The following is a 108760-nucleotide window of genomic DNA, read 5'->3' as shown; positions in this document are numbered from 1 at the left end:
TAAAAATGGGTATTTCATTTATTTGAAAAAAATAATAAAAAAATAATAAAGTTGTTAAACAGATTTCTAAAGCTACTATTGTAATTCTTCCTGATGATTTTTGATAAAGTTTTACTCAGTCTTACTTAGATGTGAATGAAAACCTTACCTTACTTATCAAAATCTAAAATCCTTTTAGTTGCCAAACTCAACTTTGAACTGCATGTATGTTGCACAGAAATAAGCAGCATATTGATATGTTACAGACGTACAGACTCTTTTTTAGATAGATTGAATATTAAGTGGTGTGAACAAATTCATAGATTTTATTATACTGTTCAGGCTTTCAACCTTATATTTACTGAATTTGTGGATACAATGCAAGTCCAGTGTGCTTGATAGATGAGAGTAGCATAGAAGAAGAAAATAAACACAATTTGGGCAGAGCAGCTTTGTCCAGATGGAACCTTTGAGAAATGAAATACACTTTTAGGAACCTGTGATACTTTAATAAGTAATACACTTTAATAAGTGTGTGTAGGAATAGTATCTTTAATTTAAAATCTTAAGGGCTTTTACTGTTTACATTTCTTTAGTATAATGCTTTATGCTTTGAAATATTTTCTATTTAAAAGAGATAATAAAGACTTTCCTGTATTCAAAACCTTGTGCTTTAGCACATTACCACACAATTGGCTTTGCATGTTGAATGTGTCTTTACCTCCTTTACCTCATACAGGAGGAATAAATGTCAATAGCCTGAGGAAAAATGCATGGGATTACTTCAGAGTACAGGTGCATCTTTACAACCATTAAGGTACCTGCTAACGGTGCAGGATTGCATCTGTGCAATATGCTCACTAATTAGACCTGATCCTAGTTTTTATTGGTCTATAATTAATCTAGTTCTTCAGTCAGAGGAAAGGAAATGACTTTAGAGGGCTTTACTGAGCCATGACCCAGGGGACTCACCCTGTTTTATCTTTGGCCTGCACGGGATGGAGATAGGAAGGTGGAGACTAAATCAATTTCCCTGCGCTGGCTCATTAACTGGGGCCCTTGGGTGAGCCCGGCTCCGTGGTGATGCCCTTGGAGGAACAACACAAGACTCTTGCAGCGTGGCCTGTGGAGCCAGGAAGTGAGAGGCTGTGAAATGCACACGCATGGTATTACGAAACAAAGTATTGACAAACAAGATGCTTTCCTGATATACAGTATTAAACTTCTGCAATGGTGGCAACACACAAAACCGTACCACAATAACATCTCAAAACCAAATACTATGGGTTCATCCTGTCTTCATATTTACATTTATTTAATTGTTTAAAAATTAATTATACCTTAATACATCACTGCCATTTTCTGTACAAAAAACACTGTTTGGAGCTCATGTTAAATTAGGGTAGTTACACAATTTGCAGTTGGCTGTGAGTCCTTGTCACTGAGGGTATAAAAGTTGTTATGATTCATCACATACTGAAAGTATACACACTTGAAATTCAATAACTTCTGGCTGCAGTAATCACAAAACACAGTTCCAAACATTGTAAACGTTAACTTTCCACATCTGTATCTTTACAACAACTATCCAAACAATTATGTCAATCCGCACAAGATATAACAAAGAATGACACACGCGCGCACACACACACACACACACACACACACACACACACACACACACACACACAATATATCCCTGCGTCAGCGAGACATTTATCCAGTTCAAACCATGGCATATGGCATGTGGCATAACATTAATGTGGGTAAACTTGTGGCTTGTGATCCAATAAACAGCTCAGTTTTATAATCTCTTTGGCTGCAGTTTTTAACAGGTCTGCCAGTTCAACAACAACAGAATGCATTGAATTTGGGCAGGATTATTGCTTTTGTTGTTTGGATTATCTGAATCTAATTACCTTGCAGGGGAGCTTAACTGACTCTGCTGCCTATCTGCCTGATTGCTCAGCTGCTGAATGCTGGGGAAATTGATAATTTAGAGACCAAACTGACCAGCAAAACATTAATTTTTTTATATAAATGAACTTACAACAAAAAAGTCACAAAAAGACACAGACAAGTGAGCTTTCACTGCTTCACATAAAAATGGTTCACCTGTGACAAATCTTCCTGATATTAACATGCTGTGAGGAGTTTGGGGACACAGCGAAAATTCAACGCTGGCTTTTCCAAGCTACTTAAGAAAGTCTTCCATGGCTTTGTTTCTTCTAGACCTGAACACGGCAAATTCCCTGTACTCTAGCCTAATCTTTAAATCATCTTCCAGTTCCAGCTACAGAACTAAATCTAAAATCAACTGATCGGAACCAGGTCTCAAACCTTGGCACCAAAGCCCCAAGTTATGTTCCACTAAGATGGCAGGAAACTGTGATGCTTTGAAGCACAACACAGTTCGGTTTCAACACATCACCAGTGAGTTGGGATGGAATTGGGGGATTTCGGGTGTGCTATAACACAGAATCTATAGCACAGTGTTTGAAAATTCATTTTTCCATTTTGGTCATGCAGTTGCTTAGTTCACATATGCTGTGGGTATCATGTGATTATCATTTTAGTACATACACATCCTGCTCTGACATTGTTCTCTGCTCCTCAATTTAACACTTACACTAGTGCATTACGCCTAGGATTTTCAAACTGGCAAAAACACAGAATCAAACACTTTTAATTATAATTAATAGAATAAATAATAAAATGTTAAATATAAATTGATAACCGTTTGGTAGTGAATAATACCCATCACAATTTCCTAATTCCCAAGACCATATTATTAAATAGCTTGTTCGTCTGACCAACACTCCAAAACTTTGAGACACATGAGACTAAGAGAGAGGCTCAAACTAGGATATGTTTGGCAAGATTATTTGAAAAATTACTTTAGAGATGGTCAATTATGAAAACAGTTTCCACTTATTTTTGTTGATTGACTGACTATACAATCGACCATCCATTTTAAATAGATTATCTATTGAATTCTGTATCTATTTCAAGTACTTAAATGTTATATGAGATTTTAAACATTAATATAGAAGCAAGCAACTATTGGCTATGTAAAGATTTAGTCACACTCACTCCCCCTGTGTTGCTATCCCAGCCTCTCAGGCAACATGCACTAACAGGGCGTGTGAGTCCCTCTGTTTCCAAGTGAGGAGAGCGACTGAAACAGCTGTGCATTAAGGGTTTATTTCAACCATATCAGTTGGCGGTTGGTTGGTTTTATTTAGATTTTGTCCACACTGTTTTTTTGCCAAAATATTAAGATGATATGTGAGGTTAATCTACCGTTTTTGTCCATGGAGTCTGGTGTCAAGCAATAGTGATATTACAGCTGTTTCTGGTTAAACAAAATACAAAAACAAAAACTTAATTTATACTTTTTTAGTGAACGTACTTTGATGTCTTGTATTTGTCCCCACTTCTATTGCTGCCACCATTAACGGCCCCTTTCGCAAATATTTTCATATCTAACTAACTTGGTGAATTAAGGGTTTATTTCTATAACCTTTGAAGAGGCTCTGGCATGTGTTATGGGCCTACAAGATGGACTACTTGCCATAACTGGGAAACTCAATCTCCCACATCAAATGTTAAATGCAGATAAAGAACCCAAGGTAAAGTAACCAACCCCTCACTGAAATGATGAATGATGAAAATTATGATTTATGGGAGTTGAAAAAGCATTTTATCTTGAGTCTGTAATGTTCACACAGCAAGTGGAGTTTTCCCAAGAAGCATTGTAGAGGACTTGAGGCCCAACACAGCACTGTAGCATGCAAATGAGTACCAGTAAAATACAAAGAACAGAACTCTTCCTTTATACACACACATGCTAGCTAAAATGTGCTGTGAAAGATAAAACAACTGCTTTGCCTCATATTTTTTATATCCAAACCTTTTAACGAGAATGCAGGCAATCCAACAGCTTTTGTCTCTCTCTCTCTATTGTCGAAAATCGCCCATTTAATAGTTTTGCTTGCCAAAATAGAGCAGGATGGTGGAGCCTGTTTCTTAAACCCTGATTTAAAATGCGCTACGTCATGGCTTTGATCTTTGCTGTGTTTGTGGATTATCAGAGGGAGCTGCTGCATAAGATGTTGCAGGGATAAAAGAAAAGATCAATTCCTCGACCAAGGCTTGGATCTGCCTCATTTACCAGTCACAGCTTTGACTGAGTCCTCATTAGCACCCTTCTACGCGCACTGGATTCACTGCCACGGCATCCATGTAGGCCGCTGTGACAGAGAAGAAAGTGCGCTGGAATCAGCCGCAGAGCTCAAACTGACACAATTCAATAATTCAAACCACTCAGGCCCCATATCAGACACAGTCTAATTACAAATGTACATGTTTCCATAGCCGTATGAGGCGCAGAAAGTACATACATGCAAGTATTTCAGAGGAAGGGTCACAGCAAAATCTGAGTAAGCCACAAGGGGCAGGCAGATACGTTTATAGTTAAAGATCAACATTTTGGTAACTGAATGGCTGATCCACCTGCCAAGCTGCCGCTCTCTGTTCCTCTTCCCTCAAATTACAATGACTGCTTTTCAGCACTCACTGTGATGCCAACTTTTTCGACTGTTTCACTTCACACGTTCTGCGCTGTGTGTGTGTGCGTGTGTGCGTGTGTGTGTGCATGTGCGGTAATGTGTTTTGACTCATGACACCCTGCGAAAAAAAAATCTATTTCTGGGCCAGGTCTCAGCAGATTTTTTTCTTTCCTTTTCTGCCTCACTAGATTGTTTACTCTGAGTGCAGTATAAAATATTAGCTGGTAAATCCATGCCAGCGTGGGGCTCCCCTGACCTTGTGTGATGCAGGATGTGCGTCACCTCACCTCAGCCAGGTCCGCTGCAATCGCAGTGGCAGAATAGAATATTACTTGCCTGTTACCAGTTATCTTACTTACAATCACACATGGGCACAACGTGTACATGTTCAATGCATTTATTTAAAATAACCTTTAAATCAGTATATTGCTAAACACTGTAAAACTGAAAAAGTTATCATAACATATGATATTTTACAAAATGCCTTCACTGTTTTTTTAGCTGTTTAATTAGTCCTCTCTTTCCAACCGTGCCCTCATTTCCTAAACAGGTACAGTATGACATCAAGCTTGGCAGCAGTGGCTGTTAATTCTGCTGATTGGAAATGAGTAGGTGAAGTAAAGAAAACATCCATACTCATCCATTTGGAGTGATGCCAGCCAAGGAGAAGTGTTATAGGCTGGACAAGATGAATTCTTTATTAGTGCTTCCCTAAGAGCAATTTAATCAACTGGCAGTAAAATTCCTGCTGACCGAACCTGTACAGTATGCACCAAAAGAGCAGAGCACAAGTTATGGGTTTTCTGAATACCGCATCTGCAGTTGCATTGACCCAAACTTACATAACACGAGTTCTGTAAGTTGTCACATTAGGATTTGATATGTGAATCCCATCATCATTTGGTCAATGACAGCAAACACATTTGCAGGCAATGCAAAAAAAATCTAAAAAATGAGTCAGTGATGAATAATGTCAGAGATTTATAACTAGCCCACAGCAAGAAAACAGCAGCGATGTAGCCCAAAAAACTGTCAGGACTGCAGAGACTTTTTTTTCCTCCACCGCCACAGAGACAGAGACAGCCAGAAGCGCTGGCACCACAATTACATAAAACCTCAAATTACATTCACCTGAGACAAGCTTGGGTACCTGACAAGTGGCAACTACAGTAAAGCTGACAGTGTGTTTGATGTCACCCGTTCTTTCTTTCTCTGAAGGGGAGGTCAAACATCATGCTACTGGAACCCATTTACATATTCGTCTGCAATTTGCAACGTTATAATGCACCATGAAGCCCAAAAATTGGCCAGTGAAGACATTCTTTGTACTACGTACTGTAACGGTTAAGAGGGGAACTGAGGATGATGATCAGCACTTGTTTTGACCAGAAACGATGTACTGCTTCCAGCAACAGTCGAAGTGAGACACACACACCCACAAAACACATTCAGTTTCTCAATTTCTTTCCCTCGAAACTTTATTCCTGTGTGATTAAAAGCAACAACACGGAAGCAGCTCCTCACAGCAGACAGTGCTCAATTCAGCCCAGAGTGAGGGCATGTCTTAGTATTTTACACTTCACACTTTTGGTTTAATCTGATCATTGTGCAGAACAAATTTTTTTCAGGCCAGAAGCTCTCTTTAGAAGCCACATCATTAGACAGATGCCCCTTAGTGCTCTAACACTATCAGTGAGCTGTGTAATCTGGCTCTGACACAGTTGGCATGCATCATTTCTACCCAGAGAGTCACAAGATAGATTCATGACATTGGAGGGGTTGATAACTGTTCAACAGAGGAAGAGACGGATGCCTAATCACCATACCACTGTGGTTGCTAACAGCCAGTTTTCATATTAGTCAAAGCCCCAATTAGATCCTAACTGTCCCAGGTGACAGCTCCCATAGCAACAGGCAGGGATGTCTGCAGTTTCACAGCAATATCTCACACCACAGTCTTGTGGTAACATCTTGCAATAGTCAAGTTCCTTAAATCTTAACTAAAGCTCACAATTTGTGAAACTTTCCATCAGCCATTTGCTGGATGTAGAATAGAGAGAGAGAAAGAGAGAGAGAGAGAGAGAGAGAGAGAGAGAGAGAGAGAGAGAGAGAGAGAGAGAGAGAGAGTTCCAATAACACATGCATTTATGGTAAAAAATATGGTGTCCCAATTCCAGACTATGTAGATGTAAAGTATAAGTTACACTATTACTCATGCTGACATTTTTGCATTTTTTTTTATTTTAGTAGACACACACTGAAAAGAAAATGTTTGGTTGTTGTAAGATTTGTTGTCAATTTTTAGTATTTTCCCCAACTCATTTTGGACCTTGTACTACACTACACTGTCAATTGTACTTCAGTTTTTTGTCATGTTTCAAGGTCCAGTGTGTAACATTTTGGAGGATCCACTGGCAGTTTTCATTAGTGTATAACGTAGTCACGTGCATATAGGAATGCATATATTTTTCTTACCTTAGAATGAGGTACAGGGGCCTTCCATGAAGTTCGCCCTGTTGAACCACCGTGTTTCTACAGTAGCCCAGAAGGGACAAACCAAAACTAGATAGGGACGTTCACGTTTTTCGCATGAATGTGAACACTATAGTTTCTGCAACTATACTGCTTAATGGCACTAAATCCAACACACTGGACCTTTAACACTACTCAAACTGAAACAGAATGAGCCTATAGAGAGGGTAAAATTAGGGCATGAAACTGCGCTCTTAGAAAATGACATCTTTTCACCAAATTACAGTGTACTGCCTGACTACCACTCTATAATTATATCTCTGTAGTCTTCAGTTTACAGTCGAAAAAGGCACATGGATATTCCATGCTGCTCAGGTATAATAGGCTTCAGTCGGAAAAGAAAAGAAATCCTGTATAGTGTAATACATTTTCATCAAACCTTAAAGGTTATGCTATGCTGCTAATTAGAGCACTCACAATGGAACTTCTTCTACAGCCGACATTGACTTGACACAAGCCAAACTGTCTGCGGTGTCTGGGTAATTCTCACATTACAATTAGAGTCATCAAGACAATGAGAAACAGCTGGTCAAGAAAAGCTGTGGCTGCATTTGAAAGAACCCGTCGACTCTCACGCTGATAGGAGGTGCATTAATCAATAGCAATGTCTCAGTGCACTGTACACAAGTTAAACATTTATTTAATGGTTTGCTTCAGTGGACCAGTTAGTTTTCAGAAGGTTTGTTCATTTGTTTGGGCCGAATTAAAACACAACTTCCCTTACCATTTTTCATAATATTCATCTACTTATTATTTGTCTAAAGATTATTGACCTTAGACACCGACATCTTCAAACAGAACCAGGCTATAAAAAAAGTCACAAGTTATTTAAAAGGCTAATATGAAGTTTGCAAACTACCAGACAATTATAGTTAATATATGGAGAGTTGCCTAGCTCAGACTTACACATTCAACAAAGAGCAACATTAGCATTCATGTGTGCATATTCACTGTCCTACACTAAAAGCTTACCAGCTAACGTTAGCTCTGTCTGTGGTTAGTTAGTTTATCACAGCTGACTTTTCTTTTAGCTCGCCTACTTTCTTTCTCCATGGTGTCACTGCAATATCTCTGACATTCAAAAAACAGCCAGGACGAGGGCTGAATTCCCTCTCTTAAAGTGTATTACTTTAGTTTATTTGTCATTACACTGGCAGGGGAAGCTGTAATGTTAGCCGCGTTTCTTGCCACCCCCAAAATGTAATCCTTTCACCGTCACCCACAATACCCGCCTGCTCTCCTAGCTGGAGGCGTAAACCCCCTGAACCCCCCCCATACAGGTGTACAGAAACCTTACTTGTGTCGTTTCCTGTCGCTGCAGGGAGAACTTGACTTCCCGCGCTGGTGGTGTCCATGCTGGAAGGGGCGGAAGGTGATGCTCCTGAACATCCCGTCCTCCGCTGGCTCCTCCAGCCTCAGCTGAGGGATGAGATGCCCAAAGGCCATGTCCTCTGCCCGAAGAGTGCGCGCTGTGAACGACGTTTAACAAACTTTAGCTAACTCTCCATTCAGTGCCGAGCTACTACCTGCGACCTACTGAGGGATACACTATTATTAACATGCAGCTTGGGCGTCTGGGGCTGCAAGGAGAGGTGGGCTCAAAGTGGAGTCTGCGGACCTGCAGGTGTCCTCCAGAGGGTTCCCAGTTAGGCTAATTGGAAAAGTTATGTCACTCACTTTGTGCTTCACTAGTCATGCGCACAGTGTTTAGAGGGCAAGATGGGATGTAGCCTAAGTGCAAAGTCATTTCACTCCATAGTTCACACACCTTTTATACTCTAGGTTAATTGCATACAAGAGCTTAGATTTCATATGCAGAGACACATTTTGGGGTTGGAAAAGTATAAATTGAGATTTTTCCTCAAAGTGTAATTGATGTTTTCCTGAAAGTGGTCACAGTTATGGTTATGATTATTACTATAATTATACGTGTTCAGCCCAAGTATAAGATATTTATTAAATATCCCCTGTCACTCACAGAGGAAAGGGATGATAATCCAATGATTGTTCCTCATTCCTCGTGTGTTCAGTCATTGTTGGTTTTTAGGATGCACTGGATGAGTGTTAAAAATATATCACCAAAAGAGAAACCATGGATTGTATTTACCTACCAGTGTAAAAGTGGGTGAGATAATGTTGAACTTGAAATAGGGTCAAGTTTAACACATTGTTTACTGTATTTTACAGCACATGCCGAATTATTATTTTAGTCTTACTGACCAAAAACCAACTATAAAACCAACAATATTGGTTTGCTGTGGCTGCATGAATAAAAAGTAGATCAAACTTTACCTGTATCTATAGTTTGTACTGTATCGGGATGCAACCTTTTGTTTTGATGGCCAGTGTGTTTATCAGTGAGCCCCTCCGACTAGTGAACTAGTGAACCTTCACAACATTTTGGATGAACACCCTATAAGAACACGTGTTTTACCCTTTATACCACAGATTAGAGCCTGAAGGTGAAATCCTCAGCTGAGTGGTTGTCCTTTTCAGAGTATATAATTACGGATCTCCGTTGTCTACTGCCGACAGTTCATTTTACTTGCTAGCTCCATTAAAAAGATACTGTATCATTAATTGCCTCATTTTTCAATTAGATGGGCTAATAGCTTTACGATTCTAGTTTTCTAAATTGATATTCATGCATCTTGCTTTCCCTGTTTAATAAAGACGATCAAATACTTTAATTATTGAATATTAAGATATCTTGTTGGCTGTGAACACTAAGCTGGTGCTCAGGCGTTGTTTTTTTCCGACAGCACCAGAAAAGGTGACACGTCCTGCAGCAGCCTAATAAAGCTCTACATGAAACGCACAATCACAATTGTTCCAGTTAAGCAACAGTTTTTCTCAGTTAAAAAAGGTCAGTGAATCACAATGTAAATGAGTGCTCTCATTTATCATGGACGTCATAGGTGCATTAATCATAATCGGGCCTGTCAGACAGAACAGTGTCAGGTAGTTAGTTTACAATTCAGCCTCCACAAATGGATGATTTCTCCGTAGTCCATATTCATGAAACTTAACTTTTTAAAGTGGAATTGCAGCGGTATCAAAAATAGCATGCTATTAACCTCTCTATCTAAATTTATGGCAGCTCTATAATTAGTGTGGTTGTCAGAGAATGAAATATTCTTCAGATGTGGGTCACAGAGCAATTTTCATTACCCAGAGATAATCAGTGCAAAGACACACAAAGCACTGGTGGAAGTCCACAGAATTATTAAAGATTGACAGTAGCAAAACCGATTTTATTGCCATCAGAAATTGCTGAAATACATTGCTTTCACGCCATTCAGGTCAACTTTAACTTTCAGATGAATGAAACAGGTGGATAAAAGGTTTTTTATTAGAATGGAAAAAGCAACATGTAGAACAACAACTGCACTCCTATTCATCATTGTGTTGCACTTGGTCCACATATCAGGTTCCACCAGAGGGAGCTTTATGCAAAGCCACTCATGTCCAGTACCTGTACCCAAGGAGACCTACTAACAATATTTCTGTATCTTTATTTTCTTCCATGAAGCCATGTAGGACAACTGTGCACTGTGGATTGCTACATAAATGGATAACTTGTTCTTTTATAATTTTCTAACAAACAATGCTCATGGTAAAATTAGGTTAAAGTTATATGTGGGGAAGCAGGAAATGAGATCTGGTGATGAATGATAAGGTCAGTGTCCAGGAAACAGGGAAATATTATCCAGGCCTCACAAAGGTAGATAAAAAAAATAAAAAAGACACAAATTCAGCTCCTGAAATTAGATCGTCATGTTCCAGAATTTGCCGGCGGCTCCCCTTTTTAGTTTATATAGGTTACACGCAAGATTTTGGATGAACTAATCTCAACTGGTGGTTTATATGACGCATAACCTAATGATTTCTCTCATCTCATTAGGAGCCTATCAGCATCACAGATTACAAGAAACCTATCCCCAGTCAACACCAGGGGGTGCAATTATATAAGTGACTTCAATTATGAGGAGCTTGTGTGGCAATCTACAAGTATTTACTTTGCAGATTATAGAGGGAGACCAAGAGCAAAATACGATTTGGTATTAATTGGGCTACAAAGCTCGCTCAGAGCCAAAATATGTCTTATCTGTGTGATGACATATTTTTACCGCTTTTGTATTTGGGCTAATTAGAGTGTCCGTGCTAATTCATAATTGTGACACATCACGCTGTTAGATGATTTGCAACACCAATAGTGTGTTCTAAATAGGCACAAAAACAGCTAAATGTAGATTATTTCTATATAAAATGTAAATAACGCATATTATCTGTAACACTGGAGTGTTCTGATGGTCAAAGCCGTAACCAAATAACAACAAAGTCAGTGCAGCATATGCATGCATTGATAAGTGTGTGTGTGTGTGTGTGTGTGTGTGTGTGTGTGTGTGTGTGTGTGTGTGTGTGTGTGTGTGTGTGTGTGTGTGTGCGCGTGCGTGCATGTGGGCATGCTGGTGAGATGGGTTTATGACAGTGTCGTCACACATGGTTAATCATGTGGAACAATAGGCACAGAGGCATTGAACAGAGAGTGGAGAATTGTGATCTGGCCTTGAAAATTTGATCTTGCTTAGTATGGATGGTGTGTTTTTAAAAAATGTAAATTTAGCAAGGAGTCTGCAGCCAACTCCTTAACAAACAGATGCCAGAGAACACCCCGGTAATTGTATCAACCCCATGGCCGGTTCACGTGCATTTACTCAGAGCAGTATTTCCACTTGTTCAACCCACTTTTCTGACTTCTTGACTCTGTACCTTTTGTGTGCCTCCTTGAAACAGAGATAAAGTCACACCCCGTCTTTCTAACCAGGGCTGACACAGACACTCCATCTTTGCAGTTCAATACATTGTCAACATAAGAAGAACTTTTCAGAGGGAAGAGATGAATGTCGGTCAATAAGTGCCTGACAGGTCAGTAGATATCACTGACCTTGCTGCCACGGGTGTGAGTGTCACATTGAAAGGCTGGAGCTCAAGAGAGACTGGTGAGGAGGAAGAAGAAGAGACACCTGCCCAATTGCTGCATCCTGAGCCACCATGAGACCACATAATTGGATAGCTATAACAGCTGTTCACCCATATCTAAAATAAAATACCTTAAAGGCCCATTCTATTGGTGTTGTATGTTTAAGTGAATGGATGTATTAACTATGATAACTGTTCATTAGTGCTTACTGGGTGCATCTCCAGAAAACATTCTTCAGGCCCATGAATGACATGGAAGTGATAGATTATCTTCATGCGCCTCTTTCTTTTTACTTTTAAATGAATATAAAAGAAACAGAAGACAATAATTTAACAATACTAGAAGTCTGAGGCAGTACTCAGGTACAGCAGTGCTTTGTGCTAAATGCTTGCACTGTAGCAATGTTAACATGTATGGTATAATGTTTACCATTTGCTAATTAGCACTAAACATAATGTACAGCAGAAGCTGATGGGAATTTTTGTTGTTTTCCAAGTATCCATTATTAACGCATCAGACAAATTTAAATTTTAATCTCACCATCCTGAGGCGGAAATGTGTGTCTAATAATAATGTAATGAAAAAATGTAATTTCCCCCAACGGGGGTTAATAAGATAATTCTTCTTCTTCTTCTTCTTCTTCTTCTTCTTCTTCTTCTTCTTCTTCTTCTTCTTCTTCACATTGTAGATTTAGTAATTTACCATCACTGCATTACAATCACATTGTAATAAAACTTGATATAGAAATTGTGAGCAGGAATTGTTCTCTCCTTTTGCTCTGCCGATTGCACCCAAGGACGTTTCTATACTTGCGACTCACCTAACCAACCTGTTTGTTGCATAAATTAAAATATTCCTATTATGCTTTTTTAATAACAGCCATGTTTGCTTATTTTGGTTGCCTTCTGGGTTTGATTTTTCTGACAAGTAGGTCAACAATGTAATGCTTCTTGGCAGCCGTCAAATCTCAGATCAGTCAGCCAACTCACGTTGACTGAATTTGTTATTATGTGAATACGTATATACCGCACCTTACAGAATATGAAAGAAAGAGGCTCTGACCTTGTCCCTTCCCATCAACATCATACATACATACATACACACCAACATCAGCTCAGAAGAGATTGGGCAACAATAATAAATTCCTGAACCCAATGCAAAGGAAACGTTTACCACAATTGTAATTAAAAAATACATGTTTTACTCTTTCACTCACACTGTTTATGTTTCACTTAAATATATGGTTGTATACTCTCATTTTATATTTTCAAAATCCAAATAAAGATGCCACAAGACCAGGTAAGTTGTCATTGAATATTTTATTTGCAAATGAAAGAGTAATAACTCAAAAGTCGTAAAAATATACATTTTTTTTACTTGTGATATTTACATGGATTGTTTTCATCAAACAAACAAAAAAAAATTCTGTACTGTTTTACAAAACCAAAAGAGAAGCCACGGCAGAAAAAACAGATGAGATTAAAGAAAACAAAAGTGTCTTACATTTCCCTTTAGTAACGCCGCGCTGAGTGTCTCTCCCCCTGACATTGAAACAATGCAGTCAAGAGAAACAGCCAACCACACAGAACCCACACAGGCTGGTGATGAGCACAGCACACAAAAAAGTGCAAAGTACATGGATGATAAATTCAAAATAAAGAAGAAGACAAAAATAAAGCTTAATAAAATTTTCTGTGAATATATTTACAATTGTAGATTTTCTTTTTTTTTTTTTTTTTTTTTTTTTTACTATTTTTTGCCGAATACAGTTATGTTACATCAAAGCAAAGCATTCCCTTTCGTCTGCTCAATCTCCTATGACATGCAGGTACCTTTGCTTTCCTCTTGAGGTTGACTACAGCCCCACCCATCTCCTCTTTCATAAGCAATAATATCACATTCCCCAAACCACAAAATCTGAGCATTACTTTGCCCTGTTCGACAGTTTTAATCAGAAATAAAACTGCTTAATAGAACGTAAAACACTGTGGCTACATGAGGTTCATACTCCTATCATATAACGCAGGATAACCATGAATGGGTTCATGTTTACTGCACCTTTGAGTGTTGATAATAAGACAATATATAGTGCTGATGGTTACTGTTTTAAGAATGGTATTGGATGTGCTGCTAACACTTTGAGGTGTGTTAAGACTTTCCTCCTCCACTCTCCACTGAACTGACAAAAGCGCCTTAAAATTCATTTGTTGGAAAGAGCGCAAGTTTGTCAGGCCACAAAGCTGCACACATGAGAGGAGAGATGCAACGCGAGGGCTCATAAACTGGGGAATCTGCCACCTGAGACTTGCAGTTGCTGGAAAGCAAATCAAAAAGGTTGGAGGAATTTAACAGCTGGAAGACTTGCATCCCACCCTCCACCTCCATTGCTACTTTCATCTGTGGTGGAGGGAATTTCAATGGCAACGGCCTACAGCCCTGGCTCAATATCAATCCTGTTATACCTCTCCTGATTCCCAGTGCTACTCTTGCAGATTCCCATGAAAAAGTCGCATATGCTATCCAGATTATTAAAATGCATAGCAGTGTCTGTCTTTCTGAATGCATGTGCATGCATGTGTGTGTGTTATGTTACAGTAGCTGTTTTTGTATATCTGTGTGTGTGTGTGTGTGTGTGTATGTGTGTGTGTGTGTGTGTGTGTGTGTGTCCCCTGGGTGATGCAGTGTAGAGTGTCCCTTTCTGTGCTGCATTTAGAAACCTGGTTCCATCAGTCAGTCGTAATACCTCCAGACATTCGATCCATCAAATTGATTCTGAAGGAGCCGAAATAACAAGGATGGCTGTTTGGGCTTTTGTTTGTGCAAACTGTGTGTGCCTGTGTGTGCCTGTGTGTGTGTGTGTGTGTGTGTGTGTGTGTGTGTGTGTGTGTGTGTGTGCTCGTGTGTATGTGCAACTGTGACTGTGCATGAAGCACACACCCGTGTGGATCTGAATGTGCCACGTGTACCTGTTGATGTGTGTGTATATACAACTTTTACCTGTTTGTATTGAGTGTGTGTGTGTGTGTGCATGTGTGCGCCTTGAGATGCCATCAGTACACCCAGGGCCACGTGCATTCTATGTTAAGAGACAGCAAGAGCAGGGAGGGAGCAAACAAGTGGCCTCCAGAGCTGACAATAGTTATGAATTATGGACGTGCTTTGTCTCGAGACACCACCCCCACAAGCAAAAACATGACTGCTGTCTGTGAAGCCAAGTGCAATAGGCATATAAGTCAGTGAAAACTAAAATAAACACTGCCAGTCTGCAGTCATATCAATTTGGATAGAGGTTACTTTGCCTGACTGTTTCCCTCTCACTCATTGAATGGCTAACATGAGGATGTGTGGGTGTGGCCCAAGGGCTTATACTGAATTTACATGCACACACCCACACATACACACTCACACACATTCACAAACATGCACGGATGCATGCAAGCACGCACGCCCAGACACACAAACAAACAAACACACAAACCCACACACACACACACACACACACACAGTAGCTTCCCTGCTCAAATATGAACTGCTGTCTCTCGTTGAATATAAAAGGCATTTTTCTTATTATGTCCCTTACAGTTAAGTCACACGTGAAATCCCGCATGTGAAGTCAAACCACATGTGCTTCTCGGGCAGATGTTGTTTTACGAGTTTTTTCATCTTATGTGACCTATTTTTTACTGTAGTGAGAGAAAGTTTAGATTTATGAGTGATTTATAAGTGAAACAAGACTAAACAAGTCTCTAAATAGCAATAATAATTACGAGCTATAATATTAAATTGTTGGGCATACTGATAATTTGCTCTTAGAACCAACAGTGGAGCTTAAATTGTTAGGTTTGTCCTGAGAGTAAAGGCATTAAAATAAAAAACTGCTCATTTCCTTTGACGCATGCTTACAAAACTTCATGACAATCTGCCAATGGAACTATCTCGTGCACAAGTAGAAATTTTAGCTATATGGTGTGTCAGATTAAAGGTCAGGGTTGTGTGTTGACTATAAATACTCGTAGCAGATTTTATGGAAATTTGGCACTTTTTGAAATAGCTTGTCAGTGCCCAATATCTAGCCAAGAGGGAATGGTGGTTCTTAAGGTCACGGGGTCACTAAGAAATTATTCCCAGCTGATCGATAAAATCCATACAAAAACTCAAGAGAATCTGGCCAATAGTTAAAGTGAAGATATCTTGCTTTGGATTCAATTTAATCACTAATTTATTTTTTTGCCATTACATATGATAATATTTGTTTATAGGGGGCTTAACTTTTTTAACACAACATGTGTACAAAAGACACAAGGTTTAATTTCACTTTTGGGTCCCATTTGACTCTTTTGCAAGGGGTATATCTCCCCTCACATACCCTTATTTATTAAATTAAATGACATCATGTGCGTATATCTATCTGTATGTACAATATAAAACAAGACTGATTACAGAATGTACAGTACATTGTCCCATGGCATGGGATTGCTTTCTCACCATGGATAATTCACTCTGCTTGGTGCTCCCTAGGCTGCGTCTGTTATTACTAGGGCAAGTTTGTGAAGTTGTATCTCTCAGCATTTGCTACTGTTGACCCTCAAAGCTGGATGTGAACAGAGACTTAACCACTGGTGTGCTGAAGATAAGGACAAAGAAAGAAACCATCAAAGGGAAGAGGGATTGCAAAGGCACACTAGATAGGCTACTTGCCCTTTTTTCAGATACTTTCAATCAAACTGCACTGGGTCTGTAGGAGGATGCGACAACTGAGGATTGGCTTGCACAGCTCGACCAATAACCAAGCAGGACCCCGTGATTCAGCGAGACAGCAATCGAGTGCCACTCCATTGTTATGGATCCAGGGAGAGCACTGACAATGATACCATACACACCCTATACAATTTAAGTCTAGAATCATACTCCTCGCTCCCTTCATTCAGACATAGTAATTGTAAAATTGAACGTCAAGGTCATTTCTTTGTGCCGTAGCTCGAATATTGATTCCGCACCTTATAGGAAGCTGAAAATAATGGGATCCACCATCGTTGTACATCACACATTCATGGTGACAGATTTTGGTTTCAGTTCAGAAATGTAGCAGGTAAACAAAAGAGTAAAAAAGCAACAAATATAACCCATCCTAGGGATTGGTGGCACTTTTTAACATGGATGAATGGACACACGGCTGTCTGTCACCCTTTACAACCTGTTCAGAGAGAAGAGACACAGGAGAACAGAAACAAAATAAAATAAAAACAAGTCCAGCTGGTCTAATAGATGCTTAACCCCTATATTTAAAGTATTGACTCGCTATAGGCCTAATACATACTATTTAATAATTCAGGGAAGATATTCAGTACCAGAAAAGGATGTCCATAGATGTAGAGAGGATGTGGGAGGGGAGGGGGTAACAACTCCATTGATTCGACTCCACTGTCAATGCAACATCCTTGTACCTGAAGTTTCCCCTGCTGATTGGTAAAGCAGATGAGCTGTTTGTGAGTCAGCCGAGTTACTCTCAGGACCGCTGTGGTTTCTCACGGGTCCGTTATGAGAGCACGAAAGACCGAGAGCACTGAGGCAGATGATGCACACGCAGCGCACTGTGTCTGTCCACATGGATGGGCACAATCGGGCCCAGCCCACAGGGAGACAAAGGGGTTTGTGGTTTCAGAGCAGGTGCTGGGAGCAGCTAGTTGGAGGTGCAGGGTGACATGAATCAGAGAATCACCCCACATGCCCCGCCACCCTCTCCCAGAAAAAAGAAAAAATCAGTAGCTGTCTTTCAGCTGTCAGTACTTTCTTCCTCCTTGTTTCCACCCCGCTTGTATCCATCTCCTATTTGTTGACAACCCAAGCACAACAGCTGTATGACTCCATTGGTACTTGACTCAGAGTTCTACTTCATTATCCAGCCTTTCCCTGTTTTCCCCTCTTTTTCTCCACTGCATGCCTAATTCTTTGATTTGATAAATAAATAAAAGTGCTACTAGGGGGCTCCTTCCACCTCACTGCACATGGTGCTTCCCTATGCCTCAGAAAAGCCAAAAGAAGGAACTCAGAAAATAAGTTCTGCCTTTAGCAATGAGACACAAACAGTGTTGCATCTCGGGTCTTGTTTTTTCTTTTGTTTTGTTGTTTTATGTAATTCAGTAGGGGGCAAGCATGTCTTATTCTCCCTTTTTATGTATGCATTCATTAAAAGTACTTTTGGACTTATAGTATTGATTCTTTTAATTACATCCTTTTAACTAGTTGCATTTCTTTGTTTATGGAAGAGTCTTAGTCTTTTGGAGGGGGCTAAGGGGTTTGGGCAAGGATGGGAGTCTCACATGGCTGAAGGAAGGGGTTGGCTTTCAGTCCTACACAGTCTGAAAGGCCTTGGTCTGGGCAGGGACCATGAGGGTTGGGGGTGTGGGCCCAGAGATGTTCCTGGAGTTGTATTTGGGAGTTGCAGGGGGCTCGGGGGTCTTGGGGGGCACCACTGTGGTGTAGGCTGGAGGGGACTGGGGGAAGCCTGGAGGCTGTCCATTTTCCTTGAGAGCTGCTACGGCAGGTGGGCGGGGGCGGTGACCACGCTGGGCGCTGTTGTGCACCATGGACTGGGTGGAGGAGGCACCGGAGCGTGAGCTGCCGGAACGGGACGAGGACAGGGAGTTGGGCTTCACTAGCTTGGCCTTGGGAGCTTCGGCATCCTCCCTGTGGTTAGAAAGACACACACACAGAGCAAACAATGATGACAAAGGTCCATTTATTTAATTGTACTTCCATAAGTACAACTGATATACACACACTCACATACAATGAACCACAAAACAGCACAACACAGTGCTATTCCCTGACACTATTCTGAGACTCTATTCACATGAGACTTGTATTAAGTGGGGACCTCATGTAATTCATGAGATACCCCCCAGCCCCTGAGTTTTGTGAAACACATTTGCATGGAAAAATGAAATCTGCTGAAATCGCTAGTTCCCCAGATACAACTGTTGAAGGAAAAAAGAAAGTTTTGCTGCGAAAACTTTATGATTTTACATAAGGAGGATAGAAAAATATACAAAATAGCACAGAAGAATAGAAACTGCACTGCAAAAACAACTTAAAATTGACAGTGAAATTAATCACCCAAACTAAGTTAATTTGTACTGTGATTGTTACTTGGATGGTATTGAAATAGCAGAGGATCTTTGCAGTTATTATAAATCACTGTCACCAGGTCACAAGAATGTGTGGGTTGTGAAGTCACCAGGTAATATCATCGCATCGATATGAGACTTATGATTCTCTACATAAAGTCAGAAATAGAAACCTCTCATCTGTGCACTGTTGGCTATGTGATAACTTCGTAGACACACTGGAGAAGGTTCTATAACTCTTGAAAGAAAAAACTGAAACTAAATCCATACCCAGGAGATGTGCGTCACTAAAGCTGCTGTTGTCTGCTTGAGCACATTAGTGGAATGGCTCAGACTCTTAACATGGTATAAAAACAGAAAACACTTCATCACATCTACATTATTTACTTGAAGCTGTCCCTCAACAATGCTACATTACATTATTCATTGTTACATCAGTAAATATGCACCTACACCAACTCCAGCCTGTCACCAAAAAAAGTCGCTTTTACAAGTGTCATTAATGGACCACAGGATCCACCAATGCTCTCAGGCTTTAGAGTGAGGAATGAACATGAGTGTGATCCCTCAGCTCTGATGCCACACACACACACACACACACACACACACACACACACACACACGAACACACACACTCAGAGAAATACCAGGGAGGTGTGAAAAGAAGGCTTTTTAAAGATAATCAATGAACACTTGACCTTGTGGTTGTTTTTATGTTTAGCACACACACACACACACACACACACACACACACACACACACACACACACACACACACACAAACACAAACATAGTCGGGCAGACAGGAAGACAGCAAACACATCCAAGCATGGCTGTTGTTGTGTCAGTTAGCATTTGACTTGCCGACTGTAGCTGTGGTTCAGAACGGTTTTGGTTCGGCTGTCGCTCAAAACAAGCCTGTGTTCTGCTGAACTGCAGCTAAACCAGATGTTCTATGAACTCAACTTATATGATTCGATCCAGAGCCGTAATATGGCTCTGATTCAACCTGACATGTGTTTCAGAGGCATGATGGATGCCACATATTAATAATCTGTGCTGCAAATTCAACTCCATGATCCCCCAGCCATTTGGCTAACTTTTTAAAAAAGTATTTGAAAAGAAATTGCTAAGCTGAGTCTAAAAACATTATTGCATGGAGCAACATATATTTAAGGTAACAGTATAATACTGTATAGGCTTAGGACATTTAATTGTGGTGAATATCAATTATTAATAACCTACCTAATAACCTATTACAAATGTATATCTCATTTTCAAGCAGTGAGTTATAAAATACTTGAAACTTTCACTGTTTAAAGCTCCAATGTGTATCATTTAAGAGGATATATTGTCAGAGATGTAATATAATATTCATAGGTGTGTTTTAGTTTGTTTGTTATTGTATTAGTGAATAATCTCCTTTAAAAACACAATTGTTATGTTTTTGTTATCTTAGAATGAGCCATTTCTATCTACAGAGGGAACAGGTCCTCATTTTTCTACAGTGGCCCAGAATGGACAAACCATACACCGGCTCTAGAAAAACGGCAGTAGTATTCCCAAAAGAGAAGGACCAGCATAAAAAAACATAAAATCTGGACCTAAAGCTTAGGTTAATTGTAACATTTTACTTTTTCATTGGTCTGCATTTGTTTTTTGTGGCTCACATGCCAACTTTGCATAAGGTATGTATATCATATCTCCTACTAAGCTTGAGATCATACTTGTGGGAGGTACGTCTCCAGGTGTACCACCCCCGGCCCCAGGTGGCTGTAGCAGGCTATATTTGAATTGTTGTGAGGAATCATTCTGTTTCATTATACCCCACAAGCCTCTGTCCCTCTCCCCTGAGCTACTTGGTCTTTGCCTGAGATATTACATCAACTAATAACACATGGTTGTTGGAAATTTTGTCAGATAACCAAAAAATCCAACATGATCATGGCAGATATGATACATTTTCAAAGCATTTAACTGTACAATATTACACTAGTTTCGTACTCAGAGTAGTAAAGTTCATCTACAGAACAAACCTAGTGGCAGGTGGTTTCTGCAAGACAGCAACGGGTACATTTAAAAGGGTTAAGTGCAGGTAAACTAACAGAGCAACAGAAAAAAGAGAGAAAAACATCTATCTGCACTTATAGTCCCATACATCCACACAATTTTAGCATTATATCATGCATTTTATCTAGTAAAATAACACAAAAAGGCTAAAAAGTGAACCAGTCCCAGAAGAAAAGAGGATGAGTAAACCTGATCTCATTTGGGGTCTCCTCCTCCTCGTACTTCTTCTTCTCTTTCTTCCGGAAGACGAGCCAGATGATTAATATGACAATGAGGACACCCAGGGATATTCCCACCACTGCACCTGCTACCATACCTACATCCCTCACATCTGTGAAGAGAAAAGAGGAAGTGATGAGTGATGAGAGCTAGAGTCACTTACTGTCACATATTAGTTTTCATTCTTAATCTTAAATTAACAAATACTTATGGTCCATTTACTGGAAATACTTCCAAAACTCCCTACATTTGTGCCACAGAGGGCCAAATTTAATTTAACACCAAATCTATCAAACTGCTGAGCTCCTAGATGTGTCATTTTCTTTACACATGACCCCAACTGTCCTGGGCCTCTCAGGAAATGTATTAGTGTGACAGTGAAACACAACTGTTGAAGCATAGGTGGTGACCAGTAGCCACCAGTTTAAGTTTAGTGCAGTCCCTGTGGTGTTAGAGCACTGGGTGAGAATGGGGAGGCAGATGGAAAGGCAGGGAGGGGAATAAATGTATTTCCAGCTGCAGCTTGAAACAATAACCATCAATCAGCATGGCAGTTCGGTGCAAAATGATTGTTGCGAGGGCGACGCTGCCTTCCCTCCCAAAACTCACGCTGCATTGTGACTTCAATGGTGCAGTTTTCCTCTCCCACGTCATTGCTGGCTGTGCACCTGTAGACACCTGTGCTGTCCATGGTGAGATTCCTCAGGGTCACAATCTCTGGGTTCTTGAGATCTGGGGGATTATAACAGTAGTTAGTTTTTGCAAATAACTCTTTGGAAAAAGACAGGAGAGACAGCTGGATGTATATCCTGGCTGAAGAAGGAGAGAGAGGCAGAAGAAGGAAGGGTGGGGGGGATAGACATTGATGGAGTGTTTATTTAAGAACGGGGCCCATCGCACTGAGGACAACTTGAGGAGAGTAGCAGGAGCGTGTCTGAGAGAGCGATGGAGCCCCACAGCCCCATGGGATATTTAGTCATCCTCACCAATGACAACCATGTGATATTACCTTTCACCAGACCCATAAATAATGGCTGCTGACGCTGTGTGTTATCGTCCAATGAAAACTAATTAGACTGAACAGGTGTTGTTTGGTGGAGGTCATTAATTTGAAGGTTTTTGTCTGGGCACGTGCCATCACGGATGCCAGTCGAACACCGAAGAGAAAACTGAGATGGAGAAGTTTGCATCCCAGGGGTGTTTATGCCGGTTTAGAGAATACACAGTAGGGAGGATTGCCTTACCATTAGCTTTTCTGCTATAAACTGTCTCTGTTACTATTTAGAGGAAGATATGTCTGGTTATGATCCAAGAGGAATGCCAAAATCCACACGTGAATGAAGTCTGCCTCAGGGCGACTACTGAGCCAAGGTTTTTTTTTGGTACAGAATGTAGTGGGAGCTGCCAATCCAGTTCTGTGTATTACATTTGATTTTCTTCACTTTACACACAATCCATGAAAACACTCACACAGACTTCATGCATGCAGGTATAATTCCCTTGAGCCAGGCTGACATTTCAACGTCACAGACATCTTCATCAGATCACAGAATCGGGCCCGATCCTTGTGTTTATATAACTCATCCCAACTGAGTACAACTAGAAATCACAGGGCCGCGTTCTGTTTGATTTATGCATAATGTGATCTTTAGCTGTAGATGGTAGTAGTGGTACTGGTCTAAAGATAAGAAAGGCCTGCAGAATTAGTGGCCTAATTGGGACAATCTGAGCCCACCTAAGTGCTCTTTAGTAAAGCCATGTAACTGTTAATTAATCCGGAGAATCAACTCAGAGAGCCAGCAGGAGAATATAGTCGCACTGGTCAGTGTTTGCAAATATATGAGTGTGAAGGGAGGAGGTGAAGGAAAGGCGGCGTGCTCAGCAAAACACTTCCTCAGATAAATGTGGCCTATAAAAATCACTGATATGAAAATTTATCTTCCTAGCATTTCTCTGCAGATGGCTTGAACGATGAATCAGCATGTAAGTGGAGTGCCAATTATCTTCCTTACCTATCAGTGCCAGGTTTGGCAATTTGCCCAGACTCTTGCCTTTGTCCAGCACTCGCTCCCACTTGTAGTTGATGGGATCAGAACCATCGCTGGACTTACAGCTCAGCTTCACATCACTGCCCTCAAGGAGTTTGCCATCCATCCAGCACCTCGGCTTGGAAGGTTTGACTGTAAGAACACATTGGAAGCAGATACATTTTAATACAAATGTGCACCAAACAAGCATACTTTTTTTCTTTAACATATTGGCACAGGTACAATTCTAATTCTTGAGTTTTGGATTCGGTTTCAACCATTGAGATGATGCATTTTTACCTATTATGATTTAGTAACAGAGCAAGGTAATACAACAATTGAACCAAAGTAAGGCAGAACAGTAAATATTCTATGGGTCTTACATGTACTATATCAGTAATATATTAAGTTTCTAGTATTTAGTGTAAATTAAAAATAAAAACAATTTAGCAAATATGTTCATCTAACATGAACTTCAGCTAATTATTTAATTTTGGGATATGATTTGTAGGACATTTCCTAATTAAAACTGTTACTGCTCTTTTAAAATAGAGCTTAAATGCTCACACAAATATTCTATGAGTTTATAAAATCCATCTTCCATGCACTGTCTATGGATAGGTCAGTGATGACATTATTATTCTCTAGCGGTCTAAAATTAGCTGAACTACAGTTAACAATGGATTTTCTCTTTAAATAGAAAATGCACTGAAGCACGAGTTACTCCATAATGTAAGAGCAAGTGAAACAGAGGTGCGTCAACTCAGAATAAAACACTACATAAAATAAAGAGCGAGTGAGATGAAAGTGAGATAATAACACCAATGGCTTGTTAAGTTCCATAAAGTTGAAATGCTCAACATACTGTATAAACTTTATTCGACATTGTCTATCTATATCCATTACTTGTGTCATTTACAATATTTAATAAGGTGAATCTAGCATGTCATCACGGTAAGTTCTCAGAGCTCAAACAATAAAAACTAGATTAGAAAGAATAAAAACTAGTCCCATAGGGAATGGATCAATGTGACCCCAAAGCTGGTGGCTGTGAACGCTTGTGGTAATATGTTCTCCACAGGTCAAAGGTTTTGGTCATAGTCCAGTAGCTGGAGGCACAGTACAGTATAGCAGTTGCCTGCTGAGCCCTGTACAGCTACACTGTTTAGATACACACTGAGAGGCACTGCAAAGCTTTCAAAGCAGGAAAATAGCACACCGTTTTCTCCCTCCCAAGAGACATATTTTTAGATCAGTGGTGAGCTAAATTTAAACATCTATTTTGTATTTTTTTACACTGTCATATTAGTGATGTTGGCTTTTGTGTACTTGGCTGTTGCTGCTTGTCAGCAAAGTTGCAGTATTAAGTACTCTGTAGTGCTGAAATGTAGTGAGTTAGAGATAGCACGTACATAAAGCCAGATAGCTTATGTGTATCTCTCCCTTTATTCCCCTAACCATTCTCCATCCTGTCCCTGTCCGTCTGTCCATCTCGCAGCTCTGTCAGGGTCAGTTAAGCCTTACTGCAGCAGGGGCAGTTGGACAGCATAAACTCAGACAAACACACCTATATTTGCCCATACACACACACACACACACACACACACACACACACACACACACACACACACACACACACACACACACACACACACACACACACACACACACACACACACACACACACACACACACACACACACACACACACACACACAAATACAACACATTCACACCCAAACACACACAAAGTCAAAAATCTGCACATGCAAATCCACACACTCTGTAACAGGAACAGTGCAGGAATCCAGACATTACAATGCAAGCTTGCACATGAACACATACACAACCATTGGAGGCACGCAAAAACCTTGGTGTGCACACAAATACATACACTCACACACTGTCTCATGCCAAGCCAGCTACCAGTTCGGCTGCCAAGCTATTATCTTAGCATGGGGAGCGAGAGAAAAATGCAAATGTTCGTCTCTCTCAAAATCGAAAGTGTCACCGCAAAGCTGAGGGCAATTTGTAAAAATCGAGGCACTAACTCACTGAAATGTCTTTATGGAAGAGAGAGGAGAGCGGGAGGGAGAGGATTAACAGACTGTTCCATTAGAAAACCAATAACCGCGGGTTGAACTAATCTCCCATGATGTTTTAATAAATCGGCTGCTTTTCTGACATTGAGAACGATCTTGCTCCTCCCGCTGGACTTTGTGGCTGGCTTTTGTGGTACAGACGCTCCCCTTTTGCTGTCTGTCCTTCAGAGTTGTTTAGCTTTTTGAGATATTGCAGTCAGAGACACTTATAACCACTGAGCTAGTTGCTAAGCCATTTATAACCATCTGTATATTGAGCAAATGAGGAAAACAAAAACAATGGAAAAGAAGAAGGGGGTAAAATCTACAATTATGACTTTGCTGTGGCTTATGAGGCCAAACAGGCTTTTCTATAGTTGTGAGAGCTAAGACATGACTTGTGCAAATTATTTCCCTAAGTAGATTATCAGTTAGATTGATGACAGCTGACTTTTGTCAATGACATTTTCAACTATTAAATTTCATTACTGAATTTCCCTCAAACTTAAACCGGGGTCTGTTTACTCACAGATCTCATAGAGGAGATAAATGTATTAGCCATAAAGAATTCAACTTGACGCTGTCCATGTAATCCTAACATAATCAATCAGTTCTATGCTCTTCCAGACCCAGCTGTATGTTTCTGGTCTCACCTCATCAACAAACCAATCCAAACGAACCCAAACAGCACGAGCAAAATCAAATCACACTGTCTGAATCAAATTGAATCATTAGATCAGTCAGCATGACGGAGGAAATGTGCCAGGCTAATGATCCAGTGATTAGGTCTGTGTGTGTGTATGTGTACAAATGGGTTTGGGTCTCTTCACGACCTGATGGCATGTGTGCGGACGTGCAACCGGAGTGTATGTGTGTGTGTGTGTATTACAATGTGTCTGACAACACTCACCCAACACAATGAGGTTGACCTGGCTCCAGTGGTACTTTCCCCCAGTCTTGACTTTACAGTAGTATTCCCCGGAGTCGGTCAGCAGCAGGTCACTGATCAGCAGGGAGGCGTCTCCACCCAGGTACTCCCCGGCAAAGGACAGGCGGCTGGCCTCACTGCCCGTCGCCTCATTGGTGTACACCTGGCCCCCAAAGAAGGTAATGATCTAAATATATGAAGAGAGGAAAATCAGAGGATTATTTTAACATTGTTTATTGTATTCTACTCAGGCCTTGAGAGAGAGAGACTGTTTGCAGCATCTGTCCTTCTGTAGTGTTTTAGAGTATAAATCTTAAATATCAAACTCTCTTGTGTGACAGGCTCGTAACGCCTCCTTCTATATCACAGAGGGCTAGATCAAATCACAGCTGTCCCACAGCCATCTCAATTTTTCAATTCCAAAAACAACACGTTTGGTTAACTTAATTTTCATATCCCAACAGTAATACCCTTGATATATTTGACTGGTAGCCTGCCATTAACATTTAAAATTACATAATTCTAATGATGGTGTATGTACAGCTCAGGCATATCCATAGTCCCTCACTGGGTGCGCAGTGAGAAAAACAATACCAGAACTCTTGGGTAACATTGTTAACAATCACTTTTTAATTAACACTTGGGAAATAATATTTTACAAATGAATGCATTTGCTGGAATGCCAGTATCCTGCCAGTGTTCATTTAGCTGATTATCTGTGAGCACTGTTATCTGCTTATGCTCTTTCTACAAGCGGAGCTGTCAAATTGGCCAAATAAAAATCTATTCTGGTACTGAGATAAAAGATTAAAATGCCAGCAGTGGCACTGATGTGATGTCAGCACTCAGAGAAACAAATGTCTCACACCCGACATTGTCCAAAGTACTTAGTAAATACATAGTACTAAACATGTATGTTCAGAAAAGAAATGTGTTGTTGCATTGATGTTTTTACTATTATTTTTTGAAAATCTAAAATTTGAAAATCAGGTCATTTGTCATGGTTTTCTTTGTTGTTGTCAGATCTAACAGTACCACAATGTTACTCTTTTAAAGCACTTACTCTTGAACTGTGAGGTTATGCAAATCAGTAAAGGCATTAAAGGTTCAATTTATTCAGCTAATCACCTTCACCAAATAAACCAAATTATTATTTTATTTTATGATGTGATACTATTATTAGCTTATAATTAGTTACAAACTTTTTGTAGCATGGTCAGTTTGGCATTAACGCCATAACTCTTGAGAGCATTGTGCTACTGTCAGTGTATAGTGCTTGCTCCATTAAAAAAATGTGCATGTGTATATATTAGCATGTTGGCGAGCTGGGTAGTGCCATGAACAATGAACAGCTACCCATTGTGTTAATATAAAGAGTCAATTACAAGGCCTGGCTAAGTCAGTAGCATTGCATTAGTCATTTTCAGAAAAATAATAAACACGCCTAATGGGGTGTTCTTCAGAACACTATGAATTGATATCTTATATAATATTAACAGTAGGGACACTGTTAATATGCAGTCAAGTTTGTGCATGTTAGGTACAAACGTACACACGTGTATACAAACATCTGCATGTAAATTAGGCTAGTGCAGAGAAAGAAGTTTGTGTTTGCGATTGACACATTTGTTCTTTTTTCCTTTTACTTTTAGCAAATGTTTCTTAGACGTTTCCAAAGACTGGGTCTTCAAAGGAAACATCTGATGTTTTGAAATTTCATGGTACACATCGAACATCTGTAAACCTGTACTGGATAGCTTTGATTTTCTCTTCTCTGCCTGTTTATGTCATTGCTTTTCTATCCCCTCTTTGTTTCTCTTTGCCCCTCTCTCTCTCTCTCTCTCTTTCTCTCTCTCCATCCACACACACAAACACAAACAAACACAGCTGTCACAGTGGCCTATTACTCAGGGCAAGTGAGAGCCTGCAGATGGGGACTGCTAAATGCCGGTGCCACAGCACATCATTGCCTAAGAAACAGGGGCACCTGCTGTGATCACAGGTGACGACTGGCCATTTACACACACACATGCACAGACCTAAACACACAAGCAAACATGTAGAGTACAAGCACGCTGTGAACGCAAACATACATTACTGTGCCACAGGCTTCTACAGGCACAAAGCGACGCGGCCCTGGCACCTAGTGGGACATATTTTTAAAAGCATTTGCCTCTGGACACACTTGTGCTGCCTTCATGAACTCTGGGCGTGTATTACTCGCATATACATGAGTATGGACTACACTACATGTGTATGTGTATTTATGCTCCTGGTTATGTGTGGTGTACCCTAAACACATGCTTATAAGACCGATAGGAAGATAGTGAAAGTGCTGGTGAGCGTGATCAATTTAAGAAGAATTTAGTAAAATGTCCACAGGCTGTTAGCATATTTTGCAATTAAAATGAGGCGGTTTATTTATTCAGTAAAAATTGAAAATACTGTATGCAGACATGGAGTGTCCCTGCCTTCTCTAGCTCTTTTAATGAACAAGAAGTCACTGGATTAAACATTTGGTTCACGGGTATACTTACAACAATATAGCCTACTGTTTTAAATTTAATTTTTGTTGACTTGCAAGGTTACCTGATAGATAGTCAAGAAGGGACTGTTGAGGATTATTTGGACCAGATTACACACTGAGTATCAACAATCAATTTATTTTCTGTTTCCATAATATAACCTGGATATAGAAGAGGATATACAGAGGAAAAACAGACACTCCATTTTCTCACTAGACTATTAATGAATATTAATCAGCTAAGTCGGTTGCAATTGTCCTGGTAATAAATGACAATAAAGTATATTCAGAATTGTGTGCTGGAAGGGCAGCAATTTTGCATTTTCTTGTATTAAAAATCGCCAGCATAGAGTAAACCCTATTACCACACTGCTGCTGGTGTATTCTGCAAGAAAGAACGATCATTTATGCGAAATTTCCAGCATTTAAGCGGCTTACTTTCATTGTTTTCCATTTTTTGGAAAATGACACCCTTCCAGGTCTACACCACAACTGTCACTACAGTAATACATAATGTTTTGTTTAACTGCACTTTTTCGGGTCAGGACAGTGAAAACCAGACAGCCAGTCTTTTATGACAATATAAATGAACTTTGGTGCCACTCTCATGCCCTGTCTCCAGACCCTCTGTGTCCTTAACACATGTAGCCTGTACATATGCTAACAGAGGCTAAATGTTGACAAGATGCTCTTTCCCTCTCAACACGGCCCTCTAGCAGAACAAAAGAATGATTTATTCATTCAGCTACAGGCGCAGTCTCTTTCCTAATCAAATTTTCAGACGTTTGATTTTAATTAATGGCGCCTTCAATGTTATCTTCCCGTTAAATATTCATTGCAATGTGGCAGCCGCCCTCTGAATCATCAAAGCGTAAGACACTTGTTTTCCCCTTTCCTGGCCCCTCTGTTTCCCCTCCACACACACTTTTTTCTTTTCTTTCTCACAGTGTTACGCTCCTCTGTGCTAACCAACACATCAGCGAATGAACAAACGTCTTCCAAAGAGAAAGGAAATCTCTTTCTTCCGACAGAAGGCTGGCGAGAGTATACGCTCTGTCTGTTATCAGATACTACGTTCAATTTGGGTGAAGAAAGGCAATGATTCAAAACCAGTGAAACGATACCAAAATGTCACGGCTGTGAGACACAAAACCAAGTTAAGGTTGAAGTTAAATACTTTCAGCCAGGTGATGCTTCACCTAGGACAGAAAAAATGTGTTGCTGTTTAAGGCTGGAGGATATGATGAAGCGTAGAATCAGCTGCCATCTATTGATTTCATAATTTCTAGACTTCAGGTGGACACAAAGCAAAGGAAACCCTAAAATATCCCCAAATTTCACTGTAAGTGGGAAATGTAATAACATAAATAATGGATATGGAAGTAAAGGTTTTCATCTGACTTTGTTTTTAAGATAAAAGCTAATTCATCCTTACATAGTAGCCTATTTAAATTATAATAGAGTATGTAACAGATGCTTAATATGCTCAGACGCCAGTCAGTCCGATGATGTGAAGCCTTGAAAACCTTTAGGTCACAAGTACAATAACTTGCAAAGAAAGCAGGAGCACTTTAGAGTGACTGACATGCAGTGCAGACTGTTTTTAATATTTGGAAACAGTGTGCCTCCCTTAGAGCCTTAGAGTTTTTCGTGTTGTTCGTACAGTTGGATGTTTGAGCTTCCCTGTGCAGAATGACGTATGTGCAGAGTTTGACTCTACAAGGATGATTTCACATTCATCTGCTAAAAGTGAAAAGTTTCTCTGTGCTCAGTGAAAATCAGATTTTAAGTGGCGGGGCCTACAAGCATGAATTAGTTCGGAAGTTGTTCCTGGTCCAGCATGAAACTTCTACAGTGTGATCTAGAAACTTGAAGCCACCAGTGCACATACACTGAAAATGGACTTGACAGTGAAGCTTGAGACATTTTGACACAAAAAAATTACATATTCATAGAGTTTGGTAATTGTAATGAGTAGAAAATTTTATGTGGAAATTAAATATTTTTTGTGCAGAAAAACAGATTTTTTGAAAATGTAATTTGTAGCTAACACATGTCTGGAAGGGATCTTTAAGTGGGTGTGTAATCTCACATCAGTTGTATTCTGGTGAACTACTACTATCGGCTGAAGTTGTTTTCAGGTGTAAATTGGTGATCCAATTCCAGAAATTCCAGTTTTTCAGGTCAGTGTTAGTTATGTTACCAAAACTAATTAGATAGAAAGTGATGAAAACCTAAACAAGACTGTTTTTACGTGTTAGAGGTGTTAACAGTATACAATCACATTTGTAAAAAATCTAATTGAAAATAATTTCAATGTTGTTCCAGTGTGTATGCATTTCATGGTCTAGGAAAAGTAAAGAGTAAAGAGTCCAAGGTTACACCTACAAAATGAGTTGGGGAACATTCTGCGGCATGATTGTTCCTTTGTGAAAGGCACTAAAACTTGAAGTGCCACAGTAACTTTGGGCATTGAGTTAATGTGCAACTATTATGGCTTCTGTCGGAAATCAATCAGCATGACTCAAATGGAGTAAAGATAGAGTCATTTTGAAAGAGCCCTAGCAAAGGTCACAAAACCTGTAAGCCCAGGATTCAAAGCCATCAAAAGAGTGTTTAAGTTGCTCTTGTGTTTATGTTCTCCCTGTAGGATAAAAACACATTTACTTTTTCTTCTTTCTTTCTAAATCAGGCTGGCCCGTTAAAGATGCATTTCTTAAGGTTTACTTTGCAGTAGCTTAAGTATGCCCTACAAACCTAAATATTAACAATAACATATGACAATGGAAAGGTGGGGATAAAAGAAATCTTATCTTACCACTTTCTGTTTGGAGTTTGGCTTCTGCAGTAGCCACTCGATGTCAAGAGAGCTGGACGACGGGAACTGATGGTGGCATGGTAAGGTGGCATTGTCCCCAACGACCTTCTTCATCTCCGTCTGGGCACCCACTGACAGCAGGCTGAACAGAACTGAGGGAGACAGAGGGAGAGGGAGAGAGATGTCAGATGGGGACACTAGCTCGATCCAAACTTGAGACAAGAGGCAGATGCTGCAGATAGGGAGCAAAACCATGCCGACGAAGGAAATTGAGACGGAAAAACGTAGCAGGAGATATGACCCAGAATCCCAATCACTATCTGACAGATGCTGGGATACGTCACGGGACCGAGACGGGAAGGGGATTCTTTTTTTTACAGGAAATAGAGTTTGGCATAGGAGGCCAGAGAGAACTGTTATGATGATCTTTTTGTTAACCCCTTTTGACAAGGGCATTCAAAGAGCACATTCTTATTCACAGCAACAAACGTGGGGAGTTGTGGCTGGGGAAGGAAATGTACACAGCTTTTGACTACCAAAGAACTACCTGCACCATGCACTGCCTGTGCATTGACAAGTGTGCTTTAAAACTGCAAAGATATGGTTATCAAGACACTTGAATTGAGCTAAACTTTTCCAAACTGGCCCTGGCCACTACATGTGACAAAATAGACAAAATGAAAAACAGGTTTTGACACTATATCCACAACTATTGCAAATGGGAAAATGCAATCATAATAACACACAAAAATCCCACAGTCTACTCAGTGAAGAGCTTGGGTCGCAGTAAAAAAGTAGCAATAATTATGAGTGTGTCCAGAAGCGAGTGACTTTGGGCACCGGCCAGACTGTCAGGGCCTGTGTCTCAGTGGGGGTGCAGCAAGGCTAATTTATTGGAGGCTGCTGGACAGCCCGACGGGCTTGAGTGGAATTAGCCAGAGGCGTCACGGGGGTTTGCTGGAAGCTGAAGCTATAGATGGTGTTGGTGTGTGTGTTTGTGTGCGTCTAGAGGGGGTGGTGCATTGCTGAGATATTCAACCCCCTCCACCTCACAGTAAGGCTGCACAATACTGCAGAGCTGCACTAAGCTTACACTCTCAAATGTGACAGATATTTTTGGCTCGACAACATTTAACTTAACTACCTGACTTTAATTTAATTGCCAAACGAGCCAATAGCTCCAAGGGATTCTGAGTGCTTAAAATAAAGTTACACAGCCAGCAGATGCTCATTTGGAATCATGCAGAAATGTAGAGGTTGTGTAAATATTGTTACATCTCCCTTTCATTATCATGCTGCTTAATAGATTCAATATTCCCTCCTGTTTGCGCACAATAAATAAGCATCACGGTGTGGGACATGTTTTTGAACAAAAACTATGTTCAATAACAGGTGTTATGTCAGTGGTAGAGTGATTCAACACAGACCTATTCAATGAAAGAATGCCTTTGTGCTCAGCAGACACAATCACATGCTGTCAAATGTTCAACAGGAGGCCAAATGTGGCCTGTGAATGCATCAGCACTCGCTGGGCGCCTGTCCACTTGTTCACTGGTCCACCCTCACAGGAGCCAACACCCTGTCCCATAAGTGATCTTTGGGCCAATCAAAATGTCAGCTCTGTGCTGTGAAACCAATGAGTCAGTGCTGACGCAGGACACAGGGGCAAAGAGTAGCCTCATACAAACCACTTCTTCCATACGGATGACATCATCTAGTGAATTTCAGCAGTTCCTCAAGTTTTGTTTTAGTTGTGTCTCTACTTTGTGAGTCTTCCGCTATAAACCCGAGCTTCGGGCGGCTCGCTGTCAATCAAGTGTTAGGTTTCCAATTGGCATTCACCGGTTGGACAGAGAGAGAGCACTTTACGGTTGGCAGAGTTTTTGTGTGTCCGTTTTGGCAGCCCAGGAGTGACGGGACAAATTGCTGAGGTCCTTCTGCTCTGTTGGACCACCTGCTCAGTTCAAATCATTACTCAGCAAAAAAAAAAAAAAAAAAAAAAAGGGTCAATCCTCCTCACCGAGGAGCTCCTGGACCCGGAAGGTATCCCCGTTTATGACTTTTTAATGCAGCATTTGCAGGCTCATTCATCTTGTGGGCCCCCCGCCGATATTAGCTTGGATGTCAGAAAAAAGAGAGGGAGAGCTTTGTAGTGTAAAGAATATTCAAGATGGAGAATTGTCAGACCGTGTGTGTGTGTGTGTGTGTGTGTGTGTGTGTGTGTGTATGTATGTGTGTGTGCAATTGGTTGAACCTAATGGTGTGAGTTAATGCTTTATGGTGGTATAGGGGTCTGCTGGGAACCCTGTGCCCACCACCTCCCCTCAGCTCCTCAGGCTAGCCTCTGTAATCAGTGCTCCCACACAGCCCGGGGCTGAATCCAGCACTGTGTAGCGGGCCTGATAAGAGCTCCCTGCTTCCTTTCTCACCTCCCACCTCCTACTTAACTGCCTACCGCTTCAACTGTAGGTTCTGTAAAATGCAAGAGTTTACCTGAAAGATAGCTAGGGCCAGGGTGACTGCTGAAAGTGGGGCATTGCAATCTTGTTCCACACAAAGTACTTGACTTTCCACTAGCTGACTTTAAATTGACCTTTAATCAACGACTAGGGTCAGCTCACTAACTATAGCAATGCTAGTGTCAAAAAAATGCACTTCAATGCCTAACAATGAGGATTTGAGTGCCATAAACGGCACGTATTTCACAGTAAAATATAGACAGCAAATATGCTGTATCTGTGACTGAAAGAAAATTGTCTTAGTTTTTGCCAAAAAGAGTTGGCAGTCAAATCAAAAGGGACACTGACTTGTACACAATCGCCGCTCCTCCCTTTCCCACTTATTTGTGGTCTTGCAGAGGGGTTTTTGTGTCTGTGGAATAGATGACACAGTGCTCCCAAAATACGCTTGCCTTGATATGAGTTTGTGCTTGCATTTGAATTGGCCTCATTCACCGCACAGTGTGCACAGCTGGGAAGGTTGGACTGCAAGACCCATCATTTGTGTCAACTATGACACACAACAGAATTCATTTTTGTGGCAGCTATGCACACAGTACAAAGGTTGTTTTGTCAAAATTTGGGTTCATGACCTTGGCTTTCAATTTGCAGTAAGGTGACTTAAAAGAAACTGTGAACAATATTAGCTTAAACCTAGATGACATTCCTGGTCACAGCCCTGTGTATGAATTCACATGTCTTTAAGAGATTCTATGAGGACATGGGAAAGGCCAACTACATAAACACGGCCATCTTGAGAGAGAGATAAAAGTGGAGAGGACTTGTGATATAGTAGCTGGTGCCATATCACAGACCATATCCTCCATCCCGCTTTCTATTTTATTGTGTCTGCTTTTCTCAGCTTTGTTTGGCTCAGCTTCATGTTTCTATTTGTGGCTAGGTTCAGTCTTTACCCAGACAAAGAAAGGAATGAAGCATATCGTAATTAAAAAACAAACAAAGTGGGAGCTAACACCAGAGGTTTAGAAAGAGGGAGTGTGAGAGAAAGATAGACACATTTGACAAACAGAGAGAGTGAGAGGCTAGGGTGAAATATGGAGAAACCCATTTCTATGACAAGGCCCTAGGGGGAGTTGTGCTCCAGTAAATCCGCCTTACAGAGCCCGGCAATCTTATTATAGTGTGGCCAGTGAGACGGACAGACAGACAAACAAGACAGGCCTGGATCTTTCACACTGCCCAAAGTCAAGCCCCATATCCCCTCAGTCAGCACATTGGCCTGGCTGGGGCCTTTGCAATGTCCAAAGCTTATGACCTCTGGTACTCAAACGCAGCAGATCAGAGAAGGGAGAGGGAGAGCGAGAGATAGGGGGTGAGAGGAGTGAAAGGAGAGAGAAAATGGGTTGAGGGAGGGTTGGAGGGATGCTGCAATGCCTTATTTTGAGCACTTACTGTAAGTCACTGGTGTGGAGGACGGATTATAGCACCACAAAGGTGGTTTTAGACACAGGTTAGTAGATGCACAATAGGAGAAAAAGATTAGAGGTATCACTGTTTTATTTCTGCTGACAATTTCCTGTTGTGTGCATTCACGCTGCTTTTCCTATATAGAAAACATGTGCAACCATCTACATTGTATGTATATGCGTGAACACAGGTTCTGTCACAAAGACACTTCCACTGCTGCCTGTCTGCATAACAGAGCTGCGAGGGACTATCTTCTGCTGGCAGTGAATAGTGTCTCAGCACACATATACCTTTGATTTGGGATACATCTGTCATCAATGCCCGATGACTCCAGTCATATTTGAGTAACGTGTACAGCTTTACTGCAGTAAAGGCTAAAGTAACAATCATCTTTCAGTCCTACCAATCTGCAAAATTACTGTTTATCCTTCTGTCAATTACAGACTTATCAAGGAACAGGATAAAATGCAGGAGAAAGAGAACTGTTTGGGCTATGACCTTCATACATGTTCTTTAAAATATAGGACTTTATGCATGTAACTAGCAAAAACCGAAATGGCAAATAAAAACACAATTCCTCCATTCTTATTGCTGACATAAAGCTAGTTTTTAGCTGAGTTGCTGAGAGCAGCATAGGGCTGATGAGACAATAGTGAAATACTCACAGCTCAGCGTGCTGTTTAAAAGGCTGTGTCTGCCCCCAACCAATAGTACAGCAACCTTGTGTGACCTGAATTGGCTATTCAAATGCCAAACATATATACTATAAATACCACCAATGTGGCACAGAGATTCACAGACAGGAGGTTACATCTTGCCCTTTCCTCTTTCCTGATATCTTTGAGGATTTCGAGGCTCGAAATGCCAAAACATCTTCAGATGTCTCGGCAGACAAGAGGCTGCCTCCAGTTGTTAGCGCAAACTGAGTGTCTGCAAAAACAACCCACATGCACGCTCTGCAAGTCCTTCATTCATACAGCCATAGATCCCTTTTTAATTACAGCTTCTTAGGGGTAAGTCTCCTTAAATGTACCAAGTTATCATGCCCTATTAAAACACATGTTTTGCATATGGCACACTACACTAGTCTCCTTGTAGTTTCAAGGTCCAACTCATGAATATATTGCTTCTGTGAAAATCAAAGGGGTTGTTTTTTCCCTGACTGGAGGCTGACTCTTTGAAGGGATAAAATCCCATAATCCTCCTCGCCTCACACCCAGCGACCGTCACTCCCTTCTGCTGACACAGAGGTTTTGTCGGTACTTTAAAATAAGGTACATAGAGTCATTACCAAGTAATGAGTAAGGAACAAGAGCTAACTGATAATTAGTAATAGCTTGCAAGTTCCTGAATAACTCTTTCCTCATTGCTTAAATCTCCATTCCCAGCTAACTACTGAAAATATACAGTTAAGTAATCATGAAATAGTAGTCAAAAATAGTACAGTAATTATTACTATGTAATTCTTACATAAGTACGTCAGAAGAAAGTAATCATGATTGGTCAAATGCTATTTAACATTGCCCTTTATTTCCCTTTATTTATAGCCCTACTATTTGAGGAGTAATGCCACGTTCAGACATGGCACCCATGTTAAACAGCTGGGCTGTTATGCAAGTCAAATCCTGCAAGAAGACACACTGATTGTCTATTATAAACGATATAAATGATACATATGAAATAAATGATCTGAGTCTAATAAATGTTAAAATATGTATCCCATGCTTACCAACCCTTTAAGTGCTCCTGCCCCTCTACACACTCTTCTCCTGGAGTTATGTTGTGATTGTGTTTACTAAATTATGTACTTATTCCACATATTTGTAAGTGGTGTTTAAACAGAGAGTGAGAGAGATGAGCAGACACACACACACACACACACACACACACAACGAACACAGAACAAAACATATGTTATAAATTCACGATCTAATTATAAAGATCAGCTTTACGTGTGATTACAAAAGAGCAGAGAAGCAGAATTGCTTGTTGACTCACGGTACCTGGTGTAAGTCCTCTGGAGCGAGAGGAAAACCCCTAAAAGAGAGGGCCATCATGTTCATGTTCAGATTTCTAGGAACTCTGGCTGAAGCAGTAATGGATAGGTTCGTAGAGGAAAAGAAGGGAATGGAGCAATTCCTACAATAATCCCTTGAACCTTGAGGGGGAAGGCAAATGGGAAAAGTGAGGGAGGACCAATGGGAGTGGGAAAAGGAAGATGGAATACCACTGAGGTCTGAATAATGTAAGGCCCTGTGGTAAACGTTCACCGTTCTTATTGCCTTCATTTGCATCCCTTTCATGGCCTCGTCATTGCTGTCACGTCGAGCGATAGGGACACCATCCCGCTGACAGATCCCCAAAATAGATCCAAAATTAGTTTCACGAAAAGCACTTTTAATTCCCCCAAAGCATCCTGCATTTTCCTTCAGCAAAATAAGGAAGAAGGGAGGAGATGGGGGAAAAGCTAATTACACCATTCCCCGGGGAGGGAGAGTCAGTGAAACCTGCTTACAGTGCTATACACATCTTATCAACGCTGCATCTGGTGGCATCACCCACACTCATGGGTGTAGCTGTCCAAGATGCTACGGCTGCTCCATAAATCTTCTGGATTTAGCCTGAACCGGTCCAAAGAACACAGAGCTGCTCATAAAGAGCCACACTTTGGACTGAAGTCGTTCACTCCTATGCAACACTTTCACGAAACTGCTAACAAATGCTGCTTGTCTGCTTGCTTTTATCACCTTTGCTTACTAAAAACTAAAGAAAAACTATCACAAAGATAAAGATTCAAAGTAAAAGAAAACAATAAGACATTACACATCATTGTAGGAAGTCTCACTTTTAATTCTTTCCACCTTATGTGGCTATTGTAAAAATCACAGCTAGACATGACCAAGTGGAAAGAGTGACAATCAGAAGAACTTAGAACTCTCTCTATAACACAATGAAAACTGTGATTGTCATTGGCTGGAAGTTTTTTTTTTTCTTTTTTAATTAAAAACCAATTCATCATTTTGGAAAGGATGGTCCCCATTTAAAATGTTAATTACAGCAATGCATCTTACAGACTTCAGCTTGACTTGCAGAATAATCTCCAGAAGCTTGTGTGGTGTTAAACCATTTACAGGGTTACATTCAGCTTCAAAAAACACCATTCAAGACATTTTTCCTCCCTTTAATGTGTTGAGACTGAACAAGGTCCAAATGTCAAATGGTCTGTTTTGCACCAGATAACACGCTTCAGTTAAATGGGGCTTGGACGATGACCTCTCTGTTTTGCTGCAGCAACGGATCCTCCCAACATCTGGCAAAGCCTAAACAGACCAGCATGTGTGCACATACACTTTGTTCTGCATGAGCGTATCCAAATCTGAGACAAAAGAGAAGCATGCAGCCAAGAGAAGGGAGAGCTAACGTCTTGTAGAAACTTATCACCAAGGTTACTGGAGCTGTGTGTGGGACGTGCGTGTGTAAAGGGCAAATCCTCCCTGCAGCACGTGCATGCAGCCCTGAATAAACCTGCAGTCCCCCACTGAGAAAACACACTTTAATGGAGAACAGAGGAGAGTGAATCCTTTGACATATTAAGACATGCACAAAAAGTGCTTCATTTCGAAAGGAAACACTTTTTTTTGTTGCTGTTGTCAAGAACATTTTGCTGAAACCAAGGCGTCTAAGACTGAAGAAAAAGTGATTGCTTGCTATCAAAGTGGTAAGTCAGCAATTTGGGTTATCAAAAGAAAACAACTCGAAATCCAGTTAGAGATATTATATTTGCTCTGACAGAAATCAAAATTGGTTTCCCTCACAAAGAAAACTTTGCTCCAACTCCTGCACAGAACATTTTTCCTATTCCTCTGTATTCAACGAGCTTTTGTCCCAGGGCTGAGCTTATTTCTTGGTCTGTCTGGCATTACGGTATTTTTGTTGGCACGGCTTTGTGAATAAGAACGGAAAATATTTATCACAGGGATTTCCAGTAAAGGTACAGACACCACAGTATAGACAGTGGAAGGCTGTTCTTTGCTGAGTTCAAGCTCTGTTTTACCCTGCATGCCTGACAGATGGTGTGGTGAGAAACAAGATGAGCTGTATTCATTAAAACACTGAAGAAGACAGGTTTGCCTGCTGCTGATCAACTTAAAGCTCTCCTGTTGGGCACTGGTATGGTATGATATCATATCAGCTACAGTGTAAGCACTGCTGGAGTTTGGACAGATGGGCTAGCTATGATATAAACAGCTATAATGCCCATAGTGCACATATAAACAACCTTTCACTCCTGCCTCTGTTCCTGGCACGTCATGCAACCGTGGGCATGGTTCTCTGTTGGACACAAAATGTTCCTCAATTTCCCCACTTATTTATGTGGTCTAATCTCAATTTGTGGCTGGCAAGCGTGTGAACGAACTCCTCTCACATTGTTGGAGTGGCTGGACATGGGCACTGACCTCAGCGGATCAATACTTAATAAGCTTTTGTGCTACCAAGTCCATTTTGCTGCAATCTGCGATTTTTTATGTCCATTAGGTTGAAAATAGAGCTGACTAGGTGTATGACCACAGGAAGTGGAATGTATCGCGGTCGCCCAGGCTCTCTCTTATGATGGATGCTTCACAATAGTGTGAGACAGATGAAAACTTCTAATACTATCTACCTCATGCACTATAAAGTACTACACCCCTGACTTTTATTAAAAGCAATTCAATACCCCAGTGGTGTTTCAAAGAAGCATTTAACAACTTGTGGGAGGACAATAAAAGCCACAGTGGGCTATATGGTTAAGTTTGGCTGCACGTGACGAACAAGGGGAATGGCAGGAAAACAAGCCTAGAGCTAGTGCTATATTTGGAGCAGCACTAAAGCTCATCTTTAGAGGCATTGTAAGATAGCCCCAATCTGGATATGTAAGCACTACATTTTGGGAGCTCATAGTCGGGAGAGTGTGGGGATTCTGGACGTCCCTCGGATTCTTCTCCTCCTCTCCCTCGCCTCTCTGCACACACAGATTTAGTTCCATTATTTAGGTCACTACAATTATATGTCAATGATTTGTCAAAAGTTCACCTGGGGTTAGACGACGTAGCCTCACTCAGCAAAGACGCTAATTTACTTCGCTGGATCCAAGGGAGAGTAGGAACTGAATATAACAGAGCAGCTCCCATGTTGTACATTTCATCGGCTAATTGAAAACAGACGGGAGGCTAACTCCCTCTCTCCATCCGCCCAGCACTAGAGCGCTGCGTCACTGACATATTAGTGCTGTCGCCAGTCCTATGGTATGCATCTGACATATTATTTTACTTGATCTGTTGAGCGGAAAATAACAAAGCAGGGAACGCCTCTTGCACAAATGAGAGGATGATGTTGTTACAGCTGCTCAAGCTGTAGCTGCTGCTGCTGCAAAGGACAAAGAGGTAACCTATCCATCCAAGCCCGTGACTGGGAAGGACACGTCGATGGCTGCCATTTCCCCAGAGGTAAGCAGATGCCACGTCTGTTTTGGCAGCTGTATACTGAAAGGTGTTGACTGGTGGGCCAGCTGACAGAGGCAGAGTGGTGGCTGCACGATGGCCAGGGAGGTCAACAGGGGCTGCAAGGCTTCCAGGAAAAGGCCTCACTTAGGCTCATTTAGGAGAGCTAATGGACCAACCTACCATCTGTCCTTATCATTAGCTAAGCCAATTCATGTAGGACACTAACCTTATTCACCTGCTACACACAGACATAAAGCACACCTACAATATATATTTGTGTGTGCAGTGGAACAAACACAGACATATCCACAGAATGTTATGTGCATTTATGTTGTAGCTAATTAAAACAGCGCATTTCATTCAGCACATACATGGAATTTATTTATACTGACGCTGAATAAAGAAAACCGTTTACTTATTAAAGGTCAGACAAGAAAAGGGTGACTATAGTTTCTACATGGTTTAAGTGTATCCTTTTATCCAATTCAGCAGAGCATCACCACACAAAAGTATTAGCAGTTTTTTAAAAGTAACCAGAGTTAGTGAGTCCTTGTCTGCACACAGACACACTCCTCCAAACAAATTTGCTTGCCCTTTGTGCTGCTGAACTCCACTTCTTCTCACCCCCCATCCCCAGTGTCTAGAAAAGGAATGCCCACGCGGCCACATCCGAGGGCGGAGAGAAGATTGAAACCAGATGAATAGAGCTCGGGTACAGCCTGCTCGCCAGGCCCATATTTCACTCTCCAAAGCCTGATTAAAACAAGGTGCGGCACTAGCTGGGCCAAGGCAGCTTATTCCGGCTCGGAGAAGGACATTCGCTTGCAGTGACACTCGCGGCGAGGAGGAAACAGGGCGAAGGTCACAGCTAAAGTCTCTGCAGTTGGCTCACAACGCTCCAGTAGAGGTTTCCTTGATAAAGCATAGTCAGTTCCTAAATGTCTACAGATCCAATTAATTCACAGTCCTCAATTAAAGATGAATTTAATTACATCTGAATCTGCCTAAAAACAAGGAGGATTCTGTCACCTTACATTGTGTTTTTGTTTTTTTTTGTGGGGGGTACAGCGGCTGAGGAGGTATAAAGTAGGTCATTGGCGTGGAAACTGTTAACTGATGTGCCAAAGGAAATGAGGACAAACTGCAAGAATTGTGGAGCAAGAATTATTAGCATCATACAGAAGTTAGATATAGAATATTATACGGATCACAGTGAAAAGAAAAGCCATTCTATTCTTTAGACACTATTTTTGGTAGACACAAATCCAAGACATGATTCCATGTTTGAATTATAGATACATCACTTTGCCTTTTTTGATTTGTACAATAGTTGAACTGTTTTGATGCCAAGAAACCTTTTAGAATACTGCTTATTTTAATAAATCCCCTTTGAGAATATAAAAAGTTTGTAAGAGTCCTGTAGAGTATCATGAAGGCTATAAAGGGTTTAGTGTGTAGTACTTAGGGTGCAGTGTACATGAATAAACCCTGAATACTCAGAGGATATGATTCTGTTTTCATGATCTCTGAGGCACAATGTTCCTGTTCGTGTCCACAGACATTAGAGTCAGTGTTGAGCAATGTTGCAAACTTTGGACAAGAATTCACTGGGACTAAGAAAAGAAGAAGTAGAAGAAAAAAAACAAAACAGCTAAACATGCCACGTGTTGTTTCTTCCTGCCTTGACCAGTTAGAGTGTTCACCCAATGAGTGCGTCTTCACGCTGGAGGTCATGTCATTGTATGTATGTGTGTGGGCAGATGGAAGAAGAGGTTGTCATTTGCGTTTTCTATGAGTAAATGTATACAGTGAGTCAGCAAGAGAAAGAGAGAGAGAGGGAGTCTGGGTGCTGTAGGTGTGTGTCTGTGTCTCTGTGTGGAGCTTCACACGTGTGTGTGACTGACTGATTAGCGGCCTGTTTTCATTGTCTGTCTGCAGCCGCCTCTCCTGAGGTAGCGAGGCAGAGTGGGAGAATTTCGTACTATTTTCCAGCGCTGGCTGCTCACTCTTTTCCTTCCCATGCAGCTGGTCAGCCACACTTGCCACTCAATGCCAAACACACTCCCCTCTATCCCCTTGACATTTTAGCTATGTTACCGCTGAGAGAGTTGTGGCTCGCCTGCCTGCCGCCTGCCAGTACACATGAGTAAATAAAGCCCAGCTCATTTCATTTGGCCATAATGTTTAATCTACGTTTGCTTGGTCAATGAGAGGTTAATCTCATTAGTTTTTGCTAAATGGCATGCTTGGGCGTCCTCTGACAAGACTAGGCTAGACACAAGTTAATTAAAAGAGCAATTAAAAGAAGACAGTAAGTCCCACTGAACGGCAGTAATATGTTAGTTCCCTTGACACCAGTGCTGTGACGTTCAATAACATGGTTCTACGCTGGTTTGTCACTAATAACAAACCACTTTTCATTACAAAGGAGACTAGTAATAGCAGAACAATAGAAAAACGCTGGCACGAGATTAGATTGTTTTGTGGTTGAACATGTGCTTCAAACTAACCTTTAGCACTTTGTGTGGTTTACCTACTGTGAGATGCCTTATTAAAAGCAAGGCTCACCACAATACACACGCACACTATTACAGCAGTTAATCAACTCCAACAGGTTGTTAAAAATCTGACATGCAATTAGCTGAGACTGGATTGGAGGAGACTTAAATGTCATCATTAAGGGTAGCACATTACAGTGGTGCTGCGAATTTGCATCTACCTGGGATACTCTAAAATACCTTTACAAAAACTTTTTTTAAAACTTTAAAAAAAAACCTTTAAATAAAAAATTTAAAAGACACAATTGTGTTAGTTTTATACATAATCTCTCCTAATTATCTGTACTATTTTCCCTGACTTATACTTGGTAAACAAATTTAGGTTCAGGAAATTTGTAGCCAAAGGAAGCTGGAACCATAAAGGTGTGTTGTGGGAGTCTCAGTGGAGAAACACACTAGAAACTAATGTATTTTAACAGTCAACCTTCCTCATCATGCACTTGTAAAAAGATTTTAATATTATGACCTCCATGTGGTGTTTAATTCAAGGCAGGAAATCTATTAGTTATCTAAAAAATGAAAAACACACATTAATTTATTCTTTATCCCCTTTCTTCATACAATTTTGATATTATGCATTATGACGCATTATGACAAAGATTCTCCCTCCATGTCATATGAGGGCCATTAGACACTTTTCAGGGTCCTACAGGAAAGCGAGTGCACTGGGGAAATAGCCTGCTAGCTGCCTGCCCTGTGGGTACCACTACTGGCTCCAGCCTGCCTCAGATGAATCATAAACAAGTCCCTTGGCCTCTGTGACTTAATCCCCTGTGACATCGCCACAGGGAGCCGGAGAAAGAGGGAGCAGAGAGAAAGGAAAACATGCCCTGTGCTCAACTTTCAAGTGAATTAAACATTAGGATGAATGTGTATGAGGTGTATCTGAGGATATGCCATTGAGATGAAGTAGTAATTTAACAGATGATAGCATCTGTATGTGGGGTTGGGGATTTTTATTATTTTTTGTTTTGGTTATTTAATTTTTGCTTCGTATAAGTCACTTCATCTCAGGCTCTACCTTCGAGCTCCCTCCATGTGTGTATTATGCAAATTCATGTCCCACAGTTCTTTCATTTAAATTTGGCCACACAGCTTAAGCTTGGGTAGTCTACAGAGTGTGGCAGCTAAAGCTATAATCAACATCGTGGCTCCTTTTAGGCATGAGAAAGCATACCCAGGAGGGAGCAATAAATGGATTTATTTTAGGAAACAGAATGTAGAATCTTAGTTAGGGCCAGACATGCTAAGTGCTTTGTCCCTTATGCATCAGCCCTTGGGCAGTTTTTCCTCCCTAATTAAAAAAAGAACAAGGTGCAGGAGGAAAACAGTGCAGGCAATAACAGAGGTGGGAGCAGCACGGCCTGGTGGTAAATTTTTTTCTCTAAAAGTTTGGGATATGATTCTCACTTTGCCAGCACTCTGCAGGTTGTGCTGATGTAAGGAGCTTTTGTCTTGAGATTAATGAAAGACGTTTGGCTCTTTGGCATTTTGGATCCCACACAAAGGTTAAAAACAGCCTCTGACCAGTGAAAGGTTTATGTGGTGCACCACTGAGAACGTTCTGCTTGCTCGGTGGAAGCGATTCCTTCATCCTACACCATTTTTTACTAACACAACAAATAAATAACGAAGTGGAGCTCAGCTGTATTTTAAACAGTTCTCTCCAAACTCGATTTTTAGTCTGCAAAACAAAATCCATTAGCCCCCATTTTTATGTTAACATGTATTTTTGTTTGTGTGCTTGTGTCCATGTCTTGTCTAGCATGTTGATGCTGATAACAACCATCTGATTAATGTGTCCTGTAGAAGGCCTCAATGTAACAACAACCTGAATATTCCATGGGTATGCTGGTAAAGCTATTATTATCTTGAGGAGTGATTCAGGAGGCCAGGGGTAAATTACAGGTCCCGTTGTGTGTCTGGCCAACGTCTGGTGATGGACAGTAAACAGTCTGATACATTCTTAAGTCAGTCAATTTATTGCAACAGGTTATAACTTCTGGCTCTGGGTGGTTATGTTCTCAAAAGCTTCCTGAGTAAACACTGTGGAGATAAGCACTTAGGCTTATTTATTGTGGTGGAACGGCTCAAACGTTATAGCAGTTCGTCCCTGAGATAAACTGCGAGAATCCCTCTTATGGTAGGGCTAAAGAAACAGGTGTGGACATCAAATCATACTTGACAATATCCAAGATTAGCATAGAACCTTCATGCATGATTAAATAAAATGAATTTTGCAAATCCCGCTGGCTAACCTGGGAAAAGTGTTAAAAAAAGACAACATTGCCCTACTAGATGTGATGCCCTGCTCCAGAAGAAATGTGTCTCTCTCTTCTGTGAATTGCACTGCATATTGCTTTAAAACGCCATTCTCCATTGCGTGCTAAGGAAGAGGAAGAGGTTACTACCACCACTAGCCCCGCTCCCCCATCCCCCATATTCATCATCTATCTTAGATCTCGCTTATCTCTCAGCCTTGCTGTACAGCATGCCTCATAAAGAACTCACACACAAACAGTCATTGCTGTAAAATCACACTTTTTGCCACTGCATGGCGCCTGCCCAGTCAAGAGTACATAATGCCTGTGCCATGCATGGTTGGACCAATGCCAGGACGATGACAATGTTCTCCCCTGAGTACAGAAGAAGAAACCGTTCAGACATCTCAACTTTGCTCCTATGTGCCACATGCTGGCCCGGTACATCCCTAACCACTAATTCCATCTGAAGAGGTACCAGGGTTTGAGTAAAAATACCATGGCTGAGATCAAGGCAATGATGCAGCCTTGTTAGAGGCCACATAAAAGCAACGTATGCCAAGAGAAATATCAAAGAAGAACAAGCTGCTGGAGACATTAAATGCTGTACAGGATGAGAAAATGCAATTTTCATCCATTACAAATAATAAATTAAAAAAAAGTTTTCTTTAAGCTTAAAGGAGACTGGTCTTCCTTATTGTACTTATTGTAACCTTAAGATGTATTGTGGATCTCCTGAACTGAGGGGAAAGTGGAGTTATCCCACTAGCAGAATTCAATTATCTCGAAGAAGGTATGATTTTAAGACTAAACATGAAACAAAATGACTTGATAAAAATTCCCGTCTGCAGTTTAGATCCAATTGCAACAGGCATGTGTTTATTTATCCCAATGTAGCCAATCAGGAACAATTTATCTCCCCTTATCCCTGGTGGATTAGGTACTAATCTGTTTGCTGAAGGGAAAACAAGAGAAAGGGAGCGAAAAAAGCTTTTCTCTCTCATCTTCCCCATATTAATATTTCTATTAGTTGTGCCTCCCGATGATGTGATGTGGCACTTGTGGCTGTGCATGAGAAGCCAGGTAATAAGGAAACTGAAGAAGGGGTCACTCTGGAAGATGGAGGACTTCGTTCCACCTGACATCTGGCACCACTGCTAGTGTGTGCGTGTGCATATGTGTACATACATCTGCACCATACAACACTGTGCATAATCATATGTGCACGGAAGCACATTAGAGTGAGAGTGAGTTCTGCTGGACTTGTTAATGCAGATGTTCCTTCGTCTGTAAGCAATGTGATCAGGGCTGCATCGTATGCTTATTAAGGCTCTGTGTGCGAGAGTGATGGCGAAGAAGACTACTCCTGTATGGTTTAATGAGCAGAAGAGTTTAGCCTGGAGCGAGGTCTTTTGGAGCAAACACACATCCAGTGCAAAGCCTGAATGTCCTATTCTCTTCCTATATATTCACTAGATAGAGCATCCATACCTAATTAAATTGTGCACAGACATCTCACATGCACTCACATACACACTCATTAGATTATGCATACCTAGCAGATTTGTAAACACGCGTGCATGCACACTTGAATGCTGCCCTAAGCAATTGCTACCGACTCCATGGTACGACCTTCAAGCCCAACGCCCTTCGTCCCTGAGATGTCCTTTATTACAGCCTTGCTCCTATCCCACACTAATGCAAACGGAGGAGGGGTGGGAATAACATCTGCATGAGCACAAGAGCGAGAACATAACAGGAGAATGGGCGGGGGGACTCCCCATCTCTCTTAGCAGATCCGTGCTGAATTGCTAATGAATTCTCTTCTCTACAGTAACAGTGTGCAATTCCCTTTTCTCACACGCAGCATGCATACCGCACAACGTAGCCATGTGCAGGTCTACATTGTGTATGCATGGTGTTAAACACATGCATCACAAATGCATCCACCATGTTAATGTTCTCAGTAATAAAGGTGATTTGGATTCTGATCACGGCTAAAAGGAGGCCGTGTCCCTCCCCTTCAATCCCCCAGCTACCCTGTACAGTACAAGTAGATCATCTCAACTGCTAAAAGCACAGAGAAAAATGCCTAATGACATTTGGAGGGATGCTCATTGCCACATAGTTCCCACTGGCAATTTTCCTACACAGTGCTGCATTGTTCACTAAAGAACACAGCAGATTAAAGATGGTCAGTGAATGCCTGCGCTCTAGCTGGCCGGCTGTTGCTGTAATGTCACTGGGTTTTAGCAGGATTTTGCTTTAATGTCACTCTGTCTCCCACACCTGAATGTCACTGGCTTTTAATTGGCCTGCTTGTGAAATGGCTGTGTTACTGTGTCTGGGAGCTACGGATGGATGGGTGGGAGTTGACATATTATACACATCAGTGTATTCTAACTAGTTACAGTTTTGGGACCAAGCTATGGCACACTGCACCAGACAGTGCGCCAAATAGTTAAATTGTTTGAACATGTGCCATTGCAAATGGAGCGATCCCCATAGTAAATGGACTGCTCCACTGCTGCATTGTTTCATTACTGCCAGGAATTCTACACTATGAAGTGTGAAATAAAGTGCATAGAAAGTAAAAGTTTAGTTTTCAATGCCAAAAAATGTTGTTTTCGTTATTATCACCACACATGATAACCCTGTGGGGGGCCACTGATGCAATTAAAAGTGTTATGCTAACAGTCCCCCCAGTTCAGTGGTGCAATACAAATAATAATCTATGGGACAAAATAGATCAAACTGTACGCATACAGTGCACTTCATCATCACTGCAGTCGAGAAGGAATATCAGTCTGTAGAAGCAAATGCAGCACCCTGGGAGTAAAATATTCAGAGGTCAGGGTTCATACCAGTCACAGCTGCTCTAAAGTCCATGGCCGATGGGCTCAGGGGACACATGGAGACTAATCAGAGACACACATACACATTCACGCTCTTGCTGCCTCTCTCTCAAACACACACACACACACACACACACACACACACACACACACACACACACACACACACACACACACATATATAACAAAGCCATGACGGGCATCAGTGATATTACAGGCCTCAAAAATCATCTGCTGAGACCTAAAGTGGCCACATCACCTCCATTTTGTTCACAATGTTTCGATCAGGACTGAATTAATTCATAAAACAGTAAATGATTCAAAACATACTGGAGCAGAAAGGGATATTTAATCTATCTTTCTTATTATGTTGCCATACTCTCCTTGCAATCCTTTGGTTCCAATCCCTTATGTACATACACACATAGGGCACACACATACTGTATCACACCCCTCGACATCACTTGCCAACCTCTTTCTCCCATTTGAACACTGTGACACTAATGTGTGATGGGGGCCTCCACTTGTGCCAGACTAGTGGCCTTACAATAGCCTCTTGACCACAGCGGTGCTTCAGGCATGCTGCAGTAAAGTGAGCTCTAAGTTCCTATTGTTTGCTCACATACAGTACATGGCAATTCTTCAGAAGCAAGTGGCTTCACACATTATGATTTAAGCTAAGGATGTCCACAAGACTTTTCCAGCAGGCAGAGGTTTTGGTCATGCTTTCTTGGAAAAATTTAGGAGGCTCTATTGACAGAAATGGAATTTAAAATGTATAGGTATGTTTTCATTAGTGTATAATTACCTGAACATAAGAATCATTATGTTTTTACATCATTTATTAAAAGGATAATAAAAGCAAAACACATAAAATACACAATATATGATGTAACTAAAAAGGAACAAAGCTAAGGACAAAGGTGTGTCTAGGTGTGTGTGTGTGTGTGTGTGTGTGTGTGTGTGTGTGTGTGTGTGCTTGGATGGGGGTTGTGTGCCAGAAAAGGTAGGTCTTTGTCCTCTCTGACCATATGTTTCAGCTAGCATGAACAACGTGCTGGTCGGACATAGAACACGTGAAAAGCGGGAGTCTTGATTTTCCTCTCCTGACCGCACAGAGGTCCAAGAGCTTATCACCCGGTGTGGACTGGCGGAGTGAAGAATAAGGAGAGAGAGAACAAACAACGGCATTCCCGGGAGTTTTATACCTCGTGACAGGAAGTGACCGGGAGAGGTGACAGGAAGTGGCACATCACAATAAAGGTCCAGTTAAACCAGACCAAATTAACAAGTTCATATTTAAAAGGTCCCTGTTGTCCCAACACTGGAAAACCCATGACATGCAATAGTTCTGTTGATGACAATGATCCCTCTGGCTCAAGCAAGTTTCCAAACCTCAACTGCATTTCACCAGTCACCCTGAGGAAACTGCAGATCCACTGTTAGTGGTTAGAGTTTTGAAATGCAACAGGAATTCGCTGAGAGAGCCAAATGGGAATGTGTGCAAATGTTACTGGAATGAAAAAAAAAAATGTATATGAGGTTTCCACTTTTAGGAAATAAAAATGAGTTTTTTGTAAACAGAGCTTAGTGTCTAAGAGGCAGCACTTAGAATTAGATAAACACTTACAGAAAAATATATTCAGAGAAATAGAAGTGTTGCAATAGTGTATGTGCCCTTGTATGTGTGTATGTGATGTGAAAACATGTTCCTTGAACTCCCTTGTGTATGATTCAGATGCAGACTGAATATGTTCTTGCAAGGATGAATTTATCATCCCTCTGTGACTATACATGGCAATCAGGTAAGTCTGGGGATAAGAATAGCCTGTCCACCAAGAGGTTTCTGCAAGTTAACACAGCACTTCGACTCAAGTAGGTACACGGTGAGAATACTGAGCATGTAGGCAAAAACACACTCACAAATACAGGAAAAATGCAAGGATGAAACACAAAGCTGGTCTACGTCTCTTGCACACATGCACGAGCAGGCAGACAAACAAACACACTAACCGCCCCCCCCTCCTGGTTGACCCTTTGTGTCTATGACCAACAGAGCAGACATTCCTCATTCTGGCTCAGCCTGAGCTTTGTTTGGATTAGCTGAGAGAGAGCAGAGCCCCTTCAGTCCCTGTGGCTGCACGGCACACGTCAGCCTGCTGCTGGGCTGCAGTCACACAAAGATACACACACACGCTGACATGACATATACTTAAGTGAGTGCACAAACACACACACGAAAAGTCAAAGCCAAAAAGAACACACAGCGGTAAGTAAATTTACCCCAACGCCCATAGATAAACACAAAAACACACATACCCACACACACACTCTAACACACACGACACTGGCCAGTCATCTGGCCTTATACAGGCATGGTGGCGACCCATTGCCTTTCATGGGAGCTGACTTCCTGACATTCTGTCCTCGGGCTCTGTGTTCTCTGCAGCCCAACTAGTTCACAGCAGGAGAGAAGAGGGGGATGGAGGGAAGAACAGGGAGAGAAAGATGGAGAGACATAAATATAAAGCAGGACTGGATTGAAAATGGATAGAGGAAGGGGAACGATGGCGATGGTGAGAAAGGCACACGGAAAGGAGGGAAAACAGGAATGCGACAGAGACAGAGAGAGGGAGAGATGAAAGAATCAAGGAACACACGGCAGGAGACAGAGAGGATGAAGTGTGCTCTCACAGTGTTTAGGTTTTAGTCGTTTGGCACCAGCCTCTTCCCCTCACAAAGCCTCTGTTCCCAGATTCCAAAACACCTGAGAGACTCCCACAAGATCCAAGCCGAGTTGAGACTGGACTGTGACAGCGGTGTGTAGAATAGTATGTGACTTCAACTTCTCAACAGCTGAAGTAAATTCACACTAAGTCCTGTCTTCATTATAAATATGGAGTCATCCTTTCACAGATGAGCACTGTCTACTGACTTGTAACATAAAATGGCTTGGCACTTGCTTTGCATACAAAGCTAATTGGATAAGGCACAGGATAATGCAATGAAATAAAATATAACTTGAAACTGATACTGATGATAGTGATACTGACACATTGAGTAAATACTGGAGCCAGAACTTTATCAAACAACTTGCCAAAAGCTTCCAAAATATATAAGAAACAATTAAAATGGTGGAGATCAATGATACAAGCAACATAGAACTTGAGAGAGCATACCTGAGAGGAAGGCAAATAAAAACACTAGATCAAGCTAATCTGAAATAATGACAGCTTTTAGGCAGATGGAGAATCATGATAGCCTCAAAACTGATCTGGTGTTGCTGGTTGGTAAAGAAGTAAAAGAAGAAATTCCAGGAGTATCAAACAAAGTTACTGAGGTATACAAAACAAAATGAAGGATGTGGCACATAGTAGTATTATAAACTGAAGTAGATGAGCTGGATTAGACGAGAAGGTCTGAGGAAGAAGATACAAGATGTACATTCCTGGACAACGAGTTTAAAGAATTCAGTTAATTCAAGAATATTTGTACACACCTTTTTGGCTACAGAATCAACAACTCCCATCATAGCTGAAGCATGCTATGGCTTAGAAAAAGATGATGACATTTTTTTTTTCTTGATATGTCTTCTGATGATCATAGGAAGTAGTAAAGCTACAACATAATGCAGCAACTGCCAAAAATAATTGTGTTTTTGGCAGGGATATCTACAGTACATATGTATCACATTTAGGCCAAATGCTAACCTGCTGAACAAAAAAAACAACCTTTGAAAATCCTGAAACATGAAACATTGACATGTTTTTGTAGCCAAAATTTTGGGCCCAAATGCAGTTTAATCTGATACTGGTTCAGGAGTTCTGACCCTTTTTCAGTGTGGACCATGCAGAGAATGTGTGTATTTGACACAGGCAGATGGAATCTAGGCCATTATTATGACTATTATTATGACTATTTCCTTGTTAAATAATTGCCAACCCACTTGGCTGGGTTCTTGGTATACCAAAATTGGATAATCTTGCAAATCTAATCTCTTGAGTTATTTTTCAAGCACATACAAAGAACCCTGTCTTTAGATGGGACTGCAAGTCGGGCTTTTAAATTGCTTGACTAAGAATTCAACAAAATTCTCCCAATGAAGTAACTTTTTCTTTTCTCCCTAAAATACAAAATGTTACGTATAGAGCCAAAAAGAAACATTACAGTATTTTAATCCTGTCCTTTTTGGAAAGGATGGTATGACAGAATCGTTAAGTGTGAATTCTCTGTTTCATGATTTTCTGGTCTCAGATAATATTTTAAAAAATGAAGGAAATATATGACCGGAGAAAAAGCTTGTGAGGAAGCACAGAGGTCATCAATAAATACTCACTTATAACTGACTGCTTTGCATGCATGTTACATGAATTAAGCAACAGAAATTCCAGACATGCACTAAATGCAATGACCATTCTGCTAATTGCCTGTGGACGTGGAGAGACGAAGAGACCTGTGAGCTTCCTTTAGTGCCTAATATTCATTATGAATTTATACCTTAATGACTGGAACATAAAGCTAGGAAGCTGGGCAATGCATGCAATGATAGGAAGCTAAAAGCTCTTAGTTGGTAAGTATGAATCAATCATCTAGCCGTGGAGAGAAGGAGTGGATTAAGGAAATGTATCATGTATGGGTATGCTCAAAGAAAAGCATGCTTCTTAAGCTGGAGAACTTTGTACCATACACAAGATATATGTACTGTTAATTTCTAAATGATCCTATTTAGACAACAGGCCTAATCCATGCTGGCTTTTTTTGTTGTTGTTTATTTTGTTGCTTTTTTGGGTGATGTTACAAATTCAGGCTTCATGAAATTCATTCCAGTAAGTCAAGTAAGTAAGTAAGCTTCAGTAAAAAAAAAACACCACGACTGAAGTTTAGTTTTTTTCTGCTTTTCTGCTCATTTACAATTATAACCAAATGCTGTGTGCTAAATAGCGCTATACTTTTTAGCCCACTTATTACAGCAGCATTTCTCCACTCTTGTGTTACAAACCGTGTACGGTGGCACATCCCTGCCTTCCTGTTCCAACAGGAGGTTCTGGTTGACTGAACAGTAAGACTCTAGTCTCCAGCATGACTCAAGGGAGTCATAACCGACTCATTAGAAATGAATGAGTCGGGCTGAGGCCACAGTACATATGCACAGCACGAAAGGCACAGTGGAATGGAAGGGGCATTTACAGACATTTTTTACCAAGTTGCAGGAAATTCACAGTCCAGAATATTGATTTTAGGTTAAAAAACATTATGACCTGACTTAAGAGCATGGCAGGAGCAACTGGGTGGATGTTTATGGCTATTTTGTAAATGACTCCACCTTACGTGCTCACCCTGGAGAAGGAAAAACAAAACAGGGAGAGTTTGGGGTAGGTGGTGGTCAAAGTAATACATACATATGATGTATGACAGGGAGGCGAGTGGGTGTGGGGTGACGTCCCATGGTGGCGGTGAGTCACAGGATAGTGTCTCAGCCAAACACACAGGCTAGCTGCTCTGAAGTCTGTAGAGGAGAACAAGGGTTGCACGGCAAACCATCAAGGAGCCAATGTTGTAGTGCGGCTTGAACATCTGCCAATACCCTCCTCAGTCGCTGTCCTGATCTAATACACGCTGATGGGAATAGCAGGTCATGATTCAGGGTTACAGACTGACCATTAAAAAAGTGCCTCTTTCTCCGTGCTGCAGGCCCTTTTAGCTTGTGCCTGCGATATACAACATTCTGGCCCTCGCTGGCCGAGCCCTCCAGGAAAATAATGCATGTTCCCATCAGTCATGGTACACTGCAGTGCTCCGCAACCCCCTCCGCTTCCATGCACCCTCGACCCAATCCATCATTCCTGAGTATGGTGGCCTCAAGGCACTGTCTGGGAGCGCTCTCTAAAGGAATCGGAGGTGGAGTGGGGGGGACGACAAAAGAAGAGGAGTCAAAAAGGAGCAAAACAGAAAGAAGAGTGAGTTACACACAGAGAGACAAGGAGGGAAATGGGATGTAAGGGAGACAGGGCAGGGTGCTCTCAGTAAGAAGGTGTGGTGCATGACAGACTGCAGGAGGCCGCTACCATACTGTTTCTGGAACATCTCTCTGCTGCTTTGTGGAACTGCATTTTATGGCTTGCTTGAAAATGGAGCCGAAGCGCAGTTTTGTTTTCAATTTTCTTCAAGCCTTTCACCGCTCTCCCCCCTCCTTGTCCCCGTTGTCTGCTATTTTCCCATGAGCTCAACTCTGCCTCTTTTGTTTTTTCCCTTTCTGTGCTCATTCTCGTTTCTCTCTTATTTTGTTTCGTCCACCTCGTGACTCCATATTTTTGTCTCTCTAGTTTTCTTCTCCTCTGCTTTCTGCTCCCCTTTACCTACCCCCTTTTTCTCCTCTCTACTCTCTCATTAACAGACCATCTCCCTCTTTCTTTCTCCTAGCTCTTTTATCTATCCTCTGTTTCCCTTCCACTGTCTCATTAGCTGACAGCTACAGCGGTACTCCTATGAGAGGGCCAGATGAAACCCACAGAGTACTGTGACCTTCGTTTCACGGTGGGGCCACTATCAGTGACAAGCCATCAGCTGCAATGTCGTCTGAGGTGCACACACGCGCATGCATGCACGTACAAACACATACAGTATGTTCTAATAGGCCACACAAAGCCATTACCCGGACACACACACATGCACACAAACATGCAGCACATTCTGGCGTATCATGGTCTGAGCGTATGTCAGCAGCCTTCAACCTTCAACCAGCTATTCACCAAGGCTAAAGAGGGGACACATCCAGCAGAAAGAAATGACAGCCATCTTGGCCCTCTTCCCTCTCTCTCATTTCCTCACACCATCCATTGCACGGCTGGGGGATGGTGGGAGTTATGAGGCCAGGAGCCTACTGGGACCACAGTCCTTGAAGCACATGCACACGTACACAGAACAAACAACACACAGCACACACACAAGGGCTATGCAGTAAATAACGCCCATCAACCTGTGTTTTAATCAGCTTCAGGGACGCATGGGTGCTCCCTGTGATGCTAACAGGCCATCCTTCATCAATATGGTGGGCGGTGGGGTGGTCGAAACATTGCCGTGTAGACCTAGAAGGTCAGTGATCAAGCCCTCTGGTTGACCCCTCACACATGATAGTGACAAGTTAACGAAATGCTGCACCATAAACCCAGGATGAAAAACCACGGGGCCAAGAGGAACTAACAACCTTGAGACCAGACCATATTTGCAAGATGAATGTGGGCAGGGTACATAGACATTAATTCAATCTATGCTGTTCATCGGGTCAATCGCTGGCACTCGGACTACTATTAGTTAAACCTCACTTTACCTGTAATATAGTTGATTCTGCACTTTGAGACGGAAGAGACAATCAGGATTATGGAGGAACCTCTGCTGAGATGATTGCAAAGATCCACCGGATGCCAATACAGCAAGAGGAGCTGCAGTCAAGACAGTGATTGCTAATTGCCTTGATTACAGTACCTTTCCTCTTTCCATTCCCTGAATCCACATAGGGTTGTTTATTTTACAAGGGCATGTTAGAACAATATGATATGATAAAATAACATCTTCTGGTAGAGGGAAAAATATGCTTTAACATTCATCATTAGAAAAGTAAAAAGAAGGGGGAAAGAAATAGCAAGAGCGGATAAATAATGACATCATGGGAATGTTTGATGTATTGGATCGGGATTGAGGCTGAAGCTGGGAAGAAAGAAGGCTAAGACTAGGTTGCACACAAGCACACTGTGCCAAGGAGAGAGCCACCTTAACTGTGCCAAGCTTTTTCACATCTTGCAGCATGCTGCAAGGGCCGGCCTTGCCATATTCCCTGCATGTCCACAAACATCTGGCACCCAACCCATCCCAGCCCATCAGTGACTGAGAAACCGGATTTCTCCAGCCCCCCGGCCTCTCATTTAGCGAATGCAACCAGGCTTTCACAAGCGTCTCTGAGGTTACACACTCACAGGCTTATTCTTCCTTCCATGTAAACATACTAGCTGAGTGACGTCCTAAACTTTTCTTCTCTAACAAAATGGATTCAGTATGAAAGAGTTCAACTAAATAAAGAATTATGACATATTTAATTGTTTTAATTCACTAAATATACTGAACTGAATTCCAACGTACTGTCTGAAATGCAGTTCATCTGAATTTCAACGCATTACTCAATATAGATAACCTATGCAAAGCAGAATAAAATCCAGTTCTATGAAGAAGAAGTGATTAACAATGAACAGCTCTAGTAAAAAAAGTAAAAAGTTAAAAAGCACGCCAGAGGATTTGTACTATCATCAGGAAAATCGTGTTACTCTTGTGTTTGCTTGCTGATTGTTAACAGCTTTATTGTGATTAGCAAATTAGCAGCTTTGCTGATATAGTGGAGTCGAGGTGTCAGAACCAGTAGCTTCCAGAGAACTTAACAGAAACTAACTGTGTCAAATATGCAAAGCTTGATCTGGTGCACCTCCAGGGCCTCATGGCTTCTTCTCTTATCCATGCTGCAGACATGAAATTACATTTCTGCAATCAAGCAATTTTTGGCACAGTATAAAAGATGCTGGTTAAAAAACAATAGACAAAAAAAGAGAGGAAAGAGGAAGAGGAAAGGAAAGAGTTAAGAGTTATTGTAAAAAAAAAAAGGTGTTTTATTGACCAGAGTTTCTCTGCTCTCTGCTCGTCCTCTCAATAAGTAACAGCACACACCTTGAGCTGTACAGACTCCGTGTCTCCTTCCTTTCCCTTGGAGATAGGCAAGGATGAAACAGCATAAACCACATTCTGTTACCCTTTGAGGCTTGTCTTCAATGGTTCTCTCGGTGAGTCAAAACCGCTATTCACTCACTAAATCATCTCATAATCAGTCATGCCGGAGTCTTAGGCTTGGCTGTCGTCTCTTTGTATGCCTTGTTAATTTTCCAAGACACGCCTGGTGATGCAATGGCTTCTGTAAATGGAGCTTTTGCAAATGGTGTCTTGACTGATTAGGATGCAGGTGTAGCTTCTCAAATTTACCAGATTTATCCATTTAGGGCCGATTAATGTGCTTAAACACCCCTTCTTCCACACAAACGAGCTCCACCCTGCCCTGTCTATGACCAGCATGGCAGTGTGAGGGGTGCCAAGCTCAATCTGAGAGTAATGGGGGAGGTGTCTCCCTTGCTCAAATGGATCATTGCGCTCCAGCTCCCAGGGTGAGGCAAGAGATAATTTGTAGAGACAGGCAGAGTCTCAAAGTAGACACTGATGTAGTTGGATAGCCAGGGACTCGGACAGATGCACTTGCATGAAGGGAAAGGGTTAAACAGGGCCATCATAACCCCACCAAATGGACAGAAATCCTAAAAGTCTAGTATATTAGCTAATGGCGCTCACGCTGATTCAAGTACCTGTGATGGTTGGTCTGCAACAGGATTCAAAGAAGTACATATTAGACGGACTAAAAGAGGTCAGCCGGGCTGTTAAACAAGCTAATTAACATAAACTCTAATAGCCCATAAGGATGTGTGGGGAGACAAGGTTTAACACTTTAAACCATTAAGGCCCTCTATCATTAGTGCGTCTTGCTTCCTACTTCACTGTGCTGTAGCTCAGAAATTGCCACCAAGAGTTCCATTTGGCAAAAGCCATGAGAACTCGAGTGATAAGGATCGGCTCCCACACTGGCCACTACCAGCATTGCTTTATTATCACAAACAGTCATCCAGAAAACAATAAAGCAAGAAAATGGGCTGCGATTAAGCTGCCCCTAGCATATACTTTTTTCTCTAATGAAACGCTCTGTAATAATTAATTTCAGTCTTAATCATGGTGGATGCAGTCATGGGATTTTTTTTTTTGGAGAGACTGTAGTTCAGCTAAAGTTCCCTCGTCTTTGCTTTAGACTCAGCCATCTTCCAGAATTGGAGGCGATAAAATATTTAGATTGGTGCGACTCCCACATCTTAGGATTGATTATTCCCTCTGCTCTCTTGTCTAAATGAGCCTAAGTCAGCCAGAGTTGAAAGGGTTTGTTTAGCAGACTTGCTTTGGCAAATGAAGCGGACACACAGATATCCTGGGTGGCAGGCTGCAGAGGAGAAAGAAATCCAGTAACAAGGAAAACGTGGAATACTTCAAAGTTCTGCTGATTGAAGGCTTGCTCTACCTCCAGAGGCCAGCTTCATAAACAACCAGAAACTGTAGAGCAATCACAAATGTGGTTCTGGATATGAGCCGGACAACAACAGTCTTTTATTTTGTGAGCTTTTGCAGCTTTCATGCTTGTGTTTCTGGCCTTTCCTACAATGAGTCCAAGTCAAACACATCTTGTGCAACCTGCTGAATAACACTTACAGTCCAAAGCCGAAAGGCTGGAAACATTACTTGTGTTTACCCATCCTTCAGAAAATTAAATAAATGACGACATAGGTTCTGCTTCCCAAAAAACTTAGCTAAACTCAGAGTTTCAGATCTCCATTTTTTCTCCATTTTCACGTACATTACCTTTTATTCTTTTATGGCTTTGAAACCTACTAATAATATTACCAGTGGAATACATAATCTCTCTCTGAATTTTAGCACTCAAAATGAAAGGCTCATGAATTGTCAAAAGTGCAAAAGTATAGCTATTCTCAGTCGATCTACTCCAACTTTTCTTTATACAAATGTGTCGTTTATGCCTTTCCTAGCTTAATAGGCCATCAAGTTTTTGGTTATGTATATTATTTTAGAGTGTAGGAGTTAAGACGTTCACATGAAGGGCCGAGAACTTTATGATTCAAATCTTCTGGGGGAAAATGTAGGCGTTTCTGAAGGGAAGATCCTGAGGAGCCAGAGCCGATAAAAACACCGGCTTGATATAAAATGCAGCAAACCTGTCACAGAAAAATAATAGGGTCTTTGTTTGAAATGCCTATTATGGTGTTTGTCCTGGCTAAGGAGAGATCTCATTCTGGCTCGGTCACACCTTAATTTGCAAAGCTGTGGGAGTGACAGACAGGGAAGAGAGGAATAATACACACACACACGCACACCAGAGCTATTAGATTTGCAGTGGCGTTGCCCCCCGATGATTATAAGCTTGACTTAATAAGTGATGGAGGGGCTCCAGGTGTTTTTAATTGTGCATTAGGCCTGTTTATTATGACTGACTGAGAGCTGCACAACGGGATCTGCTAAACACTCTTAAATATCTGCACTCTTTAACTCGTGCCTCCTTTTTTCCTTTTAAGTCTGTTTATTTGTCTGCCCCATATTCAAACCCTTTTCATTTTCCTTCTTTTCTTTCTGCCTCTCTCTCTCTCTGTCTCTCTCTCTCTCTCTCTCTCTCTCTCTCTCTCGCCTCTACATTATTTGTCTTTTGCTAGCCTTTGTTGCCTCATACCCGATACACCACATTATATGAAATCTACAGTCCGGCCCGAGCTCCCAACAGGCTTGACAAATTCAGGCAGGGTTACGGCAGATTTGTACGTGCACACTGCAGGTTCAGGTTGGATTTTGACATTAAATGTTACAATGAAGTATTAAAATTACACTGTCCGTAATGCATATTTTAATTATGTCCTTTAATCCTTCAGTCCCACATTGAGGCTACCATTCTAAAGGAAAATCATTCTGAATTGTTGCTGTTTGGCAGCTGCCACTTTCTATATAGTACTGTAGTAAGAGCAAGGTTGAGAGCTGAAAAGATCAAATGAAATTAATTAATAAATAGTTCAAGTATGTCAAATATCATATGCTTTACAACCATCATCCACTGATTTTCTGTCATCTCTGCTGGCATAATGGAGCACATTCGAAGATGAGGTTAAGACTGAAATCATAGCCCGCTGTAATGCCACTCAATCCAATGATCTCATGAAAATGTAAGCTCTCATGCTACTGGAAAAAAATACAGACAGAAAAATGTACCTTTGAAACCTTTTCATGTCTTTATTCTGGGGTTTCTCTCATTGGCTATTGCATTCAATTTTGCGCTGCTCCATACGCCATACGACCATATCTGTGTTAGAAGACAAGTGAATACTCCCTCTATAACTAATATCAGCTCACATGCCATGAGATGACACAGAAGAGGATAGCAATCAGAGCGGACAGGGAGAAGCTAATGGTTACGCAAACGTAGGGAAAAGCATGCACACTAATAAATCTATAAACAAATATTCATAAATGCAGACTTGCATGACATACGGATGAATACGCGCATACATAACACATTAGCACGGATGTGCAAATGTGCATGCATGTGTGTGAGCTTACATGCAGAGTTACAGATAAAAACAAACACACAAATTCACTCACTGACACATGGATGCATTTATTTGCATCCACTGAATTAAAATATACTTAACTTAGGATTTATTATAGGTTCAGCCTGATTTGCTGACTGGGAAGGATACAAACAGCTTTGCTGCTGAAACACACACATACTTATACACACACACACACCTATTTGTACTTGCACAAATCTCTATAGTATAATATCTGTGGAGCATCTGTCCAAGCCCGGTGCAGTAGTAAATAACCCATCCCCTTGAAGGGAGGGACCTTCTAATGAAGTCAACTGTATGCTACTGCACTGCGTAACTCAGTGAGGTTGGCCGGCCACAGCATGGGGCTCCTGCTCACCAGGGCACTGTGCCTTGCTTTGCTAGTAGCTTATACTGCAGCGACATAGATCGATTCATAAATAAGAGAGATCAGTTTTAACTTGCACGCTCTCCTCTCACTTTCACTCTCGCTCTGCATATGGCAGAGATAGCTTTGAATGCAGTCATTAGAAATCTGCTGATAGAACTGGGAAGCAGAATGGGATGCAGATGATGTAGACAGATAATAGAAGTCTCTCCAGTGTAGGGGCCCTCCTCCTTAATGCGTGCCGCACTATCATCTTGATGTCTTTGTGCTGGAACATTGTTCCCTAGTTTGGAAAATGAGGTAAATCGGATTCAGAAAACAAGTGGATTAACTTAATCACCCCTCGGCTTTGACAATGACCTTCGCTTCTGAGGCATAATAAGGATTAGTTAGAAGTGGAAGGACATATGCCATGCAGAAGAAAAAGATTATAGTTCTCCCATGACAGAATGATTGAAATGTGCTATTCACCATTCCTTCATGGTGAGAGGCTATGATAAGAGTCCATGGAGCAATGCATCATAATGCTTGTCTGTGATATGCAAAAGAAAACTGAGTGAGACATTTGTAACCCTACACAGTAAAAGGATTTCAGTGTAGCTTTCTCAGATAGAAATCTACTTTTAGTGTATAGAAATGTACATAAGCAAACCACAATACCATCACTGGAACAGGAAGGAAAGAGTTTACATTTACATTAGAGCTATTGATTCCAGGCTGGCTAGCATATATTCTCGACAATTCCTGTCATTATTGCGAGGGAAATGGCGTAATATTTCTTACGGCCCATGCTACATTATTGATCCCCTGCACAGGAAGGAAGTTATTCTCAGGGCTCTATGAAAGACAATACATGTGCGCCACTGCGCCACCGGCTCAATAGGACATTTAAGTCAACAAGGTCATGCAAATTAATAACAGGCATTGACCTTCGGCCTGAATTATGGGAAAGGTGAGGTCAGGTGGGAACATGAGGTCGCCGGGCACACTGCTACAGGCAAATGGAGGAAACGAGATCTCCAATAGAAGAGGACAGATGGCAATTGATCTCCACTGACAGAACAGGCTGATCAATCGGCCACCAAACCGGCATGTCCTGACAGGATGCTTGCAGCTCTGGAAACTGATCCTTTTTAAAATAAAATGAAAAAAAGTTTATGAGAGAGAGGAGAATGTGCTGACGTGGGTTCAGCGAAGGACGTGGCTGTCCATTGCTGCTGTTATTGTTAGTATGAGGATTTATGCTATTGTCGCCATTGTCAGCTGGAGAGGTTATCTATGAAAGGAGGCTTATTGAGGGAACGTTGTACGTGCGTGTCCGTGTGTGCCTCTGCTGATGTATCAGTAGATCTGTGCGTACAGCGTCTGTGTGTTTTTCTCTGGGTGTGAGTGTGAAGTGGCAGAACTGATTAGGAACTGTTTTAGCTGCAGACACGCAGAGGAGGATGGCAGAGGGGCAAAGATGCTGCAATGCCTCAACTCCCCTTCTTCTCCTCAAATTCCTCTTACTGTCTCTCCTAGACTTCTTCTGTTCTTTTCCTTCATGCCTCTTCCTCTTCATTTGTTATCTCCCCCCCCCACCACAATCCTCCTCCAACAACAAGGTGCCGTTTTGGGAGGAATGACATTAAAATGTGGTGACTGCAGTTACATAATTGGAGCTGGTGGTTGAGCTATGTCTTTATGCATTTATGTGCTCATCAGTGTCTGCACTAACAGTCTGCGTCTTTTTGGGTGTATGTGTTTAAACAGCACCCACTTTCTGTGTGTGTAAGAGTATCAACTAATGCGATTGTTTAATATTGTTGTATATATATGCCTACCTACCTGCAATACAAACCACACACTATTAGCCACGCATAAAAAACTCATACGCAGGTTGATACATGCACACACCACACACACTGTCTTTCCAGCTCTTGATGAGAGAGAAAGTGGTACTGTGTGTTGCATCAGGCCAGCTGTACTGCAGTAGCACGCACTGAACTGGAACTGAGAAAAATCATACCAGCATACAATTTTCTACCACACTTCTTCCGTGACACCTATCACTCTCAGCTGTGGCTGAAAGTTTGTCCAGTGTGCACTCGTGTTGTCCTGCACGGGCAAATCCGCGAAGAGAGTTGGGGGACACGTGCACACACACACACACACACACACCGAGTCACGAAGCAGCAGCAGCAGCGGCTCAGCGGCTTGGCGGCTCGGCGCTGGCATTGTATCTCCAGAGGCGAGTGTAAACAGATCGACTGGGCCCGCTATACTGCAGTTGCTCATGCTGACTCACCCTGTACATTACCAGCGAGGGAGAGATGCAGGACGGAGGAAAGAGAGACCGCGGGATGCTCGTAAAGTGGTCTCATCTCTCCTCTTCTGTCCCCCATCTGCTTCCTCTTCTCCACCCTTTCCAAGGTTATCCAGCAAGGGTTGGGGGGTAGGGAGGGTCAGAGGACGTGACAACCCACCTGAAGCAGCTTCGCTAAACGACCATGGACAAACGAGGGCCCTTCAATAGAGCGCTGGCTCTGATTAGCAGTCTCTCCCTGTGGATAGGGAGTGTAAAGATGATGGCGGGGGAAGGAGTCTGAGACTGTTAGAGGGATTGTTACTGCGGTGTCTAAGCTGGCTGGTTGGCTGGAGGGAATGGGGGTGGTGGTGATGGTGACGCTGGGGGCGGATGCACCATTTTTCTAGACCAAAATGAGCCCAATGTCACCGTGACAGCGCAGCGCTCCTCTGAGGGCACCGCGGGCCAGGGGGAGAAATGATGGATGAGTCGCCAAGCAGCCTCTCCTGCTTCATCACTGTGTACACACACACATTCACACACACACAAACACACACATGCACTGAGAGTCAGGGAAATATATACACATAGTATACTCACACGATGACAATGCATACCTTGCAATATGTTCACACAATGGTATCTGGAGATACACACATCAAGCACACACACCTGCACAAATAAAATACACACACACACTACAAATATGCTCACACAAGGCCATCTGGGAATACACACATGCATGTGCACATTTGTTTTGAGTGATTTATTTGTGTCCACATGAGTTATAATTAATCACCGGGATATAAACACTCCAGATGCAGATATTTACAGGAGTTGTCAGTTATACACACACACACACACACACACACACACACACACACACACACACACACACACACACATAGAGCACACACACACAGCACTGGCTTCATTATGACTGCAGCCCAGGCTAATGCCACAGGATCAATGACAGATCCTCTCTCTCTCTCCCTCTCTCCCACTCTCCCCTCATTTCTCTGACCCAAAAGCAGCAGAGCGCTGCCATGCAGAGTGCCCTGCAGCGTTTATTCCTTCTATGACCGAGCACTAGCCTCCAATAAGGCCCTTGGGTCATCCTGTTGCTAATACTCCACCTCAACATATCGTGCATCCCCCCACATATCCCACCAACTCCAACCAGCCCACCATTCACTGCAACACCAGCTATGAGGATTACACTCAAAGGCAATTACTTTAAGTCCTAATTACCTGCAGAAAATTGTAACCAGCACTGCTGCCAGAATGTCTGATTTACGTCATACTCCTATAAAACCTTTCACTTAAATAGGGTTCAATTTACTCTACAATTCTGCAAGATATGAAGAAATTCAACAATTTAAATACCACAGTTGTAGTGAGCAATGCAATAACTCTGAAGCATCATAAGCATCAGTGATCTGATTACTGCATATTTACAGTAACTGCAACAGATTACAGATGTCATCTTTTTGGAATCAGATTACTCTAATTCTATTACACCTAATCAAATACTCCTCCTTGGCCCTGCTGAGCTCACAGAAAGCAGCATCCCTGACAGTCTTCATGCAGATGTGGGCCTACGCGGGCGGCGAAGGAGAAAGATAGCTGGCCTCTGGTGAGCAAGGCATGCAGTATAGCTGAATGGCCATCCATCACGACCCTGCAGCAGAAAGATATACATGCTCCGTCCGCTCAGACCCCTCGCCTCATGAGAGGGAGTGGGGACTGGGAAGAGACAGGACAGTAAGAATAAGGGCTCATAAACATATCCCCTCAGGATAGAGGGAGGGGTCATGTAAAATCCTCCAACATGGGGTTGGAGAAAAAATGTCTGGCCTCTTAGATTGATGGACTAAACTTCAGCGCTTGTAGTGTTTTTCCTGCAGCACAATACACAGGGGTGTATGCCTATGATTACTTATAGTCAAGCCGCGGCTGGGAGTGGATGGCGGCTAAAGTCTAAATATTAGGATTAATGACCATACTGGGCAGTCTAGTAAAACATCATTCATACTTCTATTGCATTCCAATGCCATGTAGGCAAACAATGGCAATAGAGAGAACATTTGGGGTCTGCAAAAAACAACAACAAACATTTGTTTTTCTACCCTCAGATTAAATACAGTGCTGTACACTGTGACACGTAAATGAACAATAAATGGGACTACTTGAGCCAAACTACAGGTGAAGTAAAAAAAATAAATCAATATGTAAAATAATGAGGCTTTCATGCTAATGATAATGTGCACAATAATACATGAAAATGTCCACCCATCGGACAGAGCAGGTTTGTCTTTCCCCATCGGTCTATAAGCACTACTCTCCCTTTCAAGAGATCAATTGCAGAAGGTGATTATATATGCGCATGGTCTGGTTGAGAATAGGGAAATAGAGAAGTGAAGTGGGGAAATCTTGGAGACATCAGAACGGGCAGTGCTCTAACTCGCAAGGAGAGCTCCGTGTTTCGACACAAAAACTTTCATTAATAATCAAAAATGTGCTGGCGCCTTTGCATTATGATTTCCCCGGAGACCTTGCACAGTACAGTTACCAGACGACAAAACGGCACTAACTTGCATGTCGATGAAAAAGTTCTTCTGATACCCTTCACAGGGGCAGCACCGGGGCGAGTGACAGCACTATTGACATTGCTTCAGAAAAACTGCGCCCAGGTCTATCTCTCTTCAGAAGAGGGCTGTTAGTTTGAGCAAACGGACGGCATCGGTATAAACATGGAGCCAAAGGTTAGTCATATCATCTGTCCGGGGCTTGTAGCAACCAAATGCATTAAACAGTGACTCTAACACATCAGTTCACATCCTTGATACTACAAGAACACAAAGGAGTCTCCCATTCTGTTGTGCTGCTGTGTGTGTGAGCTGAATATTGAATTAAATTTTCAGTGAAATGCCGTCATAAAAATTCTGTCTCAAGTATATGTGGGGCTAAAGGATTAAGTCTAAAATTAGATAAAGAGGATTGCACGGTGGTGGTGCTTTCTGTGTTATTCAGGATATTTTGTTTGTAAAGGCATGTAGCTTGTCGTGTTCAGTGTCAGTAATTTCTAGCCAGCAGCGAACACACATGGTCATTTGCCGGCGCAGCCCATTGCTAACTGTGCACTTTTTCTGGCGCCCTTGCCACTATGCATCTTTAGTGTCCTGTAACTGAAAACCGTCAGCTCTGTCATTCTCCAATCCTGCCACTTCAGAGGTATCCGTGTCTCACGCCGAGCAGGGGTAAATCAGTCGATATTGATCTGGTCATATGACAAAGGCAAATATGTTAAAGTGGACAGTGAAACCTGCACAAGAGGGCTGAAATCTGATGCACAGTGCTCCCTTTGTTCTCTTTGCTTTAACACGGTATACTTTCTACGTATGTCTGTGTGGCTTAAGCACACCTTTGTCCGCTTACATAAGCTCCTATGAATTTCATCTGATAAGTTGTGGCAGCCACATACTGTAGAGGAAGCTTCAGAAGACCGGCATTGATTTCAAGCAAATCTGTCCGGACATCTCTTCTTTCTGGTTCGGTACACCTTTCCACAGCTAATGAGCAGCCATCTTCATTCCCTGCGAAGTGAGACGTTCTTTTTCATGCCTTGTGTCAGGAAACACTGCCGATTCATTACCAGGAAGGAAAGATGGAGGAAGGAAAAAAAGAGTATGATGGTTAAGCCTGAGCTTTAAGACAGACAACTATGTCCCCTAATCCCTTCTGAGCAGCCGTAAGCCTTCCGTTATCGCTCGTTAGAATTGTGCATCCCTTAAACACATTAACTTAGGCCCTAATGCTGGCCCTTTTTGTAGGACACGGCGGCTGCTCTTAGCAGCCAGTCACTGTGCTAAGAGGGAAGAAACACACTAATTGCAGTCAAACTCATTTAATTGGGTAACAAGGGCGTTTTTTTTCAATGGAGGCAAAGTATCAGCGCATTTCACAGCAATCAACGTTATCCTAGAAAGCTCCTGAGGCAATTCTGCGCAATCCCTCTGACATGTGTCAGAGAAGGAATTTGATGATAAAATCAGGCATGAACACACACACTGACAGCCAATCATGTATGCAAGCACACGGTTGTATAATCATATCTCCTTGTTCATCAGTATACAGGTGAAAAAGAGAGGCAAAACCTCACTGCACTCCACTGTACTATACAGTAAATCTCCAGCCACGGTGTTCACTGCTCTTGACACTGGGCTTCATTAGCCCATCATCCTCTCAGTCTGTCGACCAGCAAGAGCTCCTTTAGCTGCATTAATAACTCAAAACATACAGAATCAGTGTAAATACTCAAGTCAACAGGACAAACAGAGGCTAATAAATGAGACAGGTATCAGGAAATCTAGGCAACACTGACGTACATTAACTCTTGAAATATGATAATAATATCTGTATTCCTTTAAAGTAAAAGTTCTGAGATGTTGTGTAAGTCTTCTGAAGCATAACAAACAAATACCAAGCAGTATTTATTATAAAACGGACTGTGCATTCAGGGGACTAAAAGCAATAGTCCGCTACTTTATCTGTTAACAGTGCTCTATGTGCTGTTGTGTTATCCCAAAATAATGTGCAAATAGTTGTGTCTATGTTACACAGTTACTTCCCATCATGGCTTCACAATAGCCTACAAGTAGAGCGCAAACACCATTTATTTTCAGTGTTTTCTTTCATTTCCATTTTCTGCAATTCAGTGCACATCGATAAATACGGCCTGATGCTGCCTGTGATCTCCAGCTGTGCTAAGGGTCGCACTGACAGGGGAGGACCACAACGACTAGGCGGCCACTTCAACAAAGCAGGCCTCGTTATGTATTCTGACTGCAACGCGGCTAAGACGCTTGGTGTTTGCTGAGACAGCAGATGACTTGCCTTGCTCTCCCTGCCTCTTTGCTCAACCAAGGCAGGATAGACTTAATTGCCTCATTAGCAAAAGGGCCAGCGAGGAGTCGGCCTCTTCCACATTGTTCAATGTCAAGAGTGCAACCAAGAGGAAAGGTTAATAGAGTAAACAGCATCTCCCTCTCCTAAATGGAAAAATGTTTGTTTTCTAGTATGATGGGTCAGTGGCCAAAAGCGTAATTTTTCACTGCAGTGACAGAATTATGCATTTGATGTCATCTTATCTGCACATTGCATATTCTAACCTTCATTATTCCTAATTTCAGAGTATAACACGGCTTGCTGTTGCTGTGTGGCAACTCCCAAAGCTGTCTTTTTTTAAGTTTGGGCCCATCTAGAAAGCAGAGTCATCATGCCAACTTTAATTATTTTAAGAGCCTGAATTTGCAAACTCTGCTATTTCCTCCTCCACAGCGTCTTTGGACCCCAGACAGCAAATCAAGCCAAACGCTAACATTCTTGATTTCCCTCTTGAAGAAAGACACACAAAATAAAAATTATGTCTGCTGTTGAGAGAAAATGTGAGGTCCAAAAAAGCCTCATGTTTAATAATTTTGAAAGACACATAAAAACTTGGTTTTCACTCACTACTGCACTGTTCCCTCACTGAAGAGCATCCCATCCTCATCGGGCAATCACAATAAGACATTCATTCTAAGTGTGACAGTTTGGACAACAATGCCAAACCATGACAGGCATCTTGAATGGGGTCCTAAGCCTCTGTCTGTCTGCAGACAGACTAAAGACGCAAGACTAAAGTCGGGTCTGACAAACTGCATGATGGGCCAGGCTAAACAAGTGTGCATTAAAATGAAATGTAGATTACGAAGCAAATGGAGGAAATGCAGTTATCTTCACTGAATGAGCTGCGAGTTATGATTGGAAAGTTGTTGGCATCAATTTGCTAGTCTCCGAGGTACACTCCATTCCTGTAGCGAGTGCACACGACCACATGAGCGCCACTGACGTACAGCTGCAGAGCACACTTGTGTATGAGTGTTTATCCGGCAGTAAGAAGCACAAACACACGGAGCGTTCACTTTATGACCATGCAAAGCTAATGCTGCCCTCCTGCTCATGGAGGAAATTAGCACAATAGAGCCTTGTAAGATATAAGCATAACATCCATACCATAGTCACTTCAGGCTGTGGATTATACCACACATACTGCTGTGCACTTTAAGACAGAAGCTACATTAAAAAAATGTACAGCGTCACATCTGCCTGGGCAGTATAGCGTAAAGGCTCCGTTTCATCAACAAGTCAAGTCTAACGAGTCGGAAAAAAAAGGTGGTGGTGCCATCTGTTCTGAACCACTTTGCTGGGAAAGGGGAAAAGAAGTGGGAGGACAAGAGGGGAAAAAAGCTTTTTCAGCACTGGCAATATAAACTGTACTTTGACCACAGCCTGAGCTCCTGTATGAGCGACATTATCTCCTGTGGAAACAAACTTCTCAACCTTTCAGCCTGATAAAGGGCCCTGCACTCTTTAATATGAAATACTGAGGGGAGAGCTGTTGTGCAACCAGCAACATTACGTACTTAATTTGTGGACAACCTAGCAATTGATCAATGATAGTCAGTTTACAATGTTTTTGCTGTGCTATGAAAGACCAAATGGCTGGCATTGTGGTTGGATAATTAAACCATCCATCACACGACAGCCACTGCGAGAGAGCAGGACTGGCAACCTAAGACTGGACCTAAGTTATTGCATTTTACAGTTCATTCCTAATGAATGGCAATTACATGAGGTAAGGATTTCATCCCTATAAAGAATTAATCAGCAATATTGCATATCTTATAGAGCTTTAAAGGTCATTCTAAAAGTTCTGTTACAGTCAATAAATAGATTAAGACCACTATTTAAAGTTACTGCACGATCAACTTTTTCAGTCTCCAACCAAAAGAAAGTCCTTTTCTTTCTAGCACTCAGTATAGATCTAAATTGGACAGATGGGTGAGTCCTGACTTCAGCTATCACGCACTAAGAGTGGAGGGGATCCTCCAGATGGTGTTCAGGTCCTGTGCAGGTAACCGCTTTGTCTTCCACCACTCTAATCAATGGCCACTGAATTCCCTTCTTTCCAAACACCATCCATCTTTGGGTCTTTCCAGGCTTCTCGGTGACGACCAAAAGCGGCTGAAGATAAATGTTTAAAGGGCAGAGGGGCCTCTGCTGATTAAAGCCACTAACGCTTTAGGGAAGACTGGCAAGCAAAAGAGGAAATGAAGTGAGACAATGGAGCATGCGGGTTCAAAACACCTAATGGAGTGTCCTGCTTGCTGGGCTAATAAACTGTTTCAAATTGAAAGGAACAGCAGGCGTCTAAATAGAACGACGTGGAACATTTCCTCCAGTTCATTCAGTCAGCTCCCAATTGGAAAAGCCAGTGCAAAGGAAAAAAAAACCCTGCCTGGTTTGGTGTAGCGCAAGTTGCTTTTCTTCATCTGCAATCAATTCTCGGGGATTGAATTACAGCTGAATGCCATGTAGAGTGAAAGAAAATTCTATGTCTTCACTATTGACACAACACTGGAATACATAAAATAAATGTGTATTTCAGAATTCTTTGTCTGCATGAAAAATCATTTGCTTTAAGATTTATGGGGAGGACACCATGTGGTCGCAGTCTTGCTGTGAGCTGTATTCTCTTGCTGATTCTCATCTCAGCAGCATGATGCTGTTTGAATGTCCAGGTTGATATTTGGACATGATAATCAATAATCACAGTGTGAGATGAGGTACCGCACAGGTTGGGGTCTGACAGGTGCACCCCATGACCATTTAAAGTGCTAAGCGACTAGTAAGAAATGATCAATTATTGGCAGACAGTTTACTGTGGTTTTGACACTATGTCACTCACTTAAAGCGTCAGCCCAGTTAGTCCAGCCTTGTCCAGCAGCAAAAACATCCAAATATTCAATCAAGGTCCCCTCTGCTGAGTTGAGAGAATGATTTCACATCATCTTGACGTGACGTGCAATAAGCATGATCAGGCTTGGTCAACCTCTGGACATGTTAACAGGCTTCCAGGTGACGGAGGAAACCTTTGAAGGGACTCACAGGCTCGACTGCTACTATAATACAACCAATGTCACCCCCGTGCTGCTCACTGGGTGTAAATGTTTTATCATTAGTTTGCTTTTTCTTCCTTTGTGTCACTGATGTAAGCACTATGCTAAGCTGCTTGAAAGTGAAAGACACCTCAGCAATAGGGATTTTGGTTTTTGAGCTGTTTATTTTCTTGCGCAGTTGCATCGCACAGCTGCACAGAAAACAGAGATATACCTGGTTTCAGAGACAGAGTACATAGATCAAAAGCATGTTCTGTTCGAGAAGACAAGCATGCCAGCTTTATTCCGCACTGCCAGTTTTCACTACGGCAGAAAGCACTTGAAAGCACAACAACAGGGCTGAGAGCTCTGAGATGATAGCATCTCAGCCCCCACCACCGGTAAACAAATCATTTTAAATGGTATTTTTGTAAGATGTATGAATTTTGATCACCTTTGCTCTTGGAGCTGAAGAGCACTCGGCTGGTTATAGATGGAATCCTATTTCCAGCAATGTCAATAGCTGCACAGAATTAATATCAGGACAGACCTTTAGCGGGGGGAATCAATGGGAGACAATTCCATGCTCCACCTCGCCGACAGCATCAGCGTTTATCTCATCGTTCTGTTCACTCTTTGATCTCCTTACTGCTCACATAAAACAATCATAGACCTTGATTCAAATATTTATGCACACAAACAGCAAATCACTTCACACTTTCTAAGAAAATAGAAAGCTGTAATTGCACTTGCTCCATTGACTTTCATGGTTATTCACTCCTGAAAATAAGGCAGAAATCCTCCCTTTGGAGGAAATGGCCATGGCTGTAGAGATCACAGGGAACTATGCAGAGCAACATTTCAGTCCTATAACTAACCAATGTCTTAAAGAGCTACCTATTTTAGTTTTGGAGCAGCTGATATCAATTTTCATCATTTACTAATTAGAATGGATTGGGGCTCCACATTTAAGTATTTATGGTCATATTAAATATACATTCCTGATGCCACCATGCAATGTCAAAGTATATCAAAAATGGAAATTTTGCCAAAAACAATTATTATCTTTATTGGAATGTCTATATATTTTTAAGTCAATCTTTTAATTTTATTAATTGACAAATACATTTTCCCAGAGCCCAATAGCCTGTTCTGTCTGACTAACAGTCAAACACAAATAATTTAACTTGCAGTGATATAAACAGCTGCAGAAAGTCACAAATTCTCACACTCTCTGCCAAACATACTCTGCTTCTCTGGAAACAGAGAATTAATTTCTGCTAAATAAATTACTTAAATAATTAATCGATTGAAAAAATTGTTGCTGGTTAATTTTCTGCCAATTGATTTATCACTGATTGTAAAAACATCAAATTTACTGAGCAAAATCTCAGGAGCAACTTCCTAGCAATGAGCTTTCAAATCGAATATCCAATATTTTCTTGACAAGAGTTGGATGAGAACCTTGCTACCATTCTCATGTCCGTACAGTAAATATAAAGCCACAGTCAGCAGCCGGTTAGCTTAGCTTTGCATAAAGACTGGACACAGTAAAAAACTAGCTTGGTAGTGTTCAAAGACTGTACACCTCATTAATTAACACATTACATCTTGTTTGTTTAATATGTACAATAAAACAAACATGTAAAAATTACAATTTATTGTTTTACAGAGGTTCTTGGCTGAGAACCAGCAGAGACTCTAGTTACTGAAAGTTACTAGTCACATCCAAGAAATAGCAGAAGATATGATCTTATGGTTTACCCATTGTACTGTATAAAACAGCAGGTAGTTGTCACGTATGCATGATAGTTTATATGTAGAAAACGTCTTGAATTGTTTGTGTACAGCAGTAGAGCACACTAGTGTAGTATAATGTCATGTGTAGGTTGTGCATGGGGCTCCAGTTAATGTGGATGTGAGTCTCTCCAGAACATCTGTCAAAGATTAGCAGTAAAGTGAAATAGGCAGTTCCTGTTCATACGTTCCAAAATAATCTGGCAGTAATTTTCCCAGTGAAGGATGAAAAGGGGGAGGGTTTGTAGGTCAGAAACACTACACAAACCCAGCTCTGTCTAGGCATTTGTCTAGTGTTTTACAAGATTCAAGTGACAAAACGCCCATACAGAATAATGCTCGATAGCTCGGAAAGTATGGGTGTGGCAGAAACACAGCAGGAAGAAAGATGAAGAAACTGTCAAACAAAGAAATATTGTCATTCCACCAGTGCGACCTTTATTTTTACCTCGGACGTACTTTGGCTGCTATAAAAATACAACCTGCCTTGACTCTCTACTAGTAGGAATAAAAGCACTTATAGTACAAAGCAGGTATAGTTTCACCTACAAACACTCTCTCATTCACCGGAAGCATGGCATCCAGCTTGCTGCGACAGAATAGAAAGACCTTCTGACTAAAAGCTCTACAATCAATGAAACATGAAGAATCCCTCAGGTACAAAAAAAGGATGGCTTGTTATTCAGGGAAGCACGCTGTCATTCAAAGGCCATACACATCAGGGGGAAAGTGCTTGGAAGGCAAATCAGTGTTTGTTAATGATATGGGTCAATTGTTTTGAGGAAGGCTGGACCTCTGTACTCATCTGTAGGCTTCTTGAGTCACCCTTGGTCGAGGTTTTGTATTCCAGAGTGCTCTGCCCTTGCAGAGAAATTCAGATTTCCCATTTTTGCTTTGAGTAATACAATTCTCTGGGATGGAAATCTGTTTACACTTTGTTCGGCATGTCAAATCGCTGACATTGTAGGTGTATAGGAAGTCATTTAGCAATGTGGAGCTATGCACTGCTAGCTGTTTTCTATTTTTCCCTGAACAGCTGCATCTCTACTGTACTGTATGTCCCACAGCTTGAAAGCAATTTCTACTGGATATTGATTCCTGAGTACATATATGTATATCCCTTTGTTCAGTCTGTGTGTGAAAATAAAGTTGTGATATGTGTGCATCACGTTCATCAAATTAACTCTAAATAAACATTAATAAAATAAAATATCATTGATAAAGTAAAGGTTTACACAATGTGAGATGAAGGTTAACTTACTGTGTCAGGCTCCACACCTAACTGACAAACACTTTAAATATTGTACATGTTTGAGTCCCGCAAAGCAGATGTGCCAAATTCATCACATGCTCTCAAAAAAACACAAATTTTCAAAGCTGAAAACATATACAGGGGGTGCCACATGATAACGCCGAAGAATAATGCGAGTCAAAAGGAGATCAAAACAGAGCCTTAATGTATGGTAACTAGACGTCAAATATTGAAATGTCTCTGGGTTTGTAGGAATGTCAGAAGTCTTTGGCTGGGTGTGTGTGGGAGTGTGATTCAGGCGCAAACACATCAAGATGTCACTTCATAACCTCTGGCTCAGGAGGCTCCTGTCATCTTCACATTTCAGAGATCCTCTGCCTACCCCGGCAGACATGCTAAATATAGAATGGGGACAGAATTTCTGTTTGGAGCCACTGCTCTCTTTATCTACATCTAACACTAGCATACGTGCATAGGCACTGCAATCTTGTCGCTGTTATACATGTGTATGCACGCATGTAAACGAACAAGCATCAGCACACACTAATGCTAACATCCTACTGCATTCCCATGCTTACTCATTGTTTTATAGACTGATGCTCAAACGAACAGCAAGGGAGGGTGCAAACGTTTGGATCTATAAAAGCTGCTCATTCTTTCCAATTACATTTCTGTCAAGTGACTTACACTATGTTATTACTTCTTGGACAGTCATTTTCAAATTCCCCAATTCAGAATCATTTAATCCTGGCACCGGGACAGGTCGGCAATCCATCACTAGTCTCCTTTACCTGGCTGGATCGACTACACTGTTACTGCGTTACTCTACTTGACCTTGTTCTGTTTCTTACTTTGTGCCGACATAGTTACAGAAGGGAGCTACGGAACTCTCCGTGGCAATTAATTGTGCTACTTATCTGTAATGTGAACAGTGGATATTACATCTCCAACAGATATTAAATTAAGGATGTCTCAGGACTTACGAGGCCAAAGCCAAATAAAAAGGAAATGAGGCCCTATTAATGACTATTGATTCTTTTATAATAAAACAGCCACTTCCTCTCTTTACTTGGCCTTGGTGTTGATCTTGAATTAATACAGGCAATAACTTTAGGAAAATGTCCTTCAGTGTGGTGCAGCAGAACAGCCTAGCCTGAAAAGCTACATATCACCCCGCTCGGTCAGGGAAAAATGCTCTTTTGGCTGACTGGCAGATATTTTGTTCTTGCATGAGAGACACATGACCCAGGTTGCGACTGTACTGGTCGTTCACCCTAATGATATCGTTTTCAGCTGCATGCATTGTTTTATATTGTCATATCTTATGACATGACAGGGGAAGGAGAAAAGGCCTCACCATGGCAACAACAAGTCATTTAATACCCTAGGCTCAGGCTGATGGTTATTTTAAGAGAAGTCTACAATTATTATTTTTATCAGGGAATAAATTACTGTTGAATAAACTAATGGGTAATGTTTTCACCTTGCAATGGCTGGCTCAGCTTTGCCAGCTAATGATTGGTTGTGTTTTTTTATCATCATCATCATCATCATCATCATCATCATCATCAGTAGGGAACTGGTATTTGGATAATCTACATGTTTAGCTTGAATCACATTTAATACAACAAGGTTGATGACTGAAACCACAAAATGTGTTGGTATGTGGTGTCCACTGCCGAGTCAGCTCCTTTGGTTAAAGCACAGGATCAGTGACCATCACCACTGGGAACACACTGTGGTTTCACTGGTTGACTGGGCCTTAACACGTCAGCATGTATGCAGGTCAACATCTCATCTCCATTCTTCCATTTTCTATACTGCTTATCTTCTTAAAGGGGTCAGATGGGACTGGGGCCTTTCCCAGAATGCACTGAGCAAGGGACAAGTTAGTCTCCTGAGAAGTCACCACAATATGTAAGTAACTGAATAATAGGAACTGAAGGAAACAAACTCTTTATGCATCTACAAGCCTAACCTGCATCAAGGATGAGTAAATAATACCAGCTGTATGTCTAAACTAAATAGAAAAAGAGAAATTAAACACAAATGATCGAGTATTTAGATTCTCTCCAAACTGCAAACCCATGAACAGCAAGCAGCACGCAGTCTACAGCACGACGTTTGGACTCAAACCAAAGCTGACGAGCCGCCAGCTCTTGGGTGCATTATCCCACATATGGCCACTCTCAACCACTCTTACTTTAACTGAGGGGTTTCAAAACTTTTTTATACCAAGTATCCCTAATTCCTAGTCACTTCAGCCTGTAAACTCCCTGTTGGAAAATGCTGGTTTATCCCCAGTTAAACCCATCTAGGGAAATTCCACTGCAGGTGATGAGACAGCAGTAAGGAGTGTGAAACCTTTTACTGGAAGTCATTCTTACACTCTGTCTTACTGTAACTTCCAGTCAGTGGAATTAAACAATCCCTCATTTGGCTCTGAACCTCCTGCAGGCCCTCAGTACATTACTATAATATAGTGGTAATAGAAGCAGTGTCCGTATCGGGAGTTAGTGGTGATAACATAAATTGCTGTCTGATCGACAAAGAAAGCTCTCATTTATGATCATAAGACACAAACCAATGAACTCAATCTTCGTTTCAAGCTGAAAAACAAAAAACAAATTCTACATTTTTTTTAGATTATCAAAATAAAATCCAGGACACTTAAAAAAATGGTGCTAATGAGACAGTATATGGAAAATATCTTAGTGGTTGCTGCATGTGCTACACCAGGGATTTTTTTTTTGTCTTTGTCAAACAATGGTAAAAAAACATTTTGTTTATTTGCAGCAGGCCTGTTTCGGATATAGATGCACACACAGAATAAATAAATAGCAGATTTAAAGGGAGGGAGCGGTCAGGTGAACTTTTATCCCCCTTTAATTCCCCCTCTTTTTCAGAGCTCCCCTGAGCATAGAGCAGCCTTGAAAATCAAGGTTGACTTGTGCATTTTCATACGCGTTAATAGAAATGGCAATTTCTTAACATGCGCCTTATAAAGTGGAAGGGTGATACATCAAATAAAAATAAAAATCGTGACATCATTCTAATGTTGGCAGATGTGTTGTTAGGGACGCGCTAAACAATACAAATGTATTATAGAATCATTAGAAATAGAACAACGACAGACAATGTACACATCGTTACGCTGCTTTTAAAAAAAAATAAAAATAATTATCTTTTAAAGGAATGGGAAGTGACTTACCGAGAAACAAAGAGCGAAATATTGCAGACATCACGGCTGGAAATCCCATATGCAACGGAGCTGGAAACAATGCGCTCAGACTGCCTTCAAATGCATTCGGCTGACCTAAGTGCAGGCACAACGGAGCGGCACCATCAGCGAGTGGAAGAGCGAAATCACAGACAAATAAATCTTCATTGAGCACATGAGTCCAAGGACATCATATGTTGCACACGCCCGACATGTCTAAGCCTCCCAAGAAGAAGAAGAAGAAGAAACGTGGCTCTTGCTCTTCATCGTCATTTTCGTCGCGGGCTACTTGGCGTCAAATCAAAGTTCCCTGGCTGTCTGGCTCTGGCGTGGGACGTGTTGTCTCAGGGTCCCCTCTGTCTCCACCTCAGCAGTCTCTCCTCCTTTCCTCCTCCGCTGCACAAAATGCTAGAGAGGAGGGGGGGGGGAGAGGGCGAATAGGTGGATGCTGAAGGATGGAGACCTCTAGAGTCTGAAGTTCTCTTACACAGCCCGAGCACACACTAAAGGGTTTGTTGAGAGGAGGTGAGTCCTGTTGTTAGGTGTTGCCGGCTCCATTCCTTCTGATGTGAAAGGAATCAAAGTTGCTTTTAATGAAAATAGTTCTATAATATGGAACTGGATAGGGTTTATAGTGAGTATATGGTCAGTTCCTATTGAGCTTATGAGCTTATCTGAAATTCATCCTTGAAATGTTATAGTATTTTGCAATCTAATATATCAATCTATATCACTATACATTACTTTACATCATTTAACATGGTTTAACTTTTTTAAAGCTTTTTTTCCCCCAGTGCTTAGGGCTGAAATGATATGATAGTCCATAAATCGATCAGATCAAAATTAAGTTAAATCCTCTTTTAAGCAAAAATTCACTGTTTCTAAATGCAGATTTGCTGCTTTTCTTCCACTTACGATCCCACACTGAATATCATTAGACAAAGCAGTCTGATGGTATCACTTTGGGTTCTGTGATTTGACATTCTACTGACCAAGCAATTAATCTGAGAAGGAATAATTTGGATTGTCAGTCTACCCTAGTATGATTTTACATCAAAAAACAAGAAATGCCTCCTGTTTCAACTTCAAAAGCATGATACATTTTCCACGCTATTTATGTTTTGCAGGCTACGATGACGCATGCTAGTGATCAAAGGCACGTTAAACATCTGTTTTGAACCAGAAGGCATGTTTTTGTTCGCTTACCATATTTTTTTTATTTGTCCACCAGCTTCTCAGTCTCCGGATTATTCTATCAATCGTTTTTAAAACTGCCATGCAAGATTTATCCCATCACCAGCTTTGGGTAAGATATTTCACAAGAGCAGCATGATCTAAGTTAGGTAAACAAACAGCAAAAAAGGGGGAGTGCTGCTGTCTGCTCTCAGACCTTGAGACAAATTAATCCCCCTTTTCTGTGTCTCAACAATCTCCAGAAATAACAAAAGGATTTCCACTCGCCAGTGGCCCCCTCTGCTCTCTCTCGCTCTCTCTTTCCCCCTCGAGTGGCCTGCTCTTCAGCACCAGCCTTCCTCCTTTCCTTTCCGTTCCAATAACTAGATAGCTTGAAACAATGTCTCACATGCACAAGTCGACACACACACACACACACTTGTGCGCTCTGTCTCTCTTCTTTTCTCTCGTTCGCAAACACACAGATACAAAGAAACACATGTTCACAGAGAACACTTGATGAAGCACAGAGGGCGCAACAAACACACACAACCTCATTCCAGATGTTGCAAGAGCAAGATAAGACACATTGACGTGATGTCTTCAGTCTTGTGTGGTCGGGTATTTGTTTGTACTAACACTCCCCATCTCTGCTTGTGTCGCTCTGTTTATCTCTGTATTTCCAACTGAATATAAAAGGTCACAGTCTCATTGCAACTCATCCCTGCAGAAGTCAGTACACAGAAGTCAGTGTAGTAAAGTAACAAAAGCAAAAACTACTCGAAACCGTTGCAATATCAATTGTCAAACTATGATGGATGGCTGGTTGTAACAGGCATGTTTGGCCCTGCAATCACAGCCGTCCTACTGTAATCTAACTTCAGATAAAAACACTTGATTGAAAACGTACCTGATAGCCAACATATATTACATCTATGTTTTTCCCCCTAAAGCTGGCTTTTCGGGAAGAAAGATGAAATCCGGAGGCAGGGTGGAGCATGCAGCTGCACAATGCATTATACAGCACTGAGGTTATCACAATTGCTCCTTTAAAAGATGACCTAACTGAAGTATGGATGAATAACGACACTACCTAAGATATGGGGCAGATCCATTGTTGATAGCAGCGATTCTGCGATACGTTACTTGTCTCCCGTGCAGTGTAGATAGTGCCATGGGAGGCAACTTGTCTGCGTTTGGTGGCTTGGCCTTGGTGCATGATATAGCACCCCAATGCAGATGGCCTCACAGATGGTTGATATTTATACCACCGGGCCTTGAAAAGTCACTAGTGTGGAAACTGCTCTCTCTCCCTGATTAGTTTCACATCACCAAGAACACACCCATTTCTCATTGCACTGAAAACATATGACCAGTTGTGAAATGCATTATATTATGTTAGGGAAAAATGCATGATATTCTTTTAGGATAAATATAATTTTCTGTGTGGGGCTGCCCCATCTGGAGGTGACGATGATAATGTGTTGGGACTCTCTTTCCCCCTTTTTAGCGCATGAAAATGTAATCCTCCTGAGTGCAAGGTCCATGATTTTTTAAAATCTTCCACAGACAACACGGCTTGCATTTTAGCTGGGAGCACTCTTGACTTATGTACTTTAAGTGGATTTGCAATTTAAATTGGAGCAACAAGATGCACCTCGGACCTCCTGGCAGAGACGGAGTGCCTCAGTGCGAGTGTTCCAGTCCACCAGAACAGCTGTATCTCCCTCATCATGACATCACCGGGACGTGTTAGTGTTTTGTTGACGCACGGACGACACCCTGCAAACACACCATGCCTGGCTTTGCCCACCTCTCTAGACTGACCTCGGGGAATGAGTGAAGTGGGTAGTTAAAAGGATTCTTGAGTAACAATATGAATGTGGAAGGGGAAAAAAAACTCTTTTGTTTAGTCCCCGCTATTTTTAGCAACCAGTGTGATGCTTCGCTGTTAGTGTTTCACGGCTCGCAGATCCTTTATAATTTAATGAGGGAGAGGGCGGCCCTCGCAGATTTATGGTAACCATCTGAAGGCGGCATTGGCCACTCTGCTTATTGATCCAAATCGGATGTTTGTTTATGGGTCAGTAAAGCTCTTTCCCTCCTGTGCCATGCAACCCCACATCAGGAACATTCAGATTGTCAGCTCCTTCTCAAACCAATAAAATAAATGTACTCCAGGTCAATGTTCATTATTTTAGTCTCTCTTTAAACATACAGCAGATCCGGTCAGCCTGTCAGAAGTGTGTTAAACAGCAGTGCCGTGTACCACAGCCATGGATATAAATGGCCAGCTGAGACAAAATGTTTTGTTTCCTTTTTATCATGTTATACGCACATATGACTTTTACACAGAGGCTGCTTTAGTGATCTACAAGATAAATTAGGTTTTCAGTCCATTTAATTTTAGATATTATAGTCTTTAGTCTTTGCTTTGCCACTGCAGTTATAATCAGTGATATCAGTTATAATCTGTGGTGAAGGAGAAGACGCAAATGCACAGTTTTAGAACTCTTCCTGTCATCTCCTGCTCCACATTTTTGAGAGCAGCACTCGTCTCCTTGTACTGTAAAGCCCAGTGAGTTCAAAAGTGGATGTTCCTCCTCAATTTATTCATGAGCCTTTCACGGGGAACACGAAGCAGAGAGGGATAGAGTTTAAAAACATGTTATCATGCTCTAATTAAAGGCGAGGCAGATGACTGAATTGCATACAGGAACCCAACCGCATACCCATTTTTTTTTGTTTTTCTACATGTGCTAGTCTGTGGTGAATAGGCAGATAAATGAACTGAAAGGGAATGAGTGAATGAATGAGTGAACGAATGAATTCATCAACCAAAACAAGAGTAAACGGCTGAATAAACAAACACGGATGATGGTGTCATTTGGAAGAGTGAAATAAGACTGATTACTGTTTATTTTAAATCGCAGACTCTGCCTTTGGAAAAGGTAATAATGTTAAATTGTCGCCTGCTCCCATCCAGGATAAACAGATCAATCACGTTTGAATATAATTTCCACCACATTGCACGCTGCATTAGAATTTGTTTTCCTCCACCAATGGCATTTTCCACACCGGCAGATACAGGAAAATGCTGTCTCCTGCCTGTCTCCAGCATACAGAAAGAAAAATCAAATACATTTTTAATTAGAGGAGGTGGTTTGGGCTATTTAGACAAGGATTTTCATTAGTGTGAGGGCATGAATGAACACCATGCTACCATCATCAAGGTGTCATGTGTAACCTGAGAGCTGAAATCCTGCAATAAAGTCTCTAAACATTTCTTTTGGAATGTATCCTTTTGAAAGCAGGTCCTGACAAATAAACCTAATTAGTAAAACAAACTACTTAATTCCATAATATACTAATAACAAAAATAAAACCAGAGCATAAATTAAATTCCAGATTCACTTTGCACCACAAAACCACCTTATTTGTTCTTCACTATCCTTACCATTCAATGAGGGAACTCTTTTCTGACAGATAAGCTCATGAATGAAAAACTGTGGCCACAGTTCACCGACTTATGTAAAATGAGAAAACAATCTTTATGCTCATTTCCAGGACATTTGAGTCGACGTTGTGGGGAGCTTAGGATACCACATTGAACCAAGCAAATTAGCTGATTAGCCTCGGTTTTAAACGTAAATTGAATGTCTTCTTTGTCATTGATCGCTTTGCCTCTTCGGGTTTATTGACACAGGGTTGAGAGCTCACAGAGCCCATTTTCGTTTAGCAAACAAACGAGGCGAGCTTGATTGAGGAATCAGTGGAGGGGGCTGGGGGCTGTTTGTTTGATTTGGCTGATTTCGAAAGTCCTCTGTCCCTTCCCCCCTCTGTCCAAATCATAACCACGACCATTAGGACTGCTGCCCTCTCCTTGATGAAGTGGTCTCCATCCTGGTCATTGGGGAAATGAGTGATGTGAGCCATATGGTGGTGACAAACCGGTGTAAATCAGCACACGCTTTGCATCATACTGTATGTCAGGTGTGGGTGTAGCTGGGGGACATCCATCTTCCACACATCTCTATTCATCACTCCAGGAAATGACCAGACTGTTGATACACACTTTGAGAGTAACACCACAGGGCCTATTTAAGATTTACCCTCAATCTCACCTTATATATTCAGACCACTGGGGAGCTAATTATTTAAGTAAATCTGCACTTAACAGAAACTCAAGCACAATCCTGCACAAAAAAGATACCACTGCTTCTTATTCCAGTAGTGAAGGGCAACCTGGCAAACTGTGTTAAAAGGTGAAGGCTTTCTTTGTGATGTCAAGGGGCTTTTGAACAAACCTGTTCCATTTGTCTGTTAAATGACTGAAGGGTGCTTCTCCATCCCTTACGCTTTCTCGACCAGCAGAGCCTGCAAGGTCGAATGTGTGATTGCATTTTTGAAAGGATTATGTGTATCAAAAGATTCACTTAGCTAAGGCCAAAATTACTTTATTTCAATCTATACCTATGAAGTGATCTGATATGGAGAGAGGCTTGATGTTTTAAAATAAATAAATAAAAATAATTGTAGAGACAAGAACATGCACAGAATTATGCCCTGGGGAAGGTCTTCAAATAATTTACAGAAGAAATCTTTGGCAAAAAAATCCTAAAAACATTAAAAACACCAAATGGCAGACGCAGTTCAATAGTAGCTGGTGAACATAGTTTAGCATTTAGCAGCAAAAGAGACAGACATTTCCCACAGGAGTTGATGGTTGGTGTTGTGCAAAAGGAGGGTGAATGCTGAACTTATATTCATTAGGTGGATACAAACATGACTCCAAATGAATGCTAATGTTGCTCTGTATCTGTTGGATTTTTAATTACGCAACCGTTTCAGCATGAGTCCGCTGCCCTTAAGTGACACTTCAAAAGTTCTTGCAGTGGTATATGATAAATATGGCTCAGATATTTGTGATTTCAGATATACCTTGAAACACACCTTATTAGCCCCCACTTTAGATCTGAACATATACAAGCTGCAAAATGAGGGCCTAACCACAAAGGAAACAACCTGGGCTATATTTCAGCAGTCTATATAAATAGCAAGTATGAGACATGAATGAAATGCATATGAGAAGAGAAATACTGAAAGCTAGATTTTAAAGTTTGTACTGCAACATGTCATTTATACTGTCTTACTAATTAGTAGTGTCAACACTTAAGGGGATGCTTGAGTTTTAGGAAATCAATGTACCATTTTCACATTACTGTTACATATTACATTTAAAAGTTTGACAACGGTCAGCAATCAAGGACTGACTTTGGCTTTTGTGCAGCAGCAACTCAATAGTACTTTATAGGGGCATGATCTTGTGCTTTTGGCTGCGTAATTCTACAATATGAAGATAGCAGAACTCTTCTCTGATAAAGACATGACAAAAGGTAGTCTTATGTTAAAAAAAAAAAGTAATAAAACCGGGATATGTAGAGCCGATGAATAAAATGAGCTGTGCAATTTTTGAACTAGACATGAAAAATGATGCTTAGGATTATGTTGTGTACGCTTTGGAGGGCTGCCTGAATAACCCCAGAATGGGGAAAAATAGAAACATTTTCTAAAGGAAAAAACGGTATTGGACACAGACAATTCCAGGCCCCAAGCTGGGGACTATTCTTAAGCCAAGGCAATTTTCCAGAGCAACTATGGGCTGAGGCGTGACTGATGCAGCGACCAGTGAAGCAAGATCATTTCTTTGACAAGCCCTACCAAGAAAGAACGACAAGAAATGAAAAGTTCAGCACAAAGCAATGATACCCTTATTGGGCAACATGGACCATATGACACACACACACACACACACACACACACACACACACACACACACACGCACATAACCGTGCAAAGATTTCTTTTGATACAGATGATCATGAGGCTCCACCGTGCCTCACTGAGCGTGGGTTACTGTGATGAAATATCAGTGATGCTCGATAAATATGTGTTCCTTCTCAGAGGTTAAAGGAGACACGTTCCTCTCTGCAGTGACACTGCCTCAGCGCAGTGATCAAACAATTCAAAGAATTTGTTTTAAGAGATGTACCAAAGGTTGCCAGCAGACTAAATACTGCAACACACACAGACACACACACACACACACACACACACACACACACACACACACACACACACACACACACACACACACACAAACCACACCTACACACACACAACCCCCACTGTGTGAGCTCTGATATGTGTGCGCTGTTTGGGCTACTTAGCATTCTCAGTAGGAAGCTGCTAATCATGCTGAGGGGATTTTAGGACCATCTGCAGGCGACCAGGATTTACACGCTTACACCAATCAATCAATTGATCGTCCATTCATAAGTTGTCCAAACTGGTGTTTGGTTCTGCATGATTTCTTAACTTTAGCTCTCAAAAGACAACAGTTGAATTAGCACACACATGCACATATATAAAAGACGTATATAAAAGGACTGGTAATTAGATTGCAGAAAATAGAAAATGAAAAGTGAAATTAAAGGCTTTATATAAGGTAAAGAAGTGTTCTCTTTTCAGTTCACATTTTCCTAATGCTGTCAGCAAACAGTTTGAATGATTAACATTGCCTACCAACTTACATTTTGTTGATGGATGGGGTATTACAGCAATAGATTATCAAAAACAGAGCAGCTGCTATGCGGATAAAAAGTTCATTTCTGGTTATCACTGTTTTGATTCATCACCTTTATGTCTGAGAACACAAGTCTCCATCTCTGTCCTCACCTTTCGGGCTGCGTGCAGGTTTCATTCATCTCCAAAGCTTGAAAAAAACCCAACAATATCTCCACAGATCACTCCTTCCTTGCGATGAAAGCACAACAGTTAGAACCAAACATTCAGGTTTTATCCACGCCAGCCAACTGGGGTAAATCAAATAACTTTAGTTTAAGGCCTTGGAAGTGCTACTCTGATGTCTATCATGATTATCTGCCTCCTTCCTCACAGACAAGTTTATTCATTGTCTTCCTAATTTATCTTGATGGGATCTTACCATGTGCACACCCAGTCACAGCTTGGATAGGACAAGTGATGATGAGAGTAGTTCCATATAAGACTAACATTAGCTAGAGAAAAAGGCCCAAGTAACCTCTGGTCTCCTGGGAAGGCTCCCTTGCAGATGAGGTAGAAAGCTCAGCCCTGCATGTGTGGTTTCCAATAACACAGGTAATGAATATGATAATGCAGGTTGGGTCTGCCTCATATGTCAATCTTGTCTGAATCAGGTAAAGTGGCACGTACTATGGAAACTATCACGCTTGAGTTGATGCAAATGCTACAGAGACATGGACAGAAGAAACACAATCAACTGCAGCTACAAGTCCCAGAGTCCTCTGGGACGCCTTGCAGCAAACTCTATATAAAGATTGCTTCAACCTCTTGCTATAAAAATAGTATGCTATTTCCATTCATTCAAATGCACAAACCACATAAAAAGGCCTGTAACAGAATGTTTGGATTTCACATGTATGTACTTTTCTAGAGACATTTCTAACTCTCTTTTAAAGGAGAGATTGGCAGAGTAGGTGAGGAGAGTAATTATCTAAATGTGCTACCGCTAGAGAAGCTTTGAATCACGGTATCCTGTTTACCACATCACTGAGTAACACTATAATTACTTTTACTGCTGTTGAGTATTTAGTATAAGTAAAAACAGCTGATATCATGAAATAAAGTATTGCTTGTGTAGCTAGCTGCATATTTGGAACATACTGAACCAATGAAATAATGCTGGTTGTCTTTATTCTAGTCTGAAAAGTTTCTATGAGCATTTTGATACCTTGTGATGACTTTTTCTCCTTGATTATGAGTTGGCATTGGCTTCCATTCTAACTTATGTAAATTCAAGCTGATTACTGCTGCTGTCATCTGAGAGCGAGCAGAGAAAGGTAGAGTAAGCCTAAAAGTGTTGCTTATCTGTCCCTGATAAAATGTCCTTCCTACTTTAAATATCAGGTAATGTATCATAATAGCTAATTAGGTAGCATTAGCCTCCTGATTGTTTATGGCTATAATTAATTGATTGGCAGATGATTGGTAAAGGTTAATGTCAAATATGAGAACTAATCACAAACATGGGATCTGGCTGATAATATAATGCATAATGAACTGAAGCTTTTCAGACCTAACAAACACATTTGGCTTTGGTCAACATGAGCCAAAGTAGAAAAAGTGAATCTCTTATTTTGAGTTGAGTGACACTGCTCCATAGAAAATAAATGTTATGCACCCAACTGAGGTTTAAATTGTGTTTTATTACCATTAGCCATATCATTTAACCACAGTACATTTTGTTGTGAATGTCTGTGAAGCAAACCCAGATTTTACATTTCACTGTTTTCACGTCTCTGATTTCAAGCTTCATAAAAAGACGGAACTGACTAAATTGTCCTAGGACAAAGACCTAACATATCCATGTTCTTTAGTTGTATTTAATATATTTCTAAGAAACCAGCTGGGAATACATTAAACAGAGTAATAAACCTGAATGACAATCATATTTTCCTGTGAACCAGTAGTTTATTTTTCCACAGTACACAACATTGTATTGAAATATTGCACTTGTATTATGTCAGATACATAAAACTGCAGTTTGGTACAGTGTAGCTTAGCAGAGATATGATTACATCTTGCATCAGCCCGTCGAGATTGGAGGTTTTGTGTGCTTGAAACTGCTGTTTACTTACCAGTGAAATACAGCTTGTGACACATTCTCACATGTAATGAGCTTGGACACCGAACTGGGGTTTTATAAGAAACAAATTACAACCTAGCATGCAGCTGTCACTTTGCTTTAGTCAGAAGGGCCACCCACTAAATATCACCTAGCTCATTACTGTACAGAGTGTTATGGCTGCTGCACATGAAAAAAGAAATCCATTATAGAGGTATTTCTAATAAGGACAAACGATGATGTACCACACAAAAACCCTGGTATGAATTCACCTTGCATTTCAGGATGTGTGTGTTTTGATTTGGTAGCTGAACTGGAGTGCTGTATGTAGTATATACTGACAATAATATTCACTGATAATATATTACACTGGCATGGGAAGTGTCAGGCCTAATGCTACTCTCTTCTATAAAATGGTGAAAGTCAGTTTTACTGAATATACACTCACAAGATAAGGTTAAACAAGGTATTTTTTTGTACACGACATGCCCCATGGGCATAGTTGCCATTTATGCATGACTGGACTGGTCTGCTCCACGTAGGGTCAGCTGCTGTGGTGTAGGTGGATAACAGGGCTGTATTTAATGCTTCTAACACAAGTATTCATTAAATAAGCTAAACAAGGAACTTAAGTGAATTAAAAGAAAAATGCTTTCCAGGTCCGCTCCAGTGGGTGTGTTCGCATGCACGGCAATCCACTTTGATCTCGCTCCAACACTGTGAGCACTTGCTGCCGTTTCATGGCAAACACAAGTTGTGGATTCTGACTCACATTACACTGACTGATTTGTGGCCCCACAAAATGAATTTCTTGGGCTGGGGCCAGCTTTGCTGCCACTCTGTCTTCTCATTCTGTCACTTCTTCTCTCGTTTTCCATCTACAGTCTTTCACAACGTTAACACTACCCTTTTCTCTGTGGTGAGGACATTCACTGCTATGGTATGTGTAATAGCCGAGGTTGACTCTACAGGCCTCCAGCTTTAATAAAATCTGGCGCCAGAGTATCCAGAAATGCATGTTTGACCGCTGATTCTCAGTCGATCACTAAAATGAAACAAAAGTTGCAGCTTATTTTAAACTTATGGTGGGGTTCGTAGAAATGGGAAGACATGGAATACATTGAGATATGCATGAAGCACAGGCTGTCGTCTCAGCTTTAAAAAAGGAATGAGAAAATGATGTGTTCTGCACCGGTCTCACATCCTGCATGCGGTAGCCTTGACAACACTGTTAACTTCAGCGTTGAACGCGGGTTGCGGAATGACCTCTGCGCTGTCGTCAAAATACAGATAAGAAATTGCCATATGGCTGCCATAATTATACCTGTCACATTCAGAACCAAAAATAACTGTGGATGCAGAACAGTTAAATCATGTTTTTTTCTTTCTTTATCAGATGAATGGCTACAATAGAGGAGCAGCTCCACTGTTCTGCTTCTCTCCAGGTCTAGAATGACATTTCACAAATTGGATATTTTTAGAAGATGATATCACAGAGTCATATCACTCACATGTCTTTGTCTGTCTTCAAAAGTGCCCCAGAAACAATATGATCAAGGCAATCAAGAGATTATCTTATCTGATGATTTTTAAAGTGGCTGATAACACTGTGCTCTGTGTGTCTGAGCCCAGCAGCTGAAAACAGGGAAAGGGAGATTTTTTTTTTGAGTGACTCTGTTTCTTCTCTTTTGGCAGGATGGAACGGGATAGTTACGGGTCAAAGAAAAAAAAAAAAGTGAATGGAAAGAGAGAAGTGTTTTGTATCTTTAGGAGGGAGAGAAGGAAATGATAGTCAAACAAAAGTGAGAAGACAAATGTTTGAGGAGAGTGAGAAAGCACACATGGGAGAGAGAGGAGCACAGTGAGAGAGAGAGAGAGAGAGAGAGAGAGAGAGAGAGAGAGAGAGAGAGAGAGAGAGCGCTACTTCTGTTGCTGCTCTTAGTTTGTGGTGCTTGCATAGTGGAAAAGGAGGAGTTCTCTTGCCTGCATTAGCACTGCAATGTCAGTGAGGACTCCTGTATATCACTGACTGTATGAATGGATTTTTGCATAGCTCCATCAAGGAACTATTTAAAAGCCCAGCTACGCAGTTCATTAATTTGCCGCTGGCTGAGTCAAATTAAAACGTGACATATGCTTTCTAATAATAGCACCTATAAAAATCTATGATACCCTTACTGTACGCCTCACTGTTATATTTCCTCATTCTCTGAAGCCAACTTGTCGGTTGCCATGTGAGAGATAAAAGAGGTGTAAGAGTGTGACACTGTGATTTATCAGCACACGGGCATGGAGGAGGGCATGGAGTTGAACTAGGGGGCAAAGAGCTGAGCGCACATGGTATGATTCGCAACGGTGCAGGAGAGCACACAACATGCTTAAATATGAAAAAAAGAGGGAAGGAAAACAAGGATCAAGGCCAAGCACCAGCTGTTAAAAATAGCTGCCCACCCTGGCATTTTTCTATACCTTCCAGCAGTTCTTCTCCTAATAATAGCAAATATACACACATAGCTCAGGGCCACTGCAAACAGAGTGGGGAGAGCAGGCCGGTATGCCTAGAGGATAGATGCGCTAGGTTATGGTAATGCTTTTGGAAGACAAGCTTCCTCCTCAGGACATGCTGCTCACTTTGCCCAGTCCCTTAGCCCTGTTTAATGAGCTCCAACAGACAGAAATGAAGTACATGGAGAGGAAGCGGAAGGCAAATATGACATATGGCAAATCGTGCGCTTGTGCACAGCAAACAAGAATAATTTCCAGACACGCCATAAAACACACATACAGTGAGAATTCACCTTGAGCCAGGTTGAACATCAAAGCCCGGGCCAAGTAAGGAGCACCTCTAAAGAAAACCTTTAAGTGGAAAGCATCAGCTGCCCAATTGTGTGAATGTCCAATACAATGACTCTAATGACATCCATTTCAAGGTACCAGCAGCGTCATGGATAAGTAGACAAGGCCGTCAGGGAATAGTCCAACAAATGATGGATGCTTCCCTCCACAATGGTGTAATACTAAATAGGTATTTTAAATTCATTAAATACTTCTCTTACTTTGGATAAGCCCATGCAGGCCAGAACCATTATACTTGCAGATCACTCTGGCACTGCTCAAGCTGAAACTCATTCCCAGTGATTGTACATATCTGGCCACTGTGGCGGAATATCCTCTGTCACTTGCTGTTTGTGATTGGTGAATACACAATGTGTGTTTTCCCCTGGCATGCCAAACAACCAGGGAAAAAATATCAGAACATTGCATGGACATGAGAATCGTGCTTGAAGGAGCACACTTTTTTTCCTGGCCGAACCTGGGGATGCTCATTGAACTGAGAGTGGCTTTTGTGTGATTCAGCAAACAAATTACTCAAAATGTGACAGAAAAAAAAGAAAAGAAAAAGTGGCGAGACCTCCTGTGCGCACATAAAGAATGGAGGAGCTCAGACAAATGGTGTGGTCTCCTGCACCATTTGAAGGGGGGCATCATTCAAGTACGGCAGATGAAATTCAGACGGCAATGGAAAACAAATACAGCCAGTCGTCTGCAATATGATTCCTAATTTGCTATTTGCCTTGGCAATGTAAAAGCGATGCTGTTTCAAAATAATACATCTGAAGGTGTAAATTGGATGCGCAGTGTAACAGGGGGGCTGTTGTTAACAACATGTGGGTCACACTTCCCTACCAGTGCCTCCACAAAAATGTCTGAAGGCATTACTTGAAGCAAGATGGAATGCATTTACAGAACAGAATGACATTAGTGTTTGAATGTTACCATGAGCAGGTGTGAAACAAACAGCATAATTAAGTGTACTACATAATGAATTTTCTCAATGTGTTACTGTGAGATCATTCTGAGGACACGATGTAATGCTAATATAACTCAAATTAAATTATGAGAGGATTGTTTTTGGGGCGTTCTGAGCATTATTAGCTGTAAAAATACAAAAACACCTCTTCTGATAAAGTGACACTTTTGCCATTAATGATTTCTGTCCCAAAATGCAAGAAAAGTAAAAACATCATCATGTTGATGAACACATTTTACTGCACCTATATCATTACAGCCATATACCTGGTGTTCCAGTACACACATACCTTCAGTTGTGATATGTGTCTGCATTTGTGATCACAACAGCGGGCAAATTGATTGTTTATTTTACGTTTGTATGATTTTGCACACAAATAGAGCACCAATTAAATTTCTCTCCCCCTAAAATATCAATGATAATTCCTTTACAAAGACTGAACCGAGGCTTTTTAAATCCTAAATGGTCGTGTCATAATCCAGTAAATTCGGGAGCCTAATTGGATTTTTGAAAAGCCCAGAATAGTAGCAGAATATTAAATAGTAGCTCTGTCAAAATCTGTAATGGAAAGGGGGTCAAGTGGAAAAGCCATCAACGACACGCACGCCCACTATGGCCTTGGAAGCAATTTTTCGCATATCATTTACCCCCATACAAAAATGTGGTCAGTCACCAGAGCCAAACACTAATGGCGAAGTTAAACTGCGGAACAAATATGAGAAGTAAGCCTTTCAACATCTAAATATAGACACTGAGGATTGTAACATTGAACCTAGAAACTAATTAAAGCCCGCCTGTGTGACGCACAGTGCCATGGAGGCGTCCAAATTTTAACTTTAACTTCAATATGCAGAAAGTGAGGGTGTTCAGACACAGAGACACAGTCTGCAAGTGCTATCTGACTTATTCCACATCACAATAGATCCGACCAAAGCAGACACAGCAACTCGCTTCAGTCCATGTTCTTAATATAACTGGCATCTGAGGAGGAAATTAAGCGAAAAGACGGACAAACATAGCACACCAAATCTCCAAGCTGTCCTTTTAAAAATGCAAATCAAGCCTGATTGAATGTACTATGGCTCCAACACTGGTAAAAGGGGCTGATGTTTACAATTAACACCTTGCGAGTCGAGACCCAAATTTGCCTCAAGAAAAACTCCCTGCAAGACCAGAAAATCAGAGGAGCTTGGGAGTCAGAAACCAAATCTCATTTACTTACATTTATTTACATACTCACATTTATTTATTTAATTTTTTTTATTTCAGTCACTCTCCTGGGTGTTGCCAAAATTACTTATTGATAAGATTTTGAAACAAGGAAAATGTGGGGAAGAATTGTAGAATACTGCTTGTTAATTAGCACAATGTGCACTCTGATTCATAAGACTATGATCAAAGTGATCGCCATAAGGCATGGAAAGCTTTCTTTTAAATTAAAAAAGTACAAAGAGTACAACCATTACTCATTACTCATTTTATACTACAATTGACAAGTTAACTGAGCGGTCTGCTGCATGGGACATTTGTAATAAACCACATTTACCTACAGTCTCTTGGTTTGTTGAGTTTTCTGGCTTGACTTTTCATCCCTTAGGTTTTGCCATAGAGCTGTTTCCTTGACATCTGAGTTACTGGAGGCATTCTCTCTTAATTAGAGGTTGAACCTGGTCCAGGTCCGCCTTCTCCACCTTATGCATATTTCAGACACATCAGTAGAGGTGATAGCTCTGGGCACCCAGTGATTACCTCCCCATCATTTCTTTTAATTGCACCTAATGCCATTTAACGGCTAATGGTTGTCATACTTGGAGAAAGCTGAAATCAAAGGTGTTTATGAGGGGGAACATTCATTTCCCCCTTGATAAATACTTCCCTGTGAGAAAAATCCTGACAGGTGAGGAATTGGAGGTCTGTGCGCCGTAATCACGCCTCTGTGTGCACACTAATGAATGCAGAGCCTGATCCATTTCCCAATCTGCCCTCTGTAATGAAAAGAAGAGAAGGCTTTCCCCTGCAGCACTGCCTTGTAAGCCAAGTTAACACATACGCATGCCACCCCTGTAACTTGCAGATTGGATTTGCCATTAAATTATTCACTAATCTCTATCTACAAAAATGCCTCCTAAACAGGCAGTTGTATAGTTTGGCCTGATATGTTATTTGCATTTAAAGTGTTGGCAGTACTTCAAGGGGTAGACGGGAGGTGGTGGGTCTGGCAGAGGTTTATGAAGGATACAGGTGGCTCAGGGGGAACACAACAAGCCATAATGTAGGCTAAGATGAGGCTTGTCTTCTGTGATCATTTAGGACTGAGAGCATACATGGTGTGCCGTCTGTTTTAACTACTCATTGTGGGCTGCTGAATGTCAAACTGAATTTTTCCATTCTCACTCTGACAGACCTCAAACAATTCAAAGCCAGGATGCAATTCATTCCCTCTGTTAGAAGCACAATGTTATGATATCTTGGATGACAAATAGAAAGCTGTGTAAACAGTTTACTAAGAGCATATTTTGTGTTTTCCACGCAGGTGAATACTGACGTAAAGGCAGGCGGTTTTCATACACTAATACACCAATGCTCAAAACAACAAAACTAACAACAAAGCTACAAAAGCCTGCCTCGCCAAACCCTGCAGGCGCAGTATCCGCAGCCTGTCATGAGACGAGCATTGAATTCCCTTGTTTCTGGTACCTGAACGAATTGCTGAAAAGCAGCACTCTTTGAGACGAGCAGTATCTCCAACATGCAGTACCACCAATGACACACTGAGCCAAGTTTGAGATTTCAGTATACCGGTCATGTGCCTATACTGAGAGCTGTCAGCAGTTCACTCGAGTGTGTACAAAAAGCATTGTGAGGAGCAGAGGTAAAAGGTAAACACCTGCTGAATACAAGACTACAGACAAGTCTTTCACAGAAAATAAAGTGCCTATTTAATTCATTAATATTAAGTTTTCGTAAAATATTTCATTTGATAATTAACCATGGATGACTAAATGGGTGCAACACATAGGACACAATATTAGTATATGAGCATTTGATCAAATATGAGCAATCATTTCTGATTTGCCAAATGGCTGCTATTGTCATTGTTCGGTATCACCACAGTGCAAATCAAGTTGTGTTTCCAGTATGCTGAAGCCATCTATAGGTGATACAAAAAAATGTGGTCATACAGAGCTATTTTGCCCTGTAATGCACTGATGGCCAGGCTGTATGAATGAGTTGAATGAACAACTATGAGACCATATTGTATTGTGTGTACTTGTTTTACATTTATATTCTGATTTTACTTTGATATGCAAGTACTCTGTGTAACGGCATGCCCATGTGAATACCAACAGCCAGTAAAAGGTTATATTCTTATTACACATTCAAGTTTGATAGCAAACTTGAAATATGCTGATATTATCGGCATTCTAAGTAAAAAAAAAAACAACCTCTTGCTGTTTGCTCTAGTAATTTTTCCTCAGTAATATTTGTTGGAGTTCTTCTACTCACTGTACAGAAGCCAAGAAAAACTGTTCTCTGTTATGAGCCAGTGTATAGAATGTGTATGCATGAACTGAACACTTCTTCCCTTCTTTTGGTGATCCTATGGTTAATTTCTCTGGCTGATCATCAAAGGAACTTTCTGACCTGCGTCCTGTGCTATGGGACCTCTTTCACCGATCCACTGTCTATTAACTCTCTTTAAACTCACTTTTCAGCCCCTTTTTCCCCCAACAGTGTTCACCTCATCAAATTGTACCAACCTCCCCGCTCTCAGTTTACACTCCACTGAGCCGATGTCATCATTCCTACATATCTTGCCAGGTAGAATTGGCCTCCTTTTCTCCTTCCTGTTGTTCAACTGCTAAAAATAAAGCTCCCTTTTGCAGAGCTGCCATGAGGCTCCAGTCTGGTCCTCCGCAGGGCTTAAAACTTCATTTCCTGACAAACAGACTCCACTTTAAAGAGTCAGAAGCAAACCTAGATGTCTCATTGTTCGAGTGCGGACCTGCAAATACACTTTTAGCGCTGTGTTGAGCTCATTAGTGTACAAGTAAAAAAAAGAAAAAATAGTTTAACAAATAAAATCAAGCAAAATGATGACCTTCATGTAAGACGCATCATACAGATATTGTAAATCTGCACCATAAATCCTATTTATTCCTTTTATTTTGATAAGTTCATTTGACAGGACTGTGCTAACTGATCAACATAAAAAAAGAAACACTAGTACAGCAAAAACAAATTTTCATCTGTTGTCCCTGGGCAGATATCATATACACATATACCAAATGTATGTGTATATGGTAGCTTCCTTTAATTTGTTACTTTCACAAGACTTTTAATCTAACCTTCCTTTAAATTTTAAATATCTGATGCTGGAATTCAGAGCCGCCAGTGATTATTTCTTGTAACATTAATGTCAAAAGTCAAAGCCTTTGATCCAGAGAGGATCTGGGCCACCTTTGACTAAAGTCTACATCCCCCACTTTTGCAAGTCTACCTAATACTTTGGTACAATGTAAAAATGTGTTTCAAGTCATTCACCCTCAGGGACAGTCTTTGTTAGCTTTTGTGGAAAGCTGATGATTATTGCTGTGAGTGAAAACTCTGCAGATGTTACATGTACAGTAAATGAGTCAGTCATTTTTACATTATGACAGCAACTTTGTTGAACTTCATAAGACTTTGTTTTACAGGCACAATTACAGCTCAGAGTGGAATAGAACTGACAAAAAAAGAAGAGAGATCTATCTACACTTGAAGGCTTAAAAGCTAAAAACAGAATAGAGAGCAAACAGGGATATTTTTTGCTCGGAATTTGTAAAGTAATTCACATGGACATAAATGCATCTTTTTCTTTGATCTCAGGATCCAAAGCACTCTGGGCAATAAAAGACATTTATACAGGAAGAGATGTCTAGATTGCCTCTAAAATGTAAGTCCAAAAGGCCTTCTGCTGATAGTCATCGATGAATGAACAAGACAAATGTGAATGGGCCTGACCGCTTAGCAGCTTAGTGTGATTGTTCAATTGGGACATAAGGCAGGAACTCAAGAACAAGACAATGCTGTGTCTGTGACGTTTTCAATAATGTATCGATGCACTAAGTTGAAGACCAGATGGTTTCTTCCTGCACAGTCTTGTTTCAGCTGTGCCTACTGAATGGGAAAAAAATGCTGAATGATACAGCAGCAGTGCTGGATTAGTCAGTTGAATTAGAACAGGGCATAATGCTTAGTCAGTGGAACTGACTTTAGGAGGAATATTTGATGAACTGTCCCCATGTTGGCACGTTGCTGACAACAGAAAGAAAAAGCACTATAGCACTTTGTCTTCTAAGCACATTCCCAACAGATTAGTGGTGACCCTTGTAATGTCCAAATGTATTCTGTTTCACAAATAGAATGAAAATATACTTTCATAGGGGAATTACAGTATTACACTTGCTTGTGCAAGGAAACACAATTTGCAGAGCATTTTTCCCTCTGCAGCTACCACAAAACAGTATTGATAGCAGCCCTGTGTATTGACCTTGCATCGTGCAGGATTAGCAGCCATTGTTAACACTCATCATAAACCCTTTGAAACATTTTATTTGCAAGTCTTTCATTTCATTCTCATTCAGGAGAAACACTTTGATTTCTGGTCTGAGAATCTATTTGGCCCGAACTGTCATACAGACCAGTGCAGGTGGTTGCTCACCTTGATCACTCGTCAAGTTCACCTGTGAGCAAGCAGAGAGCAAATCCTTGTTTCTACACAGATGGGACTGGACAGATGGAGATTTTAACAGGGCAGCTGATGTCCTTGGGCACTGGAGAATTCACGTCTTGTGGCTAGAAAGTAGGTAACTGCCCAGCATTGTACATTAGGTGAGTGACTAATCCTATTACTTCAAGCTCCGGTTTCAACCCACAAGAATGAGACAAATGTTTTGCCAGGACTAGCTTTGAAATATGTCAAAAAAATGAAGATTAAAAAATACAGTAATACAAATTCAAATTGATTGGGGTTTATTTTAATATCTATTACCTCCATTACAGTAAAATATCTTGACAATACATTTTGAGAATTTGGTACATTACATTACAGATTCAGGACTCTAACATTGTACATACATATACTGTACATGCTGCAGACTGAGTCACAGTAGGACACACAGTGGTTCCAGGAACTGCACAAAACATCACTTAGGCCACCCTGCTGCATGAGATCTAAAGAAAAAAAATATTGGAATTGGTGTTGGAATGTCTGTAAACAATTTCTTTATTATTATTGGATTCTCATACCTGGACACATTATACAATATTCCCCATGAACATCAAGCTTTGACTTTGGCTGCTCGATCTTAAAGGGTCATGAGGTCAAGAGTGCTAAACCCTAGACCCTTCATTTCTCCACCTCTTATCTCTCTTCACTCAAGAGGTGATTACCTTCATCATTTTCATTTTTTAAGTAAGGAACTTTTCCTCTGCACCTCTTACCAAGAGGTTTCTTAACCTTTAAATGACCATGGAATGGCTAAATCAAATCCCTTTTCCATTACTGGAGCAGTAAAATGAAACGGTGACTGCAGTGTTTTGTTTTTGGCTGTTCAACATTTTCTTTCTTCATTCCAAAGCTGCAGTTGACATATAAAGATGAGTACTTAATCTTTATAAATCAATAAACCAAAAGGGCATGCTTTCAACAAAACATTGCAGTAGAAATTATTTTCTACATTTAATTTAGCGACATTGTTATTAGTATTATTACCGACTATACATTGATTTCCTCTAGATATCCTCACCAGCCCCTCCCTTAGCGATGCTACCCTTCTACAAGGCACTCACCATTCTGCTTTTGTAACTTTGGGCACAGAAGCACAATAAGGCAGCATTGATTTTAAAGGACAAACAAAGGGGAGTCCATTGCCTTAAAGAATCAGCTTGAATAGAAATACAGAGATATGCTTTTTCTGCTGGCAGGTGTCACTCACAGGGACCTTACTGCATTTATGTCCAGGGACACACTGTTCAGCATGACAGTTCAACATGGAAGGCGACACGGCATCTGTACTCTTATTCAAAGGTACAAAAACACAACAGTTTCTATATTCAGGTGATTATACACCAATGAAAACATAGTATGCTTATAATATTCCATTTCGGAAAATAGATCCTCTCTAAAAGTGGCCCCTTAAATGACATATTTCAGAAACACAAGTTATTTTGTTTGATTTGGCCTAAGCCTGTAGAGAATCATGCATCAGCCAAATATTTTTGTATGCTGTGTGCTCAAGGACCTCTCGTGGTTGCAGTGATTGACAAGTTTTGAAAAACCTTAAAAAACTTTGATTTTGTTGCTGACTCCTGACAACATACATGGCAGTTAGTGTTGGCAGATTCTTTTTTGTTTTGACATTTTCACTGTGAAATTGATATTTTGCTTTACTGGTGTTTTGGAATTGTCTGAGGCCTGTCTCCAGATAGCCTGTCTACTCTGGTTGCACCTTGATAATGTAACCTGTATACTGTCTCCCCTTCACACCCCTACTCTCATTCATACATACTGGACCAACAGCCTGCCCTGCACTCCTTGTTCATGGCGTTATATTTGTGCCTAATTCCTGAGCGAGCAATGGGAGATTTAGAGTGCAAAGAAAATATTTTGCATGTGCATTAATTATATTTTGAAGGGAAATTACATACAAGCCAAACAAACTGCAGCTGGCAGACTGCTACACACACGCTATCTACAACATGAAAGACACTATACATTTTAACACTGATACTACCAGCAGCTTAAAATGTAAACTGTAAGAAACTATAAATTGCTCTGCTAAAAAATTGCCCTTGCACCATCCACTCTTGGTGCCCTACACATAGCGTGTGGTGCACGTATAGCGATGACACTGTACGGGGGCAGAGGGGGAGACAGCCTAATGATCATCAATCATAATAATTATAATGTTATATACAGGGCCTAGTGATAGCACATTTTGCTGTCATTTATGGTCATGCTTCTCTGTCCTCTCCTCTGCAGGACCAAGAGCTGGACTCCACACACACACACACACACACACACACACACACACACACACACACACACACACACACACACACACAGAGAAAGCAGACAGCATCACTATACCTGAAACTGTTGGATAATAGCATGTTGCGTCAAAGGCACTACAAAGGATAATGCTATATCACAAAACTAGAAATTAAAAAAATCTCACGCTGCGACGTATTGTTGCTGTTTTCTCCATTTGATTACATCATATTAGGTCGCTGGAAATCTAGTGTTGATTGTTGTGATGGAATCTCTGTGATTGGAGCCAAAACGACCAATCAGAATTGACCTTTTCCAGTTCTCTGGTTGGTTGATTTTATTACACATTGTAACGCTGTGCAGAGTTGAATGCGCACAGACAGGTCTAGAAAGGAAGAGGGATAATGCCAGCGTGAGTGCAGCAACCTGCCAGCGCAACAAGCTCTCTTCTAGTTGCTGAATACTGCAGACAACAAAGCAGCTTGGGAAATAATATGAAAATTCACTAGTATTATTGCATATTAATAATGAAGGAAAACAATAACATAAAATCAAAAAAACTTATAAAGATTATCTGTGTGCCTTCCATCTTACATTGGGCAGGTAGAGCAAACTCCCATCATGTCACAAGACTGCAATGAAGTGAACAATGAATCACAGCAGTTAATTGCTGCTCTCTATTACCCAATGTGTCAAACCAAAAAATGGATCCCGCAGGTGTAGTTATTGTAATTAGTCTGCTAAAAGCAACTGGAGGAAAAAAGCCAGCACTCTTGCCGGTGGGGGGTAAGAGTGAGAGAGAGGAGCTGACTTCGAAGTGTGGAAAAAGGGATAAGCTCAGACATAAAAAAAGTGCCATCATTTAAAGAAGTCCTCCCTCAACAACAACCCCAGGGAAACCATGTCAGGGAGATTGACCCAGAGGTGTTTCGGTTCAGTGAATATTTCCCATCCCTCTGTCAACAAAGTACTATACCTGAAGGACGATGCTGTGGCTGCACTGTAGTACGGTGCATGGGGGGGAGGAGCACTCTGTGACCTTTGAAGTACAAGAAGTGGGTCTCAATTAGCTGCATATCAGAGGGGGAAGGCTTGTCTTACATTCCCAGTGGACGAAACCCTTTAATTACATCTAAGGAAGGTAAATATATGTCTTTATGGTTGTGTTAGGAGCTTAGCTGGGAAGCCTTGGCTGCACTTTAATATCAGAGCACTTTTAATCCCCATATTCACTTACTTAAGATTCGGCCACAGTGAATGGCTTTTGGTACTTCTGAGCAAGATGAAAGAACATTTCTAAATATCATGGTTTACACATATTTTTCTGATGATTTGTCCACATGTGACATATTCTACATACACTGATCACTGATCGAGGTGAGTATGCAATGAAACCAGGCTGACAGCCTCCAAGACCAATGGAAGCCAGGTGATTTACAACGGCTCAGACCAGGACTAACTCTGGGGATGAAGACATGGCAGCGTCAGGAGAGGAGCCAGGTTGTAGCAAGTTTATTTATAAGTAACTGCTAACGTTACACATCATCCAGTTTGCAAGTATTTGTTTTTGTGAAGTTGGAAGTTAGATATTCCGTGTTTTGAACAAGAATTGTCAGTTCATCCAGAGCTGATTCCTCTCCTCCACACCATCTCCACACCACCTCTCCCACTCAGATCTTCTCAACCCCATTATTATAACTCAAACTGACAAAACAACCCACACATAACGTGCATACCCATCAAGACTCTCAAATTTTGTGCATAAATTTGTTCAAATCAGTGTTCATGAGCACTTCTCCTTTTCCAAGATAATCCATCCACCTGACAGGTGTGGCATATCAAGATGCTGATTAAACAGCAGGGTTATTACATGAGTGTGACTTGGGCTGGTCACATAAGGCCACTCTAAAATGTACAGTTTTATCACAGAACACAATTCCTCAGATGTCACACATTGCGAGGCAGCATGCAACTGGCATGCTGACTGCAAGAATGTTAAACAGATCTGTTGTCTGTTGCCACCCTTACTGTATAATACGGGATCGACTCGTATAGTATTGGAAAAATAAAATGCACTGTCCTTTTTTTGAATATATACGGGATGCGATTTTCCCATATTTTTATTCACACCCCACTCTAATTTATATAATATGTTTTCAGAATTACATAAGAAATCATAAAACCAAATGAGTTTCATAAAACATACCAGAAAAGTATTATTATTCAGAATTTGTGAAGAATGACATGAAATTCATTCCATTGTTGCCCTGGTTACAGAGACTCAGACACACTCTGTTTAGGCGAATATCTCCAGCTCAAGTCCACTATAAAAAATAAGGGTCTGTCCAAATACAGATCTGAATGGCAGATGGACCACAAGTGGATCAGTCCTGTCAGTAGGAATGAGTATTAACTGAATATTTTCTGTCGCCTGCGGTGGACTGTGCTACCTGAAGCAACATTCAGCAGAGGACGCAGAGTGGAATCACTCAATTCATGATAGGCTGTTGTACTGTTGTTATGAGATGATGTGTGTTCAGAGCACTGACATACAGTCAGTGGATTAGAGTCATCGTTGTTCTCCAGATATACACATTAACAGTTCTCTGAGGATGTCAGCAGAAGACCCACCCCCCTCTGCATGCAACAGTGTGTTGTGATTTAACCAATAACCCACTTGGTGGAAATTAATCTTCCAAAGGCTACCTCATCCTCCCTGTAAAAGGCTGGACTGAAGGTTAAAATGACATACATTTTATATATAGGCCTATATACAAGTTCAGACAACCTAGACTAATTAGACATTTCTTTTGTTTCTCCACATTTCCCTCACTGGAACAGGTTGATCTTTATTTCAGTGCCTACATCCAGTAAAGCTGTTCTGATAAGTTTCACAGTAAAAATAGGAATTTATTTTATTTTGACATTTTGCCATACCAGCACAGGGCCTCCACATCCAGCTTCTTCACCTGCAAGATCGTCAGAGACCAACCACCCAGACAGCTGATGCAACAGTTGGTTCACACGATCAAAGAAAAATAAGCCTTCTGTGTGAGTAGAAAAAGTCTTAGACCTTTTATTTCAACTTGAAAAACAATTGTAAACACAAACATGCTGCATTTGTATTTTAGCTCAGTGTAATCTACTGCAAGGCCAATATATAAAGTAAAATACTTGGCAGATTTACACAGACATTTTTTTTATTAATGTGTCAGACAACAGTTTTTTAATTTTGATAAACCAGTTCAGAAACATAGCAGCATAATAAAACGTATATGACTGCAACAGCAGTTTGGGCCTTGAAGCACAGACACATCATCAGTAAACAGAAGGTTTCATCCAGAGCTAGTGTGCCTGTCTTCATGCCAGGATGAAAACACATTAAGTGGGCATACTGTTGCCTCTAGAGTACATTGTATTTCTCAGCTGTACGTACACTTACTAGCAGCTGATAGATTTAAGAGGGTCACCTTGGCTTGGATGCTGTCACCTCTCTGCCAGCCTGCCTGTCTGTCTGTCTGTCTGTCTTTCCACTGAAGCAGCAGTCCTTAGAGTATGAGTGATTATGTGAGAGTGTGTGTGTGTAACATTTATTATCACACATACTCATACAACCCTTTTCGAAGCCTCACATGAGCTATCACTTCAAACCATCGATAGACAATTACCTCAGTCCAGTGGAGAATTTATCTCTGGGTTTAACTTCACAAGAGAATCATTTGCAAATTCAATTGAGTGAAACAAAAGGTTAATAGGTGTGCGGGAGGCAGAGAACATAAATAGTTAGAAAGGGAACGTGGTGGAAATGGATTCTCACGCGAGAGAGGGTTGACAAAATTTTCTCTCACGACTTAATGTGTGTCTCTCCAGCACTAATCTTTATCAATACGTCAAATAGCAGGGAGTCATTGTGGACAGAAGAGCAGAAGAAGAGCTTTTAAGATAGAGAGGGGCAGAGGCAACAGACAATGAAATTATGTTATCTAAATAATTAAACACACCACAACCTACACAAAGACAATAACAAATAAATCTATGTATGTATGTGGTAAAATGTACAATATCATCATTATATGAAGAATATGAAGAGTGTGTGTAACGTTTTACACCATGTAGAGTACAAACTCAGAGCAACAGGCTCTCTAAGTGCAACCATTACATCTGTCATTAAAATACAGCAGTGTGGTCCGACATCATTCACATACGGACAGGTCACACAAGAGGCAGGTTTATTCTTGAAATTATTTTTTGTTGACTGTTGTTGATTTCTGAATGGTAAAAGGGGAAGGCTACTACTGATCTGCACTTCTCTTCCTAATGGATATATATATATATACATATATATATATATATATATATATATATATATAAAATGATTGTAGTGTTTTTGAACCATTCAATTTACCTCTGTTTACTATCTTGCCATCACATTTTAGCTCGTAGCTAATCATGGATGTGTGCACGCGTTATGTGCATGAACGTGACTGCGTATCAGGCTGATACTAAAACAGAATATTACAGCAAATGCAAAACTTATTTTAAATTACATTTCAGAGGTATCATAGTTTAAGTACTTTCATTTAAAATTGACAATCATATTTCTTTAAATTAATTAATTAAATTAAAATGTATTTATATGTTTGAGAGATTCCTCCGTGTCACTAGAGGCAACATGTATACCACCAGTGGTGCTGTTAATTTTACCTCCGTTTACAATCTTGCTTGTAACTAGTCATGGATGTGTGCACGCTAATTAGCTTCCTCTTGATAACATTAGCACTGATTCTCAGTGTTATTCGTTTCATTTCAACACCTGCACACTCTGTACTGTGTTTGTCCTGTATTACAGAAAGGGGGGTGTCAAGCTTTATCTCTTTCATGGGTCCAATTGCGAATGGCAATCACCAGACTGTAGTATCTCACAGAAACGGATATTCCTGTAACCTCTGTTACTCCATGTTTTTTCAAATTGCTACATGGAATAACATGCAGAGTCGAGTCACAGAGTAACATACGGAGAGCTCAAATCACAGATGGGACCAACAGCAACAGCTATGTTGTCCGCCAGCTAGTTAACTGCTTGTTAGGATTGTACCCTCCCTACAGACTAAATCAATCAAATGATTGATTGTTTCACCTTTATTAGAATGTTTGGTAATTTTATGCTTTGGTAATGCAAGAATGACCCTGTATCAATATATATTCCTGAATTCAAATGAAAATAGGTTAGATTATGATTAACTTCATATGGAGAAACCTGTGTTATGTTATACACAAGTGAATGGTCTTATTTACTAGAAATGACTACATTGAACTACATTCATACAATAAATACAGTATTGAGGAGTAGATAAAGCCAAGCCACGTTGCAGGAGAGACCTGGTGGGATGAAGCATCACCTGCTGTCAGGACGGAAGACTTCCAGTGTGTTGATTCATGTTCTGTGGAGTCCACTCATTCAGCATTTCAGCACGGTCTAAAAATACCTGACATTTTCGAGGTAGTAAAGCAAATTCACAAACAAAAACAGAGCTTGTGTCTTTCCATTGGGACGGGGTAATCCCTGGACATCTGTTGGTGAGGCATCCTGAGAGATAGGCCTGTGGAGAAGAAAGCTTGACAGTTTATTTTGGTCAGTGCCTTGCTTGAGACAATGACGAGCAATGTCCTGCACCAAAAAAAGTAAGAGCTGGTTGGGCCAATTGGCAGTGAAAGCAATTCAAAAAGAACAAGGTGACCCTGTAGGCATGCAACTGTCGTGATACTGTTGCATAAAGCTGAAGCCTTGTAGATATAGCAATGCAGGAAAAGGACATATGAGATATTCAGACATATTCAGAGACATATAAGGGCACTAAGTATGACTCTGTCTTTATCATGCACACATGCAAGCACACAAAAGACCCAGAGGAAGAGGCTGAGAAAAGACAGAGAGGTGGGAGACCTGTGCTTTTTGTACATGTCACAGTGTTATTTCACACATTGTGGCGCTGGGCTCTGTTTACAGACCGCAGGGCAGGAAATCTTCTGTTTACACTTCAGTCATGGTTCCTGTTCCTGATTCCTTCCTGATTATATGTTACATTGTATGACATGGGCAGTCTGAGTGAGCCTGCTGAGTTTCAGTGCTTCAATTGCAGGAAAGAAATATAAACAAGACAAAGACTTGCTTGATGGGGTTTGAAGGTAATGAGATGAAATGCAATTATAAAACTTGTTAATATACAGCAGTATAATAATGAGGTGACATATGCTTTATCTGTTATTACTTGGTAGAATATGTTTATTAGGATAAAGCTACTAATATAATACTCTATGTATTAACATTTTTACATTTATATTAAAAATAATAATATTCTGTCAGTGGGGGATCTGAATTATTAGTCAGATTGCAAGTACGAAAGAGTTAACACCATGTATTGAGTCAATTTGACCTTCTCAGCGGATGACTTAGGCTTTTCATCAGATAATCAGTAAACTTTAGCAAAACACATTTTTATATTAATCTCTGCAACCTTGACATTAACCCTTTCTACATTTTCCAACAGTTTATTAAATAGGATTTACCATTTCGTTTTACCTCCAGCCATTTTGTTGTTTACTTGATATTGCCAGCCAAGTTACACATTTACCATGGAGCCTCACCAACTGTTTGGGGGCTATACTCATTTCACATTAGAAGAGGAGCTGTAAGAAAAATAAATTAAGGTGAACATATTATTTTTCCCCCCCTGTCTAGTGAATATTATCTCTGATTGCAAAAACATTTAGGATTTATTTTGAATCTCAATGAAGATCATCTTGTGTGTTGTTGTACTCTAGAAGTCAAAAAGTGTTTAGATGCATTATGGCACCTGCATCGGAAATTAGTACAATTTGGGCAGCATGACATAACACAAATATCAGTCAAATGATTATAGAAATACTCCAAATGAACACCTTGATGTGGGCATGTACTACATTTTGACAGAAGGTAGTACTTTATAAATTAAGCATAAAATATACTGACTTCAATATGCTGTCTTTTATATTTTCTGTACTAGACTACTTTTCTTACTTCCAAAAGGTCACCTGGACCAGAGTGAAAAGATGCACCATCTTGATAAAATAGGCCAAACCACTGCAGGTATGCTCTACACCCCTAGCTTGTTGATTATCCGGAAATTCTTAACTTTGTTGCATTTTGTATTTGATTGAAGAAAACCAGATTTAATTATGCATGCATGAGTTCAGGTAACCTGTAACCCCCTCAACTTACCATGAGGTGAGATGGGACATATACCATTCCTATTATATTCAGTTACAGTATGGTAAAGAAATTCACAACAACTGTAGTGTAGATGATGATGCATAAAATGTTACTATATGTGTTACCATTAATTTGAAGCCATTTTAGTTCAAAGCAAGTGTAATGGCCACACTTTTATTCTTAGACTGATTCTATTATAGGGAATTTCAGTTCATCACTCGCTGTTGGTGTTGCATCAGTCAAACCTTTAAGTGAAACCATTTAGTTATCGAAAATTACACACACACACACACGCACACACATACACACACACACACACACACACACACACACACACACACACACACACACACACACACACACACACACACACACACATCATACTGTCCTGTTACAACATAATCTCAGATGAACTTCTGTTTGTGTATGTGTGTACGGTGGGGTAATCATGCATAATTCAACTCATGTCTAAGAAAGGGGGCTTAAGGTGAGAATGGAAGTCTGCACCATGTCGTGAGGCAGCAGATGAGATTGCTGATACTGGCAGGATATCATGGGGCCTGTTGGGCCTGTTTATGCTCAGGCATAAATAAATGCAAATGTTGGCTGAGTGCCCACAGAAGGAGCTAGTATCACACAGCTGGGCCAGCTTTGACTACCTGCCCAGGTAGAGAGAGTATTCTTTCTTTTTCTGAAACATGTGCCAGGAAATTGTCAATGAGTCATGCTGATTTGTGTTGAGTTGGAAAGGGTGCATTTGCTTCGTTCTTCTCAGTGTTTCTGTACAACATTTCTTTCTTCCTTATTCGTTCTTTCTAGCTTCCTTTCTTTGAGGCAATTGTGTTTACACCCAGACACTTCTTTTTCAACAAGGGCTGTAATTGAGCCAGATACCTGATGGTGCCAAACAAGTGAAACCCCGAGCAGGGCAGCACACTCAAGATTAGAGTGAACATCATAATTAGAGTTGAAACTCGTGGCCACATAGATTGCACACTGTTACGCTACATGCTTCTCTCTGATAGGATTCCTGCCCCTTTATATTTAGTGAGAGCCATCAGTGGGGATAAATAGAAGATCAGTGGTTTCCCCCTACAGAGAGTTTCAATTTATCTAAACCAGTGTCACAGACCACAATTCCACTACTGTGCTACCCATTTGCACTACTCATTTAGGGCAAATGGGGACTCTTGCCTTTTAGCACCCACACAAGTGAGAAAATGACAGCATTACTCACAGGTTAAATGTACTTGTGAACTACCACCATTATAGATCATAATTTATTAAATGGCACTTTACAGGCCTTGCCACCTGGTATCAGATGATCTCAGAGCGGTTTTGGTGTTCAAGAGAACAGAGCATAAAAATGAGTTTTCAATGACTGGCCTACAGCTTAATACCTGACAGAGGCCAAATATAACCCTCTGATTTCAAAAAAGATGATCTCATGTGCCCCAATAAAAGGTGACATCAAAGAATAAGGGACTTATCTTATATCAGTATTGTGACCTTCAAGATTAATATTTTCAAACTGATTACTTCTCACAGAGCTCCCTGTTATTCACTTTTTGACAGTCTTGTGTGTATCAAAATGCATGGACAAGGAGCTGCTGAGAGCCTTTTGCAGCTGAAGTCCTTTCTTCATTGGATCCCTGCCTCTCTGAATCCATCCCACGGCTAGCCTCTGAGGATTGACTGAAG

The 108760-nt window shown here is 41.0% G+C and overlaps 1 protein-coding gene across 1 annotated transcript; it reads right to left on the bottom strand.

The window, feature by feature from the left end:
- Nucleotides 1–13366: 13366 nt before the first annotated feature.
- Nucleotides 13367–78514, bottom strand: clmpb (CXADR like membrane protein b). The gene is made up of 7 exons (XM_051397727.1): nt 78097–78514; nt 31861–32012; nt 26501–26705; nt 23495–23662; nt 22092–22214; nt 21453–21594; nt 13367–18753 (listed from the first exon to the last, which is right to left on the bottom strand). The coding sequence occupies exons 1-7, from the start codon at nt 78143–78145 to the stop codon at nt 18417–18419; spliced, it is 1176 nt and encodes a 391-aa protein (XP_051253687.1). The 5' UTR covers nt 78146–78514; the 3' UTR covers nt 13367–18416.
- Between the last annotated feature and the right edge of the window lie 30246 nt (nt 78515–108760).

Source organism: Dicentrarchus labrax, unplaced genomic scaffold (assembly GCF_905237075.1).
Source record: "Dicentrarchus labrax unplaced genomic scaffold, dlabrax2021, whole genome shotgun sequence".
In the NCBI taxonomy this organism is placed as follows: domain Eukaryota; kingdom Metazoa; phylum Chordata; class Actinopteri; family Moronidae; genus Dicentrarchus; species Dicentrarchus labrax.
Note: the sequence above shows the minus strand (reverse complement) of the source record. Positions and strands in the feature narration are given on the sequence as shown.

What these genes read in the sequence shown, in the direction of transcription:
- clmpb (XM_051397727.1), bottom strand. Translation starts at nt 78,145, where the DNA reads ATGGGATTTCCAGCCGTGATGTCTGCAATATTTCGCTCTTTGTTTCTC. An exon ending in GGTCAACCTCATTGTGTTGG is followed by an intron (nt 23,663 to 26,500) that starts GTGAGTGTTGTC and finishes GTGTTCTTACAG; the next exon opens with TCAAACCTTCCAAGCCGAGG. An exon ending in CATTGAAGTCACAATGCAGC is followed by an intron (nt 21,595 to 22,091) that starts GTGAGTTTTGGG and finishes TTCTCTTCACAG; the next exon opens with ATGTGAGGGATGTAGGTATG.